A 123,770-nucleotide genomic window follows, 5' to 3' on the forward strand; every position below is an offset into this window, starting at 1 on the left:
TCATTTCTCCAAAACCTGAAGGGGGAAAGTTTTCAATTAATTTTTGTTTGTTCCAATTTAAGAATTTTATTTTGTTTGTCTATTACATACTTACTATTTTCATGTAACTTTTTTTAATTGATTGTTTTCTTTTCAAAAATTTTTTGGGGTAATGGTTAAAAAAGTTCCCCGACCGCTGATCTATGGCATATAGATTAGAATAATTGTTTTCTTTTTTTTAAATATTTTATGAGTTTTTCAGAATTATTGACATTTAAAAGAAAATGTAGACAAAGTACTCATTTTATTTACTGTCGCGGGTTACCTATTATGGAATTAGGCCCGTGTCTAGGCACCTGGCTTTTGGTGAACCAGAACCAATATAATATACCTATAGTATATATTGTTTTTAGTATTCTATAAATATAATATGCCTAAGGACATATCCCATATAAATGGAGTTTTGAAATGAACTATGATTGTAAAGTATAAGTATGTCTTTATTTTAACATGAAGAAGGCCATAGTTAATAAATTGTCGTAATTATTCATCTAATTTTTATTTCATATATTTTAGTTTTTTTAATAAAATATCATTACGTTACCCAGAGAGCATCGAGAATATTGTCCAAATTGTCGGAGTGTAAAGATTAAATTATTTATATAATTATAAAACTTTGTTTAGTCAATTTGTAGAAGTGGATTGATTACTAATTGGACATGCGAAAACAGCAAACGAGAAGTGCTTAAATTCCTTGCAAAATCACAATTTCATCTCGGATTTTACACGCGGACGCGGTTTATTGACACCGTGACCCACTTAACCGGTGAAATGCTCCTCCAGCTGGGAATTTCTTTTTAGTCATCGAATGATCTTGAATTCATGACGTAGGCTTTGAACGGAGAATAAAATAACTCTACTGCATTTTACTCAAGATAAGATAAAATGTACTAGTTTTCTAAACTATAAATATATAATAATTATTACATAATATTTCATTTTTTAATGAAAGAAAAAACGTATATATATAAAAAAAAAATAATAGAAAAATTATTTATTAAAATTAGTTTATATTTCTCTTTTATGCATTATTTTTTATTGTAATGATAACAGAATAGATTTATAATGAATTTAGAACAAAAAATACGCTGTTTCCGCATTTTATAAAATAGAACATACAGGGAGATACAGATAAATTTGTTAATTGAGTAACCAAATAGAATTTCCAGAATTTTCTGGGACATAATACGTCTTCATAGTTCATTGGTCTTCCTTCCTGCGTAGATATGTTTTGAAAAAGAATGTTGTTTACAAGTTTTACAGATTACTTTAAATTATAAATAATTACTATAATCATGTGATTTGAAATGAAAACGTTAAAACGTTATTTTTTTTTATCAATTTTGGGATGGTTTCTTTGGTAGGGATTAAATGTTGATTGTAGTGCGTCCGTTTTTTTTTGTTCAAAGAGAGAGTGAAACCCATTTGCATCTTCTCTCCAAATACAATGCCACCAAAAGTAAAAGCAGTCGCGTTCAATACGTGCCAACGATAACATGAAGACACTGTTAGCTTTTATACTGGTACTGGCCATCATCGATAATGTCTTTTCTATATACGTTACGAACACAAATGTCACTCAACCGAAGAAGAAAAATCGCGATGATCCAGCAGTTTGGACGGAGGACGAAGTTTGGGGTCCCATCCTGGAGGACTACGCACTTACCAGTCATCGGTAAGTTATAATTATTTTTTTTATTTTTACTATTGACATAGATTAATTGAAATTAATGTGAAGGGAGAAACGCGTCCTGAGATACTCGACTCCTTATCCGGCCCAATATATAACTATCGAACGAGCTGATAAATATGTGGATGAAGGAAAGGAAGGAAAAGTGTCACCAGGAAAGATCGTGACACGACCAAGTAATGTTCCGCAAAAGAAACAGCCCGGAAAGCAAGTTTCCGAAACCGATTTATATCTGCTTGGGGCGATCGAGAAATTGGTATACAGAGTGGACTTCATGGAAAAACGGTTGAGGAGGGTCGAAGAGATGCTGTATTATGTTATGGCTGGAAACAGGATTGATCAAGGTAGTGCTATTTTTTTTGCATGTTCTATATTATTACATAAATATATGTCAAATATGACCGGTAACTTCTATAAATCATCGATTATTGAAAAATTCTTACATTACATAAAAGTATTTTGATCTAATTAATTAAAATAACATTAACTATAAACAACGTTCAGAATATTATAGCTTTTTAATTTTATAATTCAATTGAATTCAATAATTGAATAATTATATATTATCATTATCGATATACAAGAATATTAATTAAAACAGTTAATATTATAATAGTAACAATATATTTGGGCGGAAAGACCTATGGTCAGTAGGTCTTTATTATTATGATTATATGAATATGAATATGTTTTATATTTTATTTATTTATTTATTTATTTAACATCATTTTTTTTCAATAATCATAGAATTACATACTAGAAACAATAAAATTATATATTTCCGAAAACTGCGCGCCCAAAAATTGTTAACATTGTCAAGGAGGCTATGAAAAGTGCGGAATATTGGCGAATCTGGTTACCCGAGGTACTGGTGATGAATTAAATATACTCGATATCTTACAACATGAAATTTGATCATTTATAGTTTTTCAAATCTATTTGGCACATGTTCAATTAATAATAAGATCTATTTGAAAAATAATAAAATTAGATAAATAATTACATAAATTTAACAAAAAATTCTATTGTCTAAAAAAACTAAATAATAATAAACAAAATTTATTGTATAATAAAATACTTTTTTCGTCCATATACCAAAATATTATTTTATAAATATTTGTTAAAATGTTATATTTTAACACAATTATATTTTTGCATACTTTAAAAAAAAGATAGTTTAAATGATTTGTTATAATATTAGGTAAAATTGTTATCGAAATTTAACAAAATGAAAGCAAAAGTGAAACTGTTTACACAGAAACCCAGTTATGAAATAAGTAATGCATATCTCATATATTTGTCATACACAGAATATTTAACTAATCACTTTCTATTTATGTGTGTTTTGTTACCAGAACCTTGCGCCGCGAATTTCACCAGAGCCGGATCGAATTGCTACTATTTCGCCAGTTATGCAGGAAGAGAAATGGATTGGAAGGCGGCGAATAAACATTGCCATAAATTGGGTGCAGTTCTTGTCGAGATGGAGACCATGCAGGAAAAACAAGACATAGTAGCTTATATTCAAAGCAATTCATATTTACAAGGTTAGCTATAATATTTATAAATTATGGCGATTTGGTTACATGTTTATGGTTATTTTAGGTAAAGACTTTTGGACTGGTGGTTTGAATCCTGGACTTTTATGGATTTGGAGCGGAAGCGCAAAGGCCGTGATTACGAACAAAAAGGATGAGAATTTGAAACCCAATGAACTTCCATCAGTAAATATACATGGGGAAGGAAGATGTCTGAGATTGGCTTATGATCCTGCACTTCGATCATATGTGTATAAAGGAACTGATTGCTCGGTGCGTTTCAACTATATTTGCGAGTTGCCGGAGAGCACTTCTACTAATGAAATCAAAAGGATTGGAAGAGAAAGGAAGTTATTTATAGAGGATGAGCTCTGAACGAGATGGAATTGATTTGCAGAGAGCCAAAGATTGAAAAGAAACGTGAAGAGAAAGATACTTTCTATTGTATTAATTAAATCGATTATTTATGGAAAATTATTTAATACATTTATTGGATATATTATAGGAAATTTATAAATTAAACTTTGATCAAGATATTAGTTTTTAATTCATAATGAACAAAATTAAATAACGATCTCCTTTTTCTTTCTAAGAGAAGAATTACTTTACAATTGCGGATATTTATGATCAGTTTCATGTATTTATTCATATTTTATATTTTCTACTCTATATAGCTACTCCATAATATTTAATTTTAAATGATTTGATTTGATTTGGATAGAAAATAAATCATAAACATTGTCAGTGTCAAATTTTAATTAAGAAAGCCTCAAATTTTAAAATGGTTCCACGACAAATTTAATACCACCCTTCAAGAACTTGCAGTCTGCCCATAATTGCACAAGTCCCACAAATAAATATTTGAATTATAATTTAAGTATACATATGAGCCTTAAACTAGAATTACGCTTGGGGCTTCTCATGACGTTAAATCTTTTTTTATTATAGATAAAAGAGAGAGCCATAATTATTTTGTATAATATACAGTGGAACCTTGCTTAACGAGCAAAATGAATTGTACAAAAAATGAGCAACGAGTAACGTTTCGCATAACGAGTGATAATGAGAAGAGAAGTCCCGGATTGTGCGCTTACCACATCATTTCAAAACTCGTTTACACATATTTTGTGTATTTTTGAATATATTAACCATCTTCGATTTTCTTTGTCAACTTTGTTTAAAGCGGATACTAGTTGTATCTTAGTGTTGTTTGTGATTACAAAATTTTCAAACTTGTGTTCAGACATATTATTTGTGTTTTTTTTTTGTGTAAAATTTAATAACACTGTCATGTCTCCGAATAAAAAGCTAAAGATTAAAAATAACCATAGATATGAAAAGCAAGATCATGAAAAATCGAGAGTAAGTTATACTTTTTTTTCTCCGGCATGGAACGGATTAACGGAATTTACATTGGTTTATATGGGAAAACGTATTTCATTATACGAGTAAAAATCCGGAAATTTTGGAACGGATTAAACTCGCTATGCGAGGTTACACTGTATTTAAAAGAAAAATCTAAATAATAAACATTATATAAAAAGCAGTTAAAATATTAATTTATTTAATAATAAATTAATAATAACATTTTTTTTATATGATTGTAAACATTTTAAGAAATATCTTAAACGTATAATAATAATATTTATTATAACAGTAACATAAGATAAACAAATACAAATTTATTGTGTTCAACCATTATTATAATATATTGGGTTGTGTAATAGGTTCCCGCGTTTTTTTTTTATTTAATTTTTCCCTGAAAATGTGTCTATTGTTAGGTAAAGTATATATAACAATTCGCAAGTATTTTTCTTGCTCTACAAACCTATCTCCTTCAATTCAGTCTTCATCGTTGGTGAAAATAACGCACTTTGTATGATTCGACATGGAACGGAAAAGATGATAATCCGTTGACGTAAGGTCCGGAGAGTATGATGCTGTAGAACATCCATTCGAGATTATTCAGAGCCTCCTTGACAATGTTTACAATTTTTGTGAAGAAAGATGACTTGACCACGTAGATTGGCCCTTTTCTGCAGAATTGCTTCGTTCACGCGAGATAGCATTTCTTGTCGACAGACCTGTTCTTCTCCAGTGTTTTCCAGAAGATTACACCTTTACGGTGTCCTCTAAGCCAGTTATCCCCAACCTTTTTATCGCCGCGGACCGGTCAACGTTTGATAATTTTACCGCAGTCCACTGAGGACAGTTACACCAAAAATTAATATAAAGTGATTTAACATTTAACTCCCTAGATTCTAGTGAGCTAAAATAAAATGAAAATAATTTAATGTTCCTTGGGCGGTTCGGTGCCATCTAATCCACAGACCGATACCGGTTTGTGGACCGAAGGTTTGGAACCACTGCTCTAAGCTATAGAGCATACAAATGTCGTGAACTGCTTACGTAGCCTTTTTGCTTACTGCAACTTTAATTTCAAAAGTGTAAAAGTTGATTCAAATTTTTAACTGATATTTGTTCAATAATTTCTTTTATATTTTATAAAAGTAGGTGTTTTAAAATATAATCAAATTTGTCGGAGTACCTTGCTACTTAAAAGAAATCTTGAGCAATTTACGGGCCCGAATAATATCTTGTAGTGGGGATACAAATTTGAAGTGCCGCAACTGAAGTGAAAATTCGAAATTCAGATTGATATAATAACGTTTTCAATATTTAGAATTTGTTAACAGGAACTTCTATAATTATATTATAGAATATTTCTTATTCTTAAGATTTATAATGAATAAGTCAACGAAAAAAAAAATACAATAATAATAATTATTATTTATTGTTATTAAAAATAAATAACAAGAATTAATAATCGGGCAAAAAAGCCATCGACCTAGGTCTTAAAAGTATTTTTTTCAGTATCCGTCGTACCTATTGAAATATAGTAGAATAATTTAAAAATGTTATTGTAGAAATTATAATAATAAAAGACATTGTCGGGATTTCGATTGTCGGGATTATGGTAGTCGGGATTTCGATATATTCGGGATTTTGATACAGTCGGGATTATGGTAGTCGGGATTTCGATACACTCGGGATTTCGAACGTCGGGCTTTCAATAGACGGTCTTTCGGTTATCGGGCTTGCGATATAGACCCCTTCTTCTAGTACATCTTCATTTGGGTCTATATCGCAAGAATAACAATAAATAATTGCCACCGCTTCATTTATACATTACGGACTTCGTTATAGTGAAACATCATTGTAAAGAGGTAATGTTAACTGAGGCATGACTGTATAATGTTTTAATTTTCTTCATAAAATATTCTGTTTTTTTTCGTCTGTTGTAACTCTTCATATTTTTATATTGACGCTTATGTACAATTAACAAATATAGATCCCTGTACTTTCATTCTATAGAGTACTTTTCTTCAAAAGTGAACTGATACACGAATTGATCAACAGATGGCGCTACATACATAAATTGAAAACTTATATATGAATTCAAATTAATAGCGAATTGTTTTTTTGTTATTATTGAAAGTTTATAGCAGATGGATAAAAGAGATTGGACAAGAACTTGCCAATATTTTTCACTTGCTGAATATATGTCGTTAGAAAGTTTGATATTCAAATTTAATAAAATTCGCACGAATCCCAGTGATTCTGTGGCTATAAATCATACATCTCTGATCGTCGTATATGTACTAAATCTTGGCTCATATGTTATCGAATATTACCTATAATTTTGTAATTACGTGTTAGCAAGCACATTTCACCAAGCATAAAAACGCACGACTCCAAATACATAAATATCTCAATAGGTATCATCAATTTACTTATTGCAAAATGTTTCACAGCTACAAAAAAAATTGAAAACACGCGCACCGTATAATTATTTGATATAAGTGCCGATTAGTTCCTTTCCGTACATAATTGATTATTCTTCAAAGAAAATAGATTCAAAATCATGAAATCTGTATTTTAGGTCCGATCTTCTACATATTATTTCACCCACGTTAAGCAATTACAACACTGTTTTATATATTATTAAAAGGTCAGTTAACTTAGCAAAACCTCAAGTCGTGTTTAGGTGCATTGACCAAATTGATTGGTATATTGTCCAAAGATATTTATACAACATTTTTTTTTACAACTACAAATTATACAAAATGCAAAACAGAAAACATAGTTTGGTATTGTTATAAATATTTTAAAAGATATAAATTATACAAATACAAGAGATATAAGAAAAACAATATGTGTAATAGGAAATAATATCATGTTTATATTTTTAATTCATTCAGGAAATAATAATGAAATTTATATTTTTGTATGCATTAAATGAATATTATAAAAAAATCGGTTGAATAAGTAAGCATTTATCAATGGTAACTTGTGTTTTTTTGTGGATTTCAACACATTTAGGGAGCTTTTTAAATTTAATTAAACGACTTTTACTAACTATACAGATGCTAATTCAGGCCTACATTTAGAGTCGTATTACTTTCAACATTTTCCTTTAAGTATCGTCTAAGATTAACGTACAACCGGAATCTTAATTAAGGTTAGCAATTACTCGAGTAATTAACTCCAAGTATAATTAATGGTAATCACGTGCTTTGAGTGAATGATACAGAAAATTAACAAAAAAACACTTATAAAAGTTCTTAACTAGATATTTTATACATAATCTTTAAACATTGAAATTTTAATTACTTGGTTAATTTAGTTATAATATAATTCTATAAAAATTCTATTTTTTTTTTCTTCAAAAACTTGATGGAAAATTTCATATGATTTCAATCTCTATTATTATAAAAGCATAAGTTATATATTATTTTTTTGTATATCGATAAGAGATAAACTTATAAATACAAAGTAAAACCTTGTAAAAATTAAATTTCGATGATTGATTTAAATTGTAATTATATTGCTAAGTCAAATATAAAATACGGAAAATCAAGTGGGCATAAATTATACAATGCTATTATATCTGTCAACTGGATAAATAATCGCTCATTTATGACTGATTGATGTGTTCAGAATTTATTGATGTGATAAATGAGTTCCTCAAAATAAAATAATTGTATTTTTCCTGTACTTTCACAACGTATTATGCATATTATTTGAATTACCATATATTATTGTTATTGTTGTTTTCAAATGAATAAAATTAAAATTTCCATGCTCCAAAATTGATCATCTTTTCGACCTCCTGTTATCCTTTAAACGCCGGATGCTAGTTGAATGAACAATATCAAGGTTTTAATCTTTGTAGCCAATAGCAAAAAAAATGTAATTTATATTCGATTCAAAATATTCCAACAACAACATATCGTTACATAAAGCGTAGAATCATAACAACAAAGTATTTTTTTTTATTTACAATTATATTTTTTGTTTGAAAACTCATAAGTTTATATAAAAATTTGTAATCAATATGTAAAAAATAATTCTGAGGTGGATCTGTGAAGTATAAATTTGGAAGAGATTCTTAGCTTAAATAATGATAAATGGTTTTACTATTCTATATTATAAAATAAGATGATTAAACAAATATTTTGAAAGTCGATAGGACTAATAAATTTTGTAAATTAATTATAAAATTAACTTTCTCATTTATTTTTTAATTTTTAATTTAAAAAAGAATGTTTGAAATATGTTTTTATATCAAGTACATTGTTGTTATTATAAATTTAAAATGTAATTTGTTCCACATTTGTTATGTTATTTTTTTTTGCAATTGACATTTAGATCATTTCAAAATCCACATCGATTTAATTACCTGTTTATATATATTTTTTTTTCTGCTGCTGCTGTTTACTAAATGTCGCCAATAAATTGCAATATGAGAAGTGAACCGTATAATATGCAAATGCAGCATGGAAACGATATAATAAGTTGATTACAAAAATCGAATGTTAAAATCGGTGCATTGTATTACGAAAAACAGGTTTATTGTTATTAATATTGCCCGCCAAAAATTTAATTGTTTTGACATTTAATTTAATGTGGACCGATCGCCACGAATGACTGACCTTTACTTGTATATCATATTGACAAACCCTTGAAAATGTACATAAATTATACTTCATTTCTGCGGGCGGGTGAATTAATTCCACAAAGGGGGGAAAATAAGACTGCTCGAGAATATTAAACCATCAATCAAAAAAACATTTTATTGGTTCTTTCGAAGCGCCCCAAGCTTCCATCGTCGCCAATTACAGGGAATTATAGAATATCGTTCTTCACGTACGTCGTAATTGAATTTGCATACCATGTTTTTGTACTTTTTAAGCAATTTAGAATAAATGTTAGTGGTTACGGTAAATTCGGGTAGGTTTTCTTTGCCACCAAAAGGTCGGGTGTTATGAGGCCCACGGGCTCCGCCAGGCGAATCGGTGTTTGGTATTGGTTTGGAAACTTCAGATGTCCAACGAACTGACCTAAACAATAATCGGTTGCATCATTTAACGTTCAATCAGAGGACATCTAAACGATAAATAAACAAGAGGTGTCTCAAGTAGAACCTCTTTTTTATTGCTTCAATTAATTTATCGATTCAAGTTGGCTTATGTGTACCAAGGTTAGGTTAGGTCGTATTCATCGGTACGCCCAAATTGTTATGTTGGCGGGACCGGACAAGAGAGCAGACACCCAAATGTGAACTAGTGACCTTTTCAACGTATTGCGTGTCGCATTCAAAATCGCGCTAATTTCGTTACACGACACCACGCTCTTACGCTTACGTGAAACCAATGTCAATCATTTTAAGAGAAGTTTTTCTTAGAAATCCGATACGTTGTTATTTTTAATTTCAAGTTCTTAGGAAAATCATTCGTTTCCCAACTTTATCTGCGGTTTTGCCGTAATGAATCGTTGGCAAACGTCGAATCCAAATCGGGGACAGTCGCTTAATGTGTGTTTGTATGTTTCAGGAAGGATTATCGTACCTGGAGGTCTTCTAAATGTCACGAATGCTTTGAATCCTTTGTTTCCGTCTACTTGGTATTCAACCACCCGGACTTTTCCATTTGGTTCTAAGAGGCTGTAGCCTCCACGTACTTTTCCACCATTTCTTTCCTCCCAATGATGGGTCACTATGCCTAGTTTCGGTTCGTCCACAGAATATTTGAATGAATACGATACCTAAGTAAACGGAAACCAATTACGAAATTTATTATGAAACATATCTAGTATACTCAACCTCATTTACTGCCACGACCCAAACTGTGCAAAAAAGACCTGATATTATCGTGAGTAGTAGAATCTGCAAACAACACAAGAATAACATGTATTTATATACTCATTAGTGTATGATGCAATTTTACAATAACATTAATTCTTTTACTTACTATCATATTTACTTCTATAGACTGCTTACCAACACCAGTATTTTTTATTGCTTATAAGCAAGAAATTATATTTTCCTACACAATACTACTTTGTCCAAGAGTTGTTTTGCTATTAAATTTGGAAATAAAATAATATATTATTTACATTTATTGTCAAAAATATCAATTCGTATATATATAAATATAACCAAATAAATGTTTATTCATATTTTTACCTTATATTAATCTGTTAATTAAGTCTTGTTATTGATATATTAACATTGATTTTGTTTAAAGTTTTGAAACTAAAATACAATAAATATAAGTAGGATTTGTATAATCATATAATAAATATATTAATATCAACATAACTAAAAATGTATAGATGTAATAAAAATTAACTGTAGTATATCAATTTCATTTATTTGATTTACATTGAATATAATTAATTATATTTCAGTAATATTATAAATTCTACAAAGTACATCAAGTACATTTTTTTTTAAATAAATTATAGCCATAAATCTAACTAGAAACTAGCAAAAGCATAATCTATTTAATAATGATGTAAATATAGAACGAAATATATTCTTAAAAAAATATACTGCAAAAAAAATGTGTAGATTTTTAAAGGTTACTAATTTAATAAATTTGTTTATTTTTGATGTATTAGATTAGATCTTGTATTTTTATTGGGGTATTACGTAACACCTGGACGAGTCTTTATGTCAGTAAAATTAGAAAATAGGTCTGCCAAATAGAAAATTTGATTCTCATTAGTGTCAATTGAGCCCCAATAAACTCTTAATAATGTTATTTCGACCGCTGCCTCAAATAATACATATATATATGCGATCATGCATTGTCGTATTGCACAATAAATTATTCGTTATAATTACCAAATTTCCTAACTTCCAAAGAATAAATAATAGTTTACTGTACAGAATGATTAGTCAAATTATTATTTTGTCATGATAATGTTTATTTATATTAAATTAACGTTATTTGAGATAAGTTAAGAAAGGTAAGAGAGTAATATGAATAACTTAGAAGTAAACAACAATCTTCACAGTATTCTTCACCTTACATTCCTTTAAACATAACAAATTCTTGGATATAATGTCAATTATATGCACGGATGGAATGAACAAAGGTTTAATGCTAAATAATAAAAAGTATTGTTATTATGAAACATTCGGTCGAATCCGTGATACAGTTATAGTTAAAATCTATAAGTTATGGTTAAAGGTAGCAGCAGATTATAATTTTGTAATTGATTGAGCAAAACGACAACGGCAAATTCTCGGAAACCTCTCTGTATATGTGTATGTTTGTACAAAAACATTCGCTTATTACAGATTTTGCATTTGTAAGCGAGGGCATTTTGAAATACTAGTCACGAATTTGGAGCACAGCAAAATGTAATCGAGTAGAGGAGAGAATGCGCGATGCGCAACGTTCACTGAAAGTAAACGTTCCAGCAAATACGGAAACCTGCATGAGATTAAAAAAAAATATGATTTTGTTTTTAGCTCCAGGAAAGATAAATACTATTGTCGTTGATGATGATTACTTGTTTGACGAAGAAACGTGTTCACCAACTGAGTTAATCGAATGACGACATTGACACGGATGGGCACGAATGGAACGAAAACACTGTTTGAACGACCCATTTCCACCAATGAAATTATCATTCAAAAAATAAACAAAACCGAAAAAAGTAACAAAAAAGCAAAAGCGAAAAATAAACGGCATAAACTGTAATCTTAATGCAGAAGTGAAAGTATTTTTGTGATCGTGTTAAGAAGTGTGAAGCGTTTTTAAATACCTTTATGAGATTATGGGTGAGAGTGATAATGCGGTGGTATGTCTTTGTTGCAAATGATTAGAACGGTATGGTTGTTTGCTCACCGAATTATTTGGAATAATTGAGACACTCATTTGAATGCGATTTCAAACTGGACACGAAGTGCACATGCTTAAGAGATCACCGTTGCATCTGCCTATGCATTCTACAACAGGTTGCCCACATTGGAAGGGGATCGCCCGTTCTTCTTATGCTTAAGCAATCTTCTTTATCTAGAGACAATGATCTAGATTACAGTTGCGTAGGAGGAATTTGCTTTTACTCGCATTCACGATGACGCCATTTCTATAAAGGTCCTTAATGTAACATTAAAATAAATAAATGCAAATATCAATACAAAAAATAATAATCATTCTAATAATTTATTAAATAATTACAAAAAAACATTGATTTTTAAGGTTCAATTGACCTATAGAATAATTATTATAACGTATTGTCTAAATATTTCAATAACAATAAGGCATCTTTCGATTGGAGACGGCTTTCCTGACTATTATTACGAACTGTCGGTATCCTCGCATTCCATTCTCGGCAGAAGCTGTAATAATTCATGGCAAAACAGTAATTAAATAATCCGCTACCTATCTTCTCCAGGCAATTGTTTGCGCACTCTGGGCAAACAAGAATAATGTCAAGATGCTATTCATTATCGAATTAGTGGATGGCGTGAAGAATCCAAGGGAATTGATCATCCGCATTGCTTAGGGCCTTGAAGGTCTTGTTATTGCAGTTATTGAGTATTAGAAAAGATGAAAAGTGATTGGTTTTGATATCAAAGAAGATTCGCGAATCTATGCCAACTAAATCGGGCCGACGGTTCGGAACGACACAAGGTAAACGAAAGTAAAAAGCGATCCGCTCTTACCTACGTACAAAACTAGCCTGTTCTTGCATCGCATTGATTATATATATGTTCCAGCCATTAAAATGCCTCTTAATAACAATAATAATAATCTTAGAAGTAACGACTTCATTGTGAGTATTTCTATCTTTCAAAGATACAATTTTATTGATTCTAATATAAGTTTTATCCCGAGATGAAAATAAGCTCAAAAATACTATAAATAAAACTTAAAGAATTTCTATTCTGAATTAATTCGGTAGAGCCACCTTTCAAAACATTCCTCAAAATCGGCTTTTTGGAGCTTTTTAAGTTCGACATTAACTGCATTAATGATCTCCTCATTCAAACTGAAGACTCTTCCCCTCATTTTTTTTTTAATTTTCGGAAATAGCCAGAAATAACACGGCTCTAAGTCAGGAGAGTAAGGTGCTGGGCAAATTTCATTGATGCCAGAGAGCGCAAGAAAGTTTTTTTCAGAAGTGTGAGCGTGCAAAAAGTAGCGACGAAGTTCCTCTTTTTCTGGTTTCCCAACAAATTTTTGAAAACTTGTAGTAAGCAAGTTTCTGTATACCACTTAGCAGTTACCGTCTGGACAGTTTTATGTGGGATAGCAGCTACCGCTTTTGCCCTGGTAAAGTAAATTGACACCATCACCTTTGTTGATGATTTTTGTGTTCTTGATTTAACTGCGGGATTTGCACCTACTGCGCTCCATACCATGGACTGCTGTTTGATTTCCGGATCGTACCATGATTCATCACCAGTTACCAGTTACTATTCCTAAAGGTGCTAGACTCTCTATTTTCAAATTTTTGTAAGAAATGTTGGGCAAAACGAACGGGTGCCCTTATTCGGTCGTCATTTAAAATTCGTGGAACCCATCGGATTTCTTCGTGTAGCCCAAGTGATGACTTAATATTCTCAACACAGCCATGGCATTCATGCCCAGTTCATCAAGTACCATTCATGTCATTCTTGGATCTTCGTCAATTTTTGCCTTCACCACGGCTATATTTGTGTCGTCAGTGAAAGATTTCGGGCGACCATCACGAGATTCAACCTCAACAGTTTAAATCTTCGTAACCACTTGGAAATGGTCATAAGGGATGATGCATTCACTCCATATGCATTTTGGCATTCTTAGAATGCAGTGTTGGCGGTGAAATTTCTACAAACATTACATCACTAATTTTGCATTTTCTCCTATCCATTCTTACTGATCTTATTAAAATTTGACATGAAATATTGTTAGATTTTAACAACTTGAGAAACAATTTTTGTTGTTTCAGAAACAAATGTATTAACGCCAACTGAGCAAACTTGTGTTATATTATGACCTATAAATATGTTAAAATAAAATCATAATAAAATAATTTACTGTTTTAAAGAGCTACTGATAAGATAGACATCTTTCCTATACTCGTAAACGCCGTTTTGCGCCGATTAACAATAACGCCGCTGTGAAATAGTTATCTCACTGTAAATATGAGTTCATTTTACGCAGATTCGATTTGCGATGGCTTTTGTAGCCATTTTGTTACCTGTATATTCTTTTTAATTTTAGATTAGTTACTTTAGTAATTTAATACTCTGCACAGTTAGTGTTCTTCTTCTCAATAAAAGGAAGTGGCGCCCTGAATCTTATTCGGAAACAGTAAAATTACAAAATAAAACAACCCAATACAATAATATAAAAATTACAAATCAAAATGAAGGTCAACTGATTCAATGAGCTATTGACCATAGGTCTTTCTACCCTTTTGATTATATTAAAAGTGATTTTTAATATAATTATAATATATAAGTAAAACAAAGTTATAAAATGATTTAATACCAACAGCAACTTGATTATTTGCAATATTTATGCATTACAATATACAAAATTTAGGGGTTGATGAAAAACTTTTTTTCAAGTGGGTCGATGTTGAATAATGTTTGGGAACCCCTGATATTCTTTTGTGTAGATTCGGTAGTTTCATCATTCACTTTTTCTAAATCAGTAGCTTTCAATTCCCACTGTTCATCATGAAAAAAAAAATTGGTTATAATAATAAATAAATATTAAAGAACCTTAAAGTCTAATAAATTGAATCAAAAGTAATATTTATTGTAACAGTTACACAAAGTACAAAAACTAAATAAAACAAATAAATAAAAATATAATATATAACGTTCAAATATTACTAACTTCTTTATATTATTTTACATTAGCACTTCATAATACAAAATAAACGAATATATAATACATGTCATCGAGTCTTCGTGATCGATAGCCAATTGCTACTGAAGTCTTCCAAAACAGTCACAATAATTAAATACAACTTTCCCACGCAATCCCATTTCGGTGACCCAATAAAATTTAGAATAGAATATCGTTAATTAGAATATATTAAACGTATTTCATATAGACTCCTTAATAATTAAAAATGTATATAAATCAAATCGCGAAACAAGTAATAACTTAAAAAGAAGAAGCAATATATTTATTTTTTTTCGTAACAAATACGGTAACATCAAAGTTATAATAAGACTATAAATCTTCGGCAACTCGTAAATTTAAGATAAATTACATTGAGAAACTTCTTTTCCCTTTTCTTCTTCCACTGATTCGCTTATATAACTCAATTACATTATGTGTATCGTGGAGGATGAAACTTTTTAATTTATATAAGTGCTATTATAAGTCAATCATTTAATTACGTTTAATGTAAATGTCAGGCATTATTATTATTAATAATAATAGTAAACAACGTAGATTGCATAGGATGAATAAGTGAAAAGAGAGACGTTTGACGGCTTCACGAACCGTGATTCCATACGCAAATTCGGACATACTCTATTATAAATTTTCAAGGTTGGCAATTAGGAAACCACAACATCAATCTTTCTTAGAAATCGATACAAATCTTAATGTATTTTTTCGATGCGATAATTTCCAATAAAGAGTGTTCTTTTTTTTGGTTATTTATAAATTTGCTTCTCTGTTATTGTCGCGTTTAGAATTGGCGCTAATTGGTCACAAAAGACGACTACCGAAAGGTTGCGTGCTGCATGGCATTACATAGACTCTTAATCTAATTGCATTACTAGGTAGTCAACAAAGAGAGAGTGCAATTGTTATAATGGAATTTCATGCCTATAAATGCTAAATGACTATTTTATTGTGGCGATAAAGAAAGGAATAGAAAAAAAAATCAGAAGGGCAATAAGTCTAATCCACGAGATGTAATAAAATTGCACACCGTTTTACTCGTTCTCAAGGATAATCCCTGATCTATTACGAAGTGGCTAATTATTTGGTTTATAATTCGTTTAATTCCTAGGAGAGATTGATGGATGTTTTGCAGGCAGTTCCATCCGTTCGATTGTCTTTTTTGACTTTGTTGATGAACTGACACATCCGTTTCCTATTGACCATGAAATCTGGCTCCGGAAAGTTGGAGGATGCTCACAACAAGGCAGAGGAGTGAAGGTGAAATATCAATCGGTTTAATGTCAAACGATGTATTTATTTATTGCGTGTCGTTTATTCTGTGGAAGCGAATCAACATTATTATTGCTGTAAGTTGATTGAGTGGCATGTTGATTCTCGAGATAAATGGCTTAATCCAATCAATTTTAAATAAAAAATCTAAATATATTCACACTTCCATATTATATTAATTATATTATAATTCAATGACGTTTCATTTGATATTAGACTTTTTTAAATTACTACGATAAATTGAATCCAGATTAAATTTATAAAAATTATATGAAATAGTGTAATCTTATAAATATTTAATAATTAGTATAATCAATGGCGGTCCATATGTTGTTATATAATAAATTTTTATTATCATTAATTAGTCTAAATATTAAATTAAACATTTCTCAACTTTTTTCAAAATAAATTATTTAAAAAAAGAGTATACACAAACCTGTTTTTTTTTTCACAATGTTCATAAACAATCAGAAGATTCAATTGTGTCATCAAATAAAGTATAATTAATAACCAATTGGTCAAAAGTGAGTGAGCAAGTGAGTCTTTTTTTACATCATCTATATGATTTTCTTTCATTATATCAATACACAGACAATCTATTTGTCATCTAAAAGTTCATCTGTACCGACAAATGAAAAATCTGATATAATTTTACCAAGTTGTAGCGAATTTTTTAACTGCAATTTCACATTTAATTAGAGGTATTTCCCATTTGACAAAAACATAATTATTTCCAAATTATCTATGTAATGTATGCTTACATACAATGTATCTCTAAAATTTCCGTTGAGTTAAATAATTTTTAATCGTATTTTTTGCTTTGAAATAAAAATATATAGTATACATTTTTATGTTTCAATTATATATTTTATTTAATACATTTCCTTCAGATACAGATAGAAGAAATTTTCAAAATGCAAATACATAATTGACTGTTAATCCAAAACACGCATCTTGTGATGAATTGCTTCAAAATCGACTAACAAAATCGTTTGAGCACACTGCACTCTGATAGAAAACATTACAATAGTTTCAATACCGTTGGAATTGGCTTTATTTCATATACCGCATAAAAAAATTGCACAAAAAAATCGCATAAAAAAGGACCGCACAAAAACAGGTTCTATTATTTAATTTGAATAAATAAAAAACTATGATAAATTTATATAATTTAGCAGATTTTTTTCATCCCATTTATATTTATCAACTACTATAATCATCGGATACGTGACAAGTCAGCGACTGACACTTTAAAATAAAATTTTAACATATTCGCTTATGATAATAGTAATAATTTTTGAGCCAAATAATAGGACATAATATATATTTGTTTTATATAAAAAACAAAATCCAATTTTGTATAAAAAATTGAAAATAAATCAAAAATAAACTCAAATATGAAGAATCTTTACATATTTTGTTTTATTATAGAATTATAATAATTATTTTCATTTTATTTTTTCTATACATCAAATTTATGTTATGTTATATTATATGGCTAAAAAATTATTGTTATTATTTTAAGCGAATATGTTAAAATTTTATTGTACAGTGTCAGTTGCCGAATTGACCGTCGTCCAGTTTTCGCGTACCTATAATCATCATATTAATGGTTACATAAAGTGTCAAAAGTATTTAGTTGTCAAAAAGATGTATCTATTACTGAAATGAATTTATGAAATTTGTCAATACCAACACTTAAACTTTTCGTTTTATTATTATTGTTGTAAATAAAAATATTTAATTTTATTTCTGACTGTTTCAATAAAGATTAATTTTATATAATTCCACTTATTTAATGTAATTTCAACAAGTATAGAATACAAAATTAATGAAACACGTTCTACGTAATATGTTATACTATTTTGTTTGCACTTTTGATCATACATATGTGGTTCACTTAATACACGTCCTACTTCTTTTATCAAAGAATACATAGAATTATTATTTCCCAAATGGTGAGGATTCATATATTACACTTCTGTTGACACGAGCCATATTTAAAGTACAATGAAATAATGCCATTGGCACATTTCATCAACGAATGTATCCACACCTGCTTAGAATGATCATGAAAATCATGATCTATTTGCATTCACAGCATGAGTGTGGTGCATATTAGAATTACCAATTTTCCCCATTTTGGTAAATTAGGAGTCGGCAACCTTTTGTTTGTATTACCGATAAAGTAATTTAGCAGAATATTGACAGTGTTAAATCTGGTTTGCAAAATTTCGTTATGACAGTTTCAATATGAAAAATACATCATGTTCTGAAATCCAGTTGAAGCAGATCAACACAAAAACTGCTACAAGATTTAATTTTTCAAATTCGATCATTGTGAAACGAATTGGTTTTGAAAAGAAAAATTTGGGTTAAAAACAATATTACAATATAATTGCTTTTCAAGTTTCAATGTAATTGTAACCTGAATAGTTGATACGTCTGACAGTTTATTTATATCTGGATTTATGTGAATATATCATAACAATAAAATGCTAATTTTAATATGTAAAATTAATTTAAATTGTTTTACAACGTAGTTACATTTTTTTATTATTATTTTATTACAGCTTGGGAGGTAGCCTGCAACTACAATTATCTTTTATTACATTCATGTTTTTATAAAGATGTTGCATGCAAAGATTTTGATATATTCTCACGTGTAATCGGAACCACGCCAACAGCAAGATGAGAATGCAATTGGCCATATTCACATAGTGTTATTCAGTTTTGTAGAGAATGTTGTAAAACATCTGTTTTGTAACTTGTTTTTTTATATACAATTTGTATATATTGTTTTCCTTTATTTCGCTAAGATTGATCGCATATGTACGATTGGTATAAACTACTGATCAATGATAGAATGAATGTCTGAAAATGTTTATGTCCTATAAAAAAAAATCTTAATTATAATTTGAGTTATATCAATTTCATATACGTGTTTTTAATTATATGGAACTATTGTGTATACCGCAACTGTTGTATATTAAATGCAAGACGTGCCTTTCTCTGGGCCAATTAATAATTAAATGCAGTAATCAACTGGTCGATAAATTAAAATCATATTAAAGACAATAAAACACGAATTGATCTCTTCAGATTTAGCATCTACAGACTGTGAATATCGTTTACATCATTAAACTCAGTAATAACGAGTATCTATGGAAATCATCTAGCACAAAGGCGGCCCAGAAGTGAAATGAAATTACTAAATGCACTTAGTGTTTTCCGGTGATGGATACAAAAAAATCGCCATTATTTTTATTCTCTTTTCTGATTTCACTCGGCTCGATTTATATAAACACACGTAAGTTATGAAAGTTTGAACAGCCTTCCGATGCATAATCTCCAATGACCAGGAAGTAAAGGTTAACGTGATGTCTGCAGGATACATCATCATTTGTTGTAGACAATTGACGTTAAAGCCAATTTCTATCTTACCCAATGGAATAATGTGTAGTGTAATTTTAGTAATTATTTAAAATGATTTTATAAATACAAAAAATACAACAATTTTTCTATTTATAAATGTATAATTTTGTAATGTCAATTTGAACTGTTATTTTTTAATATTATTTATAGCATTACCGATTAGATAATTATATTATTATTCCAAGAATAATTAATTGTAATATTATTAAATTCGATGTTTGTGAGAAAGTTATGTGTTTACTGTTTGAAAAAGCATAATTTAATGTAAACAGTTATATTATTTTGCAATGGAAATTAAATTGTTTGTCGCATAATACTACTACCTTACAAAATAACAAATATTTCTTTGCATAGTCATATTATTTTTGATTTAATTAATGATTTCATCAAATGTTATTAATTTTTCTTTTAATTAAATTTATTATTTACAATCTGCAATGAGTAAGTTCTTTACAAACAACAAAATATGATACAAATAAATATTAATGTTAACATTTCTTTTTCGGCCATCTGTCTGACAATAAGAAAATGAACTGAACTTGTTAACAATAATAATAAATAATTACAAATGTTATTCTATTTTTACTAGACATAACATAATTATAAGTTTGAATTTAAAATATTACTATGTCGAATTATGTTTATTGGTTATCGTTGCTTGTAGTTCCAACAAAAATGATACAGAATTTACATATTTATTTATATACTTTATAGTAATTATTCTCAATGTGGGGGTCGCGAATAATACTTGGGGGTTTTTCTACGTTTTTCTACATATATGGGTCGTTGTCGCCTTGAGTCAAAGCGATGAACTGGTGAAATACTCTTAGAAATTGGTTTGCATTATAACTACAGTGGAATTTTGTTTAACGATCACCTCCCTTAACGAGCAAAATAAATTTTAACAAAAATTACTGGCTTACGAGCAACGTTTCGTATAACGACTGACGAAGAAAATTGGAAGTCCCGGATTGTTTGAAACCAGATTTATCAAATAATAAAATACATACAAATAAATATACAAAAATAAAATTGTGTACTAATTTTATCGAATTTATTTTAATTTTGCCAAATTAACATTTTGTTTTGAAATCTGACAATACTGAATCCGAATTATTTTATTTGTACCAATAATAGATATTGTAATCTTTTATAATATAATTATGCAAATGGTATTTCCTACTTTATAATTTTGTCTCTATTACCAATTAAAAGAAAAACAATTGAAAAATTAACCAACTGCTAGTTTTTATTTTAAATTTTATTATTACGGTGGAACCTAGATTAACGAGCTTAATCCGTTCCAAAATTTCCGGATTTTTACTAGTATACTGAAACAATTTTCTCAATATAAACTAATGTAATACGATAATGCGATACATTTTGTAAGTCATTTTCTTACTATTTATTTTGCTTGTTAAGCGAAATGCTCGTTCTACGAGGTGCTCGTTAAGCGAGGTTCCACTGTACGTCTGTATTTATGCCTTCTTTCTGTGCCTATCGACTTGTACAATGCAATGGATTCTTTTTTATTTTGGTGAGATCTACATATGGGATATTATGAAACCTATTGCGATACTCTTTTATTAGGGTTGAAAAAAATATATAAGGTTGTCATCGACCTGTCATTGAAAGTAATAAGTTGACATTTGTTCATTAGCATTTCAAATTGAATTTATATATGTATGTAACTAATTTAAGTGATCCTCTTGAAGTATATATGGATGGATTCACTAATTATGACGGATTAGAGACGGAAGAGAAAGCTGAAAAGGAAGAAGATATTGCAAACTGAAACTCCTGTTCTTTCTTTCACTCTTAAAGACCTTGACCAAACATTTCAACACGTCGTAGTGTAGCTACTATAGGAGCCGCAAATTTCTAAAGATACTAAAAGTTTTATATGTTTAATTTACGTTTGTTAAAAAAATGTTGAGAAATAAATGTCAGGATTATATCACTTTATTTCTTTCACTAAATAGTTTTTTAAGCCCTTTGCAGCAGTTTGTTTTATTTTTATTATTGTCCTTTTTTAGTTTCTAATTTAGTTTTCCAATGAATGAATTAAAAAAAAAATAAGTACAGTGGAACCTTGGATTGCGAATAACTTGCTAGACGAGCAAATTAAATTGAAATTAATAAACGTGTGAGATGTTGCATTATGATATTCTGATATATAAAAGGCGCCGCAAACAAAAAAGTTTGGAAACCCCTGATCTTTAACTGCCGAGCGTCACCAGATCATAAACCGGTCGGATTTGTGGTTATTCGTCTCGTTTGATACACAAGTGCTTTGGAAAAAAATATACTAGCAAATCAAGATACCACTGTTTATTTTATTTACGAATTTCATATATACGATTATATTAAATAACGGTGGTAATCGCAAGCCGGACAACCGAAATACCGTCAATCAAATTCCCGACGTTCTAAATCCCGACGTTTGAAATCCCGACTATATTAAAATCCCGTCAACCATAATTCCGACTGTATCAAAATCCCGACTATATCCAAACTGACTTCAATAACATTTTTAAATTATTCCGGAGCGTAGTCACTTTTAAATTGTTATTAATAATAAATAACAACAATGAATAATTTAATTGTATTTGAGATTATTTCATAATGTTAAGGTTTATTATGTATAATTCAACAAAATCAAATAAATTAATAATAATTTATTGTTATTAATAATAAAAATGTAGTACAATGTGACTATGCTAAGAAATAATTTTAAAATGTTATTGTAGAAATTTTCGATATGGTCGGGATTGTGTTTGTCGGGATTATGGTTGTCGAGATTCAGATACACTTGGGATTTTGATATAGTCGGGATTTTGAACGTCGGGATTTCGATACAGTGAAGATTTTGAACGTCGGGATTTCGATAGACGGTATTTCGGTTTCGGGCTTGCGATATAGACCCAGTAAATAAAATCTCTTTAGGAAATAAAACTTGTTTTATTTCGTGTATTACTCCTGTTATTATTATTGTATCAGAATTCTTAACAATTATAATAAATTCGAAAAAATATCATAATGATTTACATGTGTTAGCCCGTTTTAAATGAGAATATTCACTACTAACATAAATAATATAAACAATATTTCAAAAAATCAATCTAGAAAGGATTTTTGGTTTGTTAATTAACTGAATGTGTAATAAGAACTCATTGACAAGTAACGTAAATTAACGCCATTATTTTCTTAATTCGATTCATAAATAATTCAAATTTTTGGGAGATTTCAATAATCCCTATAGAAAGTTATATAAACATTTTATATTAAAACTATTGCAGCATTACATTATTATTATCTACAGGATATTATAAAATAATCTATAATGAGTAATAAATTAATTAGAAATAAAATCATACGAAATAAAAAATGATTAAATGTCTTTTAAATTGTAGATAATTAATAGTTAATAATAATAATATATGAACGCATTTATATCTACTTATTGGAATATAAAATATAATTTTCAATACTTTAAATAAAAAATATAAATTCATACAACTGTACTACAACGGACTTTCAAATCTGCATAAAAAGAGATTTGAGTAGATAAAGGGAATAGACTATCATTGAATATAAAAAAAGAATGTGAACTATTTTCCTACAATTTATATTTATTTTATCAATTAATATTTAGTTTGTTATATGTTTTTGTATTTATGACATAATTAGTTTTATTACAAATGAATCAAAACATATATTGACATATATGTATTATTCTACAAATATATCCTTATGTTAAGTATATTAAAAATTAAATTATTAAATATATTAAAATAAGAGGTACTATTATGCAAAATTAAAATTAATTCTATTAATAATATTTATTCAAGTTATATTACATGAATTATATTTCAGAGAAACAAAAATATATAAATGATAATTAATATAAATAAATAAAATAAGTAGATATCTATATTATTTTGTATATAGTGTATTTATTTAAAATTATAATACAAATATAGTTTATAAAACAAATTATAATAATGGAAAAGAATCATCAATTTAATTTTAATATCAGTTATTATACTAGATATAATCAAAGAAATCAAAATTATTTGTATTATATTAAATGTAATATTTTTATGTAATAAATTATATAAGTTTTATAAAACAACTCTTAATAAAAACGTAATGTTTGTTATATCTTGTTAATATTTAAACATTTTCGTTACTTTAAAGTAGAGATTTCCATCTAAGTTTTATTTATTTAACGTGTTCTATTTAATGATCTAAATTACATTCTAATTAAATTATACCTTTTTAATAATGTTTCTTCAAAAAATACGCATAGATATTATCGCATAAAAATAAAAAGTAACTTATGTAAAAGTAATAATAAGGAAGTTTGAATACGGCGGTGCTCGGCGCCAGCACCGAAAAAATATAAACAAAAATGACCTTCTATTGGAATTATACAAAAAAAAATGACACGCAAGAAACCTTGATTATTTTGTATTTAAGAAAATTAATTCATATCGAAAAATAAAAGTAATACAAATTTAATTTTTCATTTCTTTATTAATAATTTTATTTTATTTAACATACAGATAATTAATGCATCGTTTCAATATAATTACAATTAATATTACTACAAAGAAGGTTTTTATTTACAAAGCCATTACAAATCACAATACTTTACACAATCTAAAAACTTAAGTTTATTATTTCAAATACAAACAAAAAAAATACTGTTCAAAAGTAGTGCGCTGATGCCCAAGAAAATATTAGAAATTAAAAGTGCTCTAAAAATTAAACATAATTTATTCACATTAACGTTTAGTCATCAATTTAGTTATAATATAAATCATATCGTTAACCTTGTGCGAAATAGTATAAAAAAAAACATATGTATAGCACTAGCACACATCTAATGAGGTCTTTGGCTCTTAATGCCAAGGATAAAGAAATTGTAAATTATCTCTAATCGAGGGAATGGAATAGTATTTACAGATTTATTATATTATTTTGTTTTTTATTTGCATCAATATTTTCTGTATGACACAGCATTGCAGATTCATCGTAAAGAAAGCAATAATATATGTTGTAACTAGTAAATATTTGCATTGGCACTGGAAAAAGGTTTCTCTTTCATTTGATAAAGAATTTAATACATGTACTGAGTTAATCTAACGCTAATTGAATAAGTTACTGAGGCCTATGGTGGTAGTATTTTGGTTCGCTTTTGTCGTAGACCGAGTTCTCGTTCTCTTCTTGGTTGTAGTAAACGATCTGCGGCACGTAATACCTCAAGCCAGATGAGTAAATGACTCCAATTTCCGGTACGTATTGATTGTTGTTCTTGTTGAAGTTGTATTGGTAACTGGAGACGCTGTTCTGCGGTTCGTGCACTTGGTACACAACTTGCTTGACCTGCTGAGCATTCTGCACCTTTGGTTCCTGGTTGTCGTATCTCCTCTGGGTGGTATATTGTTGGACAAAGTGTTGAGAACTGCTCTGACTCTTGTTCTCCACCTGCCTAGCTATTTTGTCGACTTCGTATTGCTGAACTTCGAAATATTGGGGACCGGTGTAGTCTAATCCAATGGCCTTTGCAAACTTCGATTTTCTATTGTAGATATCATACTTTTGCAGCGCCGGTGTAAACTTGATGTCCAGGGGAGTGCCTAAGATCAGATTCGGGTTAGGTTTGTGAGATAGTATTTGCTTCCTGTACTGGTGTGGAGTTGGTGCCTTGTAATGGAAGGTATTGGGAACGTCGTCTTCGATTTTCTCGTAAACTGCTGGAGCACTTCTCGGTGCCAATGGGTTTGCCGTTGATGAAGATACTGTCGGAGCGATGATGGGGCCATGGTTTGTGCCAAATGATACCATGATTGGTTTCGCTACTGATACTGAAACCACCGTTGTGATCTGAAATTAAACCAAAGATTGTTATTAGTATTGATGAATATTACTTCATACATTTCTTATTTATTCATTATTATATATTACAATTTATAAATGCATAATTGTATCTAGTTTGTATAATTAATGAAATCATTTACTTTAATTATTTTATAATAAAATAATCTAGGTCCTAGGTTGGACCAATATCATCAATTAACATGCACAGGGAATTTAATTAATGCAATATAGTTTGTATTAACAGAGATGACATAGTGCCTATATTTTTTGGGGCCCACAAAAAATATTTTAATTAGGTATAATATATTCAAATATTTCTAAAAGTTGACTAGTTCTATAAGTAGTAATCTAAATTCTGTCATGCATATTAGACGAAAAATACATACTGAATTTATAATAGATAAATTTCTATTATATAAGATATAGTTATTAGTTAGACACGTTTATTAATAACATATATTACACATGTAAATATTCTTCAATAAAAAAAAAAAATTAAATTAAAAAAAATGTTATAAATTTATATAAAAGAATCAATGAATTAATAAAGAATAAAAGTAAATGTTATGAATATATTAATTGATTTCTTTTCAAACTGCATTAGAGAAATTTAATCAGAAATACATTAAACTATCGCTGATATTAATAGCGAAGTTGTCAAGTTTCTTGAACCCAAATTGCTGTGATTAAAATAAACATACAAAAACCGTAATGACTTCATTTGATTCACGTAACATAATGAGCCCAATTCGGACGGTAAAAGTGAACGAAACAATGAGTGACCCTATCACTTTCATCTTTTAGAAGTGCTGCATGTCTCGGTTTTACTTCCGATGCAGCGCTTAGAAAGGATTTTTTTCGCTTATAATTAAGATTAATGATTCATCGCGAATTCAAAAGATGACGGCTTCAAATCGCGTCGCGTTCAATTAGCGCGATATCCAGTTATGCAATTTTCAGCTGGTATATAGATGGATTCGCATGGTAAATTTAACGAACGGACATGTACATGCATCTAGAATCTAGATGAAAGTCTTTCTCTCTGTTGCGCAACTTGCGAATCCACTTTGTAGGAACGTAATATTATCTTGTAATAATAATATATTTGCTCTGTTTATAAAGATAACGCCAGTGTTTTTGTCTTCTTGCACTTGTTGTTATTTCTTCATTACGTTCACTATACTTACTTTTATGGCAATTAGTTGAAAGTAATAGAATATCCCTTAAGCGAAAAAAGTATCAATTTTCAATTTAAATTCAAAGCGACTTTCAAAATGCCGGTTATAAAAATTTAAACGTTTAATAACTGGGACTGATAAATTGCACTGATATGAAACAATTATAAACTATAAGCGTATATAGACTTGTATATATATAAACAAATATTTCTAAAGAAAAAGCAGATACATTATTATGATAATCCAATTCAGTAAAATTATATAATAAATCTGTTCTGTTTCACTAACTTCCTTGCATAATTTTTTTATGAATAATCAGTTATTTCTCTTATACAATATAAATAATTCCGATTATTAGATTAAATTTTATCACACAAATGTTTGCTTTAGGGATGCTTTAAGAATTCCGTTTTGAGATTAATTTTTGTATCTGTTTGATGAAATAATAACCTTAATTGACTTGTTAAGTTAAAGAGGCCAGAAATTCCTAGACAAATTCCTAGACAACTGAATCAGACAACTACGTCAACTGAATCAACATTGGATAATATGGCCTATCAAGATTCATCCTTAGACATTTCAACGAAATTAAAGGGTAATTCCTCACTCCTATACAGAAAATTATAATAATGCCCCACTAGACATGTTCAAAGAGTTAAACAACATCGTAAAATACTCTCATATAAATATTGTATTAAAGTAATCAAGGAGCGGAAGATGTTTATATATCATTAATCATTAAATGATCTGTGAGCGAGTTCAGCACTTCCGAGATTTTTTTTGTTCAAGAATTAACACAACTGGGTGATTTCTATGTAGTTCAGGAAATATGAGCGTCAAACAGACCGCGTCAATTCGAAGCATTGTGAAGCTTTTCAGACAAGGAAGAACGTTACACAATAACATCTTAACTTAAATATTATAAATTATCGCAACATATTATCTGTGTTCATAAACTTTTTTAAATTATTGATTAACTTATGTAATAAATGAGGGTCCGAGAGCCTCATGCGTCTCTTCGTTGAGTCAAGTGCGGCTCCCATTAAAATAGTGTTTTTTTTTTTATATTTGAGTATTATTACTAAAATTTTGAAATAATTACGTCATTGTGTTCTTATATGTGACTTTTCAAAATATGCAATAAAACATTTTGGAACCACTATAGAAATTTCAAATTTCTATCAAATTAGTAAATCATCTAATAGTGAGAAATTTTCCGCTAAAGTTTAAGAAAATATAAATAAAACGATTGTATTTTGTGTATTTTGTTGTATTTTGATGAAAATATTATAATAATGATTAATCAAAGTTATTCTCTAATAATTAACTTAATTACACTATAATATTAAACTATAAACTAAATATAAATATTTTATAATAATTCAGAGGTTAATAGTTAATAATAAATAAATAATTTCAAGCAGAAATGTATTTAACTGCAATAACATTTTTACATTCTATTAATTATATAATCATTGGTTATGTAGTATTCTACATAATAATATGCAGATTATAAATCTGCCATTTCCTGCGTTTACTTAATGCATAATCTGCTTTAATTATCTTTAAATTGAATTCAATGTCAACATGGATATAAACTGTTATTAGTACTGATAAGTATTAAAGTTATTAAAATAGATTAATCAATTGTACATATATTAAACAAATTATAGCATTTCATCAATCATCAAAGATCATATACTGTATAATGTGATTATGAGCGTTTCCATAAAGGTTAGTATTGCAAAAGTTTCTAATTCGCCTAAATTGCAAATGAAAGGCAGTTAATTAAAGAGAAAATGAGGAGAATCACCGAATCAAATCACATTCAATAAATCTATTGATCCGAGAATCTTCCGGATTCCTTTATAGTATATTTCATCTTTATAAAGCCGAATAAATAGAATTTCAAATAAAATTAACAAATATATAGAAATATTTGGGTTGAACAATTTATTGCTTAGAATTTTCAAATTAATTATTCCTTTTAAGACTCCCAAAATCACTTTGACTTTTCTTTATTGTGACTAATTAACTTGACTAATATCATTATTTTTTTTACGTCATTAATTTTATTTAAACGTTATGCAATTGTGCATTACATTATATTGAAATTAGATCATATTTTTTGTATAATGGATATTTTTTCGACTTTCTAGTATTTAATTTATTTTATAATTTATTTTTTCTAAAAAAAAATCAAATTGTTCGAATCTCAAACATCAAACGTCATTGAAAGTTTTAAACCGTTGCTGAACTTAAGTCTAAATATAAAATAATATATAGAAATAAGTGAACCAGGACGTGCATGAGTGTAGTTAGTGTATCTAATTATAATCAGTAAGTTATTTTAATCATACGATGAAGAAATATGTGAATTAATTGAACACACCTTACGCATTAAAAATAGTAATTCAACGAATAATTTAATTAATGGACTTCCTAGATTAGACGAACTGAATGGAATTAGGTGCACGGAGTTAATATTATACGTTCGTTAGAGTGCGTTACAAATTTAATCATATGTATTTTCTTCTCGACTGCACACGAGTTCACTTATGGATTACAATTTATTCGGAGTAAAAATAATACCTTGAGATTCTATATTTGGTCCGAGCTTTAATGTTCGTGCTGCAACCTCTTCGCGTTATGCGGATCCAAGGCAAAATATCAATAAATAACACATATTATGATTAAACATCAACACCATTTTTTCTGATTCATTGATTCTCGTCCCTCTATCCTCCAGTCGACGATTTCCTTGAGCAACCGAGGAGACGTTACATAAATGGATAGGTCGATGTGAAAGGTGAATGTTTGTATTTCGTTGGTCTTGTTTCGATGCTCTTCATTACAACAATGCTCATTTGAGGCATCTGATAATATCTGAGCTCACAGCGGTGTAACAGCAATTGTGCAAAAACTAAAAATGTAGATCATTGCGAGATAATTAAGTCTAGGTAGGCTCTAATTAACCGAGTAGGAAATGCGGACGGTTTCGTACCAGAATGCAATATTCGGTTCAAATTTCTGCAGGTAATTGAGATTGTCATAAGAGCGACAGTGAAAAAATAAAATTGTGTACTAACCGATGTGATTTCTAATGTATTGATGGAAACTTCAGTTCGGCGAATCACGATTCTCACGGAATTTGTGATGTTCGTCCACAAAACGAGTTCAAAGCTGAGCAATCTTTTCTTCTAGGAAAAGACTTCTTGCAGCAGCACTAGTACTTCGTCTTTCTCTCTTCCAATTTCACTTTTCCTTAACCGAACAATTATCTTCGCACAATAGGCATTTATTATATAATGCCATTATGTTTCTTGCATGCGTGCTAACACATAAATAGGTACGTTTGCTTATAACTACTATCTAGCTCTCGGACTCCCGAGCTCTTTCAACAATCACTTACATTTTAAACAACCATCCCGTTAATTACATTTTGTTTCGCCAGAGAGTAAAATTTATGCCAACGAAAAAAAAAATTATTTAACAGTATTCTCTGTTTTATCAGTTACAAAGATATGTACAATATTCACTTTTAATTAATAATTTATATTTTCAATTATTGAAAAATTAATTACATTTTTAATAATTCATAAAGCATAAAGCGAATAATTTATATATACAAAATAATATTGTGTACTAATTTCTTAGAATTTATTTTTATTTTGTCGATTAATAATTTCTTTTGAAATTTTTAAATCGGACTTTAGTAAATACCGATTGATCGAGGCCGTACTATATGGATTGTTGCTGTATTTCAATATTAATCACCAAAAAATAAATTTTGTCTCAATTATAAAAAGAAACTATTTTATCAATTAGAAAATCTTAGTGCAATTATAACCGATTGTATTTCTATTTCAAATGCAAACATTACTAACGAAAGTTACACAATATACACTTATTTTTAGATATTGATAACTAATTAGTGTACAAATTGTAGGAATGGATATTTTTTCCTTCTCGTATCATAAAGGTGATCGCATGATGTTGATTTATGCACGATGCATCTCCTTGGCGTAATAACGTGTTGCATAAACAATGGCACACTCGTGTACTATATGCATAAACACATTTGCACCCATTGTTATGCAAAAATCAATAGAAAATTGGAATGGGTTCAGAGCGATGGCGATTTTTCAACATACATTTCGTGGCATAGCCGATAATTAACTAAATTGTTAGCATTTTACAAAAGCACAAATACACGTACACACGCTCATAGGAATGACACGAATAACGTATGCACAAATCAATAGAAGCCAAACGTAAAAATGGGATTGCATGTATCAATCATTTCATGATTTAGTAATTGCCGATTGAGTAATGATAAATAAAATAGCGGAAAGTTCAATGTGCACAACGTCGACGACGACAACAATAACATTGTACTCAATCCGTATTTCAGCAGCCAGTGAAGGATTACGCTATTATTATTTTTCGATTGCATGTTTCTATACAAATTTAATTTACCTACGAAATAATCCGTCCGATTATTAAACAGACACAATTAAATTTGACATTGGCGTTTGGTTTCAACATTTAGATAAACAAATCACAATTTACTTTGTTTGAAATATACAGCAATACCTCGCATAGTCCGGATAACCGGTTTCGCCTATATCTTGGATAATTTTGAAACCGGACTAATTGAGGAATTAACATTTTAGTTTATTTTGTAATTTTAAAACCGGACCCTAATAAATTCTGACTGATCGAAGCCGGCATATGAGAGGTATTGCTGTACTGTAATTGTTTATATTTGTTTTAAAAATTTCACATTTATAATAACTATTACTAATTGAAAAGAGTAGCTTTTAATAAACTTATTAAATACGTACGTATATATAAAAATAATAATGAGTCTTTAGAATTTCATATCAAGACATTTCAATTATAAACGACTATTATAGTTCATATAAAAAAATAATTTATTATTTAAGACTTTATTAAAAGAATAAAGTTATTTCATATGTTTGAAGCAATAATACATACATATTTTAAAGATTTAATTAATATTCAAATAATACTTTAACGACAGAAGTCATTTTATTAAAATTGAAAATTCTATAATAAATAAATGTACAAGTGTTTCCCTTTTTTAAATATTTAATAATTTATGAGAATTGTAATTAAAAATAAAAATAGGAATTTGTAAATTTAATATTTATTTTTAGTGATTAACAAAGTATTACATAGTTATCTGTTTTATTTATAACGTTCGTACGTAGTTTTATTTATTTCTTTATATTGTACTAATTTTATATTATATTCCTGTAGATGAGTTTGTTTATAACTGAATATCGATATTAATAAGAAACTTACTAAATATTGATTAATGAAAATTTGTAAACTATTGAAGTTCATCTTTAAGGTCAAACAATAGTTGTATTATTAACATATATACTTACAAAATTATTACTAAATTATAGTTACATAATTTCATTGGCTAGATGCTATTTAAATATTTCAAAAAATTGTTTTGAAACAGAAAAATGATATATCATCACGAATATAAACCTGTCCTTTAAAATTATTACTATAATTAACAGATTAATCCTAGAATAAATGAACATAGTAATTTTCATAAATAATCCAAGTTTTAATTTCGTATGTAAAATATCGTCCTGTTTTCAATTGTATCTAAAGCAATTTTTAGGTTAATTTTATGTTAAAGTTTTATTCTTAAAAGTATGGTATGAATGCTGAAAAATGTAAGCAGTTATAAATATAAGAAAAATAAGTTTTTCTACGTTAATTTATTTTAAAAAAATTCAATCCTGTACACAAAAGGTTGTCGAAAAATGTATATCTGCCTCTAATATTAGATTCGGTAGCAATCGATATCCCGACATCCGAAATAGCGACAATCAAAATCCCGACGTTTGAAATCCCGACTGTATCAAAATCTCGACAACCATAATCCTGACGATATTAAAATCTCTATAAACATAATAACGACAATGTTTTGTACTACAAAAAAACAAATGTAACAGAAAAAATTATAGATACAAATTTTAGAAAACCATACAACATAAATCTCTTTCACAAACAAAACATCTTTCAAATTAATCAAAAAAGGACTATCAAAACAAGGCACTCCGAGTAAAGTGTAACATGAAGTTCATCTTATATTATGATGAACTTTATGATAATTCTATTTTTTTATTTGGTACCTTCATACCTGTACTTTACCTCAATTACTTTATAATTGACGTTAACAGCAAAATTGAAGCGCTTTCTTGATGTGATCCGGTTTATTCTGATGGGTCATGATTTAACCATATAAAGTACATAATGGATCTTAATTTCCCAATTAATTTGATTGTACACATATTTGTGTCAAGTATTATGACTTGTCTGCCACGTAATATTTTAATAATATACCGAGTATTTACCCGACGGTTTCACAAAATCGCACACGAAGATGATAAATTCGAAACTCATAATAAAATTTAAAAAAATCATTATGGAATCACATAATCTTCTGTGAGTTGATTATTCGATATGTAATCATGTCAATTTTTTTTTAATTGGCTATGCCGTTGCTATATCACAAAATATCAATATCATTGTCATCATTTTTTTTTTCATTTTCAACAAGTTCATTTAATTAGTTTATGAAGTTAAAAATGATTTTACAATATATCTAATAATTCTTGTTTTGTTTTGTGTTGTTGAATACACGATATTTAATACAGTTAATAAATTTCATAATCGAATTGTTTTTAATTACAAAGGATAATTCGAATTCTAGGTGTTTCCTTTCACATTTTCCTCCCCTCTGCTGTTCTCCTTCTGTTATTGTTATACCGCTATCTCCGGTAATACCATAAAAAATAATCGAATTCCCTATTGTTCGTTTGGAATGTCCGGAGGAATTGTTGGCGTGCTTGCTGCCGGGTTTATAGCCTTTAAATTGCTTCTGGTTGCTGCACAAATACGCACTAATTTCAAACGATTTTTATCAAGAACAGCATTAACAAAACAAAAACTAAAGTAACATAACATAAGGAAAACGAGAAATTAATTGTAAAAATATAACGAATCTGTAGCATACTTTCCCTCAATACAAATACGCTTTGCTTTACTCTTCGAGATATAATCGATATTTTCTCAAGAGAATTGCGTTCGTTAGCACATCTCATGTAATAAATTCAATATTCCAATTTATTGCGTGATGCTATGACATTATGCAATTCACTTTTCTATATTTATTTCTTAGCGACATCGAAATGTTAAATTAAATATTTTCACAGGTAGCATCAATTACATGATGGAGAATCTCAGGGAAATCAAAATTACGCATATTTATTATAGCTTAAAATATGTAATCAATTGTGTTTGTTTAGAATCAATATTTATATAATAAAATAGAAATTAATTAATTAATTATTAAGGTGTGAGAAATACGTAACTAACATTTTTTCCTGGATGTATTGTAGAAACAAAGTTTAATTTAAAATAAACTTAATTTTTATATACTGACTTTATAATTTGATGATTACATATTAGTAATTTGACAGGTAGGAAGGATACAAAATCGATAATCATGATAAAATCTATAATATGATCAATAACCCTTTCAGCAACTTTTTGTTTTATTAGAGCAAAAAGACATAAGTCGATAGGATATTAAATAGTATTTTATAGTTTGTGTAACTTTTCCACATAATATAATAAGTTTATTTCTGTGCACACATGATGCCAAAGGGAACCACAATCCGGTTTTTATATTTTGTAAAGAGCCACACGTAACAAATTCCATTTTTTTATTTAATTTAATTGCATGATTTTAATGGGAGCCGCACTTGACTCAATGAAGAGCCACATTTACCTTGCCTACTGTTGATATATACAGTGGACCTCGCGAACGAACATAATCCGTTCCAAAATTTCCGGATTTTTAATCATACAGTGAAACAATTTTCCACATATAAACTAATGTAATATACGATAATGCGTTCCATTTAGGGAGTCATATTTCTTACAATTTATTTTGCTCATTAAGCAAGGTTCCACTTTATATAAAAAATTTGGTAATTTATGAATATTATGAATCAAAAACCGTTTCATAGTCTTTGACCACAAGGACCTTCAACCGTTAATATTGTATCAATATATACCATTTTGTAAATTGTATTCTAGTACCGTTATAACAGCAATGTATTAATTAGTTGAGGTTGAGAGATCAGTAAACTCATGAGTAAATAAATTATCTACACATACATTGTTTGTTCATTGTAAAAAGATTCAGTGATTTAAAATAAACAAATATCATAAATAAAGCTATATCAATGAAAAATATTATTAAAGTGTAAAATAAATTATATAATTATTATACAGCAATACCTATTTGAAACTGGACTAATCGAGGAACTAAATACAGATTAAAACAAACCTAACAAAAAGAGAAAGTTAAAATCCGATCGTGTATGTATAAATAATTATGTGTACTATTTTTTTAGAATTTATTTTTATTTTAATCAATTAAAATTTAGTTTCTTTTCAAATTTTTAAACCAGATAAAGTGAATCCGAATCGAATTACTAAATATATGTTGATGAAAGTAATGATTACAGCAATGTTTATTTAATAATTTATTTCCGAAATTAATTTGCTCCGATTTAAGCGTGTCTTTAGTTGATTTATTTCTATTATTTCCTAATTGTAAATGCATACACAATCTATATTACTAACAAACTTATTGAATGATTTCCATGTATTCTATAATTAGTGAGAAACGGGTTTTCAAAAATACTAATTTTTCACTTTTCCGCAAAACAACAACAACAAATAATGATTGTCCATTTTAATCTTTTTATGTACTTTGATAAATAAAGAACACTATTATATCTTAATCTTAATCATGTATAATTAGTATTATATAACGACATATTGATTTTTTTTCTTAGCTTAAATTGATTTTACATATGGGACATATTTATTGAAGATGTAAAATCTGTATTAATATATCATTAATATATAATGTTAATCTTAATTTATTTCCGAATTAATATAGTTCTGCTTTAAGCGTGCCTTCGTTCGCTTTATACTTTTTTTTGTAACTTGAACAAAAACTAATTGCAAATGCACACAGTCCATAGAATTAATAATGGTTATTGATTGATTTCCAAGCGGAATGGGTATTATATAACGGCGGATGGAGGCAGAGCGGCGCGAACGAAATTCGCTTTCGTTCTTTCACTATCGTTTGGAACTCGATCGAGTTCACTTTTACTGACCTACGTTTCGCAGACCTTGAAATCAATGTTACATCTAGCTGTTTTGTTAGAAAACAGACAAACACAATTTTAATCAAAATCTATCATTGATGTAGAAGAAAAAAATGGTATTGATGTATGTAATGTAAAGGGTGTCCCAAAATTAATGCAAGACTTGAATTTGCCTCCACAAATGACGTTTCTAAAATACAGTGGAACCTCGTTTAACGAGTGCCTCGCACATCGAACATTTCGCTTAAAAAGCAAAATGAATTGTAAGAAAAATAACTCGCTTAACGAGCGACGTTTCGCACAACAAGTAGCAATAAGAAGAGAAGTCTCGGATTGCGCGCCTACTACATCATCGCATATTGTGTGTATTTTTGAATACGTTTCAGTATACGAGTAAAAATCCGGAAATTTTGGAACAAATTAAACTCGTTAAGCGAGGTTCCACATTATATGTGTTTTAGATATCCGTGTTATTGGAATGAAGAATCAATTAAGTAGTATATTTAAAAGTAGTATATTATAATGATGATATATCTAACTTTTTTTTATAGAAAATCATCTGAGATGTTTGCAGATTTCGTTGGCCATTGGAAAAAATGCATTAATTAATATTAATGTTGCATTTGCACAACATTAAAATTATAATAGTTCTATAATATGACATTTCGTCAATAATAGAAGTGAACAAAATTCTGGACAAATTATGAATCTTTATAAATTGAATCCGTTCAAATTCTGTAATCAGGTTAGAGTGAAATCGTGTTGAAATATACCGTGTTATAGGAGGTATGTTCATATATTTATTAGTAATTTTCCATTTTTTTTATGTCCAATTAAGAAATTGTTAAAATAATTATTAGGCATTCATTAATATGTTAATGAAGTAATTCAGGTACACTCGCCTCCAGTGCATTCGTTTCATAAATTATTACTTTTATTACATTTCTATATAAAATATCGTAACTGCGATTCACTCGATATTACAGGAAGTAGTTTAAATTAAGGTCAAAATGCACTTGCTTCGAGTAAAATGTCAATATCGCAATTATTATTAAAACAAGTGAAATTTCTTGTAAAACGTTACGTAATTTCGAACGTAATTATGAATAAGAAATATGGATGCTTAATTATTATCCGTAGTAAATAATTAAACTCATCTTATCTAAATCAACCAAATAAATTCGAGATATTTAAGCATCGCGTTTATTTATTATCCAATATATTTTAGATTTTACATTTATATATTTGTGTACATTTTTTTTTATTTTACTCTATTTAAACTATTCGAGGTATCTTTTGAAAAAATAATAAACGAACACGTTTAAGTACACGTTTAAGGAACATGCAACGTCGACATAATCTACCAAACAACCAACAAAGGCCATCCCTGGTGTTCTAAATGTTAAAATAAAATCAATAAATAAAAAAAAACATCGATATACCCAGATCTATTACTACGAACAATAGGTTGCATCAACCCTCTTATGTTTTTTTTTATCTTTAAACTCACATTGAATATATTTTTCGTTGTTTCATTTATTACTACATTATTAATTTTCTTTCTGGGAATGTTTTCTTATTTATATACATACTACTTATAATTTTACTTATTATAGAATGTTTGTATTTGGTGATTTCATTTTTTGTTGAAGAATTCTCTTTATTTTTATTGTATGTCCATCCTTTTTTTTTAATGGCCTTTTGGTCCTAAATGGGCCAATATATATTATTAAATACAATAGAAAAATAGTTAAGGAAAAAATATATAATTTATTTTAGTTTGTTATTGTTTAAATATTATTATTAATATTAAATTCGGCACCTAGAAAATAAAAACATATTTACAAAAAAAAATAAACAATTATTTTTTTAAAAGATATCAATACATATTTAAATTTAAAAATATGAAAAATCAAGACATAAGTATTTTCTTTATATTTATTTTCAGATGATGCAGTTCTTTTAAGAAAATAGATTTACTACTGTCTTGGTCATCATTGTTTTCAACAGTATAGTTAATTTCCTAGTTGACTTTACGTTATTTTCAGAAAACTCATCCACTTGCAAATCATTCTCATTGGCATTTTTATTAACCGTTTCATTACTATTAACTTTCTTATTTTTCTTCTTATATTTACGTGTCTTCCGATTTGTACCCTCAATCGACCGTTTCCCTTTATTCTTATTTTGTCTAATCCGTCTAGAATTCTTATTCCTTCTAGTGTATTTCTTCTTTACTTTTACGGGACTTTCCAATGTATTACTGTCAGGTAGTTCGTTTGAAGAATTTGATAATTTTGGAACATATTTAACTCTCTTCTCTAATGTCGATATTCGCAAATTGCGACCGTTTATTTTTCTTTTCATTATGTTATCATAGTTTTCCAGTGTAGTTAAATTGAAAAGTGCGAGGAATTGTATTTTTCTTTCTTGTTCATTTTCATCGTTTGCTTCCATTTTTTCTTTTATTTCTACTTTTACAAATTCTATTTTCATTTCTCCCATTATTTCTTCTTTTGTCATTGATTCCATTAAATTACACTTTTTAGATTTACTCTGTTTAATAGATACATCCAGATTCCCCAATGAATCCTCATGGCTGTTACAGCTTTTCAGTAATAGCGTTGATTGATTCATACCGGAACGATTCTTATTATCTTCATTTTCATCAGGATTTTGTTTTCTATTCACCTTTTTTAAAATAATGTTTTGATCTCGTTTTAGATCGGCAATATTTGTTTTTGTTTTAGCTAAACGTTTATGAAGTTCCATTATTAGTTTGGTATTAAAGCAGACTCTAAGTCTAGCTTTAATTTCTTTTAAATTTAATCTTTCGTTGTGCAACATAACTTCAATATTATTAATTGAATCATAAAAATGTTCGTACATTTTAAAAACGTATTCAATGAATCAATGAATGAACAACAATAATATTTATAAAAATTCTCAAATATATTTTTAGTAAGTAATATAATATGTAACAATATTTATCATATACTATATTGTGTTCAATTCTTAAACATACACCTCAACTGACTACATCAATTTGAAAATAAAATCCAAATTTCAAGTCCTCTTTTTAATAAAAATACTTACAAATAAAATGAGAAAAAAAAATACGATAACCAAAAATCAAATTGTTTTGTATTCAAATATCAAACACACATTTAAGTTTTATATGAAGCAATTCAAATAATAATTTTGTCTTTCGTATCCACCAAAAAGATTTTATAAAAAAAAAATAAGATAACAATAATTATTTTATAACTCTAAAAACTATTCTTAATTTTCTTAAAGAAAACGCATAAATAATTACATACATAATTAGGGTTTATTACAGTGGAAATATGGAAAATTTTACATATAATTTGCAACTTTATATATTACTGAACCGATTGGCAGCTATTTTTTGTATCATAAAATTTTGATCGCTTCGCTTACAATTACTAATAATTCAGCTAATCTTCCACTTTTCAGATAATTACTTATGATTATCATGAGTTGACAATCCTAAACTCACCAGAAAGCCTTTTATTTTATCATTAATTGCCTGCATGGTTCCTCTTTATTATTCTGTGCCAAATTATTAGTATATTTCTGATTCTCGAATTTCATTTCTGTTATCTCTTTTATTCTCTTTTTCCTACTAATTTCAAAGAAAATAAAAAGACCACAAAATTAATACACGTTATTAAAAGAATTTCAACAAAATGCATATTATTATCTCTTTAATATATACATAAATATAATATAACACAAATCTTCATTACCTAACATCTATGACAAGTTATATTATTAAACAATATTAACAAAATAATCAAAATATTAACTTTAAAATAATCAGTAATAAGTTTAACTAAAATAAAAGCACACAATTAAGAAATATTTTAGAAAACTTTGTTCTGATTTGTGGTTTAAATTTTCTCAAATTTTGTAACTTATTTTATATGTATTTTTAAATATTGTTAATATTATAATATAATTTTCAACAAATATTCAATAACGTGAGATTGATATATTTTATCTTTATGTGCTATCAAATCGTGATGTTATTAATTTCAAATAATTATTACAAAACAAATTGTAACAACAGCTGCTTAAAGATTGTGTAAATAATTTTATTCACATTTTTTTTTATAAAAACAATGCATATCCAATCAACATCATTTAAATAGAATAATAAATATAAACTAGGTTATACGTATTTTACTAAATGTCGAAATAATGAAGTAAATGGAAATGGGAGTAAAATTGCTTAACTTTCTTCAGTTATCTACAACATTCTAGTGGTGAATTGAAATTGGAAAGACTGCGGTCAATAATTATTTGTATGTATATATGCAATAAAATATTATAAATATATATATATATATAAATATACTTTATTTTTATTAAAATCCTGCAAAATGAAATATAAAATAGAACCTAATATAAAATTATGCGTACTAAATATGTGTAATAAACTTATAACTAAAATGCTTAAAAAATATGATTTAAGAAATTGGTTTGAAACATTCGGATTTCGGCGCCGTAAGCTTAGAGGACTTCAAATATTTGCAACCCAAAGACTCTCTGGCAGTCCATCTTTTATTAGGATTGCACTCCAAGACTTTACTAAAGAACTCTTTTTGATCGTCGTCATCGAAATTGATAAATTTTGACATATCTTCGGGCAACCATTGAGGAAAACCTTTCCTATAATCCGGCAGATTAGTACATCCCGACCAAGTTGTTTCATTCGGAGTTCCGCAAAGCTTGAAAATCCTGTAAATCTGATCGATTTCAGAATTTCCAGGAAACAAAGCCCTTTTATTAATCATCTCTGCGATAATACAAGCGACACTCCAGACATCTATACCAGGTCCATAGAGATTGGAACCCAGCAACAGTTCTGGTGCTCTGTACCATAGTGTAACAACTTCGTGCGTGTAAGCTCTTACTGGTACTGTAAAACAACGACTCAAACCAAAATCGGCAAGCTTAATGTGTCCTTCGCGATCGATTAGAATATTCTGCGGCTTTAAATCTCTATGCAGAATTCGATGTGAATGCAAGTAGGCTAAGCCTTCCATTAATTGCTTACAGTAGCTCTATAAAAAAAAGTAATATTGTTTTTAATTATGTTAACGTGGATTATGATTGTTATACTCACTTTTATCAGATCTTTGTCTAACTTACTATTGACAGTATCCAAATAATGCTTTAGCTCCATGTCTAAGTACTCGAAAACTAAGTAAATTGTTTTTGGTTCAGGAAAGATAACATCCAGCATTTCGACTACGTTTGAGTGGTGCAAATTCTTCAGTAAACAGATCTCTCTGATCGTAGTTGATGGTACACCCTCGGTTTCATCAACCTGTTTATCGAATTTCATCTTCTTTAGTGCAACAAATTTTCCTGTTATTTTATCTTTCGCTTTGTAAACGACACCGTAAGTGCCTTCGCCTGCTTTCTTAAGCTTAATGAATTTGTCCAGTTTATTCGCATTTTGGTTCAAGCATTCCTTAGTTTGGTTCAACATGTTCACGGTCGTAGTTGCAAATACTGAATGCCTTACAAACCAACCCTCGGTGTATTTATATCCAAAATATTTTTCCTCTTCCAAGAAAAAATGACCGTTAAGTTTACAGCCCGTCATATTAAGCAACTAGGATTGTAAATATCTATGGATTAGGCCATAAAGAGCGCTGCATAATTAAAGGTTTTACCGCCTTTTTATTTTTCGTTCTTCTATTAAAAAAAATAAAAGTTTCGCAAAAGCATTGTGTTATATTATACGTGTTTTGCGATTGCATTTTGTAACCTTTGGGTTCAAAATTGCAAAAGTGGAATCGTGATTAGAAAGAGTGAGTAAATAATAAAATGTTTTAATAATAATGTAACGCAAAGAATAAAAATCATATTTAGATGAAGGAATCGGGCAATTTCAATATCAAAAACAGCGGTTCGCAATTTCTCGGACCATTTGCCGCAGCGAACAACGGTTTGGAGGAAAACGCGTGTGTGCTGCAAGAGATTCGTGCCGGAGAACGCTTCCTGCATGTCTTCTATGTATCTCGCGTGGAAAGTAGATTATAACATTAATGAATATGGTCTACATTTTAGCGCGAAGATTGACGACATTATGAAATGTCAGGACGCGCCGCGATTTATGAAATAATTTCAGCGCACCATCGACGTCGTAAATATGACAGTTGCATAACGAGTGCACTTTCAGTTGATGCTGTCTGCATGAAAATAAGTTTCTTTACTTTAATATTCAAGGCTGGTGTATACTTGATTTCATCACGTAATAATTATATTATAAAGACAAATTTATTGGATATTTAAAAAATATATACATTGAACTAATAGCAGCCATCGTTTTATTCTGACAATTATATTTACCGTAGTTTTGACCATAAAAGTCACATTTTTAAAATAAATAGATAAATCGACTAGTATTGCGTCTTATAAGTCTTGAATTCGCATGTTTCTGATGCGTCTCGCTGTAAATGTGGAAAAAAATGTGTTTTTACACATACGCCATGCGTAAATTATTTTGAATAAAATGTTTTATCTACAAAACAGAAAATTCTGATTTTGTTCATTTTGAGTTTCAACTAAAGTTTTATAACTTTCTCATTTTCTCAGAATAGAAAATTTTGAAATTCAGTTTAAAACGAACAATCATAAAATGGACATTTTCCGTTTTACAATTCATAAATACTAACAGGCATCCCCTGTGTAACCTTTCATAGCACATAAAACATGATAAGAGAATTTGAAGCAAATCGCCCATCATCATAACACGTAGATATTGTTAACATGGAAATTAATCATAAACACGACATCAAAACTATTATTTTGCGATATGTCATATTATAAAATTTGATTAAATACCAAAATATGATGTGTAATTTATGATGGTAATATGATAACGACCAGACAAATTTGCAATCATATAAAATAATAATTCATTAAAAATAAATCAAACACAATACTTTTGGTAAGAAAAACGTATGTTACTGAAATTCCTTGAACGTAACTGATGTTTAAATTGTGAATAATTATTCCTACGGTCTATTGTAGGAAAGATCATTAAATGTAATTGGCACTATAATAAAATTACCGAAATGCCTTCAGGTCTCCAAAATTATATTTATATTATGTAGCCGAGCAATGCAGAAAGAAAGTGTTTTGCCCGTCGGTGACAAAAAAGGAAATTACGAAGTGCATAACTACTCCAACGAGGCTGGAATTTCTTTAAAAAGTGAATTATTTTGAATTGTAAATTTAAGATTTATTACCAGACGCGATCTCGCTACGACAATAAATAAACTTACTCAATAATTGTCGTAATGCAATCAAGCATACAAAAAAGGATTTCCTTAAAATTTTCAATTAATTACCGGATGACATACTTAATAATGTATATTTGTTTTACTAAAATAGATTATATAAATGTAACAACAAATAGTACTAATTGATATATCGCAATGTAATTTATATAAATATGCGACTAATAAAACTGGAATGTTTAATAAATGTTAAAAATAAACTTAATATTTATAAGTTTACTTGTATTTACCTTTCTGTTTGGCTTGAGTTATTATTTTATAATTATAAATTATCTGGAAACTCTCATTAGGAAGTGAACAACAACACTCTCATAAACTTCAATAAAATGTCCTGAGACAAACAAAGGAATTTCAGATTCAAGGAATGTTTGATGCAAAATATCAAAAATCTATAATATTTCATCAAAACTTAATAAAATAATTGTATTTATTAATTATTTACGTTAAATCTCTCGATTAATTAAAAAATGTAAATTTTAGGCGTCAGATGTGCTATAACAGTTTAATAGTCAAAAGAGCATTATTTAACAAATATATTTATAATGCAGTAAATGCAAGCGGATAATCAGTTCTCCCAATATATTTGACTAATCGGGGATATTAAAACCGGGAGCATAAAAAGATGTAAAAGCATGTTTTTTGTATAAAAAATATTTTTTAATAATATTATATATTTATTTAACATATTTAATGTTAACAATTCTGACCAAATGGTTATTGACCAAGGTCCTTCTGCTTAATTAAAATTAAGTATGTTTTTAAAACGTACTATAGTTTGGAAACCGCACTATATGAGGTATTACTATAATTATATATTTATTATAATTTTCACTTTATTTTAAATATTATCAATTATACTTTAATATTTATAAGTATAGATTATACAGGGTGGGCCAAGTTTGACTGACTGATATAAAATACATATAACTTTTGTAATTGTGTTTATTTATATTCAGATGTGTGTGGAAAATAATATTATTTAAATGACTTCCATTTTCTTGTTGAAGCGTATTGACTCTTTCTAATGCATTTCTGGCTCCAAATTTGTCATTTCTTTACGAATAATGTATTTAAGCTAGTTTATTGTTTGTAGTTTATTCTGATAAACCATCCCCACAAAAATAAATTAGGGAGAACGGGGAGGAAAAGACAAATCTGAATTTTTTGAAATATATTGCAATATCTAAGGCATTGTTCGCAACAATGTTAACAATATTTTGGCCAATTGAAGTTTGTATGGAAACATCTTCAAATCAAGTTTCAATATTCGTCTTAGCGATGTTCTGGAAGTTTGTATGGATACATCTTCAAATCAAGTTTCAATATTCGTCTTAGCTATGTTCTTAGCGATTCCCAACTCAAATGGATCATCGTTGACACACTGTCGTACAGCCATCACAGCTTCTTAATTGCAAACAGTACCATGAACATTTCATTGTTGATGAACACATACTGCACCCCGTTCTTAAAAACAGCTGATTAAGTTTCTTTTCATGTTTGCACTGGGAGCTGTTGGAACATTCAAATTCGCACGGTATTATTTTGTGTATTGTAACAATACATTGTCGGGAAATATAATAAAATTCAATAATTTTGACCAAGTTGGCCCATCCTGTATAATAAAAAATGTAAGAATTTAATTTACTTTTCAAACTTATATCATTTATTTTAATTTAATTAATTCCCACAGTATAATATGAAAAGTATATGTTAACAAAACATTTGTGTAAACTCAATTTATAATACATTTTAAATGATTTATTGAAAATTCTGCTTGATACATATTTAAAGATATTTAGTGTATGTAATTACGAATAATATGTATATAATCAATAAAGTAAAATATGAAAAAAAAATAACAAAATTAAAGATTTTAATATTTCACTTACAAAAAAACGGGTTTAATCTAAAACGATTAAAATATTAGAAAACAAATTAAATTGTATTATTACGTAACGAATTGAAATAATCCTTGGCTACGATTATTATTTCAATTGGTTACATAATTTATTCTAAGTCTAAAAAAAGATAATACATTGAACTAACGATATAAATATAATAATAATAAACAATAATATTGGATTTAAATAATAAATAATTTGCGATTTATAATCAATTGCATATACAAATGTATTCATAACATATATTATCATAGCAATGTATAATTTTTATCTTGGCAGTGTAGCAATTTTGGTAGTTATCTACAAATGTTTCCATTACTGACATTTACATAAACTTACAAAATTATATTCATTAACAGCGTTGGATAGTTCGTGAAATGCAAAACCAATTGTGAAACCGGCTCACTTTCAGATGCATTTCATTGAGCATAATAAAAACAATAAAATAAAGAAGAGTTGCAAGAAGAAATTATGGAGAATCAAGTAATTCCGTATTATTCATTGCGCGAAAGGATCTCCAAGTATGTGCATTAAAAAATAACAATAAAAAAAAACGCATTGCGCAACCGATCCGCTTTCAGTTGCGCATCTGAAAAAATAATAATAATTATTCAATATGTGAAGAGAGTTCCTGGAATGTCAGTGTGCTTCTTAATTGCGGTTTCGATTTTGAAATGTTTTAGGAAGGGCATTCATTGTTATTATTATTAATAATTTATTTATCCATATTTCTCTTCTTTTTTATTTTCCATATTTTTATTTGCACTTAGCGTTGGCGATTGCCGGCTTTTCGCAATTAAATCTCGGTTAGATAAGTAAGTGGTCTACGGGAATATTTTTTTGTATATAAATAGGTTATTAGTAGTAGTAGTAGTTCTGTTGTAATTGCCTCTATGGAAGCGAGATCGCAATTAGACGTTGATTGTATAACTAGAGTCCGCCCCGAGATTTTCAATGCGAGAATGACATTGATGGAATGCGAAGCCCGTAAATACCAAACGCAGTGCAATCCCTCTTTTGCTTATCCCAATCATCCTTAGGCAGCGAATATGCATTTCTTTGAAAGGGCATCATATGGAAATGCCGCAACAGTACTTAGTTATGATGATGAGAATAAGAATAAATGAGTTAACACTATTTTAATAATAACATCCTATTATTTAAATATCATTTACAAATATCAAAGGAGATTATAGATATTTGAATATTTAAATTCTAATATTGATTGAAGGTGGCATCACCAATTATATTCAGCATGATTTGAATCTTGACAAGCAACACTTTTCTTTTCATATCAAATGAAATGTTATTATTTATTTTAATCATGGGAAATCGAAACATTTATATTTAAATCAACTTTCATCTTTCCACGATTAATTTATATGGATCATTTTGTAAAGGTAGGAAGCGAACTTTCGACGTTAATGACGTCTTTATTAACACCATTAAATAAGAATGATTCCATTCCTTCATTTTTATTCATTAGGTCTAAAAAAGAATGAATATAATTTAAGTGTTGAGCATAAATTATTAGGTTATTTCTGTCTATTTGGAATCTTTCACCATGCACACATTAAGTAAGTAATTGATCATAATTTATTTGAAAGTGTAATTTTCATTAAATCTATATTACAATGCATATTACAAAAATATGTTTGAACAACTAAATGTTGTAGTAATACAATAAACTGACCGCAACTAAAGTAACATTGAAGTACAGGGTGCGGCATATAAAACTCCCACATTACGAAAAATCACTGTGGGATCCTCAACACTGAGGCAGTCTGTTTCATTAGATATCATATGCCAAATATCATCATCAATTTTTCTGCGACCCCTCAAATATTTTTCGCGAATCACTGACGTGCATAATAAAGTTTTCAGTTGTCACCAATCTACATTTGGGAAATAAAAAGTTTTTGATGACACTTCCTACCTTTTTTCAATTCCTTTTTGAAAGGTGGAAGTTATTTCTGCCACAAAGTGTTAAAAAAAAAACTTAAATTTAATACATTATGTTTAGATAATCAAATGAAAGACTATTTTACTAATAAATTCAATTGTTCATCTCAATATACAAACAATATTTTCATTATATTATATTCCTGCTTCGATTAGTCGTCAGTTTGAAAATTTCAAAACAAAATTGAGCAAAATATATTTTTAAATTCTTAAAAATTTACGGAAATGAGAAAAACTAATCATATTTTAACATCTGTAACATTATATAAAAAAATGGATAGCAGTAATACCTCGTAAAGTACGGCTTTCGTCAGTCTAAAAAGTTTCAAAAAAATTAGTACACAAAATTATTTTGTATTCATAAATGATCGGTTTCTATATAAGTCTAATTTTGTACTTTATTTTTTTGTTTGTATTTAGTTTCTCGATTTCAAACAGTCCGAGATATTGGGAAAACAAACTAACCGCACTATTCAAAGTATAGCTGCATATGCAAATATTAAAGAAAAAATAGTCGCCTATATCACGAAAATCCGATACGAAAAAGTTGGTTAAAATACAACAATAATTTGCGGAGGCCGACAAACCCGAAAGTGTGGATCAATAATTTATATAAATAATTGATATAAATCTCTTTATTAAAAAAGAAGAAAAAATTAAAAAAAAACTATAATTACGTGTTGAAAGCACGTTTCGTAATGTAAATGCACCATAGGATTCTAAAATGTTTCCTTGGTTTACTTTAAAGAAGATATCTTTATGTTCAAGCATATTCTATTCTAAAGTGCGAAGGAAATTTCCTGCGATGTCGATCAGCATAAATTATTCAAATTTGATATTACACATTCATATCTGCATAATCCGGACAGACGATTTAAAGAGCTTCCCTCGAAAATGAGATGCAAATTATATTCGATTACCAAATCGGGATTCGCTACTAAACTCTGCCTCAATTATTATTATTTTTTTTTGCTACTTTTTAAATATTCATTCCGCTATTTGTGTATGGTATATTATGAAATTAGCATCCATGGGAACTGATCATTATCAACATTGGAATTATAAATTGTTCGTTGCTAAATAAATAAGTGAAACTGTAACGAAATAATTCTGGGTGCGTCAGTAATAAATTATGAATTTAACAGACTGATTTCCTTGAAATTTCTATTTCGGATGATACAAATACATTTTTATCTCGTTTAATGGGAACCGCCAAACGATTCCACGCAAAATCAAAAATTTGGTTATTGGAAATACTGATTTTTATGTAAATTAATGAATTAATTAATGATTAAATATAAAACTAAAGTTTAAGTTATTATAAAGGAATAAAAATTATAATGAGATAAGTTTATTAATACATAATTTATATATTGTTTTATATACGTGTAAGGATTGGAATCCTGTATTTGATCTAATTCAACAAACTAGAAGGATTAATGCAAGGACTTGTTTCTATTAGAGAACAATGTTTTATGTTGTAAAACATTTAAGATAATTCAATTAAATTATTTAATACAAAACTTATGAAGAATTCCACAGATTTTTTTTATAACTATGGTACATGTATCTGAAACCATTAATACTTTGGACAATAAATATCATTCATGTCTCAATGATGACTACATTTAACAAATTGATATACAAAAGAATCAACTATATATATTCTTGTGGATGGTTGTGTAAATATAGGAAATTTTATTCAGAATAGAGTGTTAGTTGGGACCGCAAAATCAGAATCCATTTCTCTTTTGGGACGTGAAAAAAAAAGTGTTAGCAGACGGGTGTATTATGAACACACTATATTTACACAACCTGTAGATGGTTGGGACGTCATTTATATTTGGTGTACCGCGAAATAAATTGTTTTCGCCCAGTGTACCGCGAGGTAAAAAAGTTTGACAGATACTGCATTATAGTAAAACTTCGCATAGTAAGGGTTCAGGGTAATCGGTTCAGGCAATATTCGCCACTGTTTGTAATCAGACTAACCTACATAACTTTATAACCGTATGAACGGAAGCAGAACAAAAAGAGACTCAACTGTATAAAGCAGCGGTTTCCAACCTTTATGCTACTACGATTAAATAATATAGACACGTTTTATTTATTTCAAGATATTATGGTATAAAAATTAATTTATTAAAAAATTTTGGCGCCTCCCCTGGCAATAGTTCGCGCCTCCCCAGGTTGGAAACAGCTGGTATAAAGGGTTTTTTAATTTTCAAACTATTCTATGTATTACTATATTAATTTAAAAAAACACTATTCGAGATAAAGATGCAAGACGAAAGTTACGATGAGGAAGAAAACGTGTCCTCCAGTAAGTTTAAATAACAAAGTTTTACCACAAAAGGATCATGTAAAATATCTTAGCATGCTTCTGGATAGAAGATTCACTTGGAAGAAACATATATGGTCAAAGAAAAAGCAACTGAAATTCAGCAAACTATATTGGATGCTTGGAAGAAAATCAGTGCTATCTGTCGACAACAAATTATTGATACACAAATCAATACTCAAACCAGTATGGTCATATGGTATACAGTTGATGGTTCAGCAAACAACACTAAGATCGAAATACTCTAGCGATTCCAATCAAAAACATTGATCAAAATTACCGATGGGATTAATAATTTTGAGTTTAGCGGTCTCTTGAGCGTTTATAGATAAACCCAATTCTTAACTAATTCTGTAGAAAAATAAAATTCTACTAAATGAATCAAGGTTTTTACTAGTTCTATTTATGTTATTGTTAATCCAAAAATACATTTTAATACATACAAAATTTGTTTCGAATCATTTTTTTTTAATTATCTAAAACATCAAAATAAAGTTTGAATTTGTATGTAAAGTAAGTTACTACATGCACCTTCAATAATGAACAAAACATGGGTAATATTATTTTCTTGAGATCCTTGAGATTTATGGATGAACTTATTATTTTTTAGTACGAAACTAAAGTAATAAATATGTAGCAGAATTTTTTCTGTTAATATTATTATGCTTATCTAGATTAATAAAATATTTGTATTTCTATAAAAAAAAAATAATCCTTGGAAGTTGTTAGATTTTATCTAAGTAATGCACGACGCTTAATATTTTAAACATGTATACAGAGCTAGAAACTTACTTTATACAGGAAATTCGCATTGACTTAACACCTAATAAATAAATCTACGTGATAATTAGATTTTTTTAATAACTAGATTAAATATGTTCAATGTTTCGTGTTTATAAGAATAATGAAGGAGATACATGTATGTCGAGTAACAAAAATTAATAATTTAAGTGTATTTGATACTATTTCTTATTTTTAAGGTTTATTATGAAAAAGTGAATAAATAATAAAATATACTGTTCGGATTTCTAATGTCAGGATTTCGATAGGGTACATTTCCAAAGTTTCAAGTTCATAATTATTCTTATTACTTAAATGCAAATTAAAATAGCATTAAGTACATCTAAAAAGACATACATGAACATCCTCAACGCATCAGGTAATTATAAAATTCGCTGCAAAAAAGTATAATGTCTACAAAAACTTGGATAAATAATAGTAGTTTATTTAATTAATACTTATAAAAAATACAATATAATGAGAATCAGTAGAAAGTTTATTGAGACTATTAAGTAAATTGGATTATTACAAAAATAACAATGTAAGAAATAAATGAAGCAATGAAAACAAATTTTGACATAATTTATGTCACGTATAAATCCAAATATTTTTGTTGTTTTATATTCACTTTGTGAACGACATAACAAGCAGTCAAAATAGTAAAAAGTAAGAATATATACAAAATAAGAGAAGTTTTATGTTATTATAAATTATAAAATGCATTTTAATTTATTATTTCGAATTTTATGAAAATTATATTATGATTATATTAATGTTATTCTATAAGGATTTAAACATTATTTTAATAAACAACACCTTGCATAAGACACTTCGAATTTTAATTGAGTTAAATAAATATAAATTCTTAAAAATAATACACAAAATTATTTTGTTATACATAAATCATCGATTTTGTCTTAAATCAAGTCTTAAATTCCTCGATTAATCCGGTTTCAAACAGTGATAAAATACATTAATGTTCGTGAACTTTTAATGATATTATATTTTTAAATGAAAACTAATAAGTAAAGTTTCTGAATCGGAATTTCAGGGACAAATTTCCCAGAAATTTTTGGAAAAATATATAGTGATTATAGTTCGAGACTCGAGAAATTTCAAAATGGAAAATGACACACAACAAACATCTAAAATATTTAATTTATCAATTTTGAAAGCGGTAATGATACTTTTAAGTATGACAGATAAACTCAATGCAGCCTTAATGGTAATGTAAAATATTCAATCTTGTATTAAACTGGACCTAAAAAAATAATTTAATATTTTTGAACGAACTTGAAAGAGATCGAGCAATTTATAATTCACTCCTCTCCATAAAACCAATAGTAGTGAATGCGACAGGATATCTTCCTTAGTAGTTTTTGCTAGAAAATTAAGACTTTCAGACGAGACCTTAAATATGTTGCATTTTTTACACAAAAATTTAAATATACGTTTACATATTATATGTTATTATGTTTTTTAGTCTATTTAATAAATACCAGCTTATTTTTGTATATCGTGACATGTAAAAAATAGAATAAATAAATTGTGTATAAAGTAATGTATATTATTTTTATTCATTTTTTTTAATTTCTCAAGTCCCAAGAATTCCCGAAAATGCCTTAAGCAAATGTCTCGTGTTCCGGGAATCAATAAAATGGCGAGACTGATAAGCTCCCAAAAGGGACACTAAAACTGCTGCAAAAAAAATATTTTCTTTGACTTTACCACGAAAAGTATTATTATTCTCTAACAGGGCTTAAGAGAGTAAAACTACCTGGTTAGAAACCTAAGAAAAAAATGGCGGTAACTTAAAAGCATCAAATAATAAAGCAATACAAGGATTCCAGTTAAAAATGAAAGTTATCGAATATTATTGAATAATACATATAGATATATTGTCTTGTTTAATTCATCGATTATACATGTTTATATTAATTTGATATTTTTCTAATTTGCTATAGCAAGTAGAGGTTGTAATAATTTGTATATTGATTTAAATTGATTGTATATTGAATAAAATAAACATTATATAAGGAAAATATAAAAAAACAAATAATATTTATTGTACCTTTGCAGCAGTTTGATTTACTTTTATTTTTGTAACTATGTTATTGTGTGTGTATATTTCAAAATTATGAAAATATGTACAGAAATACCTCGCATTGTGCGGTAACCGGTTCCGCCAATATCCCGGACAGTTTGAAACCGGACAAATAAACAAAAACATAATAAATTACAAATAAACTGCATAAAGAGACAACATTTAGTTTGTTTTGAAATTTTCAACCGGACTATACCGATACTGAATTCGGCCTGATAAATTGGATTTTAATTACAATAATAATTATTGACAAAACATTGTGAAATAAAAAAAAAACATGAATCAATGAAATAGGCAATTTTCGAAATTCTAAATTAATTTGTATAAAAAAAGCGGAAACTGACAATTGATGAGTTGATTTAACTTTCTAATATTTGGACACCAATCGTCAACTTCTTGATGCGTGAAGAAACATCTTTACTCAAGACATAAATAAAATATTATAAGAGAGAATGTGGCAGATTTATTATAAATTAATAATTTTATTTATTTAAAAAATAATAATACTTGATCATCTCTGATCCTGGGGATAATTGAATATTATTTAATTTCCACATGCGGTTATTTCACTGTAGAAAGTCGGATTGCGCCAATAAAAAGAAATATTAGAATAATCATTATTAAATAGAGATTCACATTTCCGTTATGAGCATTGACCATTATTTTATTGTGTTTTTTATGTAGTTATATGTTCCTTTCTCTCTCTATACGATCGTTTTTACATGTTTAAAATGTAATTTACGGACTTCCTATGACCTGGCGGTACACAACAGAATTACGCAATTCTCAAACGGACGTGCAATTTAACATTCGTTCTTAATTACTTCGTTTTCCCATCTTAATGAAACGTTCACGAATGGATTAAAGTATTTTCAATGTTATTACTGCACACGTCTATTCTTAGAGCATTGCTAAGATGTATGAACTTGAATATGTCATTGGTATTCAATTTCTTTATACGCTTCTGAGAATGCGCTGAAAGATTTACAAACAATGCAAACAATCTTCTGGTTACAAGAATAATAGAAACTCGTGTCGATCCGATTTATATCCTTAGTTATTTGCATAAGCTTGTGTGTGCGATGCGTGTGTTGACGAATACTCCTTTAATTTAATTGAATCCGAGATGAAAGTCGTTTTGAATGTAATTACAAGTAAAAAAAAATCGTTGTTGATGCAAAGTGAAATTTATTAGTTGACGTGCGCTCGTATGCAGTCTATGATACATTGTTGCTAATTAGTGAAGTAATTAAACAATGAAAAACGTATTTATTACTCGTGCTCTCGGTATTCCACAATGCACGAATAGTACGGGACTTATTCATTCAGGTATGCTGTGCTGTGCTGTGTTGTGTCAGGTAGACTAAATTAATTACGCCCGGGTTCTGAAGAAGAAAGTCGTTGCGTAACGCATGCGAATTACGAGAGATCTAGGAATTAATCCATCAAAAATTTGTTTCGACTGCTTTATTTCTGATTATCTTACTTCCTTTAATGCATTAAACCGTAGTATAATCAGCATCAGTACAATTTATATTTAATATCTTATGGTAATAATTCAACCTGTCCGTTCTATTCAATAAATTTTAACTATTTTATGTGTTAAAATATTAGTGCTATCATGGTATTTCTGTTTATAATTTATTTCACATCCTTATATCCAAAGATAGTAAAACCTTTACATATGGACTAAAAACATTTTTTTCCAAACGTTATATAATGTATACTAAATCAAATACAACATTCAAATGGACAGTTTTGCACTTACTATCTAATAATAAATGTTAATAGTTCGATATCTATCTAAAACTAAAGACGTATTTCGATTTTACTGAAAAATATATACAAAAATAATAAAGTAAAATTATTTATTGTTAAAGCTTCTAAACTACACAAACATGCGGACGGACAATAAGTTCCGCCAGAATACTGGAATTATTAAAACCGAACTAATCGGATTAAATACATACAAAAATTAACTGAAAAAAAAGAATTTATATATAAACAAAAAAAAAACAATCTATTAAATATATTTATATATCAATATTATACTTTTTATATTATTAGTCCTATTTATTTCAGTGCTTAACTATCAAATATTAAACGTATTAATACTAAAGTTATAATGTAAGAAAAGTCATAAAAGCAATGAGACAATGTTATCGTTGAGAAATTATACACCAAAGATCAAAAGGTGGTCAATTTGATCAATTTGATTTCTGTAACATTAGTGTTAATTATAAATATAATATATTTTCAAATTATAATTAATTAAAGACTAAGATTTTTTTAAACATGAAAATAGAAAGTAATTTATTCTGCCTACAAATAAGAAATTATGAAAATGAACTTTTTTATATAGTAACAAAAAAAAATCGCATAATTTCTGCCTATTACTTTACATTTTTCGTAATTGATTAAAAAAAAAATGGAATACGTGTTGTGCATAGTAATTTATAATTGAATAAATTGGATTTGAAAGGTGTAAATCGAGTTTGGATTAATACAGAGTATCATCTAAATTAGACATGAGATTGAAGGATTAGATTCGCAATAAGCGGAAGAAGATGCCGGAAACACTAGATAACTACTTGAGATAGTAATCATAATTAAGTACTTGACGCGGAAGAAGAGATAAAAATGCACTTAATCTGTAAATGGTCATTTCCGATGTCGAGAAGAATAGAAACTAGCAATCGAAATAAATATATAACAGTTCATCTAAATGCAATTTTGCTTTTTATATAAAATACAGGATGAAGGTAAAAAAATGTCAAACAAACTGCAATTAAAGTGTGAAATAAAGATTTTTGCATCAATTTGTATAAATACATTTTCTTTGAATACAAATCATAAAATAGAATGGATTCATTTAAATTTTTGAATGAAACAGTTTCTCTACTAACTATTTTCATATGCTTAACATTACAGTTATTACCAACTATACTTGTATAAAATATCTCCTGTCATGTTAACAGTAACTCTAATTTAGTTATACATCGATTAACGTTATCTCTGATAAGGAGGACTGGATATAACAAAGTTATTCAGTCATTGGAGAGGTACAAATGTTCCTAAGATTATTTTGACAATAATATTATTATATCTCTGAAAACAAAGTAATATCGTAGAACGCATCTTGTTCGTTATCGAACATGACTGTATATGGTTTGACTAATATCTTATCATTGTAATGTATCAACAATATTGGATTATATTGAAGAAGCTTCGAATATCAACTAACTTAATATTCACAAAAAAAAGTGTTAAAACTAATAAAATTATAATTTCAATTATAACAATAAAAAGACTACTGCAAATAGACCATAACATTTGTATTTATTATGTATGCAATAATTTATCGTTATTATTATAAATATTAACGTCCTATAAAAGGAAATACTATGTGTAAATGTATATTTAATGGTAATTTAAAATCGGTGTAAATAATATATTTCATTTTTGTTACTTACTTATTATATATATGTTCAGTATATACTTGTAAACATAAATATTTATATAAATCAGGCTTTTAACTATTACGTAAACTTTTATTACATACTTGCGATCATTATTATACAGAATATCAAAGAAAATTGTTTATATGTTAAGTAAAAAAAAAAGAAACTAATAAATACATAACTTTCTTTAATATTACAAAATGCAATGAAAATATTTTTATTGAGGTGAAAATATATATTTTTTCATGGATTTGCTAAATTTTCTATAATTAATTTTATAATGAATGGAAATGTTAGGCTGCGTTCGTTTGTAGAAATTTGTATAAATTATTTAAGTGTATTCAAATATTCAAAATATTTATGCAAACAAATATTTAAAGAAACTTTATATCATTGCCTCGTTTTAATGTATAATAAATATATTAATGTAATTCAATATTTTGTTAATACACAATGACTAACATAGAAAATAATAATGCGTAGGTTAGAAGGACTCTGAATTATAGTCAGTAAACAATGAACTTTATTCTCTTTGTGTGACATTACTTGTTTTTATTTGATATTGAAATTCTCAAATTTATATGCGTGCATTAACATACAGCAATATTTATTCCGCTAATTGAAATGCAAATTGCATAATGACCGTGCAAACACTACCGACGGTGCTTCCACATTCTCAACATTTTCACAAGAATAACACCCTTATGTAAAGCGTCTAGATTTCGTTGTTTCAACAAACAATGATCGTGTTTGGAAACCATCTCGGATTCGGCATTAGATCAAGCAGCATGGGTCCTACTAGGTGGAACAACAATGGATGCATTGTGTTATTACCCAACTAACTCTCTTCCTTTGTCGCAATTTGTTTGCGACTTAATTATTTGAAATGGAAATTGAAAGAGACTAAAAGTGATTTAAACATCGGCAAATTGATACTAAGCGTATTATTAGAGGACTATAAATAATAGCGGTGAGTAGATTTATTAGACGAATGGAGGAGGAGGAAAAAAAAGGTGTATTTGCATTCCGTTGACGATGAATGTATTCAGGAGGAGAAATTATTATTGAAACCGAAAATCATGTTTATTTATGTATTGGAACGAGCACGGGATTCTGTATGAATATTAATGCAGTTTCAGTATACACACTTATTGTACGAGTTTTAGTCCAAGGCTTGGATTACATAAACCACTCAACAATATAAATATTGATATCTTTTAGATACGACCGAAAAGAACCAGCCGGGCCTTCGTTTGACGTGCGGTTTAAATTTTGTTTAACGTAATTGTCGAAAGTTGTCGCCGCCTCGGTCAAAGTGAAAGAAACACGCAAACATCATCATTCATTCCTGCCGACCACTCAGAATCATTCAATTGAACGTATTTCGGAACGGAATATAAATCGATTCAAATGCTGAACTTTGAACTCGAAATGTTATGCAAACGGTCAATGGTATGGCAAAATCGTCTTTTATAATTCATATAATTTGCTAATTTTACGAATGTCTGGTTTTTAATATTATGATTCATATGAGTGAGTTTATATGATACGCTGGATTGTGTAATCAATTTCCTTTGTTGACAATTTTCGAATGCAGTTCATCTAACTTATTTTTTATCAAAGGTCTTTCACCTCTATACATTTTAACAAACAAAGTACAAACTGTGCTCATTTAATATACAGCATTTTAATGTATGTACGACATTATTTGCAACCCTCTGAGCGTAGTGACGTACAAACATCCATATGAACGTACATTGTTAAGAAATCGGCCAATGTGCATGAAACATTCCTAAATTTAGATTGAATTTGAATACATATACAAATTCAATCTAAAACTAGTTAAAACTAAATAACATTAAAATCAGATTGAAGTAAAATTAAAATATGTATGTAAAGTAAACGATAATTTTATTTATGTATGATCGAATTAGACAAACTTCATAACCTTCCAGAACGTGTTACAACTTTAATATCGAAATTATCAGAACGAATATTTTGTAAACTAGTTTAAACATACAAATTTTCTCCATACACTTGACATAACTAATAAATAAACCTTAAAATATAAGTTGTCAAAATATATAATGACAATATAGTTTAGAATGTAGTTGGCTGATTAAAAGTAAAAGTAGCGACACTAGTGGGAATGAAAAGAAATTACTTTCCGAATAATCCAATATGCAAAACAATTAAGAAATAAAATAATATCTAAGTGAAGTTAAAATTTATGATAAAAAAAAAACAACAAATGACATATGTTGAAAATGGGTCTATATCGCAAGCCCGACAACCAAAAGCCCGACGTTCGAAATCCCGAGTGTATTGAAATCCCGACGTTCGAAATCCCGACAATCAAAACCCCAACTGTATCGAAATCCCGAATATATCGAAATCCTGACTACCATAATCCCGACAGGGTCTTTTATTATTATAATTTCTACAATAATATTTTATATTATTCTACTATATTTTAATGGATACGACGGATACTGAAAAAAACATTTTTTTAAAACTTAGGTCGATGGCTCTTTTGCCCGATTATTAATTGTTGTTATTTATTCTTAATAACTATAAATAACAACAATTAATAATCTTATTAAGTTTTAGATTGTCGGGATTTCGATATAGTCGGTATTTCGAACGATTGCCACCGGTTGAAAATACATTAAATTATGTACAATACGAAATTAAAAGACTGCAGTTGAATATAATTTAATTTTGTAATAATAATAATTTATTGGCCAAACATCGATACATAAGAAGAGGACAAAAAAAGTACAATTTATACATAAATAAATTTTAACATACAATAAAAAAATATATATTAATAGGCTGGCCAAAGGGCTAACGACCGAGGTATTTCCGCCCGTTAATTTTGTATTAATGTCTATTACTTGAAAATAATTCTGTTAAAATGATTAAATTTTAATAATTGTCTTATTTCTTACAAAACATTGTAATTTAAACGAATTACTAATAATATAAAATATGAACTATATAAATGAAATTGATGTACCAATTATACAGTACATATAATTTTGTGTAATCTTCTCAATACCACATTGGTCAATGTAGAGTAGGCCACGAAGACTAAATAGAAAAAAAAAGTATTTCCATTTCGCGTTAATTATTGAGGGTCAAACGTTATTCAATTAGCTTATAAACATAATTCATGTTTATAGGTAAAATGAACGTGTTATTAAATCTCAAGGATGAAAAGGAATGCACACCGTAATATACATATGTTACCCATCAATTATATTCGCTTCATTATCAAACCGATCTGTCCATATTCTATATTTTTTTTGCAAACACGAGAATATTCGTTACAGTTTGTACACTACACATAATTAGTCAGTGAAATTCAATGCCAAACATGTACCTTAAGCACGTAAATTTGTATAGCAGATGATTTCTGGCATTGACCCGTTTCTTTTTTGTGTCCAATCTTTTATTCTTCATCTCTTGCTCCATACTTCTGTTACTGTACTCACCACTTAATGATATAACAGATTTTCCATTTCAATTATGCCGTACATTTAATCGCATACCAACATCTGTATTTAACGTTCGTATCCTTGACGAAGGATGATACGAAAATGAGTAGAACGCGAATATGCATTTTAAATTATTCAAATGGCCGCAACGGTAATACGACTCGACGCTTTACATAATTGTTATAATTAATTTATGGCGCGATTAGAATTTCAAGCGTTCGGAGTTTTGTGTTTCAATGTGAAAAAATCTATAACCACACGCAGATTCTCTTCAGGGTTAATGATTTGTTTTTTATAATTTGCACACATTTATTATATTTATTTTATACTTAGTTTTCGTAAAACCAGTTAAACTCAAGAACGCAGTTGTAATTAAACGGCGACGATTAATCAATCAACGGAGCCGCATGAATATTTATAATAAACAGTGCATTTCCAGCATAACTTTTAACCATTGTAATGCAATTAATTAATAAAACAGTAGCAGATAACCAATTTCAGTTCAGGCATTCCTCGAATGTTCGTTTCTCGTGAAAGGACTTGGGGAAAAACGTAATAACAAAACGCGTTTACTTTTCGTTTCGGATTTAGCGTTTAATTGAAAAAAATCAGTTTTTTGATATGCGAATATCTGCTTACATTCACGTATATGCTTTATTTGGAATCTGGCGTTTTGAGAAAAGGAAAAATGAAAGAAGTGCAAACGGTACGTAATTATCTAGTTTCAAACACCACACTCGCTTTCTCTTTCGCTTTTTCGCCTTCTCTGCTTATTCATTTGAAATATATCAATTGCTATTAATTAATTGCTTGATTTTTTATAACTATTTAATGCTATATAATGATATACGTTTTTAAGTGGATATTTAAATGTTATTTATTCTATATAGTCTTATTAATAATTATAGTATTAATTATGAAGAAATTAGTTATTAAATAATATAATAATAATAGTGAAAATAATGATTATCTTTTTTTCCTAACTAACTGAACTGTGTTAGTTAGCTAGGAAGTTTGTTTGCAAATATTGATAGTATAATAGATAATATAATATCATTAAACAGCAATTTAGTACGTATTATACTGCTTTTTCATAAACTCTCTTGATAAGTTTTGTAATTTCTTGAATGTCATTTTCTTCATCTAGTAAAGCTCATAGGTCATACTTTGCGCCAAACTCCATTTACGCATTTCTTGAACATCAAATACATTTCTAATAGTATATTTTTCCTGAAAGTTCAAACTACCATTACATCTTTAAAATCTAATTCACTTATCCAATGGTTGAATAAGGAGAGTTGTGATTGCTGTAAGAAACACAACTTTTACAGAAATGCGCTGTGCTGTTTAACAATAAAACAGTTTTTTCTTCAAAATAGTTTTTTTTTATAGGACAAAAATGATTAACAAAGCAATAAGTAAATAAGTTCTTGGTAACTCACACTATTTTATTTTTATATTAAAGGTAAATATGTTTTTGGGGACTTAAAATTTCGGACTACGTTATATCGAAACTTCGTTATATTTATAATTTATATTATATTTATAAGTTAATTATTAATTGACTAACGGATTTTCAACATCTTATGGAAGAAACTTTACAAATAAATGAATCTGCTTTAAATAATTTATTACACTTTAATTACACATTGTTGTTACGTAACAAAGAGAAATTACAATGCCACGTTTTCATACAATTGTCAACCGTGTAATAATTTACTGAATGTGTGCTAAGAATACAAAATATTTTATGAATAAATATACTATATTTTGATGCGCTAATACTGCAATGGAGTTTTGTACTGCTTATTTATGAAGCTTAGTCCTTTAAAAACCGTACTTCAAAATACTTTTTTGCATTTTTTTTTGTACTCCCTTAATATTAAAATAAAATTATTAAACTATTTTGTTGCATAAGTTCATAGATAGGCATATTTTTTCAATTAACAAAATAAACAAAAAATTGAGTCTGATCATATTTTATTGAAATAATATTAAAGCGAGATTGAATGATGGATTTGTATATTTTAAAATGTAAAATAACAATATTTATAAAATTTTCTATCTACATATTAAGGAATGGGAAGATGTTTATTCTACATATGTACATCAAAACCTCGCAAGTGCGGCTTCGATCAGTGGGGATTCACTGTAGTACGATTTGTAATGTTTGAAACAAACTAAATTTTCATTGAGAAATAAATAAAAATAAAATCTAAAAAATTAGTACACAAAATTATTTAATTATTCATAAATGATCGCTATATTTTTTTTTCTTTATACAGTGAAGTGTCTTTTGTGCTGTTTATTTTTGTACAGTTTTAAAGTCCTCGATAAGTCTAGGTAAAAACAGTGCAGGATATAAATAATCTAGCAAATTGCAGATCAATAAATAAATAAGTTCTACATTGGAACCTCGCTTAACGATCACCTTGCATATCGAGCATTTCGCTTAACGAGAAAAATGAATTGTAAGTAAAATGAATCGCTTAACGAGCGACGTTTCGCATAACGAGTGACGATGAGAAGAGAAGTCCCGGATTGCGCGCCTGCTACATCATTTTTTAAACTTGTGTATTTTTGAATATTTTTCACTATACGAGTATTTCATTATATGAATAAAAATCCGGAAATTTTGGTACGGATTAAACTGCATTTGTAATGAAAATATGCTGTTATTATTGTCGATTTTCAGTTTGAAGAAATACGAATGGTACATATATTTGTAAATGATGTACTCCTTTTGCATAAAAAATAGTTGGTCACATTGACCAATCAATGAAAAATGCAATTATGAATGATTGTTATATTGAATAAATATCATTTTGTTTTTACATTTAGTACTAAATATACCACAATTTAAAATATCCATTTTCAAATAAGTATTTTTTATAATTTAAATGGAGAATAATACTGATATGGTATTTGGTTCACTTGCATTTAACTTCGAACCAAACAAAGAATTCCTTGATTCATTTTGGTCGCAGTATCGCAGTATAGTGACTTACTTTATCTTTATTAGGTATGTAAAAAAAACTGTATAATTTTGTTTACTGTTATACATACATTTATTTAAAATTGAATTATTGTTTCAATTTATACTAACCGATGCATTAAGTTTCTACATTGTTGTTATTAATTAATTTTCAATGTCATTACCGTTTACAATTATTTCTATTAAATGAAGTTGAATGAAAATTACTTAATTGTTTAATTAAATAATGTACTCAATTAATATGTTCAACGATTCAGAAAAATGTGCGTGTTTTTTTAAGTATGGAAGTAATTTAAGTGCAATAAACAATTAATAAATATTAATAAAAAATAAATTAAACACTTCATTCAACAATTTGTATTATAATTATTTTGTAATTATTCATTTATTTCGTTAATTTCATGTAACTTCAAAGCAATGACAATCATATTTATTGAAACATTTGTAGCAATACCTCACGTAGTCCACATAATCGGTTTGTAACAAGACAAATCGACGACTTTAAAAGCACTTATGAAAATAAAAAAAGAGACTTGGATATAAAAAGATAAAATGTAATCATTGAAAATGTATTGTTTTTAAATTTTCAAAGCGGATTATGTAGAATCCGGACTAATTGAAGCCGAACTGTACGGGGCATTGTTTACATAAGTAATTATTTATATAAATTTTAAATAAATTTAATAATTATAGATGATATTAAGTCAATATGTAATAAAACCTAATCAGCGTTTCTCAAACTGGTTCTCGACTTCAAACAAAAGACTAAGAACGACAAGATAAATGTTATAGTCAAATACATAATATAAGATTCATCAAGATCAGAACCAAAGTTAAAAAATGATGCCAAATATCCGGCAGTGAAAAAATATTGTCTAAAACAATAAATTTTTTTGTTTATTTTACAACTATTTCTGTTTAAAACAAATTAGTTTTTACTAACTAATATTAATTAATAACGCAATATTTACTTAACTGAAAAATCTTTTTATCGAGATTTTCTCAATCAGTCAATTAAATATATTAATTGGATTGTGATTAGTTGAAAACCGGTTGCACAAGGGATCGGCCGATAAAATTTGAAATTGCATGGATCCTCTGGGAACGTTATTGATGTTTTTTCATCTTACCTTCATCTTTCACTGTTGGTCGACCAATGTAATTTAATCGTTTCGCAATGCGCAGTACATTAATGTTCCTGTGTGCATGTAAAGCCACTTTATTTAATCGTGCTCATTCATGTGGAGCTTTGGTATTTAAAATCGAAATTTTTAATTAACGAAATTACCGTAATTAGTAACTCGAGGGAGCCATGACAGGCAGGTGGTCTAATTATGCTAACGAATCTTTTTGCAAAAAAAAAAATCCGTTTGCAAAGAACGGAGAAAAAAAACACTCATAATTGTTCACGTCTAACGTTTTCATAAAACAACGAAATTAAATCATCAACTCTCATGTTGCATTTGATTTATCTGCTCTTACAGTTTATCCAATGGAAATCGATTAATTGGTTTATTTGATTGCATGTGTTTATGCCGATTGTAGTTAAGTTGTTTATTCTGTCTAAAGGTTTAATAAATCAACGAAATGAAATCATCGAATCGTGATTCATGAAATATTCTATGGATGTAGAAAAAAAATACGATATATGGTAATTAATTCCACCCATTCTTCATACTGATTATCCATAAATTCTATAGATTATGAGGTAAACCTGAGTACTGAATTACAATAAGTATGAATTGATTAACAAGTAATTACTGGATCTTATGCAAAAAACTGAAATATAATGTCTTTAGAGAAAAGTTCAAATATGTTTATCGAATTGTTGAAAATTGAATTTATGAATAATTTGACCAGATAACTGCATGAAGAAAACCTCGCTTAGTGCAGATTTGGAAAATATGCCGTACTGATTGAAACAGTACTAATCGAAGACTTTAAAAGCGCATAAAAATAATTATCATAAAAAGTGATAATAAGACAAAAAAGATCATTTACTTTGCATAACTAAAATTTAGTTTGTTTTGACATTTTCAAATCGTATTATAGTGTATATTAATTATTTTATTATATCGATTTTTATAGCTGTAACATCAAAATTATTCATATACACATCGTACAGAACTTAATTGTCTGAGTATATTAGTAAGAAGTATTACAGTAACACAAGTTTAAATATTGTAAGTGGACCGTGAAAAAAAACAAAGATGTAATTACTTTTATATGAATTGTATTAAATGAAGGTCATTCAATCAAAATATTCATGCATATGTTTACACGTTTTCTCATGATCTTTAATTAAATAGGTTATGGGTTTGCCTTTCTTCATCATATGTTATCCAACTACAATGAAACACAAATATATTTACACTTTAATTTACGTAAGATATTTCAGTCGCAAAAAAAATATACACGAAATATATGTGAATCTCCTTATCCGGTTTTATACAATCTACATAAGATATTACTTTACGTAAATTTGGAAACTAATTTGTAGATGTTTTAGGAAATTGTATCACCGTTTATTATTTCATAGAAATTGTTATGAAATATACTTGAATTGCCTATTTTGGCAAAGTTATATGCAAATTCTAATTCAACTAATCAATTTAAAACAATATTGGCAAACACATTTTGATGGAAAAAATAATGCATTATTTAGTTGAATTATTTAAGAAAATACCAACAAGATTTCTGCAAATTTTGAACAATGTATACAGTAAGACTTCGTTTAGCGCTTTAGATGTGTTCCTGAAGCAGAACGCTAAACGAAACAGGGAAAATTAACAAATTTTACTTTAGTTTTAAGTTATATTTATAGTAATTTGCAGTACATAAATATTAAGTATATTTTTGTGATAAACGTCCTCTTTTGATAATTTAGATTTTTGGCGATAAAATCGTCTAGAGTAATTTGTCGATTTTGTTTATCGTTTCTAAACTTTTTCTGAGAAAATCTGTAACAAGTTCTTTTGGTTCATCGTCTTGAGAATCACTATTTTCACGTTCTTCAATTCAGTAACTCCTCAATATCCTACTCATCTAAATCTCAAACAAGCAAAGATTCCGGATACATTTTGAGCTTTTGTAAAGTTTCCAGCAAACCGTTTTATATCCACTAAATATATAATTTATTTCTGTGATTATCATTATATATAATAGGGTGATTGGTTATCAAACGTAATTCTTTCAAAGACGATGTTCGATATCCGAATTTTTCGTTAACCATCTTCTATTTATGAAGCTGCTTAAACTTATATATTTTGCTTTATATAGTTATAGTTAGATCAGCGTTTTTCAACTTAGGAGTTAAATGAGTTATTAAAAATTTCATAAGTGAAGTCCAATATAATTTTCTTTTATTAATATTTTTCTATGGTTTCCATCAGGAAACTTACATAATATGTATAGTAGTGTCAAAGTGAATCAAGGAAGAAATAGATTCATTATAAATTACAAAAAAATAGAACAGTAAAAATGTTATATGTAATAAATATTAAAAATAATGAATTATAATTGCAAATTTCCTATGTATAATATAAAGTAATTTAAACTATAACATGCTGTGAATCTGTATATAAAAAAATAGTAATAAAGTAATTCCCATCGAAGTAAATTATGTCTGTAGTTCAATTAATTCATGACAAGAAACAATTTACATATCTCGGCTGCTACAGCTGAGCTGCGCTTGACCTTAGGATATATAAAAATAATAATAAAACATTTATACAATACCATTAGCAATCTCTCCCGAGATCGACGTATCATAAAAATGGATATGATTTTGAAATGGATTTGAAATCAATCAATTATCACGTAACGCATGTGCTTTCAACAAGTTATAAATTATGCGCTAAAGTGTTTCATAATTGTATACAGTTTTCATTCGAAATTAAAACGGCGGATTCGATTAATTGGTAATTATGAAGATGAGGCGACTCTCGATGTCGATGATGAACTGTTGTGCAACGTACATTTCTATTTAGAATTGTGAAATGTATCAACATTTTCTAATTCAATAATATAGTGAAGTTGTTCAAATCAGCATATGCAAATTATTTGATTACTTTAATTAATTCTTAACCAACTTGATCTTGTATTATGATTTCACGATCAAGCTAAATTTTATATTTTTTTTTCATCATGCTTTTTAATTAAATCATAATAAATATATTAATTATTTTTATTTAATAAAATTATTATGATAATAACAAATTTGTTTATTTTTATTGACCCAAACTAATAAATTACTTATTTATCAAAAACAACTTGAAAATTATACTAATTATGTAATAATAACAAAAATATTCAAGTAAACTCAAGTTCAAAACTTCTAATATATCTTTTCAACAGGGACTGTAGGGTTAGATGAAAATATAAAAAATAGTTGATCAAACACAAAAGTCAACATTTACAAAATATATTATTTTTGGTTTGTTTATTATTTTATTAATTTGTGATTATATTAATTCAATTATATAATATTCTATATAAAATTCAGCACTTTAGAATAATATTGTTTTTAGAAATTTGTTTAATACATAAAAATCATGATTTAATATAAATCAGTGTCAAAGTTATTTTACAATTAATTATTTATAAAATTGGATCATTTCTTTCATACACTTATTTTTTTAATATTGACAATTAGATAAATACATACAATATTTTTAATATTAAATCATTTTTCATTAACTATTTTTTGTTTGTTTTATTCTAATGGATAAAAGAGGAAAATAATAATAATTGAATAATCTTCCAAATTCAAGAAAAACGTTAAGTTCAAATTCATTAAATTTATGATTACAAATACGGATTTTTTATGTTTTTTCTTTAAATTGAATAAGAATAAATATTTATGAAATCAATTAACATTACTAATAAACCTTCTTTTTATGAAAATTATGATTATTAATGATATTTAAGCTTCATTTAATGTTGTAAATTAGATTCAATAATAGTAATTCAATTAAATAAATTATTTTTAAATTTGCATTTCTGCACGTTTAATTTATAAATTATCTATACACGTTAACACACAATAAAAATATTATACAAATGTTAATCAATCAATGAACAAGTTTTCATTGAAGATAATGTACATTTCAACAGTAAATTAAATTATAATAAAATAAATGTAAAAACTTACCATAACGATTAGAAATTTAAAAGCCATCTCGGTGTCAATTGTTGCACAGATTTTCGGGAAAAAGCTCACTGTATTTTATTTGTTCGGAATCGATCGTTAAAATTTGAAGTAATAATTCAAGTCGCGTTGTTTATTATTAAATAAAATCGATGTTGATTGTTTAAAATGTGTATTTAAAATAAATGTTTTATTTTAATATCGTATGACTTTATATAATATTTTAGACTTTGTTTAGGAAATGGTAATTGCGCATCGGCGGAGAGCAATTTTAAAAATGCGTGTGCATCGCAAAGAGTTGTCAAATAAACTGAGCCGCGGTTTCGCTCAGCGTTGCTGCTTCATTATTTCGCAACGCGCGATCCTCGTTGTTTTTACAACCTGGCAGACCGACAACAACACTCGGTAGTAAGGACGAAGCAGGAGCTCTTCGGCTGCTGCACACGGCCGTCCCTCGAGAGTTCGGACCTCTCCATTCCGCGACAAAGATGATATGCTGTACATAACACACGTGCACCCACGTACATTGCATAATAATATAATGCTCTACATCAAATCTCTTCTACATTAATCATTGCACCTCGCATTAACTACTACGACAATTTATTTCTTCTTGTATTTGAATAATAATCATACACTAACTCAATTAATACAGTTGTAAATAGAAGAACAAATTAATGATCTATTCAAATTATATTGTTTGAATATTTACCGTATTATTCAATCGTGCATATTCACTATAGCATTATTTCTCAAACTTTTTGGTACTCGGCCCCCTTTTGCACTTAAAAAAATTTCTACCCCCCAAATAATTGGTATGTATAGAAAAACCCGGATTGATCTGACATCAATATTTCTGCGACCCCCACTTTGAGTATCATTATAGTACTGTTTGTAATTTTCAATGCAAAGTAAATTTAGATTAAGCAAAATAAAAATAAATTCCAATAAAATAGTACACAAAATTATTTTGTATAGATAAATTATCATTTTGTGCTGTTTTAAATTCCAGTTTTAAATTCCTTTTCAATTAGTACTGTTTCGGATAGTGCGGGATATTGGCGGAAAGCATAAAACTATACTTATTTACGCAGAGAAATAAAATTTGAATTGAGCGTTTTATTATCATTCAGAAAAAAATGTTTTTTAACGAATATTTTATTATAATTTTATAAATACATTTTATTATTTTATATTTATCTATTAGCGCGACTAATGGTTAACGTATGGTTAACGATTTTGTGGGCGCCGGTTCGAATCCTGGTCATGCCAGGCCCTGTGTGAGCCCTTTCGGTGCTTGCAGCAATAGGGTCATCGTTCATCACAGATGGACAGTCAAATGAATGAGGATCAGCCAAGTCGATGGACAATGACAGTGTTAAGGATAGCAGCAGATTCACAGTCAAAGGAAATAGTGGAATCTCAGATCATCAATATACTACTAAAGTTAACTTGCAAGACGACAGCCAACCAACAAATTAAAAAAATCAAATCATCATAATGGTAACTATCCACCAGGAAAGATTATCCATTTAATGTCAACCGCGATCTTAAATTTACTCAATGTTCACATTGATGAACAGATTGTGAATAAAATTATAAAACATAAAAAAAATATCTATAACTGCTGCAATAAATACAAAATATTATATAATACAATATTCTGATTGATTCATTTATGTTTCCTTTATTTAATTACTGCAAGATCTACTTATCGTTTCATTGAAAAGGCTAATGACCTAAGCTGATGCCTCGAGAAAAAAATAATATTAGGTTAAAAAGAAATACAAAATTAATGCATAAAATTATGAATAAAGTATTAAAAAACTTCCGTAATATATAATTATACATTTAAGTACATTTCCTTTTAATAATCTAGTAATTTACATAATATTAACATCATACATAATTTTAAAAAAACTTACGAAAATTAAAACATATTTTTAAACCCCAAAATATATTTATATATGTATTTTCTGGACCACAAAAACACTTTCATCTGTGAAAATCTCTTTGGAATTGAAGCGCCATAAGATCTAATTGTTATTAAACATTATATTATAATAATTAAATAATGAACGTTTGAAGTTCTAACATTATTCTAATTTTTCAAATGTTATCATTATAATTATAATAATTGCAAAACAAAATAGGTATTTATAATTAGAAGCAATATTTATAAACTATTCATTTTTTTTTCGAATATTATTATTATGAATTATGAAAGAATTATAATTTATTTATTATATTTAAATGTTACACAAAGAACAGGATTGATCTTCTCTGATCGTTATTAGAAAAATAAATAATATTTAAAAAAATAATTTAATATTTGTAGGATGCAAATAAATTTAGTTAATATAAGAATAAATATACGGTGGAACCTTGCTTAACGAGCACCTCGCAATTGTAAGAAAAATGACTCGCTTAACGAGCGACGTTTCGTATAACGAGTGACGATGAGAAGACAAGTTCCGGATTGCGCGCCTGCTACATCATTTTTAAAACTTGTGTACACATATTATGTGTATTTTTGAATAGGTTTCACTATACGAGTAGAAATCCGAAAATTTTGGAACGGATTAAACTCTTTAAGCGAGTATATGAAACTGATTAACCTTATTAATCTATCTTTTTCTAAAGTAAATAATTATTTTTAGAGTGATATAAGTGTTAAAATTTATATTCAGTAGTAATAATATTGCAATTAATAAAATTATATTATTTCTCACAGTAATATTAAAAAATACAAACATGCATTTCTGCATATTTAATGTGGTAATTTATAAATTATATTTATACGAGTTAACACATAATAAAAACAAATGTTAATTAGTCAATAAAAAAACGTTTCATTTATGATTATTTTTATTTGTATTTTATCTTTAGTTAGTTAACAATTTATTCATTATTTTTTAAAGACTTCTAACAATGTCCAGATATTCTCTTAAGTTTAATAGATACCTTAATTCACATATACCTAATTACCTAATAAACGTAATTACAACAGTTGAAATATTACCTAACAAATTATATATGGGAAATATTGAGAATACTCGTTTTTGTGTGACAAGAAATACATATTAAGAAATACAAGTGTTCTTTATTTATCAATATAAAATACATATATGTTAAATGGGCAATAATAAGTTTGTGTGTGTTCATTTCCGGGCTTTAAGCCATACTGGTTTACTTAATTTGTTTATTGGGTTTATATCTAATGATTGTTTGTGTCGGGAGTTGGTAATGTTGTTAATTTGCTCGTTTTGTGATGAAGATCAAATTTCTTGCAAATTAATATACCAATGTATATAAATTATGAAAAATTATTCATATATTTATAAATCTTATATAACAATAATTTAAATAAGCCGTTATATTTTTCATCCTAAATCTAAGTTGGTCCTATCTTAATTCAAGCGATAATGATTGAAGTTTTCATACCAAAAATTAATGCATAAAATCAATATGAATTACAAACAATGAGATTGTTAAAAAAGTTTACTAAATATATACATTTTTTGATTATAAGTATCTATTCAGCAATATTTGAAATACCATCTGATATTTATGTAAAGTTGTTGAGAAATGTTGTACGAGATTTATATAGCATGAATAGAATAATAAAGCAGACAATCCTACACATATATTACATAATATTGACGTAAATAACAGAACTATTACATATAGAACTAAATGACTAGATCTAAACAAAATACAGATATTGAAGTCCTAATTAATAGAATTATATGATAAAAACAACAGCAGAAATTAAGCAACTAAATTAAATTTCATTAGGTACAAACATAGATTTATATATAAATTATTTTATAGTGTATTTCTTTCACAAATTATATAAAACTTCTCATATTTATGAAGACAAACATTTATAGGATACTGTGATGGTTTTCTTCAGTTAACAACTCCATCATTAATTATTTTTTTGTAATCGATCTTTGAAATTTGAATTAATAAAAATAATTCAAGTCACGTTCATTTGTACTAAACCGTCTGCTATGTTTTCAACAGAAGTATTTAGCTGAAATAAACTGCGTATAAATAAATCCAGGGTGTAAAATATGTTTTTAAATTCTATATTTGTATTTTTCATAAAATTAAGATATACTGATGTGGTCTCTTTCTCTACACATTACATAAACTTCATCATTGAGAAGTTCAATTTATACATCAAAATACATTAGATCAGAGTTTCTCAACCTTTTTACCGTGTAACCCATATTTGATTTCAGTGCTGCCACCTATTTTTTTATAATATATAATTTTTGACATTTTGAGGCAGTCTGACAGCTGTCATGTTGCGAAAACGGTTGCATTAGATTATTATGTATAAATAATAGTCCATAAATCTATATATTCTAACACTTGTTAATAAATAAGGATCATTACACAAAACATATGTAAATTGTAAAGTGTAATAACATCAGGAAATTAATCAATAGAAAATAGAATGTTTGCTTACAAATTGGTGAGTAATTATTGTGAAAATACAGTAGATAAAATTTCCTAAATGTGAAGGCCCTGAACGTGCCAGGAAGTTTGAATGAAATGAACAGGTAAGTTGAGTTTAAATACTTTGTACAATAATTAACCGTTTATGCATAAACTGCAATTGTACAATCGTGCATTTATAAAGTGCATATACACTAATATTAAATAAGTAATTATATAGAAGTGTTAATGTATATTTAGAAAACTACCTTAAATTATATACTAAATGGTAGATAATCATAAATGTATCAAGACCTTTTTGTTTGATTAATGCTTTAGAATAGGGATGTTCAACCGTTATCTTTCTTTTAACACATACAATATACAAACGATAGTTGACCAATAAAAATAGTATTTTTTGTTGCAATCTCATAAAGTTTGTAAGTTCTTTGTTGTGGCGCATTCATAGCGTCACAGCATCAAACACGAGTTGAACAAGTCTGTTTTAGATCAAAGTTTTACTATTTTTATCCAATTAATTAACATTATCAGTTTAATTTTGTATATAAAAAGTTTTAATTGTTATTATGCAATAAAACCAAGTTTAGTTTCATTTCATGTAACCAATACACGTTATTCAATAGACGTTCGATTGCCTATTCATCTCGTGTGATCTTATTCTGTATACCTCTCAGTACACTCGGATTCGCACAATCCCATCCATGATAATGGTGTTAAGATTCTCAGTGACCCTCATAAACTTCATTATTTCTCCAAGATAATATGCGCAAACACACTACATTAACAAATAGAACACTCCATCCGTTAGTACATTAATCAATACACCTTGGATTATCTTTTAAATTAATCTCTTGTACGATGTTTATTTTATACACCTGCTGTTCAATTAATCTTATAAATAAGATCATTAATTAGTATAATAGTATTACCTTTTTCGCACTTAAATGCTTCTAAATATATTGCATTGCATAATTAAATTGCGCAACAACAACAAAAAGTAGTATTGCGTGTTGTACAAGAAGTGGAGATTTTTTATCAAATTTATTTAATCTATCCAATTATGTGTAGAACATAAACACGACTATCCAATGAAAACAGAGATAATTTCGTTACAAAAAAATACAATAAATTAAAATATTAACGATTATTTTATAAGAAATTACAGTAATACCTCGAATACATTTGTGGCTAATGACCTATGTTGTTGATGCCAAAATAAATAACAAAAAGAAAACCTTGAATAGTGCGGGTATTCGGTTTCGCCCATGAAACTACACTAATACAGGAACTAAATACAGTAAGACCTCGTTTAGTGTTGTCTAAATTAACGCTGATTTGCTATAACGTGGTTTACAGGAAACCTTAAAAAAGCTAAAATTTACCCAGCCTCTAAACTATCGCGGCATTTCATTGATTCCTGAACAAGTAGCGCAGTGCTTCCTCAGTATCTATGCTTGTTTGAGATGTAGATGAGTAGGATATTAAGGGGTTACTGAAGGTTTCCGGTGAGGGCCTTACCAACAAGGACCTTCAAGAACTGGCAGAACAAGGAATTGAAGAACTTGTTGCAGATCGTTGATCAAATAAATTGTAGCGAATGATCCAAATTTTGACAGGAGTGCGAAATCAAGAAGATGAGTTTTGGGTGCGATCGCCTTCTACCAACATTTGCTTAATAAAAGAAAAAGAAATTGACAATCGACTAGACGATTTTATCCCCAAAAAATCAAAATTATCAGAAGAGCCAGAACCTTCATCACAAAAATAAACATAATATTTCTGTGTGCAAATGTTTGTGTTATATAAAACATATGTTATAATGCAAATTACTATAAATACAATTTACAATTAAAATAAAATTTGTTTATTTTTGGTCGCGTATTCCCGTTTCCTTATTTGCTATGTGTTAAAATGACCTCTGTCTTCAGGAACGCATCTAGAGCGCTAAACGAGGTCTTATTATACATGCAAAAATAAACCACACAAAAAGAGACTTGACTATATAAAGGGAAAAATAACAATCATATAATAATATAATTTTTAGCCGGATTATAGTGAAAACTGAACAAAGTCGCACTATGCAAGTTGATTGCTGTATATCGAATATATATTATTTAATTATACGTGTTTATTTAATTTTCGGACTGTATTAATTTATGTATCAAAATGGGTAATAAATTCTTAGAGAAATTGATAATTATTAATATTCATAACTTAATATCTATTTTTTTTAATCATGTATTCATCTAGACATATATTGATTTGTTTCAATTGTATACAGATAAACAGATTGTATATATTTGCATTATTCATAAATTAATTACAACTAAAAGTAATCGCCATGAACTTTTAAAACTGGTTCGTTTTCAAAGACTATAGAGATTTATTAGATAATAATTTGTCTTTCCTACTTAAAAAAAGTTGTCAAATGCAAATGTTACATAATTATACATTATTATTTAGCTACAAGCATTGATATATGTTGTTATAAATATATTCAGTAAATGATTCTATTTTTATTTAAACTTAAAATAAATATTTACTTGCACGTATTTGCATAATTTTCTCCAATAGCGATAATTAAGATGTTTGTTATACCATATTATTAAACAATAATGAAAGAAAGAAATTATATTCACACTGTGTTATGTTTCTTTCATCTAGTTAATTACTTCATAAGTAATTTATTTTCTTTGGTCTAAATCAGAATTACATTGTTCACAGCTAATTTCGCAAACTTGTTATGGAGTTCTTTTTAAATTTAATGAATTTTGCATAAAAAAGATGCTACGTTAGTTGATGCAGTTTCATCAATGAATACATTTTCGGAATGACTAGCAGTATTTTAAATTACCTATTGAAAGCAACTTTTTTGTTCTATGATGTATACACTAATTACTAAATAATTTATAGTTGTATTTATTGTACTTTTCTTCTGATGTACCGAAAATTTATGAAAAAAAATGAAAAATTGTATTAATAATACTAATGATATTTCTTGCAAAAAATGTACAACTACATAAATAATTACAGACAAAAAACAGACTATTGACTATCTTTCCATACATAACTTCGGTTAACGTTAGTTCTGATAACCAAGCTTCAATATAACGAAGTTTGCAATTTCAATATTGAAATATAGAAGAAAAAAACAACAATAAAATAGAAATAAATTTATGCAGATGGCACAATAAAATGGTTTCGAAAATGACTTTGAAAACAATGTTATAAATTTATAACGTAGAAGATGGATTTTTTAAAATAAAATGAAGACAATATTAAGGAAATTTCTGTTGAAAAAATGTGAAATGAAAAAAAACATTTTGTTTACACGTTCTGGCCATAGTATGTTTACCTCTGAGAATGAAGTTTTGCATAAGGAAGTAATTTCGTGTAACGCAACTTATTCGAGGCTGTAATTATATCAAATAATAAACACAAATGATAAGTTACACTACAATTATATAAGATCCTAACTAGCAATGAATATAATAATTAATTATTCAATTACTATACAGAGTATAATTTGACAATTTTCATAATCTATGAATCAGTCATTTTTTTAAACAATTTACTTTAGAAGTATATTTTAAAATTACAATAATTTGTATAAGAATATTTTATAACATTTATCTTAAGAATTATATAATTTGACGTCGTGTTATAACAATTATGAATTATGTATACAACCAACTAATAATAGCTTCTATAAACATAACTTTATGAAGTGTGAAACAACGTTTGATCAATCAATAATAACCTTCTTGTAGAGGAAACAATTAAGATCGTCGTATCCTTTCTCCTTCAATGCATGTTTTGTCCTGAATGAAATATATAGAAATTTGACAACCAAATCAAATCTAGTATTATATCAGTCTTTCCATCACTTTCATAAATATTCACGATATTAGAGAAGAAATATTTACTATTTGAATATATTAAGCAATCATTCTTCAAACAAGCCTAATCCTATTAACCAATAATCCAATTATGTAAATCTATTAGATTCTCCTTTTCTTCATCTTGATAAGCAGATCTCTTGATAATAATGATCGTTATTGTGAAAATATTTTTTTCTATCTGAATGTGGGTAATTAGTGTGACTTTTTTTTTCTATCGAACAGTTTTCTTTACGTCGCTTTCCTATAGATTAAGAAACCGTTATCGCAATTGCTCGTAATATTTCACAAGCGCACGCGAAACAAGTATTCCACTATAAAGTAAACAGCATCTTTGCAGGTTGCATAATATACTGAGGTTTTTTATACACTTGCACCTTTTAAAGCCAAGATCGAAGAACCATCAATAACAGAATATACATCTAAACACCACAGACGCAAAACAAAAATACCGGGATGCTGAATAGGATATACACTATTATTTTTATTTTAATAATATGTGAAGGTCTTTTTATTAATAGAAATTATATAAATAAACTTTGCTTGTGGTAAGAAGGTGTACTTATTTATTAATGATCATTTAAACTTTCGTAATTAAATAACCAATTATAGGTTATTTATTATGTTCGTGATTTTTTTTTACAAATTTTACTAGCAAACTGTTTATGAAATGTACATTTAATTTATTATATGAATATGGGAAAATCCTGTTTAATCACATTGTTGATTACGGATTTATATTGCTAATGCCTCGCTATAAACGACCTCAATTAACTTTATATCATCAATAAAATGGAGATTTCTTATATTTTATGTGACATATTATAAACAAGTTTATACTCAATTAATCAAAATCAATTTGTTCGAGTACAGTTTTTTATTAAATTAAAATACCTGAACAAAAATATCATATGTGTGAAAATGCAAAAAATTATATAAAATAATTAATATTAGTGGTTGGTAAGAAAGTAATGTTTTGTAGTTTGAAATAAAACTCAAGAATGAACATCAATGAATTATATATTTTCCTTTTTGTCCGATGACTTTTTGCATCTTTCAGCTAACTTCATTATTCCGCGCTCATGGAACTTCCGGTCTTTATCAGCAAAAAAACTATTCAGAACGCTGTTCACCTTTCAGTGAAAAACTAACAAAACAGATTTTTTTAAACAGTTTTGTTAAGCATACCATACATTGACTTTCAACTAACAGCTGCAAACAAAATTACGCGCAATTTGATTCTGAAGTAAGCTAAAAGTGACATCTATCAAATGTCAAATATAACATTAACATAAGTGCGTCAAAACAAATATATAGCTACCAAAATTACTTTTTTAGCGACTCAATACATAATCAATTTTAAGACAACAAATACAATTTGTTCAAATATAATATAAAAAACAATTATTCAATAAAATGTATCTTAAGTATTTTAATAATTATGTATTATACATTTATCCAATATTATTCAATCGAATATTATTATTAATTATTTTAAAGTAGATGATTTATTTTTAATCTTTTTTTTATAATTTAGAATACATATGGTCGTTAGTCATTTATAAAACAAACCACTTAAAAATAATACATTTATTACTGTTCTATCCGGTGATATTTTAATTCAAAACCTAGTCATGTTTTTTTAAATAACAATTCAACATATGTGTATTAATTTACTTTCTAATAGACACATAATTTGGCAGAAAGTTTTGTTTTAAATCATCATTAACAAGATCTAGTCAGAAGATTTTCTGCAACAATACTTAAAATATACAAAGAACAACATAAACAGGAAATCAGGCAATCTCAAATAGAGTTATCTTATGTTAGCTTAACTGAATAGTGTATTGTATTGTTTATTTTACAGTTTATGGTCTTGTTATTTCCACTTTACTCGGAAGCAATTACAAAGCAACAAATTATTTTGCTTGTTACATACATATTAATATTTTTCTAACTACATTGGAACCTCGCTTAACGAGTACCTCGTTTAATGAGCATTTTGCTTAAAGAGCAAAATAATTTGTAAAAATGACTCGCTTAACGAGTGATACGGAAAGGAGAAGTCTCAGATTGTGCGACTGCTACATCATTCTTAAAACTTGTTTTCACATGTTATTTGTATTTTTATATGTTATTTATGTTTTTTTGTGAAAAATTTAATAACACTTTCATGTCTCCGAATAAAAAGCGAAAGAATAGAAATATCCATAGATATGAAAAGCAAAATCATGAAAAATTTGGAACGCATTATCGTATTTTACATTACTTTATACGGGGAAAAGTGTTTCATTCTACGAATATTTCATTATACGAGGTTCCACCGTACTCATTTTGATTATCCATATTTTTGATACGTTATTTATGTAATTAATAATTTCAAAACAGTATGCATCAATACCTCGCATAGTCCGGATAATCTGACAATATCCTTGACAGTTTGAAACCGTACTAATTGAAAAACTAAATACGTACAAAATAAAAACCGCACAAAAGAAATACATTTAAGTCAAGGAAAGGAAAAAACTGATCATTTATGTAAAAAAAATGACCAATTTTATTTTAAATTTATTTGTATTTTGATCAATTAAAATTTAGTTTAGTAATTTTCCAAACCGGACTACTGCAATACTTCGCATAGTGCGGATAGTCGTTTTCGTCAAAACAACTATTTTATTAGAATTTATTTTGTTCAATTCAAATTTAGTTTGTTTTTAATTTCTCAAACTGGACAATAGTAAATCCGAACTGATCGAAGCAGAATTCTGCAAGGTAAATGCATTTGAAAAGTGATTGCAATCATTTATTCACTTTTTTAAGTATCAACTGAACAATAACAAATTGTATTTAAACAATTATATAAAATGATGTTTGCGACAGGAAATTGTTAATTTAAACATGACATAAAAACTCGATTATAATGAGAATGCAATTAATTAATATACGGTGCCAATATTAGCAATTACAAAACAAGGATAACTTGTTAAATTAGTATGTGAAAAAAAAACGGAACACAACACAACGAATTAATATTTTGTTTAATGAAAGATTTATTTGTTTTGATTCTATAAATAGAAATATTTGTATAGTGCAATAATCCAAATAATTGCTAATATAATAATTTTATTTACTGAAAATAATATATAACAACAAATATAAATAGATAAACTTTAAAGTAGTTGTAATATGTATGTATTTATTGCTTATACAAATTCAAAATTATATTAATATTAAACTAAATCAATTAGAAACTGCTTGATATATACTTATCTTCTTTTGCAAGAGGAAATTTGAACTTCCGTTCACATCTAGAAAAAAAAAGAAGTTATACCTTGTGAAACTATGTTAGATTTCATCAAACTGCATTTAGTCTATTTTCTAATTTTTGGATATCTGTGAGCGAGCACAATTAAGAGCACTCTGTGCTAATTACTCAATAATGAGGAATCTGTTTTTGGCGTGCATTTGCACAATTCCGGCGACTTTCGCAAAACACGTTTACATGCATGCAGCGTATCCTTAGTTAATCCGTTGCATCGTATGCATACATTAACACCTTACTTTTATGATTTATCACCACCAGAATGATTTGTGATTACCTCGATTTATCAGTTGTACACATTAAATATTACTTTAATAAATTAATGTGGTAATTTTTAAAAAATTAAACTGATTACATTAAAAATGTTTCCTGATAAACTGCGTATACATGCAATTATAACAAGTTACGCAACGACGTTTCGTATAATTTTCCGAACATGTACATGCGTTTTTTGTATGTAATTTCACAACTTTCGGTTTTGATTTATTCCTTCAACTTTTTTTATGCAAGTCTGGGACAGAGGACCAAAGAAGAAGATTAAGAAAACGTCTGCTGATCTGGGTCATCCCAATACAATGCTTGGAATTCTGTAGTTAGTACATGAAAAAAATACTTGCAGCAAAATATTGATATTTTTGTTTATATAAATAAAATACGACCTCGTCTTTTGCAACTCATTCTATTATTATTTAAATTTTATAAAAAAAAATAAACAAGTAGTTTTTGGGGCCAAGACAACCATTAATAAATTAAATTTTACTATTTATCTATATTTTATAAAAAAAATAGAAAAGAAATAAATACAAACATTGAATAAAATTAACTGTATTAACAATATTTTTTTTAATTTAATGATTATAGAAACTAATTTATGTTGTATGCAAATGCAATTCTATTTTTTTTTTGTATCTTCAAATTGCATTGAAAGTCACTTTCACTTTATAATATATATTCTATTTTGTGAATATTTTGATTATCAAGGAAAAAGAAAATATATTCTTATGCACTTAAACATATTTTGAAATAGTATATTAAATTCACTACATGTCAAAGAGTGTTGCAGTAATTTTATATGCAATTTGATTAGAATATTTTGTAATAAGAAATATTTGTAGAAGAAACAATTGCATTCTAATGTAGAAAAAAAACAATGTTCGTAAACAAAAAATAAATTAATTAGTAACTATATGAATTTATATGAAAGTATCCTGAAATATTTTCTTAATGTAATATTCAAAAGATATATCTCATGTAAAAGATGAGATCATGAAGTTATATATATTAAAAGATTCATTAATTTGAATTTATTCTATTCACTACATCACGACTTGTCATAGATGATGGTATATCATTCCTTTCTACGGGAAATACGAAGATTTGCAGTGATTACATAGTAACATTATGTATATAAATATAAATGCATCAGAATAAATAGAAAATTTCGATATTCAAAGTAAAAAAATATCGGTCTACTGAATTACCTATTAGACTAATAATCCTATCAACAGTTTTAACTTAAAGTATGAAAAACAAATTGCCAAAACATGACATATTTTGTAATAATTATATTTTCATGAACAATTAAATGCACTAAATTAACTTTCTTGTTGTATGCTTAACATTATTAATGATTATTAATAATTCATTAACTAAAACTGAGGGTGACAAGCAGGTTAATAGACAGAACATTAATATGTGATTCTAGTTTATCTGTGTAACTGCTACTTACACAGATAGACTGCAACTTAGTATTTCTAGTGTATTCTTAACCAAGTCAATTTGAAGATATATTTATATATTCATGATAGGCCACGGGCCCTAATAATATTTCTTAATTTTTTTGATTGAAATATTGATGATACAATTTAAATTCAAAATATTAATTGATTCTTAATTCATTTTTCAACAGTTTCTTAAAACTTTATATACCTCTGTCTATTTTTTTTTACTATTTATATACAATTTTTACAATATTTTTTATACATTTTTATTATTATTTCCTTATGTGTATGCCCCTCAGGTTTGGTTCTTTCGGTACGCTCCTTGGAACCGGTATTTTGAGCGGGCTTGTTGGTATACCATGTTCTATATCTTCGTTCCGCGACCCCGCATCCAACACATCATTTTTGTTTTAAACTTCTTCATGTCATTTTCTCTTCTTATTTCCTCTGGAACCATGTTGTATTGTGATACGCCCTGCACCAGCAAACTCCTATTCATTATGTTAGTTGCATTTTGTTCCATCCTAATATTTCCTCTCGCTCTGGTATTATAATCGTGTGTGTCGCAGCCGAAAGACAGGCCTATCCGGGTCTTAATATGTTTTTTTACTATTTTGTGTATCAGAATGTTTGTCTGTGCCTCTATCAGTGTCCCCACCTCCGGTATCTGCGTGTCACGGCTATTTGAAAATATAATTTTTTGTAGCTTTTCTTGTTGTCTTGATAATGCTTTTAAGTTTTCTTTTGTTGTGTTTCTCCACACCGTAGCACATCCTAGAGGTAAACATGCCATCTTACACTTGTCTGGGAAAAATTTGTTTATTTTTTCACACATCCAATTGTCATAGCATTTTTTTTTTGTAAGCCTATGTGGTCGTCCCAATTTAGTTTGTTGTTCAATAGTATTCCCAAGTATCTCTCTTGTTCTACTTTTTTTATGCTTATATTGTTTATAGTGATGCTTATTTCGATATTTCTAGCATTTTTTTGTTGTAGGATCATGTAGTGATGTGAAATATGTAATATCCGAATAATAGAAACTTTTGGATACTGCAATGACACACTTACGTGTAATGCAAATCTAACATGTGCATCAATAGAAAGAAAACCTTGATTTTGTCAAGGAATGTCTACAAGAGAACAAAAGGAAAATAAGTTGATGAAATTGTTTATAATACAGTCATATCTCAATTGACGACTTTTTTTGACAACACCGTTTTATTTCATAACAAAAGTGGTTAACAATCCAATCAGTAAATAACTTTTTAGAAATTCATGCTTTTCTATTTGTTTTGCATTTTACAACTAAATAAGTATATATATTAAATGAAGCTTAAAATTGTGGACTTTTTATTATATCGAAGCTACGTGAACGTCGTATGACAATATATAGAGAGAGAAAATCACTTAAGTTAATTATTAATTAAGTAAATGATTTTCAACATCCTAACAAATCCAATGAACGAAACGTTTCAAATAAATAAATCTGCTTTAGATATTTGATTACACTTTAATTACACATTGTTTTTACGTAACAAAGAGAAATTGCCATGCGACGTTTTCCTACAACTGTCAAGCGTGTGATAATTGACTGAATGTGCACTGAGAATAGAAGATAATTAATTACTAAAAATACAATATATTGATGACATAACTACTATAGTAACGTATATAGTAATAATATATTTATCGGCCTGAATATATAAAAACATAAGTTGTACCCAAAGTAAATAAAATAAGAAACAAAATAAATATAACACAATAATAAATTGAAAAATTAATCCTGAAAGAAAAAAAAAACAACAACAATAAAAATAACTGAATATAAATTATAACACGAAAAAAAATGGGTGGACAATATCAATTATAAATAAAAACATTTTTCCTTCTGTCATTTGAAAGATGTCATTTCATTTAGAAGCCAATTACGCGTAAGTTTATTTGCATCTGTTTATTTAGGACTAATTTTAACAGGAGTGCAAAACAAATCATCACTGGTAATGAAAGTAAAACACATGGAAAGCTAAATTGTATCAAAAACATCATGTTATCAATTTGATGGGATTACAAAGGTATTGTGTATTTTGAGCTGCATCCAAGGAATCAAACTATCATTTCAGATATTTACTGTTAAGAACTAATGAAACTGGATGAAGCAATTAAGGAAAAATGGCAAAACAATGCAAATTCTAACACATCTCTGATAACTAATGGAAAATTATAGGAGCTAGATCATAGAGCCCTAACATTGTAACATTAAATTACCATTTATTTCAATACTATGTAACGTTGTAAATTGACAACGCTGTAAACAAAATTCTGGAGACATCGTTGCACCTTGGATTGACGATGTATCCAGAATTTTGGAGAGACCTAATCGAACCGCGAAGAGAGACGGTTGAGGTCTCCAGTAGAGAAGACTTTATATATTTATACGAGCCTAGAACTGTGAAATCGGGACAGTTAAGGAGCTCGATAGGGAATAAGTGTGCTGATCTGAAAAAGCAAAAATTAGAGTTCTTCCTCTCCAGAAAAGAAAGTGGCGCCCAGAATCTTCCCACAGCATAAACTCACGCCCAAACCGGCTTTGAAGATTTTTTATAAATTGTATTTTCGTAGGCGATAGCACCCGTCGTGTTACAATTTCTAGACCGAACAAATTTCTACACAACTGAATCAAATGGTATGGCCTATCAACATTCATCCTTTGACATACCAACCAAATTAAAGGATAATTGCTCTTTCATTGACATTTTTTAGAAAATTATATTAATGCATGGGCATGTTCAAAAGGTGGGACAATGCGTGCCTCACCACAAAGAGTTACATGGTATAACTATCACTAATTATGATGACCTGAACTCGCACTTGGTTCAATTGCTGCTAAGGATCAGAAGTTCTATGAGCGTCATATCATGCAGTTGCTAGAAAAATGGCAAAAGGTTATGGGACAAAATGGAATATATATATTAAAATGAAATAATATTTATACAATAATTAAAATGAATTCTTAAAAAAAAATCAGCATTGTCACGGAGAGAAAAAAAAGGATTAATTTTAGATATGCAATGCGGGTATGTAGAATACTTGTATTTAATTTTGGACTCTGGATTTAAATTTAATTGAAGTATAAGTCTAGGATAGAATTTTTGTTTTGGAAAATAAGAGTTTATTTTCTTCAAAATGTGAATTATAATATCTCAAAATTAATTTTGAATCGTGCAAAAAAACCTATGGTCAATAGCCCTTTGTAGCAGATCAATTAGTTTTTATTTTCTAGTTATACTATGTTTTGTTTTGAGTATGTAGTATGATTTGTTATAATAAATGTTATTGTTATTTAATTTTGAACAAAAAATATAAGTCATGTGCATTTAAAACATAATTTATTGATCAGAAATATACAATACGTAAATTGTATTAAAAAAAATATAAAAATCAAACAAAATTTAACAGGAATTAAAAACTCTAAACCTTCAAAAGAAAAGAAAAAGCTACTATTGAATTAAATAATGGTTTAAATAATAAATAAATACCATTTGAATCGTTAATTCGTAATAGTTTCTCTTGAATTTGTAATTTTAATTAAGAAATGGTTACCGTAATCTAATATTTTAATGAGAATACACTGTAATCATTACGTATCAAGAATATAATCATGGAGAATAATTAATTAATATTCAAGAAGAAAAGGATATATTTTTTTAAATAATTGCGGAGTTGCCTAATGCTTACAAAAAAAAACTTACAAAAAAAAGTATACAATTCAAAATTTCGTGAAAGCAGTACAATCTAAAACTGTTAATAGTTATTAACGAGCGAGTGTGTGAATGAAATGCGTAGGAAAACAATTCGTCCTCTGAATTACGCAAATTGAATTACTTCCATTTAGAACAGGCGGTCGGCAATTAATTAAAAGCGAAATAGTTGTATCATAATAAACAGTAATTATTATAATTACGCTGAATTATCTTGCGCTATGTCAGAAGTGGATGTAATTAAATTAATTTATAAATGTTTTTCATGTAACCGTCGATAGGATGTGATTGTTAAATAGATGTCGGTATGACCATTGACGGTGCACACGTTTATCTATACAAATTAATTGTTTTCGCAGTGCAAGTTTCTGTAATAAAAAATATATATATTTATGAATAAAGTTTATTTAAGAGTTTTATTTAAAAATATTTGTACACAATTGTTTTACCTTACAATCGTTTTAACGCGACACGAGGATGAAATTTGAGCTTCAATTAGTATAGCACATTCTTACTATAAAATATAAATAAATGAACATAAAGTAATTAAAATATACAAAACTTAGTAAAATATAATATAATAACGATATAGAGAAAAAAGAACATGAAAAATAAAATAACTAATAATGATACCACAATTAAATGATTGCATTGATAATTTTAGCAGCAAGAGGTATAATTATCTACCTGAACATATTGAGAGACTCATCTAAAGTTAAAGTTAAAAATAGACTAATTAAATAAACCGTGAAGACGTGAATGAAAAACGAATAATCATAATTTCTTGGTAATTAATTAATATTACGTAACACCAGTCCCAAAGATAGGCAATTCAAGATAACTTAAAATAATTAGGGTTTTTATTACCATTAAACGGTTAACCGGGTTTATGGGCTAATATGATTATTTCTAAAAAAAATATAGGTAATTTTGGTAATTTGTAATTTGATTAAAAATAAAGAAAACTGAATTTTATATATGAGTGGGTGAGGACTTCCAAATTAATTATGTGAGAGAGGCAAGGTTATATTTTACATTTTTACTGAAAAATCTACAGCAAATGCTAAACAATATTTGCCTTTCAAATTTTAATATTTTGCCGGCAGGCACTTTAAAAGCTTTAGAACTGCTAAAAAAAACTAGATATGGATATTTAAAAAAGTGTTTTTCCGAGTCTGATCGTATACATTATGAATTGATTAATAGGTATTAACTTACGAAATAGTTCCGTTTCTTACATTTATATATGTTAAATTCCGAATTAGTGACTGTATAATTTAAAAAAATAGATTAAAATAAACATAATACTTACTTACAAATACTTTTCAATGTAGACATCTCATTTAATTAATAAAAAACGACAAAACAAACAAATGCAACATCTTCCAAAAATATAATATTTTATTAAAGGAATTATCATTTTTAGTTTGGACAGTCAATATTTTATCACTATATCTCCTTGTAACAAATTACAGCTTTTAGAATTTTGTTCGTAAGTCCGGGAGTTCGTAAGTCGGGGGTCGCATGTATATTAAAGATTTCTTAAAATTGATTACGTTATTAATTACCGAAATTTTTCAATTAATTAGATTAGAGCAGTGGTTTGCAAACTTGATGTTACTACGCCTCCCTAAAAATATTTAATCATTTGGTGCCACTTTTTAAAATAGATAAAACTTTAGCAGTCATTTGGAAAATTTCTCACTTTGACTAATATTCGCGCCTCACAGTTTGGACAACACTGGATTAGAAGTTAACCGGTTTTTAATTAAAATATTTAGCGGTAAATGAAAATTCGGTAATTTTGAATGATCTAGATGTAATCAAAAAATGTTCGAGTTATTAGATAAAATACAAAAATATAATCAACAAGACGTTATACATTATTAATATTCAATTTGCAGAATACCGGATTATACATATTGCCGCTTACTTCAATTATATGTTTGATTCTCCAATATTATGGATAATGAATGAAACAAAGGTCGCCTGAATTGCGAGGACGCACTGCATTGTTATGTTACGTAACGATGCGGAAAAAACAACAGCAACGAGCAGCGTTTACGGTGGATTATCGATGTCGAAAGCTATGATATTTTCCTCTAATTATCTATCTAGATATGCGCGAAAAGGATGGATAAAAATCGTGCATGGTTATTTACATTTAGACATTTAAATGGCATTCGCTCTTTGGAGAGAACTGAGGAAAATTAATGTGAGATGGGTGTCTTCGGAGCATACATATTTATGTGAACTTTCTTCTCGCCTGTCATTGTTTCGCAACGTAACGCAACCACCGTGCGTCGACTGAAAATAATTATTTGACTGCAAAACTGTATTTCTTCTCATTTCGTTTTCACGAAATCACATGTAATTCGCTATCTCTCTCGCACACATTGGACGTGGATGGGAACACTTTCTAAGATTCCTTCTGCTGCGTCTGGAGAAAGCATTTTATCTTTCGATTTCGTCCAATTGCTAATACCAATCTTGATACCCTTTCGCTATCATTTTAACGGTATACTTCATTCGATTTATTCATTTTCGGTTCGCCAAATTTACTTTTACTGCTCTAATATTTTGTTATAATAATTGTTGCCATTACACAACTTTTACATTTCATCAACATCGAATTTGCGTTATGATTTCATCACCTTCCTAGATTAATAGTGATATATTTCTTATAAAAAATTGGATTATCGCTGCTAACAATAAATAATTTAATTATTGCAAAATTTACATCGAAACTTCTAAACATTAAGACCAACGTCTTTCTATAATTACCGTATTTTTAAGTGTGTTTTCTGATTTTTTATAAAATAATACAGTAAAGCCATACTGATAAAGGTTTTGATGTATATTTTAACTAAAAATTAAATTTGTCTGCTAGTCCAGAGCGACAAATACGTGATTATAGTACAATTCTATGGAACTTAATGTCTCTACTTTTATTTTTGGGGTCAATTTAATTCTCATAGGGTCACGCGGTTCGCATCTCGATGACCATGCAACAGATTTACAATGTCCTCCATGTCCGAGAACAGTGAATGAATACAACAAATTATTTTTTTTAATTGCAAGGTCATTCTATTAACATCCTATTCATTCACGTTAATTCAATTCAACATTAAATACCAAATTGTTACAATTATACAAATAATCGATTTCATAGGATTTCCCATGATTCACAATAATAGGATATTTTCTAAACACTTTATTTGAATGACCGACAGACAGAAACAATCACACTTCTGAAAATCAATCATTTTAGTTTATATTTTTATACCAATAACTTAAAACACTTAAAACAAGACTATTAATATAAAGTTCATTAGTTTGAAGCAGCAATAGCTTTAGTGAAATTACATTGCACTTATCATCGAAAATTATGATGGTAGACTGTGAATACGACATTTTTAATGAAAGTCAGCGACGAAAGATCTTACATCAATGCAATGCGATAATTGAGGATTATTATTATAATAATAATTTTTCACCTATGATCAATAGGTTGTATCAGTTAACTTTTTTTGAAATTATATATAGTTATTTTGTTCTTTTTATTTCTGTTTTTTTTTTGTACTACTGATGCAATAAACATTATTATTTAATATTTTTTCATTAATTAGCATCAGAAATAAAAAAATCTTTACGATTTTGAAACATATATATCTTTCAGGAGAACTCCTCATAAATACGTCTTCCACATCGGTTGTGAAGTACTAAAGTTCATAATTTCATCTTGCATGTATTGGGTTTCCGGAAAGTTCGTGCCGATTTTTCACGAAAATCAAAATTTCATCAAATCTTTCTTCATTTTTCACGCTACTTAAACATTACATCCTGCCAGAATTTATTAGGTTTTTCGTCAAAAAAACTTCGTCAGGTGTTTTTTTATGTCAACTAAAAATCAATCGTTCTTGCAGTTAATAAAATTTTGCAAAGACCCAAAATTGTGGAAATCGGAAAGTGCTTTGTCTGGTCAATACTACGGATGTACATATACAACTCTGTCTGACTCCAACGATTTTTGTTGAGTCATGATTTTTGTCCGTTAAATTGTTCAAAACTCAAATATCTTAACTGTTTATGTAAGCAAGCTTCAAAAACGTTCGTCGATAGTTGTTTTTGATATTTTTTTATCTCTGCTCATTCACGTATCATGTGGGTTATTCTCGATCAAGGTCTTAATTTCATAATTATTACTAGCAGATCTTTAAGGCTGGAATTGTCACCCCAAAATTTAGAGAATTATGTTCCTAAAGTTCATTTAGCACGAACTTTACGAAAAACATTGGAACATGTTTATGAGCATAATTTGTTTAAGAAATAAACTCGCAATCCAAAGCATATCATATATAATAGTGAATGATCTTGTTATGATCTATTAAAAAAATTGCTCGTCTTGCAAACCAAGTTACTTGCAATCCAAGATACCACTATATTTGTGTATGAAGAAACAATACTTTTTAAAATTTATAATGTTGTATATATATATATATATATATATATTTGGTGCGGGTCCAGAATAGCTGATCTGAAGAAGCATAAGTTCTTCCTCACCAGAAAAGGAAGTGGCGCCCAGAATCATCCCACGTCAAGGACTCACGCCCAAGCCGGATGTAGAAGATTTTTATAATTTGTTAATTGTTTTTCGTACGCAATCTCAAATACAATTTGGCGCCCAACGTGGGACGACGCTAAGCGTCGGATCAAGAAGGGTGATTAAGAAAATCAAGACGTGGGAGTTGACTAAAACAAAGTCTAAATTGCACATTATTTTTTTACATCTTCAAGAGTTAGTACTGACACAAATCTTTTGATTCGAACCAAACTTTTATCTAAAGATGGTTGAAATGTCATCGACAATTTTAATTAGTGAAAATCGGCACGAACATTCCGGACATGACATCATCGTGAAGTTAATCTACATCATCGTTACATAGTCAGATTATAGTGATGTTAATATAAATAAGTGTGACATTTCATCTTCATAAAATTAATCAACGTCATAGTGACGTATACCTGACATCTTTATGACATAGACCGACATTATCGTGATATTGATTAACATCATCGTGTTGTAATCCTGACATCTTTATGATAACAATTATGTTGAAGTTAAACAAAAATTAGTTACTTTATTTTGTATATTTGGATATTAAGAAGAAAATTGAATAAAACTGGATAATAACAAAATATTGAAATTATATATTCATTATAATTTCTCATTAAATCTTATGTAAATAGTACTTAAAATTGATAATTCAAGCAATATTTGTCAGAATAATTTACAACATATATATATGAAATTCCATTTTCAAACATTTTACTATAAATTAATATTCCATGACTGAATAATCGAGTCCTGTTGGCGGTTTCTGACCTTATTAGTTAGTCATAGCCTATGACTATAATTTTAAAATATTAATATCACTTCAACATACCTGCTGGGATTAAAAACCTATTAGATTTTTTTTTTTCGTATTTTTACTTCCACCAAATGAATTCCCCAAACCAATCAGGAACTAATGATTAAGCTACGAGGATGCAGAATGCACGAACTGAGAGCATTGACGAGTGCGGATTTTCTGACCGTTTGCAGCCTTGTATCTTTTTTGATCCTCAAAAAAAAGTCCCACATTAATCATCCAGTGTACATACGCTTCGCAAAGGTCACTTAATCTTTATTTGCATCTCTCAAAACATATTAAGATTATATTTCAATAATGAAGTTTTAACAAAAGAACAGACCACAATCTCCTTACATTATGCACTGTTTTTTTTTGCAACGCAACATACGTACACACATAATGAAAATTAATTGGAATTCTAATGTGAAGTATATGGAACTAAACAAACGAATCCGACCAGACATCTAGATTGAAATTCGACCTTGAATGATAATTATACAATTACGTGTTATTGAGACAGTATTTACCAGACGTAGTATTAAATATTGTATCAAATATTATGTAAACGTTTGAATAATTTTGAGTATTTTGTATGCTATATTTTAGATTTCTAGTAATAAATAACACCCAATTTAATTGAATCTTTAATTACGAGGATATTGGCAATTAAAATTTGGATTTGAAAACGGTAAACAGTAATAAGTTTTGGATATAAATAATTAGTTACTTTTATATTTATTACATTTTTAAATTGATTTAATTCTAATAATCATATTTATTATAAAAATTATACAAGATCGAAATAACTATTGTGATGCTCACTCCAGCCCGCTTATATGACGTCACTTACAAGCCCGGTACGGTCTGATAAGGGCTTTTTGCTCTTTACTGTCTTGTCTCTTCGTGTGTCTTAATAACGTGTAAGGTTCCCTGTATTATCTCGTATGTATTCCCTTTGTTGGCTCTCGAGCCTCGGACAACTTATACAGTAAGAACCCTTTTATCAGTAAGCATTTAGTATAATACGCTTTGAAAATTTCAATTTCTAAATATTACAGTAAATTATGTTTAATAAATAAATTATTATAGTTTGCAAACGTTATTTTATATTTTAATTAGTTCCTCGGTTAGGCCGGTTTCAAACAGTGTAAAACCCATAAGCCGCACTATGAGAAGTATTGATGTATTTGTAAATTAACAAAATTAAAGCTTAATTTCCTATATAGTAATATTTTGTCCAATTACATATTTATTATGTCTAAGTGAATACCTAAAATTTCTTACTTTGGTTACAGTAGAAACTTCTTATTTCTTAAAGAGGACAAGAATCCCGCTTCTTGGTAAAGTAGTTTCTTTCCAAACGTCATTTCTTCAGTTATGCTTCAAATGAGCTTCTTGGAGATTTGATGATGTAATTATTATTTGTAATTTCATTTGATTCTAATAATACTAGCATTTATTACTATTTATAATTATAATTAAGCTAAAATATTATTAATATTTGATAAAATGATTCTATTTTTTTTTCTATATAACAAATAAATCTTCTAATTGAATGTGAAATTGCTAGATGTTTATGCAATTCATTAAGTATAATTTAAGCATTACTTGTGCATTAGATGTAGAGAAAATAAAAGAAAAAAGATCGTGCTATAATGAAGATGAGGAGTTATTATGAACGCGGAAAAACGACTTGTTTACGTTTGAAAAATTGCACGTGCATTATTCAATTACAATACGAAATGCAAATTCCCAAGAACGGTCGTTGTTAAATGATCTTTCGCTACGACAACTCCGCTAGGATTATCGATTGATTGTCTCTGCTTTATCTTATGATGTTTATGTAATATAAAATTTTATTAAAATTATATTCTCTTTCGTATGCAAATATCAAATAAGTATTTAATAATGTGTTCATAATTTTAATTATTTAGTAAAATGAATTACAAATTGCTTTTTATCTTTATCCTTATAAGTCTTTTTATTCATTAGGTCAACCTTTAAAGCATCTCATCTTACCCAAGTGTCTATGTATATCAAATTACAATCATGTTTACTTGTACATTTTCGGATAGTGATAATAATTATATTTTGTTTTAAAGTATAAATTTTCCGAACATTCATGATTTGAGTTCTTGGGTCAGTTGAATCTGTAAGCTGCTTCGTGAATTGTCTAATTTTTGTTATGCTATGTTGTGACATTCCATATTTACCGATCGCAATATTAACAGATGGCACATACTAAATATTTACAGCTGCCAAGCTAATAAAGGGTGCTTCAACAAGAGTGTTTTAAAAAAAACTCAGAGAAAGAAGTCCAAAGGATCTAGGCAGCAAATTCTGGTCATCCAAACGGGAGATTGCACAACCGGGAATGTCTCGTTACAATTTCATTTCCTTCGAAACTGTACTGCCTAGTGGTTTTTCTGAAGGATCCACCATAATTTGAGATATTATGTGTGTTATTTATTATTTTTAGCCTTTGACAAAGTTTGGCATCTCATACCTGAATAGAAGAGTGTTTCAGGTAAAAATTGAAAACGAATACTCCGATAGAATCCAATAGAATCAGGGGTGCCGCAGGGAAGTGTTTTAGGACCACTGCTTTACCTTGTACACAAGGCAGATATTTTAGCATCAGATGAGAATCAAGCAGTAACATCTGAATATCTACAAATAAGCTATAGTATTGCAGTTAACGAATTTAAATTTGTGCATATCACATTCACACTAACGAAAAATTACCATTGAGACTTAATGGACAAGATCTGTCCAATTCAACAAAAGTCAAATATCTACGCATGCATCTCGACAGAAGACACACCTGGAAAGATCACATTCAGGCTAAGAGGGAGCACTTAGAAATAAAGTTTAGAAAACTCTACTGGCTTCTAGTGGAAAATAAATTACTTATATACAAAGTTATACTGAAACCAGTATGGACGTATGGTATCCAATTGTGAAATGCAGCCATCAAATCGAATATACAAATCATACAAAGGTTCCAATCAAAATGCCTATAAATACTATTAGGGCTCCATGGTTCATCAAGAATTATCACATACACGAAGATCTCCATATAAAAACGGTTGATCATACATGACTAATATTTAGTAGTAGATACCAAGATAGACTGGAGTCACATACCAATGTTCTGTCTATTGGCTCACTCGATAACAGTGAAGCGTTGCAAATCACTAGATTTAGTATATAGATTTAAGTAATTATTTATGTTCAATATCATAATAGTAAATATCCTCCGGGAAAGATTATCCATTAACCGCTATTAAATTTAGTTATTGTTGAAATTGTAAATAAAATTATTGCGATATAAAAAAACTTATCATTTTTCATTATACTTTAATTCAATGGTAATTTTTCGCAAAACACTTCATCAAATTTCCCGGAACAAAAGCTTGAAGAACCCACTAATAAATGAATTATAATAATCTTATTATTAATTATAATCCTTCTAAGTACTTATTTATAATAAATTATTTTATTAATTTAATTATTGTAATTGAGAAGATAGTATACATAACAAAATGACATATAAATATTATATAGGCGTTTGTATATGTATTACAAAAATTAATTTAACTTTAGTATCAAAAAAAAAATCAAATATGTTAAATCGAAAGTAATTAATAAATAGATTAAATACAACGTTACTCAATATTCCAGATATTAATGTCAACATTGCTCCACGATTGCTCGTGGAATAAAGAAGAAAGAAAACAACACTTGCATAATTTTTAAGTAAATCACATTAGAATCTGCTCAGTGATTTGGATCGGATTTAATGATTTTCTTTCGTTTTGATTGTATTGTATAATGTTGTCAATGGAACAGATTACCGTTGCTCCAGTTCCATTAATAGTTCGAAAGTAAACAATGGAAGAAACGAGACAATAAAAACGGCACGTAATTGCGGCAATTAGATTTGTAAGATATGCAATAAAAAAATATATAACGAATTAAAGTAAGCGTTACGTAACGCGATTGAGAATCGATAAAGATTGTTCGTCTGCTTTTTTACCGTTTGTTATTGTTGTTCTTCTCCGATCATTTTGCAACTATGAAATCCAATCCAACTTCGATATTAATTGGCAGAGCACAGATTGATTTTTTTTGCGCTCCTCATGTATTCATTCTTTTAGCCTCCAAGGACTATAACTGTATCTCGTTTAAGAATTCTGTAGCCTCGGGACCATCTCGTCCATGTTTATCGAATATATATGTGTACAATTTATTTATTCATTTGGATCACTTTCCATACTGGATTTTATAATGTCAGAGCTCTCCCGGCCACCTCGTTTGCTGCCGTATTTTATTGGTGGCACAGAGAGAAGAAATACAACAAAAAAATCTGTAGTATTGTTTTGGATCTTAAATATCAAGAGCAGATTTTTGCGAAACCTCCCGCATGACGCAACGCGAAATTTTTTATTTGCATTAGCGTTGTATGCATTTTTTTCTAAATACAAAAAATCTATCCTTGTACTCTATTTCGGTTATAATTAAGCAGATTCTCTTAGCGATCCCAGGCATCTCCACATTATGTTTTTCGCTAATTCTATTATTCAAATGAATCAATTGTTCGATTGTTAAACCATGCATTTATGGAAAAACCTTTGGAGACGACTAACTCAGAAGTTCCGGTTAGTGATTTATTTTTTCGTTATTTCTTTTATGCATCAATTCTTTCTTCATTTTCGTTTGTTATCTAACAATTAATAATTTGTTGAGCGGATTTAGAGCATCTGAATTTATTGCGGGAATTGTGCAACGGTGAGAAATAAAATGGGCAGTAAAAGTTGGATGTGTATGAAATAGCGAAAACGCCCAGAGCGATCTATAATATTATTACCTGCTGCAATAACAATTATAGCTTTTTCATATCTTATTGTCTGTGTTTTATTGGGCTCGATGCAATTGCAAATAAATTAGATGAGTGCGTTTCGAAATTGATCTTAATGCGACAGGCAGGCGGATTATTGCAAATGGATTTTGCTTACACATTTCACCTTTTCTTTTATCTTGTTGTTGTTGTTGTCTTCTTGAAATATACATTTGCTTGTTGAAAAACGGTCAGATTTATTGCATACATTTTTCGTTTTTTTTTTTGTTGATTGGGCTTAAAGCAGGAAGTCGTTTGTGTTTATCGAATCGAGTTGCATTCGTGATGACTTGTTCTGAGTTGCAACGAGAGCCTAAAGGTCATGGCTCGATTGGAGGAGGATATCGACCTCGAGGGCAACCTCTTCCATATTCCTCCTTTTTTCCTTCGAACAGTTATGGAATTCTCGCACTTTTATTTTCCTTTTAAACATTTCATTTTAAAAGTACCATTTTGTTTCAATTATATTTTTTTCTTTTCTTTTCATTGTAAGAATAAACTAAATTATTTTATTAATAATATTGCATTGACATTAAAAAATCAATTTAAAAGTGAACATATTTCGAGCTTCAAATTGTATTATTGACATTTACTTTTTTTAATAATGTTTTTGCAATTATTATTTACATTTACAAACCTAATTTTTAATATTTTATTATACAATTCGCGCTCTTTTACGATCTCAAATAACATATTTTTCACAAAACCATGTAATGAACAATCATGCGAAAGTTCATGTAAAAAAACATAAATTAATATCATTATTATATAAAAAAAAATTCACAGTTCGATTCGGGACACGGAGTAGTACAGACAGACGTGTTTGATAGCAGCATTATGATAAAAAATATTTCTGTTTTTTGGCTTCATTTGAGATCGAGTATGTGTGACACCTATTCTTCATCTTGCCCTTCGGAGGCCACGGGTTCCGAATGGGAGCAAGGAAAGCGGAAGCTTGGAAGACTAAAGAAAGAATCCTTAAAAACTACTATAAAAAAAACAAAGATGGCAGTTCCGAGGTCTTCAAAATGCCACAAACATCTGCTATATCAACTGATAAGTATTTTGCAAACAAAAAATCTTTGAACACTTTCAAGATAAACGAGATCGCAACTATCGAAATTGTGGTCGATGGGGGCCGGCAACAGGAAGGATGTTATTCTGGAAACGAAGACAGGCTTCATTTTGAAGTCAGACAACCCTAAGGTTGTGGTCGTTGCGTATCTGACCGATACGCGAGATCGTGGCCACATCTTGTCATTTCTGGAGAGCGTTCCTCCGAAGGAGCCAAAAAACACGGCCACAACGCGTCGGTGTCTTGTGTCCTCACAAAGACGGACCTGGTCATTACATAGACGCAAAAATCAGCGTCTGCGGTGGAACACAAGTTCAGCAAGAGGATCGTATCCAGGGCGACGGGACAACCAACCTAAAAGATGCGCATCATTACCGTGTGCGCGTCGTCTTTCCAGAGACTCCTACATGAGGGCTTGTTCTATATGAACAAGCACTTCCAAGCAGTAGAGAGCATTCCACCGCCTCCTATACCAGGGCCAATATCCGACAAACCGATGCACTTTGCCACTTCCCCCAAGTGTTTGTCTCGGAGGACCATGCTGCATGGTCTTCCAAATGTCGAAATGCAGAAAATCGCGCAGAGTTGCTGCAGCGCGATTTATTGACAACTTTAATGTTGAAACACACGTCTGCTTTTCGGGACATCATGTTTATATTCTAATGTTCGATGTGGATGACCGGGAGCGAGATTCTCCTACATATGTGAATCAGGTGACGGCCGGGTCTTTCATCATGAAGGATAGACCGTGTCCGGACGAATTTTATCATTCTTCAGCCAAATGATGCATCATAATATATAAATTGTTTCATTTCAAGAAGATTTACTTTTTATTTGATTTATTTATGATTTCATATTTTTTATATTTACTTATATATGTACGTTTCAGTAATAATGATTATTATTAGATCATAAAGGTTCTAAGAGATTTAATTATATCTTATATAACTTATCATTTTTTCTACTGATATTTGAAATTATATTTCTATAAAACAATAAATATTTTTAACATCCTTTCTTTATTAAACTTTCTTTAGCTATTAACTTTTAACAATCATAATATATAAGCATAGTAAATCAACATTTTTGACATTTTACAATATTTTTCTATAGATTTTTATATTTATAATGAATTATTTTGTAAATTGATTAGTTAATTACATATTTGAAAATATTTCTGTTTTTGTATATTAGTTTACTAATTTCAATCAATATGAGGCAATAAATCGCATTTTTTATTTACGTTTTATTTTTTTTGCTTGTTTATGTTGATCAATTAAAATAAAAATTATTTATAATAATTCAACTGTATCAATAATTAATATCCAATAAAATAAATGTTACTGTCCGTAATTTATAAAATAATAAAAATAGTTACAAGGAATTATTTTATATATGTGCTCTAGTTTTTGACGTTAATTGCATAATATTTTATAAATTTCGGTACATTTCAAAGAATTAGTTGTATAACTAATTATGTAATCTCTAAAATATTAAAATGGCTCTTTGAACTTCTTATAACAAAAATAATTTAATGTAAAAATAGGACAAAAAATCCTATGATCAATAACCCTTATTTTTAATTTGATTATGATTATATGTAAAAAATAATGTTAATATTTATCTTATACAAATAATACAAATCTTTTTTATAAACTTGAATCAACATCTCTGATTTGGTCGTGTCGTATTCGTAGTATGTTGATCAATTAAATTCCGATGTGGAATCTGCCTAGCAAATTACACCTTATACGGTATACAATAGCTTATTGGCAGTTAATTACCAAGTTATTTTTTTATCCTTGGATATATTGAAGGTCATGATACAATACTGGAAATAATTATATATTTTAGTATGGCTTACTGATTTTATCTTCATTAAAGTAGCCTCTTAAAGTCTTTATACCTCATGAAACTCCATGTTTGTAACAGTCAATAAACGAACAATTTTAATGAAACAACATACAGATTTTATTTTACATTGAATACAACTCTTAATTTATTATATATTTACGTAAAGGATTCACATTACGAAATACATAATAAATAGATATTATATAATAACACTGGATTTAGTTTTGAAATTAAACATATTATTTATACGTATAATCAATTTGCAAATAAATGTTTTTTCAATCAAAGAAAACAGCCGTTAGTTTACATAATAAATCAGACGATTTGCTGAAGTTCGCCTTTTTTATTTTGACGTACTAATTCAGATGTTGTCGTTGCTAAGACGTAACATTTCTGACGTGCAAAATATTTTTTTGTCTTGTAAAGTATGTCGCTAGTTTACTTTATTTTGTATTGACATAAATATTTCCCTATTATTTAATCAAAAAGTGATCATATTTTTAGTTTGTTGTAAAGTACAAATATTTCAATTATTTATAGACCAATAAACCGTTTAAGTCTAAGACGCTTCTTGAAACGTTTAATTCTTGATTTGAAGTGACTTAAGGTCTCGAATCGAACTACTTTCCTCATTTTATTTGTAGCTGGGCACTAATTTGAACCATTATTTCGACTAAATATCTACGAAGTTTACGATCTACAATATATTAACTATTTTAAAATTACTTTTAATAATAATAATAATAACACATTGTTAGTTAGTGCAGCATTTGCTTACTTAATAATCGCAAGATTAACAGATAACGCATAAGAAATTTGTAGACTTGTCATTATACAAAAAATAGCTCCAAATTTAAATCCAGTCATCTTATTGGAACATCTTATATAATAAGAATTAATATACGAAATAATACTTGAAAATAACAATTTAAAAAAAATATCAAAGATATAAATTGTAACACTAAACGGATACTCTTCACTTACGTAATTCATCTTTCTCCTTTTGCTTATTTGATTTGGTAACAATTAATTAACAATCGAACAATGTTAGTAATAAATCATAAAAATCAATTAGTTTAACAGCATCGCCTACACGATTTTCAATTATTTTGAACCCATCTATAATTCTCGAGAAGTCTATGATGTTTTGAAATAAAATCGTAACTATCCTTATTTGGATGTGTCTTACTTATGAATATCAATAATTAGATGAAAATCATAGTGTTTGTTACGGAAAATAAGTAGTTAGTTTAAATATTTATTAAAATTTAATTGATAATTACTTGATAAAACATATCGAATGATTCAAAATACCTAATAATAAGAAATAATTTTAATTACTACTGTAATTTTATACATACTAAAGTATACAGAAACTTAAAACTATACATTAAAATGATTAATAAAAAAATTAAACCAATAACAGTTTTAAAAATCATCTACTAATCAATTAATTTCTTTGATATAAAAAAAGTAAACTTCACACTGAAGTTACATGGGCTTTACTAATAAAGTTACTAAATATTTAAACTGCAAATAATCTACTTAACACTAATAATTAGATTATATGTATAACTGAAAATGGTTATGTAAATTATTATGTATAGATAAATTCTTAGTTAAATAATCTTAACATATCATTAAGATATCAAAATTTAATTTAAATAATAAAAAGATTAAGACATCTTAAATATCATTTTGTAATAAAAACGCTTTTGAAATTCAATAATAATTGGAGTGTTTATTAATTATTACTTAAGTGTCATTAGAACACAATAAACTAGAAACTCGTTACTTTATTTTTATTTTGAATTAGTTCTTAATCTTTAAGTACTCGCGACGAAATGTTACCAAATCTATATTTTCTTTCCCCCATCTATGACACTTAACGTAACCTATGCCCAAAGTGTGCAATATTGTGTTGACTGAGACACTAAGAAGTTGTTTTTGTGCATGTTCGTTATTGCTCTGTACTGGTGGTGTAATAGCAGACGATGCTAATATCTCACTCACGCTTATACAGAGGGCAATGATGACAATTCCGGTTCAGAAATTATTATATTATGCATTGCAAATAGTTATGAATCTAATAAAAAAAAAACCATTAGTTAACATGACAAAATATTTTCTTGTAGTAATACAATCAGGTAATACATGTGGTGTATAAAATACAAAATAGTAGTAGTAGTTCATAGAAATTTCAGTGCGCGAGTAGTTAAAGGTTAATGTCTAGCTTAGTCGAATATATTGCCATCAAGAATTTTGTAGTAAAATAATGATATTAAAGAAACAGAACAATTTATTTTAATTAAAAAAAAATAACAATGATTGCAAATCATTCATTTTAGTGAAAATTGTTTATGAATAAATGAAGCTATGAGTCACATACATGTATTTTTATCTAATAAACTAATTATTATCTTTTCTTTCCAACATTTTAAACATGATCTTAATTATTAACAGAAGTTCATTCCTTATAAGTTCACAAATATCTAAATATAATATTGTTATGTCAAATATTTAGTATAATTATTTTCATATGAAAACTCGTTCGTAAAAACAAATTTTTATTTTAATTTTTGAAAAGGTTGTTGAATCTAAGAAGGTTTTTAATAAAGTAAAGAACAGAAATTTAAATAAATATTATTTATTTAATAATTATTAATAATTATATAAAAAAAAACTTATTTGAAATTTGCGTATTAATGTATTCTTCTGGGATGCTGTCTCGGATTATTTAGAATGCATCAGTAATGTCCACCATGGATGTCGCCATAATAACCATCAAGATCGTATTCGTTGTAACCAGTGTGACCCAACAGCCCCGAGTCGTATGATCCATAATATCCTTGGTCTTCGTACACACCTGACAAAAAACAATAGAATCAGTAATTAATCTTATTCAAAATTATTTTAATGCATGTGCGATCAATCCGAAGAGCCTTTTCATTAGCGGCATATGCAAACATAAATATATGCACATAAACATGTACTCTGGCGAAATTTATGAATCGAAATTTTCCTTGTGGCATTTACATGCATGTATAATAATAATAATAATAATAATACGCAGTGCGTTCCACATCTCCAGTTTTCTCTATATGGCAAAGACTTGATTAAAGCATCGGGAGGCGAAATTCTCATCTCATTTGCATCTCGCACAGTGGTGGTGCGCGGTGTTTACAACACAGCTTCGGATTTGCATAATACCAACTGAGCAGAAAAAGAAAACGCGTCGTTGTTGGTTGGGTAATCCGAGGCGATTTCCGCGGATTATACAAAACAAAGAGGGAGAAAAAAATATATATGAGTATGCAATAAAAGTAAAATATGTATTTATTGGGTGATATGCATTTGCGGCGAGAGAGCAATTAATGTAATTGCGATATGTTGGGATCCGTTTGACAGGTAAATGTCAATACTAGGATACGAGGTTTCATAATCCGGTTGCTCCCTGGAATGATGACCATCATCATCGTGTTGTTGCTTTTGCACTTTTTCTTGGATGGAGAGGAAAAACTTTTTATTGCACACTTTTATTTATTTATTTGCATAATTTATATACAAACGCATATATTTTTATTCCATTCTGCTTTTATTATTTGGCGGATGTGGCGTTGGCTTTCATTTTTTTTTATAATATGTATACCGTTACTGGATCACTCCGATTCAATCGGCTAATTGAAATTCCTAACTTTTTAATTACCCAACAATTAGTATTGTGATTACTGGTTAATCGTATTAACTACGTTACATGTGCATACAATCATAATGATTACGCAAAAAAATATGTAACTTAACGAGATAAAAAAATATATTAATTTATATAATCATGACTTTCAAGTCCATTATGTCCAGATCAAACATTTTTTGTATTTTTATTAAAATAATGTTTTGTAAACAATTCGATTAACACAAAAGATTAACACAGTTTTTCTATATTCAGTACAAAATTTGTAAAAAGTTTGTGCTTTTATTATCTATTTTGTGTTTTTTTTTAGCAAATCTAAAGACTATAGACCACATTTTCATTCATAATATCTACAGAAAATTGTAAATAATTTGTACTTCAGTAAAAAAATATATATATATCTAACGTAGAAGATACATAATTATATAAATACGTGTTTTATGAATTTAAGAAATGTTTATACTTGAATAGAAATTGTACTAATAAAAAGATACGTTTATTCAATTTACAATGTTATCAAATATACAACCATACAATATTCAAAAAATAATAAAAATATATAGTTTAAAATTATTTAATAATAATTTGTTTTATTAATATTTTTATATTTATGCTAAAAATTTTTAAAGCTACTGTTTGGAGAATAAATTATAACAAAAAAATAATAGTATTTTCTGCATAATAGTCAATATCTACTTTCGAATATTCACTTGTTTTAATGTGCATGCGTCAATCTCTTATCTTTTGTAATCACTGTGATCGAACAAAACACATTCCTGACATGTTAATGAGTGCCATTGTTTCAATATCTATTAATTATATACTATGTTAGCAAGCTGTACATTTACATTACACTACATATTACCTCTATTATTTAGTTCCATTGAAGGATCGAGAAATTTTCCAGCAAGAAAAGTAACTCTTGTTTAAATATAACTTTTCTTTTAAAATTTAGTTTTTCTTTCATATCTAGTTTTTCTTTATCATAATACAATATTAAAATAAGTTCATATTTCTTTAATAATATTTATTGTACCTTACTTTCTATATTACTTTTTTTTTTTATTAATAAGTGTTTTTAAATTCTATTGCTAGGTATTAGCAAATTATATATTTCATAACGCAAGATGTGATAAATTAGAAGTATATATCTAAATGATATTCTCGAAGTATAAGTATATGAAATCACTCTTCAGGAGGTAGCAAGAGAAAGGTGAATTGGAAGAAGATATTACAACTGAAACTACTCTTGTTATTTCACTATTAAAGACCTTGACAAAACATTTCAACATATCGAAAATCCACATGATATTTTCTATAATATTTTTGAAAGAACCCATTTATGTATTAAGAATTTTATTTATTTATGCTAAAGTTGATAGTACATTGACCTGGTGTATCTCTCTTTTTTCTATTTCTTCAAAAATTGATATGTTATATATACAATATTTTTGAATTAATAATATTTTTTAGAAAAGAAAGACATCTGCAGCAGATCAATTTATTTTTATTTTCTTATTCTCTTATTCTGTTGTGTTTGTAGTATAGTGTATAATATATTTCTTTATATATTTTAGCCATTAAATTATACTTAAAGACTATTACAAAAACTTCTTATTTATCTAGAGATACTACTCATACGTTTAAACATCTACAACAGGTTGTAGATATTTTTGTAGATTTTAAGAATAGGGGCAGAAAAACGAAGTTGTTTGGTTGCATGAATTTGATTATTTCTGAAGAATTCCTATTATTTTGTTTAATTTGTGTTTCAATAAAATTATTGTTATTTATTTATTTTCTGTTAACATTTGAAAGAGCAAAATTCTGTGAAATATTTCGAGATTGCTTCAAAAGAAAGTTATGTCACAATATGTTACATTTCTTGCTCTAATTCACATGTGTTAATATTTTAAGAAACATGAAAGGGCATCACAAAACTTGATCGGAATAAATATATTTCTATTTTGTGCTTTTCCAATTACTTGTAAATTATTAATAACAAGAATGAGCGAATGCGATAAAGTGTTATTTTAATTCATAATTCAGTAATAAAATTTTAATAAAATTATTTACACTTAAAAATTTAAGACAAAAGACGTAGTGTCCATTGTAGTAATTTAGTTATATTTATTACTCAGTTTGAAATCAAATAGAACAAATTAAAAATAAATTGTAAAAAATTACCGGTTTGTTTCGTTTTATACAGTCTATATTTGTAAGGTTTAATTCCTCAATTTTTCCAGTTTAAAATTTTGGATTCGCCGATGATCCAAGTCCAAGATATTTCTATATAATTATTAAAAAGATATGAATAACTTCCGTCAAGATTTATCCATAGTTGTCTGTTAAGCTACAACCTTCTGGATTCAAGTTTTGTGTGTCTTAATTTATTTGTTTATTACTATTGTTTAGAAAGTTAGATGACTTTTTCTTGAAAGATATTTCATTGCTAGCAATATATTACTTTCATTGCTTTGACCGGTTAGCCCAAAAAGGTTATGAAAATCTGAACTGTATTTCGTAATGCGATTAATCTGCTGCAACGCAATACACCTTGTTTTTCGGGAGCGATCTCATTTGCATTTGCAAATTTACAAGTTTTTAAGGCGGAAACCAATTCGAGAGAAACAATTTAATTTGTAAAATATGTACTGCACATATTTGCATACAATATAATAAATCCGATACAAAGAAACTATGCATGAATAATCCGCGCTCATTCTTCTCATTTATTTATTTTTTATATATGCTGGTAGCATGTTTCGAATTGATTTATTCGATTTTCTTACCAACGACGAGATTACCTCTCATTATTTGGTTAAGAGGAAGCTGTACTCTCGGCAATCGTGACCGATCGGTAGAATGTATAAGAAGTATAAAAAAAAGGATTTCATGTTCAGTTTCATCATTGCTCGTGAATATCGATCGAAACAAAAAAAAATAATATGAAAAGGTATGAGCATAATAAGACTCAAGTGTTCAGCATAGAAAGCTGATTTAATTCCTGGTTTTGGCCGAGCTACTATTAACCTATTGGGCCCCCATTTGCAATAATCGACATTCGACTTTGATTTTGCATTATTATTATGTTCTTTTTTTCGTACTGGTTTCCTCGAAACTTATATAAGATGCTTTTTTAAATGGCAACCTCAAACCGTTGCACTAATTAGTGTAACCGAATTAAAGGAATATAATTAATGCCAAGGATATAAAAATGTGTTTTTGTGCAAATTTGTTTACCTTTAATGTCAAATTAGAAAACAAAATAAAACAGAGCAGAATAAAAATGCAATAAACCATAATGGTTAGGATTATGACATGATCGTAGGAGTTTATATATACATTATTTTTATTCGCCTTTTCTTTTGCATATCGGAAATAACCGATGTTTTTAATATGAAGTTAATACTGTATTGTGAAACGCGCGTTCCGATCATGCCGATCGTGACTGGAATCATCCTCCCAGCAATTCCATGTAATTATTTAATTTAAATCCTCTGATAGGGAAGGAAACTCGACCTGCAAAGCTGTATTTGGTCAAATTGAAACGGTTATTGATAGAGGAAACCACGAACGAGAAGCTGCGAGAAAGTTGAGATACAAATGCATACGCAAAGTCCCATATAAGTGATGGCCTTTTCATTGCTCCGCTTTGTCTTCTGGCCTAACTATCCCAAGTATCTTCCTTAACGTAACGCGAATTTCAAAATTATGAAATCCGTGCACGTCCTGCGTTGAAAGTTCCATTATATAAATTTGATCATAATGAAACACATTAGGTACGCGTTTCGACTCCCCTCTAAATAACTATCTAACTATTCATTTGTAAATATATATATATATATCAATAATCTTTTTTTAGGTCCGATTCTCTATTGGAAAGAAGACTTTCTAAATAATTTCACGTCCATTTCCTTCTATATACTTATTACTTTTATGAATAATTGAACATTCGCAACGAATTGTAGGGTATATTACTAGGCAATAACCTTTTATGTTCGGTATAAAATTTGTTAACGAAGAATAATGTGAATTCCTTAATAATAATAAAGAAAATTGTAATAATATGACAAGTTCATAAACTTGTATTTTCTCACTTACTTTTACTTTCTCGGAAGTACTATTCACATTTAATTACGCCACTTTTGAAATGCATTCTTCATGTACGATCGCATGCATGATATAGAACTGCTTAATTCTTCTAATATAAATAATTTAATATCAGCTGCATTTTAAAAATATTAAAACAATAATTATATTTTCAGTTATGTTAGTAATATGCGATGTACATAGTGCGGTTTCTATTAGTACGGTTTGAAAATTTTCAAATAAACTCAATTAATTCAGCAAAACAAAAATATTGTGTATAAATAAATATTCTTTTTTTCTGTCTACAATCTTTCTTTTTATGCGGTTTTCAAGTCCTCGATTAGTATAGTTTCAAATACTGACGGAACCGATTTTCCGCACTATGTGAGGTTTTTTATATTGTTTAAGAAATTCAATTTCAGGAAATTTGTTAAAAGCGACCGAATAGTGTCTTATAAAAATTTAATAACTACATTGGACTCTCAAACTTCGGACTGTTTGAATTACAACTCGAATTAAAAAATGTGGAAAATCCGGTTTTTACAATCGAACAAAACTTGAAAGTGAATTTATATTTATATAAATACGTTGTAACCTTCTACTATTCTTATCCATTGATAAAATATTTGAAAATATTTACATAAATATATTTATTAGTCCAAAAGGACCAAAAAGCTTTAGCTATAGAAAATCTATAATATGTGTTTTCTTATTATTGAATGTTTAGAATGTTTAATGATACGATTATTTTAATAGAAACAATACAATATATAAACTACATAATTATTATGTAGTTTATATGTAATCAATCAACATTTTTATAAAAAAAAAAGTATATATATATATATTAAGTATACTCAAGAAGTGCTAGAAAAAGCTAATTATAATATAACCTTAATCATACGATTACATTGAATGGAGTTATAAAAAAACTGATTTCAAATATAAGTCATGTAATAGTCTATAAAAAAAAGATAATATTCGTGAGAAAAATTTCTCATGTCTAGACTCGAACTTTTCCGTCGAAATCGTAGAGCTTGAGTATCGTATTTCGAAATCACTATAACTTTAATTAAGTATCATCGCTTTCATCCGTTTGTGGTGATTACGCCATTTAATATTAATTACTTATTAACATTATTAATAGTTATGTTATTCATCGCCTTATGTTGCTAGTATGTTAATATTGAAACTGAAAGTTAATATATAAATATGCTGATTTGATGAATCTGAAAAACTAATGTTGACTACTAATTTGGATGGTATAGGTTTTATGGTATTTGTAACAAGTGTTTTATTTTCTATAAAATAATTCACTTTCTAACTGAACACATAATTAAATAAAGTTTTGTTTTTATTTCAGTGTTTTATAATTTCTTCCAGATTTTCTCTTTTTTATTTTTGTTAATTTTTATGTATTTACGAAATTACTATATTTTTCGCAGGAGGAAAACGTGAATATCGCTTGTAAAAGTTTTTTTATTTTCTATTAATTATATAAATACGTTTTAATTTATTATTTATTTATGTATGAATTTTTCAATAAATATCTTTTTCATATATTTTTAATTATACTCTTTACAAACATTTTCTATTCCATATAAATTCACATTGATTTTTATCCATATTTTCATAATATATTTATATTCTTTTGGATAATTTTTAAAATCCTTGTTATTGAATAAAAATCATAACAATAAATTGTTGTTACATTTTTGTTTTAAACTAAAATTAATGTGAAAATATTCTTAATATGAGAGCTATTTTTCTTTAAGCCGAGCAACATAATTAATATTTAAATTTAGTATTCTTTGTGATATTTGTGTAATTCATTACTTACTGGGGTAAACTTGTTGTACTGTTTTGTGGTAAATCGGAGCTGCTGGTATAATTGGTGTCTTTAAAACAGGCGCCACCGGTTGGACAATACCTGGTACCACCTGCTTGATGATTGGCTGGGCATGCACAGATGGCGCACTCTTCGACACCACAGCATTGAAACCATTGACTGGATCTGCAGTGTAATCCACTGTACGAACAGAACCATCTGGTTCCACCAAAGAGTACTGTCCTTTCACCACATCTCCGTCACGGCTCTCGTGCTGGCTTTTATGGTCACCAGTGTGCGGATCAGAAACGCCGTATTTAAAAGCATATTTAGGATGGGCCTAGAATTAAACAATTAATAAAATTAAATATTATAGAATCCTTTAAAATTATTTCTTGGTTATAAATCCTGATGACAAAATGAGTTATTATTATTATTTTGACGTATATTTTCTCAAGTTATTTTTTAGAGGTCACAAAATGACAGCTGCCACCTTCCGTCAAAAGTTGTATGTTATAAACAAGTATGTCAAGAAAGTTGAGATACGTTGTGTTATCATTTAGCTCTATTATGTAATTAGGTTATATTTCGTTTCCTATTCATAATTAGTTTTTTTTTAATTGTTGACATTTTATGTTCTTTATTTATACGTTGTTGCATATTATTATTGCAAAGCTTCAATTAGTAAGTCAATTTATAGTAAATTCAGTAAATAATCATCAATTAAAACGAATATTAATTAGCAGTACGCATCTATTACATGATTTTAATTATACATATAACAGTTACATGCCAAATCTTGTGTTACTTAGAATAATGAATAATCCTTTTAATATATTACATTTAATACATTTTAATTATTTTGCATTTTTAAATAAATGTTATTGTATATAAAAAAAATGGGTATAATAAACGCTATAGTAGAGTCGTAAATACAGAAATACCTCTCATAGTGCGGTTAATCGGAGCTGTCAATATACCGAACTAATCAAGCACTTTAAAATTGTATAAAATCAGAACAATAAAAAGTCTAGGCCACATAGAGGGGAAAAAATAATTTGATGTACTATTTTTATTATAATTTATTTTGTTTGAAATCATATAATGTGAGTTATTGCTGTATTTCATTTAGAAAAAGTGAATTGATTATTTATGGATTTAGATCCATCATAAACTATTCGATTGTTTTTATATACATTATTTGAGATTAAAGTTAATTTTCTGTTATAACATTATTTTAATTAATGAATATTTTGTCTTTTTTTTTACCTTAATAATTAATGAATATTTTTATGAATTTGAAAATGTTCCCTAAAAATTTATTTAGAAATTAATAATTAATTTGTAGTTGTTTTATAAATTGAACTAAAACCGTGCTTTACTAATGTATATGTATATACACAGACTCAAATAAATCGTTTATTTTTATCTTGATTAATGTTACATTTTATTCGTTACGAGAAACATAAATACAATACAATCTGATTATGAATTGTGGATGCGCCTGGTTATACAAATATTTTTTATAGCTCTTTTGAATTATAGAACGCTTACATCGATGAACTTGAATTATTATATGCGATTATTTGTTTAAGCCTCATGGGTATTGTGTCAGCTTGTCAAATGTATGCAACATGGACTGTGAATGGTTTGGAAGGGTGATTATTAAATGGACGCTCGTCGGACCGCATAATCAAGTGTTGTTGCGTATTCAACCAACGTATTTCAGAGGACAATACAAAATTTTATAATTAAAAACGAGAAACATACGTGCAATTAAAAATTCATTTATAATTTAAATTTACTTATTTCTATAATTAAATGCTTTTGAATACAGAAAAGTTTTTGTACTTTAAACAAAAGTAAAAAGTTCTATTTCTTTTGCAAAATATTGCTCATTTATAACTTTATTGTATGAAAACATTTAGGCCGAAATCCTTTTGTTCATATTTTGAAGACTTATTTCTAAATATTCATATCTTTAAATTTGACGAAAATAATCAATTCTTACAAAAAAATTAACTTTTTTTGAAAAAGTAATACAAACAAATAAAAACTAAAAATTTCTAAAAGATTTTTTTTAAAAGGCCTATGTTCGCTAGCACTTTGTAACAATTAATAATTTCCACAAACATGCGAATGTAACTGTTATAATTTTGTTAAATTATTAAATCAAAATGATATTTATTTATTCTGTATTTCTTTAGCTTATTTGTTTTATTTGAAGTTTATATTTCTTATTATGCACATGTTCTCATTTATTTAAAAAAAATATTTATCAAAATTGTACAAATAAATATTCTTTTAATTAGTTCAAAATGATGCCAAAATAATATTATATTTAATTTCACTCAAACTTATAATACAATATTAAAATTGTTGGAAAGAAATTCAATTACAACTACGCTATAAATTTCTTTTAATTAATATTTTTTAATGAAAAACTTTGATATAAGAAATTTAATTTAAGTTTCAAAAGCACTGAATTAAAACAAATGACAATTTTTATATTTCATTATAACATATAATATGGACGAATAATCAGTTCAGTAATTATACTTACGTAATAATCGACTGCGTGCGGTGCGTAGATAGCGGGTTGAGCGTAACCAGGCTTTCCCAGAGCGCATGGAACCAAGGCGACGAGTAGCGAGAAGATGGCCTGAAAAGAAGAAGTAATAAAAAGAGATTACCATGCGACCGGGAAAATTATTGCATCCTTGAGATGCCGCAGATGTTACTTAATAATTAATATGAAAATTATGAATGTTCATTGTTTTTTCTTCGCTGCTGTTCATTCTCTCCGTTTTCATCCGTCACAATTACGCAACATTTTAGTTTTTCTCGTATTATTACGATTGCCACAGTGCATATGGGAAACGAATTATGTTTGTGAGAGGCAGAACGTGGAGTACGGAAGGAAAGACGAAAATGAACGATAAAGAAAAAAATAAACACAAAGAAAACAAATAGTGGAAACGTCGAGTTTAAGTTAATTAGATTTTAATACCCGGTGCGTTTAACTCCGCTTGCATATTTACACAATAAGTATTGTGTGAGTGGGCTAATTATACACCTGAACGCGTAGCAAATGACTTTAATTGGTTTACAACCTGCTATATTTACATAGCCAAAAGTGTTTTATTTAATACCTTGATACACTAATCAACCTAGATATATTTATATTTTTTCTCAGTTCTAATTAAATATATACCTGTACATGAAAAGTAACTTATATAATTAAAAGTAATGCGTATTAATTGTAAAACTTCATATTCTCACCAAAATACGACAACCTAATAATCCACTACACAATCCTCCTAATGATCTCCTTTACTCCAAAACCAAAATAGTCCCTCTCCTTGAAAATTAAATCGAAACAGTCCAGAAATCCAAATATCCTTTCCAAATTGAAATATCCCATATTATCCCTATTCCAATACCTAATGTCCCTAGATTGATACACACTTGTTCCTACTCCTCTGCTTTTTTCCTCATTCTTCTGTTGTTCATTGTATATTATTATTATTACAATATAGTATTATTCCATAATTAAATTTATGTTCCCGGGCGGAAAGACCTCGGTCGTTAGCCCTTTGGCCAGCCTATTAATATATGTTTTTATTTTATGTTAGAATTTATTTATTTATGTATATAATGTACTTTCTTTCTTTTTATGTATTGATGTTTGGTCAATAAATTATTATTATTATTGGAAAACTAATATCAGTGTTGGTAAAGAATTATATTTTTTATAGTAATCCCTATGAATTTATAATCAATATATGCAAACAAATGTTTTCCATTTCGATTTTTATTCAAACTGCGACAAACAACAAACTATCCTCTGTTTAGATAACATAGCGAGTAGGTAGTATGTCATACCTGGAGTAATTTAGTAGTATTAAATCGATAAAAAAAAAGTTATATATTTATTACAACAGTAGAAATATAATATAATAATACAAATTAAAATCAATTGCTGCAAAGGTTTATTGGTCATAAGTCTTTCTGTCCGGAACAAACCTTGACATATTTACAAAAAAAGCCTAGTCTCTCCTGTTTCTATTGTCACCAGGTGCCATTGTTTGTATTAATTTCCAATTTGTAAGGAAAACTTAAAGTTATTCTTATAAATTATTGTATTATATGAATATGATAATCTTAATATGTGCTATTTTCGAAAGTGTCTATTGGGTTTGCGATTGAATTCTAATAATAGACATCATACAGTCTTTTTACACTAAAAAACTGTTAAATTTTATTATGCCATAATAATTATTAAAATTTTTAAAGAAAATAAACGTTTTTTTAGCTACTAGTGGACTTATACCACTTTCAATATTAACGTATTTTAAAAATAAAAACTAGAGGAAATTCATTGGAAGTCCATCTTTTTATAGACATTTTTAATGTATAAAATATTAATTAAAATGAAGAAATGTAGATACACGAATAATCAATTTTATTGAGAATTAATTTCAATTGTATTAAAAATGAAGATATAAATAAACAAGTGTAAATTTTAATTGTTTATTTAAGATTTAAGATAAAAATAAAAAAATATTTTAAACTTATTTCTCCTTTACAGTTTACATAGTGAAGTAGTCATGGTAAATAGTTGGTATGTAACTTACTGGCACTAAACTCATCATATCGCTGTATTTCTCTCTTGTTATTGTTCTTGACGTTTTATACATTGACAACATAGTCATTTTGCTGAGATGTTTGGATCTTCTTTGTTTTTCAAATAAAAAATTACTTTAAATGAAGCATTTCCTTTCATACTAGTTTTGTAACAAAAAAAATGTGCGGTTCGTCCCATTTAAACCTCATTCAGCACATTTTCAGCCATTTTATAATTTCTTAACAATAATATTTTTTGATTACATAATAATATTTTTATAATAACATTATATAGTAAAATTGATAATAAATATAATAATTGATTATAAATATAAAAAGAGGATATATATCTTATTAAAATTACGATTAATTATTTTTTTTCCAAAAGTGAACTTATACCACTTTCAAAAATAACGGCTTATATATTTATATATATTTAGTAGTACGTTTTTTACTAATACAACAATAATATTACATTTATCATTAAAAAAATATATCTATCAAAGAGTACTAATTATTACATATTTTAGAATCTAATGATTCAATGAGGCAAATAAGCACCGAAAACATAAATTTATAATTAGTTGTAATTAATTGTCATTGACAGTGAAACTATATTATGAGCTACAATAACTTAAAAATCAATGTTCAAAGAAACCGAATAATTATTATAATCCAACATATTTTATACTTTTTCTATTGAATTATTTTTTCACCAGTTTTTATTTTTGATGTTTACACTATTATAAATAAATAGAAAATAATTTTCTAAGTTATAATACGCTTCAGATAATTACTTCTATTGTTAAGATTAAAATGGACAACATTCTAGGTAATGATGTTTGTTCACAAATTTATATCTGTAAATATTATATGTGCTAAAGCAGTGATTCTCAAAGTGTGGGCCCCAAGGGGCTCGCGATTAATATTTGGGGTGTCGCAGAAAAATTGATGACAGACGGTATTTTTTTTTCTACGTTTTTCTACTTCTACCCTTCTTTTTCTACCCAATCTTCGGGAGTCCTTTAAATTTTGTAAGTACAAAAGTATTAGATATATGTATATAAAAAAAATCGTTAGTACCATGTAAAATATTGTTTACTGTAAATATACTTAACCGTTATGTTATAAAGATTATTTACATTAGAATTTGAATGTGTACAGTCTTTACTTGAGGATCTGTACTAACTACAATAAGGGGAATGGAGAGATATTTCAATTACATTGTGAAATATACAATATATATAAATTTGATATAATATGCCTGTTAAATTAGATAATAGACAATATTTGCTAAAGTAACAAGTTCTAAAATCAGAATAAATTAAAATTCGTTACAGATGTTGTTAATTAATATTGTTTTTAAATATATGCTCGTTAGTTAAATTTCTTCTAAATAGTAATAATAAATAGTAACAATCACATACTGCTTCTTACTTATCAAATAATGATTAGTAAATTTTAAGCGGAAGCAATGTCAAGAGATCTTTGCAATTTTCGTACGGTTTATTATACAAAAAAACAAAGACAATGTTCGTTTGTCGGTGAAGCAGAAGAAGGCCATATGCATTCTTTTGCCGGTTCATAGCGTATGAGTATATATTGAAAAGCACGTTTCTAATAAAATTATACAATATAATGTATGTGCTCGCAGCCTCCTCTTTCATATAGGTCAAGCAATATTGGAAGGAAGCTCCACGTCTTCGGGGATTTATTTATTTTTACAGAAGATGAGAAAAATACTGATGAAGTGAGAGGCAGCCTCCGATCGATAGCCTATTGGATGAGGAGATATATTAAGTTTGCCTCTAATCTTCCTTTTATCGCAGTTTCATCAGTGCAATAGAAAATAAGAAAATATTCTTTATAGAAGTCCTCTAATGTAATCGCATTACTAATAATAACTATTTGAAGTATACAATAAGAAATGAATGACAGTATTAGATTAAAAAATATTATTTGTTCTTTTCAATTTTAAAGGCTATTAAACAAAGATTTCCATACTTAAAAATCCAATGCATGACTATAACTAAAGTAATTAATTAAATATATTTTCGAAACAAGAAAATATTACTTATTTTGTGTAATTATGACTGAAACATTAATTCCAACATATTATATAGATTAAGGATGTTTTTTTTATCTTTTATACAATTTCATATATTATTTAAATAAATCATTCATCTAATTTTTAAATTAATGGTATGTATATGCCATAGGAAAGCAAAGAAACTAAAAATAAATACATTCAAATGCGTACAAATTATATTTTACTAAGGTTAATTACTAATTATAACACATCATAATTATTTTGTTAAAGTAGACTCGTTATTTCGTGATTAGAGAAATTCAAATGAACACCCATCTAAGAATATCTAATTACACATTAGTAGAAGTGATCAATTCAAATAGTCAATTAAAATAGAAAGAAATTATACCGCTTTTACTTCTCACTGATTGATTGTATAGAAATTTTGTCCTTATTTGATCTTTCGCCATTTTATTGTCAAATAAACGACTGCTATTTCAACAATGATTCGAAATTGTTTGACTGTAATAAAAAAAAACTATTCGGATAATCACTGTCTACGGATAATTGACGCCAATAATTTCGCCTTTAGAAAATAAAAATGGGAAACTTCTTTTTTTACGAACGTGCCATCTGCTGTTTGCTTTGTATTACATTTTTCACACCGAAACTGAAATTTAACGCATTGTTTCATAACCGATTGCGGGGAAAGTCTTGTTTCTGGTGAAACTTACAAAAAGGAAATTACTATTCACATACATATTATTTTTAACAGATAATATTTCACAAAATGGTTTGTGTTTTATCCGACTTATTTTCAATATTTCATTAATTAAAGTTTTCAATGCAGAATATTAATAAGATTAATAAATCTTATTAATTATGAATTGTATTATTCTAATACACCTTTTTATTTTATGTTTTAATAATTAAATGGTCAATATAAAATATAGGAAAAAAATATTGATTTTAGATATGTAAAAATTCTTTTAACATCTTACAACAATCGTTTTTACTTGATATCTTTGAAATCTAAAATATGTAAACTTGAAAATGAACAAATACAAATATCAGATTCAGTATAAAATTAAGTAAAAGTGATGATATTTTATAAGACAAATCATCATAATGGTAACTATCCACCGGGAAAGATTATTTACTCAATGTTCACATCAAAACAGAATGTGAATAAAATTATACGACATAAAAAAAATTATAAGACAGAGCAAAGGACTTATACAGTTTTCCTATTTTTTTTTAATATTTGGATATATCAATATAAAATAATGAAAAAAAAGATATTTCCTTTATATTTGGGATAAACATTATTTATTTAATTGTTTTTTTTGTTTTATTACATAAAATCAATCATTATTTTTTAATAAATAAATTAATTAATATATATGAAATTATAAATAATTATGAACATAAATGATAACAACAGATGAATTAAGAAATCAGTACTAATTAAATATAGATTAGTAATTATTAACGAGACAGACATTTATAATCACTTCACATAATTAATTAATGATATAATAATAACATTATAATTACAGTATTCTTACCTTCATTTTTAATCAGCGATTAAATTAACTAAATACAATAATCCTGAATCCTGATATTTGTTTTTTTTTATATCGTTTGCATTGGGATTAGAGTAAAATCAAAGCACACACTAACGAATTTCTTCGGTAACATTGCTTTTTATATAATCCACTTCCCAGTAGTCCGTACGTTACCCATTATTCTACGCAAGTTTCGCCCCCACCAGAAAAACAAAAAGTTTACACACAAAAAAACTTTCTTGTTGCAAAACGCGTCTGCTGTTGTTATTAATTTACTGCAAGGACACTTTTAATTAAAGCTTTTAAATGTTAGAACATTCGGATGTTTTAAATGAAAACTGTTTAAAATTTGCTGTATTTTTTTGTAAGTTTAGTAGATTTGTATAAATGAATTATGTAAAAAACTATTTAATGTTCGAGTAATAATAGTTTAATTATTATAATGTTTTTTTTTTACTAATATAATAATATTTCTTACTAAAACAAACAATAATATACATTAAAATTGTAACAATAAAATCTAATTTATAATTAAAAACCTTCTTTTTAATCGAATAATAAACATATTTATTGCATATATGCTTTTTCATGCTTAGAAATGGCTATTAACCGCTCTATCTTATGTATTTTTCATTATTAGTAAATATTTCTGTGATTAATTTCATTTGTATAATCAAGACATTAATTATTGGATATTTAAAATAACATAATGATTGATCTTATTGTGAAACAAATGTATTTGCTAATCATAATTGACACTGTAACATAGTTAGTTCTTGTATTTAGCATGTGTTTGCTTCAATTATATTGAATAATATGTTGACTCTAAGAAATATAATAGCACTACTTCCTTACGTTTGCGTATGTAATATATGAAAAATATAAGACTAATACTAAAACTTTTAATAAAAGTCTAAAAGAGCATTTTATTTTGTACTATGAAATAAACAAATATTTAAAATATGTTGGTTTTTATATATAAATTACTATAAAGTAAAGAACAAAAAAAATTGACTTATAAAGACTTGAGTCTTAGGACAACTACAAACAAATACGTATAGTCGTACAACAAAAGAGTTAAGATGGGGGCCGCCAAGAGTTTTTAGGGGTGAAAATATAAGATTTTTTATGTTTTGATATCTTTACAAACCGAAATAGTTTATATAAGTCTAGGATTACAATATCTATACTGTTTAAAATATACATTCATTGAAATATTTCTAAAAAAAAAAAAATTGGACCTTAATTTTGACAACAAAAAAGTGGATTGCAAAACTTCCTTACTTCTCCATTCTAAACCAACTAAATTTATCTATGCAAAGAAATCAAACTTCGTAAACGGTGTTGAAGAATAGAATTTAATGTTTTCTAAATGTTATTTTCAAATGATTGCATATAATTGTGAATTTGAAAAATAACATTATGAATATTTCATCTCCAAAAATGAATTGAAATATTTGACGGTGGTCATCATCATCATTTATTTATAAAATTTAAATAATACATAATATAGGGTGTGATACAAAAAAAAAATGCAGACTGTTATGGGCTTTAGCCTCTTTCAGCCTCTTAATTACAGAAAGTTTTACAAAACAAAAAAAAAACATCAACAATAATAATAGAAAACAAACAGAGATAGAACACACATAATTAGTAATAATCACTTCACTGCACGAAAAACGAATGATTTACATCACTGAGGGGGAGTGCTTTTTAAAGTCTTGGAGGAGTTGCATTAATGTGGGGTCGTTGGAGTTAGCGTAGGACGCCAGCACGGCAGGGGGGTGAGGGAAATATTTGACAAATATATTCCAAATAATGAATTTTATTGCAGTAAATTACAAACTTACGAACTAGTTCCGTTCCAAACTGTTGTTCGTATGTAAAATTTATTCGTAAGTCGATGGAATTTTAAAAATTTCAAAATATACTATTTTTAGCACACTTTATCATAGTTTTTACTTTTATATATGTTAAATTCCGTATTACTGACTGTATAAATTTGAAAAAAAAATTAAAATGAACAAAATACTTACAAATACTTTTCAATCTAGACATCACAATTATTTAATAAAAAATGACAAAAGAAACAAATTCAGCAAAACAGATAGTACATATTCCAAAAATATTATGTTTTATTAAAGAAATTATTAATTGTTGTTTGGACAGTTAATTTTTTATCACTATATATCTCCTTATAACAAGTTAGAGCTTTTAGAATTTTGTTCGTATGTCGGGATTTTGTAAGTCGGGGGATACCTGTATAAATTTATCACCAACCCACGATAAAAACTTTAAATAACATTTTTTGAATGTATAAAATGATTTGTGAATTGTATAGACATTTTGGGCATAATCATATATCAGCTGTGGTGTCCGAGTGGTTAAGGAGTTTGACTCGAAATCAAATGGGCTATGCCCGCACAGGTTCGAATCCTGTCCGCAGCGATTCTTTTTATATAAAGTTTACATAAAATGTATGTTAATTTAACAGTTTAAAACCTATTGATAACTTAATTTAAGTTTCAATATGTTTTTTAAAGTTAAATTTATTTGTAAAACGTTTCATAATATACAAACTATGAACATTAATTGATTTTATTCAATTTATATTTTGAACAATTTCGACATTACAGTGGAATCTGAAATTGTCCACAAAGAAAAAGTTGTAAGTGGGAAAAAATGTTTTGAGTAACGAGTATTTCTGAAACAAATTATGTTTTTTATGCGAGGTTTAACTGCACTTTATAAATATATATACATTACCTGAATATATTTGTTTTGTATATTACGGTTCTCATTCTATATTACATACTGATTTACAAATAAATTAGTTAACAGATGACATTCACGAGTAATTTAACTCGTGTGTAGTAATGAGAGAAAATTGCTTAAGTTTGCAGATTTAAATGTAAATGCTGACACATGATGCAGCACTAAAGACATCTTAAAATAATCCAAACGTAACACAGAAAATATAAATGGGAACAGTTAGGATTTATAAGACTATATTGGTATTCATAAAAGTATAAAAATCTATCATTTGATAAGAATTTTGTGCTAATTTAAAATTATCTAATTAGAAACGTTATAAATAATATTTGATACTTCAGTTTTAATTACAACAATCAATAAATATAGAAAATCAAAAGTTATATTTTAATAAAGATAAATTTATAGAAAGTACAAATGCAATCTATTTTGTCCAACATATTTTGTTGTTCGAAAACCGAAACTATTTTCCCATAAGAATTAGTATAAAATAGATATAATTATTTCTGGAATAATGAATGGGAAATGATTTATTTTCAACTATTTTTTTAAGACACTTAAGACTATGTACAATGAAATAATTACATAAAATCTTAAACAGTACAATTATAACAACATTTATTATAAAATATAAATTTAACTTCATTTTATCTGTATTGAGGACAATTTTCGCTAGTTTATCTGTTGGATAACCGAACGTTTTATGTAGAAAAGTTAACTAAATCAAAGATTTATTAATAAATATTTTAAAATAACATTAATTTACAATGTACAAGATAATAATTATAGTTATTATAGTTATATCCCTTAATTTTCTCAATATATTGTAAATTATTAAACAGATGTTTAAACTAATTTGTTTTGAGCAATAAATCGATTTCTAAATGATCATGTAATGTTTAAGAATCCAATATTAAGCTACCAATTATTCAAAGTAAAACTTCTTGTTTTCTATTTAATTATACTTAATTAACAATTTTATTCTTAGTTTTCTCCAAAAAAATACAAAAAGCAATAGTTAAAATTGATGCTCACAATTATAAAATTTTGAATTTACAACATATATTTGACCTTTGACCTGTCCGCGTGTCTTCCTTCGAAATGGATTCAAAGACATAAATGTAATCTAACTTCTTCGATTTGTATCACTCGTGAACAGCATTGAAGTATGTAGATCGCGTTATTGTATGGTGATTTCAGCACCTGATTATGCATATCGCGTACGGGATCTTCCGGATTTCAATTTCCATCAAGGACTTTGCAGGATTATAATCTGAAATCGCGATCTTCCTTGAGATAGTATTAATAACATATTATTTAGTGTGTATTCTTAAGGTTTTCACTTCGACATTACATTATGTAACAATAATAAATAATAACACTTATTGCATTAATTTATACTTATACAATAAAATATATATAAAATATACATGAATATTATTGGAACAATTGTATTACATATATTTATGGAAACGTGCACACAATACAAAGTAGTATGAATTCTACTCTTATTTAATTGTCTCAAGTCGCAAATTGTTATAAATTATGTCATAATATAGAATACTGAAACATCTTGTTTGCCGTGGGAAGTGTGACGATTTTATGCTATAGTTGAAACCATTAATTCTCTACGTCTTCGTTTCTCTGCTTTAATTAGTTATTTTTTTATTAATAAATTTATTAAATTAATTAGTGTTTCCATTATTTTTATACTCATTTCTATTTATTAGATTGTGCTTTTCTAATTAATTTCACTGTTTTATCCATTGTGTATTATATAATATTTAGTATAAAAAATAAATTTCTTAGTCAAAATATAAAAAAAATACACATTTTATTTGTATTTATAACTTAAATACATTAAATATTTGGTCAATCTAATAACTATATTATATAAAAATAAAGACAAATTGAGAAAGAGATTTGTAGATACAAGAATTTTTTTTAATTCTCTGGCAGCTCTCTGATTCTGATGAAATAAACCTTGGGCAAGGAGAAAATTCATCCATTGTCTTAATATATGTGCAAGTGGCGTAAATACGCATCCGTTTATGTATGTAAAGGAAATAGTAGGAATGTCTTCCAACCATGTGAAAATTCAATTACTTCTCCACTTATGAGAGCATTTCCACTATTATGTTATATATGTATATACGTTATATCGGCTATTCCATACACAATTCCCTTGATTCACTATAAATTACAAAACTTAACATTATATCATCCTTCCAAACCACTCACACGCATCGTTACCTACTTTAATCATATGAAAATAACGCAATTTCACTCTGATTCATTGTTTTACAATTTATTTGTTTTTATATTCTTATACATTTTTGTTCATTCATTCGAATTATTTAGTTAATCGTTGCTTTTGTCACTGAATAGTTTAACTTTACTGATTCACAATTTATTTTTCATTCTACTAACCCTTAACTATCGAGTTGTCCGGAAAGTTTCTGCCGATTTTCGCTAAGTACTATTGGCGATGTGTAAATATATCAGAATTGTGAAAAACAATGATCTTGTGTTCTAAAAAGTGAGATTTCAACCGTTTTGAGAACTATGTTTGATTTGGATCAAATGAAACTGACAGATTTAGTAGCCTCCTGATGATGGAAGAAAACAAACTGCATTTTAAACTTTGCTACTTTTCTATTACTGTAAAGTAAAAAATGCCACTAAAGCAATAACTAAGATATATTCTGCTTACGGAGAAGATGCTTTAGCTAAATAAAGTTTAGGAACATTATTCTATAAATTTAGATCTGATGATTTTAGCCTTAACATTCTGTTATTAATAAATCAAGACATTCATCGAGAATAACAAGCACTACACGACACGTGAATGAGCAGAAATATTAAAAATATCAAAAACAACTATCGACGAACATTTTTGAAGCTTGCGTACAAAAACCATTAAGATATATGGACTTTGCAAAATTCTTTTAACGCAATAACGATTAATTTTTAGTCGACATAAAAAACCATCAGAAGAAGTTTTTTTTGACAAAAACCTAATAATTTCTTGAAGAATGTAATGTTTAAGTTTGGTGAAAGATTAAGTAAGGCAGCGTTTTCCAAACTGTGAGGCGCGCCTCCCTGGTGAGGCGTGGACTAGTCTAAGGGGAGGTGCGAATATTAGTAGCAGTGAGCAATTTTCGAAAAATCTGCTAAAGTATAGATACATTCCTGTGCTCTTATCCATATTGCTGTAATACGCGTTCAAAGTTGAAAAATACTCGTTGTTGAATTGATTTACTCGAAAACTATAATAAATAGAATGATTTCATATATATGCATATGAAAGCTGAATGTTTGGGGAATCTAGCAAGTATAGATACATTCCTGTGCGCTTGTCCATATTGCTGTAATACGCGTTCCTTTTATGAAATAGAGGGGTGTTGGGAGGCGCCAAATGATTACATACTTTTGAGGGAGGCGTAGTAACATCAAGTTTGGAAACCACTGAAGTAAGGTATATAAATCAAAAATGGTGCATACATAGTTAAAAATGTTTATATCTATATATAAAAGTTTTAATTTTTAATTTTCGTGAAAAATCTGCACGAACTTCTAAGAATCTTGTAAAAATATCGTGTAAACAGAGGAAAAATCAAAAGATTACTTTTTGACATCGTAAAGGTATATTTATTTAAAAAAAAAACATGTCAATTCACGTTTAAATTCCGTGGCTTTATCAACAAGACGAACATTTGTAAGAAAATGTAATGCTAATTGGAAATCCACATTTCATCATCCTCTAGAGGTTTGTCAATTGAAAATTCATGTATATGGACAAATAAACCATCTGCTATAATTTTCGAAAGTTGTGACAAAAAAATTGTCAGCATGTTTATCCACAGATAAAATTTCACTTTTAATTAGGAAAGAAAAATGAATTTGCAAAAACCGTGTTATTTCCAAATCGTGTAAAAAAAATAATAAGCATATTGTTTTATGTTTTCTGAAATATTTCGTTCAGGATTTTTAAATAAACAGAAGAGTACAGTGATTATTGTAATTTTAATTCAGCTTTGTATAAGATGTTGCATATATCAACAATACAATATTTAAAATGTTGGATTATTTAATTTATGAATTATATACAAAAATCAAATAAAACCGATACGTTTTGAAATTAAATTGTTTATTATTTTTATTTAATACACTAATTTGTCTTTAATTATGGTATACATTACGAGTATTATATTTGTTTGAAATAAATAAACTCTTAAATTAAATTTATTTTATTAAACTTTTATTTAAATTGAAAAATATTGCAATTAGGATAACATGTAACGGATATTTTATTATTTTATTGATCAGTTAACTTGTATTTTATTCATCAATATCCGTAACATTTTATCGTGATTCATCTAACTCAGCGGTCGGGGAACCGGGGTAAATTACCCAAAATGGGGTAAAAATGAAAATTTTTTGGGTAATAGGGAAATTTTTCTAATTCCGTCTTACCAAACTCAGAGAGCGGTTCTCTAACTACTTTTCAGATCTTGATGTACAAAATGTGAATTGGGTTGTAGATCCTTTTAAATGTGAAATTACTAACATACCAGCAGAACCTCCAGGTTTGGCAGAGCAATTCTTGAACTTCCATCCAATACTGAAGCACGTATTCAATTTGAGACCAGAGCAAATCTGTCGTCTTTTTGGTTGTCAAAGGCTGCAAAGGCTTTCAAAATTGCACATGAGGAGGCGGTAA

The 123,770-nt window shown here is 27.8% G+C and overlaps 5 protein-coding genes and 1 non-coding gene across 8 annotated transcripts; 2 read left to right on the plus strand and 4 right to left on the minus strand.

Moving 5' to 3' along the window:
• The first annotated feature begins 1,535 nt into the window (after positions 1 to 1,535).
• Positions 1,536 to 3,663, plus strand: LOC108564430. Its single transcript, XM_017923477.1, has 4 exons — positions 1,536 to 1,714; positions 1,778 to 2,073; positions 3,085 to 3,276; positions 3,335 to 3,663. Exons 1-4 carry the CDS (start codon positions 1,536 to 1,538, stop codon positions 3,640 to 3,642), a joined length of 975 nt encoding a protein of 324 aa, XP_017778966.1. The 3' UTR covers positions 3,643 to 3,663.
• Positions 3,664 to 9,265: 5,602 nt separating this feature from the next.
• On the minus strand, positions 9,266 to 12,548 carry LOC108564433. Of its 3 annotated transcripts, none has more exons than XM_017923481.1 (4): positions 12,471 to 12,548; positions 10,433 to 10,495; positions 10,179 to 10,374; positions 9,266 to 9,666 (listed from the first exon to the last, which is right to left on the minus strand). In XM_017923481.1, the coding sequence occupies exons 1-4, from the start codon at positions 12,498 to 12,500 to the stop codon at positions 9,404 to 9,406; spliced, it is 552 nt and encodes a 183-aa protein (XP_017778970.1). In that variant the 5' UTR covers positions 12,501 to 12,548; the 3' UTR covers positions 9,266 to 9,403. The 3 variants fall into 3 exon arrangements, with proteins under 3 accessions (XP_017778970.1, XP_017778971.1, XP_017778972.1); XM_017923482.1 differs by lacking the exon at positions 12,471 to 12,548 and adding an exon at positions 10,581 to 10,683; XM_017923483.1 differs by having other exon boundaries at positions 9,458 to 9,671.
• Positions 12,549 to 25,003: 12,455 nt separating this feature from the next.
• LOC108564431 lies at positions 25,004 to 68,165 on the minus strand. The gene is made up of 2 exons (XM_017923478.1): positions 68,032 to 68,165; positions 25,004 to 26,081 (listed from the first exon to the last, which is right to left on the minus strand). Exons 1-2 carry the CDS (start codon positions 68,056 to 68,058, stop codon positions 25,356 to 25,358), a joined length of 753 nt encoding a protein of 250 aa, XP_017778967.1. The 5' UTR covers positions 68,059 to 68,165; the 3' UTR covers positions 25,004 to 25,355.
• On the minus strand, positions 40,989 to 42,123 carry LOC108564428 (cyclin-dependent kinase 2-like). Its single transcript, XM_017923476.1, has 2 exons — positions 41,648 to 42,123; positions 40,989 to 41,585 (listed from the first exon to the last, which is right to left on the minus strand). The coding sequence occupies exons 1-2, from the start codon at positions 42,014 to 42,016 to the stop codon at positions 40,989 to 40,991; spliced, it is 966 nt and encodes a 321-aa protein (XP_017778965.1). The 5' UTR covers positions 42,017 to 42,123.
• A 32,978-nt stretch (positions 68,166 to 101,143) lies between the features above and the next one.
• On the minus strand, positions 101,144 to 116,409 carry LOC108564432 (cuticle protein 7-like). The gene is made up of 4 exons (XM_017923479.1): positions 116,276 to 116,409; positions 110,616 to 110,714; positions 108,065 to 108,392; positions 101,144 to 101,307 (listed from the first exon to the last, which is right to left on the minus strand). Exons 1-4 carry the CDS (start codon positions 116,279 to 116,281, stop codon positions 101,189 to 101,191), a joined length of 552 nt encoding a protein of 183 aa, XP_017778968.1. The 5' UTR covers positions 116,282 to 116,409; the 3' UTR covers positions 101,144 to 101,188.
• Positions 116,410 to 118,641: 2,232 nt separating this feature from the next.
• On the plus strand, positions 118,642 to 118,723 carry Trnas-cga. The gene has a single exon. It is a non-coding gene; the product is annotated as a tRNA-Ser (tRNA).
• The last annotated feature ends 5,047 nt before the right edge of the window (positions 118,724 to 123,770 follow it).

This window comes from Nicrophorus vespilloides, unplaced genomic scaffold, assembly GCF_001412225.1.
Source record: "Nicrophorus vespilloides isolate i.1.1-1 unplaced genomic scaffold, Nicve_v1.0, whole genome shotgun sequence".
Lineage (NCBI taxonomy): Eukaryota > Metazoa > Arthropoda > Insecta > Coleoptera > Silphidae > Nicrophorus > Nicrophorus vespilloides.

Excerpts from the sequence above, each read along its gene's own strand:
- LOC108564430 (XM_017923477.1), top strand. The coding sequence starts at position 1,536 with ATGAAGACACTGTTAGCTTTTATACTGGTACTGGCCATCATCGATAAT. Across the intron at positions 2,074-3,084 it reads TGGAAACAGGATTGATCAAG|AACCTTGCGCCGCGAATTTC; the intron begins GTAGTGCTATTT and ends TTTTGTTACCAG. Across the intron at positions 3,277-3,334 it reads AAGCAATTCATATTTACAAG|GTAAAGACTTTTGGACTGGT; the intron begins GTTAGCTATAAT and ends TGGTTATTTTAG.
- LOC108564433 (XM_017923481.1), bottom strand. The coding sequence starts at position 12,500 with ATGAGTGTCTCAATTATTCCAAATAATTCG. Across the intron at positions 10,375-10,432 it reads GGGTCGTGGCAGTAAATGAG|GTATCGTATTCATTCAAATA; the intron begins GTTGAGTATACT and ends CCGTTTACTTAG. Across the intron at positions 9,667-10,178 it reads GACATTTAGAAGACCTCCAG|TTCGTTGGACATCTGAAGTT; the intron begins GTACGATAATCC and ends TGTTTAGGTCAG.
- LOC108564428 (XM_017923476.1), bottom strand. The coding sequence starts at position 42,016 with ATGTTGAACCAAACTAAGGAATGCTTGAACCAAAATGCGAATAAACTG. Across the intron at positions 41,586-41,647 it reads TAGACAAAGATCTGATAAAA|AGCTACTGTAAGCAATTAAT; the intron begins GTGAGTATAACA and ends TTTTTTTTATAG.
- LOC108564431 (XM_017923478.1), bottom strand. The coding sequence starts at position 68,058 with ATGGCTTTTAAATTTCTAATCGTTATG. Across the intron at positions 26,082-68,031 it reads TTAAATTTCTAATCGTTATG|ATCACAACGGTGGTTTCAGT; the intron begins GTAAGTTTTTAC and ends GTTTAATTTCAG.
- LOC108564432 (XM_017923479.1), bottom strand. Across the intron at positions 108,393-110,615 it reads CGCACGCAGTCGATTATTAC|GCCCATCCTAAATATGCTTT; the intron begins GTAAGTATAATT and ends GTTTAATTCTAG. Across the intron at positions 101,308-108,064 it reads AGTACAACAAGTTTACCCCA|GTGTGTACGAAGACCAAGGA; the intron begins GTAAGTAATGAA and ends GTTTTTTGTCAG.